Raw genomic sequence first — 144,179 nt, forward strand, 5'->3', positions numbered from 1 at the left:
ATATATATATATATATATATATATATATATATATATAAATAATTATTTTAAATTATACAAAAATGTCTGAAGAATATATAAGAGAAAATGGAAAAAAATCTGTTAAGTATATCGAAACAATTAAGTATATTGAAAACATATTAGTACTACTTTTTCATGATTTTGCCCATTTTTACAAGTACAAATCAACATATCAAAAAGACACACTGTCATATATATATATATATATATATATATATATATATATAGCAGCATAAGCAGCATAAATGATTTTGTGTGATAAATAATTGTATGCCATAACAAACCTGTTGCGCTCTATGTACAACACTCCTAACTGATCACGTAATAATGATCATTTCAGTTAGTATGCTGCTACAGGAGGCAGTTGTCTATGTAGCTCACCAGGCTTTGAAACACAGCCAGAGATCTGCTTCCTTACAACAACAGCAAAATGCTAAAAAGGATAAATGGTCTTTGCAGGTGCTAAATCCGCTAATTGCTTTTCGCTAAATGTACTTGTTACTACTGCCGGTCACGCTACACCACTTTAATTATTCACACCAAAGCCTAATTTGTCTTATTGGTGCAACCAGAGGCGAACACTACCTCCATTAGAGGCAAATCAAAGCTCAAACGCTTGGCTAGACACAGGGTTTTAGCGTCGCACTGCTAGCACAGGGGTAAGCAATGTCGGTCCTGGAGTGCTGCTGTCCTGCAGAGTTTAGCTCCAACCCTAACCAAACACACTTGAACAAGCTAATCAATGTCTTCAGAATTACTAGGGCTACAGGCAGGTGAGTTTTTTTTCAGGGTTGGAGCTAAACTCTGCGGGACATCGGCATTCCAGGACCGACGTTTCCTACCCCTGCGCTAGCATCACACCGCGCTTGAGCTACAACTTTGTCGGCCTGTAATCAGCATGAGCGAAAAGTTTCAGCTCAAAGCTCCGATGAAATATAAGATCCAATTAAGCTGCGAGCAGAAGTGCTGATGTAGGACAAGTTATAACCTTTCATATCCTGATGAATATGGATTTCAGGGCACGGAGGAGGCCAGCGTCTGATCAGCATACTTACGGAGAGAGCTTTATAAATATCAGCAGTGACCGGCGCACGTGACCTCAGAACATGAACCTGCGGTCCGCGGCTCAGCCGAAACAATGAAGCGCGGGAGACAGTAGAGTTTAATAAATCTGCACATTCAACACGTGTGAGCCATACTGTTGCCTATGGAAACCACCTGAGAGCGCACACACACACACACACACACATATACATATATATATATGTGTGTGTGTGTGTGTGTGTGTGTGTGTAATGAAGTAACTATAACATAATTATTAAATAATTAATATAGAATTGTAATATATTTCATGATACTAGTAATACATTACATACATAAAATATATAAAAATTATAATTGCTATAATATAATTTAATTTATAATTAATAATATATTCTATATTTCTAATCATGTAATAATAATAAAATTATATATGTTATTGTGTTATTTGACAAAATAAAATAATTGTTTAAAACAATTATAACAATTTTATTATTTTATTTTATATAAATATAGAATATATATAATTAATAAATTATATTATTATTATTATTTAGAAATGATAAAATCTGACAGATTTAATATAACATAACTAACATATAATTAACTGTTAATATATCATTATAAATATACAATTATTTAATTCTACTATGAATACACATTAATATTACAAATTAAATATTAACTACTGCTACTAGCAAAATATTATATATTGTTTAAACACACACACACTATTCTATAATTGTCACAATTTTTAATTTACAGTTATATATTCAAAATGGATTATACATGTTATTGTGTTGTTTCATATTATTATATGATAGGACCTTCCTTTATTAATTCATATTATTATACGTAAATTGGGAAGAACTTTAATATAATGTAATTTATTATTATATTATTTATTTTTTATTTAACATTGTTTCAGCACAAAAACTGAATACAGAATGACACCTGTTTTTGATAAAGAGAGATGTTTAAAAAAAAAAAAAAAACATGGTGCTAATAATAATAATAATAATAATAATAATAATAATAATTAGTAGTAGTAATTTCATATTAAATATAGTAGTATATTATTTCATAGTAGTAGCAGTATATAATTTCATATTAAATATTACTTTAGAATAATAATAATGTAAATAAATCATGTATTGTTATACAGTAGTTACAGTGTTTACCAGCAGAGACAAACCAGACTATGATAAGCAGAAAAACCTTGACCCCGACCCTTAAGTATAATATATATTGCTATGAATCATGGGTATTGTTCAGTCCAGATGATGTGATGCAGACAGGATTAAGAGCTCTTCAGAAAACTCAATGGTTATCAGGTTTTCAGTTTGACAAATTGAGGATTCTGCAGTATTACAGTGAGAAAAAGCCCAACAGGACGGTTTGCTCTGCATCAGACACAAACACAATCACATCAAGACAGTACAGTAAACTCGACCGTATCTGAGCCCAGCACAACGTCCTGACCAAACAAACTCAAACTGCCACATCCTGCTGCAAAGTTTACAATTATGGGGATGAAAAATGGCTAGCGCTGATTGTGCCGTGATCGATCGAAGCCTATACATCTTCTGACCTACATACAGCAATGTAATGGGGTTAAAAGATTCAGTTTCCCCTCAAGCAGTCCGGCTCCAAGTGCTGGATTCAACACTGAAGCATTTCTTTAACAGTGATCTAATAGCATATAATAAAAATACAAAAATTAAACCGCATTCTTTGATGCCTTTAGCATGCAATATAAGGATTTCAAGATATTAGGCCTTGTTTTTGCTTGTTAAACTTCAATCTAACACAATTTATTGAGGTTTATGCTTAAAACAAGAAACAAATGCTGCCTGAAGGGTAAGAAAAGTACATTAATTTAGGATATATTTGCTAAAACGTTTTACACCAAACAAAGAAAGCATTTGGCAGTAAACACTCAGAGCCCTCAGGGAATCAAAATCTGAAGGAGACAGAACTGAGATTTAAAGAAAGAACATGTGATGACAGAAATTGAGCTATTTTGAAATACGCAAGGAAACACTACATTAACATAAAAAACCTAAATGTTGAGTTTATTTAAAAAATTAACTGCTGAAATGAAAAAAATATTTATTTTGCTGAAATTAAAAGACGTCTGAAAAATATGTTTAGTAAATGTTGCATTATTAGAGTAAATGTTGCATAAATATGAATTTTGAGCACGTTGCATAACATGTTTTCAAAGAAAACAAAACCACAAAATTAGTATTTTGCAGTAACTGTTGTCTTTTCCCTTTATTTCATTTAACTGCTAAAATTAAAATAATTATGATTTTTTTTGGCTGAAATTAAAACAATGAAATATAATTTTTTTTAGTAAATGTTGCATTTTTAGAGTAATTGTTGTATAAAATTTCAATATGCACTTTTTTTTGACCAAATGTTGCATAAAATGTTTTTAATTCAACATTTACAAATAAACATCATAATTTTACCAAAAATGTAATTTTTTTTGCTTGTGTTGAGTCATTTTAGAGTAATTTTTGCATAAATCATATATGTACATATTCTTTAAGCAAATTGTGCGTAAAATGTATATTTTTCTGAGCAAATGCTGTGTAACATACTATAAAATATTTTTTAATTGTTGCACAAATTTGGGGAAGTCGTGGCCTAATGGTTAGAGAGTTGGACTCGTGATCCAAAGGTTGCGGGTTCGAGTCTCGGGCCGGCAGGGATTGTAGGTGGGGGGAGTGAATGTCCAGCGCTCTCTCCACCCTCAATACCACGACTGAGGTGCCCTTGAGCAAGGCACCGAACCCCCAACTGCTCCCCGGGCGCTGCAGCATAAATGGCTGCCCACTGCTCCGGGTGTGTGTTCACGGTGTGTGTGTGTGTGTGTGTGTGTGCACGTTGGATGGGTTAAATGCAGAGCACAAATTCCGAGTATGGGTCACCATACTTGGCTGAATGTCACTTCACTTCACTTCACAAATCATTTACACAAAATTTGCTTAAAAATGCATATTTTATGCAATACAAATAATAATTATTTCTCTGGTTAACCATAAATCAAACAAAATTTTGCCTTAAGTTAATTCAATTATAAGTTTGGTCATCATTTACTAACAATAATGTCTTTCCAAACCCGTGTAAGTTTCTTTCTTATGTTGAACACAAAAGAAGATATTTTGAAGAATTCTGGTAACCAAACAGTTGCTGGTCCCCATTGACTTCCATAGTATTTCTTTCCCTACTATGGAAGTCAATGGGGACCAACAACTGTTTGGTTCTTCAAAATATCTTATTTTGTGTTTAACAGAGGGTGAGTAAATGATGACAACATTTTCATTTTTGGGTGAACCATACCTTTAATTCAAAATATATTTTCTAAAAAACTAATTTTACACTAAACAAACAAAAATGCATTCAGCACCAAATGTTCTAATGTGAAAGAGCCCTGAGGGCATTAAAAACCTGAAGTCAAAAGGTTTAAGATGTAAAGGAAGGGCAAATACACATTCAATTGACTACAAGTCGACAGCCTCCAGAGCCAGGAAACACTGCAGAAACCAAAAGCACCAAGGCAAACAATTTTACAGTTATTATTTATGTATTGTTAATTCAACCTCGCAAAAGCACCACTGCAAACCAGATAAGCAGCGTCCTCTGTGATCCGGCACTCCAAGACCTTATCTCATTAACATTAAACCCTCCCCAGAATAAAACTTCTGAAAACACCTGTTTTCCAACACGTGACAAACACATTCAAAGTGTTTGGAGTTTTTAGGGCACCCGAGACCCCCGTGTTCAATCTCTCTCTCCTGCAACGGATCCCGCAACAAATACAGCGTAAACCTCTCCTGCTGCGCTTCCTGAAAGATAAAATGCCTTTTTATACCATCTCTGAATGTTATTATAAGGCCTGCGATACAATGCCAAACGCCAAGGGATTCTGCTAAAAGTTGTGGAAGTTCTCAAAGATTTTGCTCCGTGCTCAGAGAAAGCGTGGCATCAGAGACGCGCGTCCTCTCCTGAGAAAGCGATGTAGTCGCGCTGCCATTCAAAATTCATGCATGCAGAAGTGCGTGGCACACAGGGCCTGATTTATAGATGTTTAACTGCGATTTTAGCATATGGAAATCAGAAAGATCCGCATAAAGATGCAGGGTTCCCCCAGGAACACGCTGGTTTTTCCTGTTTACTTTTCTCTAAAGATTCCTGGCTCCGACCCAGAGGTCGACGGGATTGACTGTTATAGTGGAAGAGGAGAAGATGTCACACAGGAAATCAGACTGCTTTTTGAAAGCTATAGTAAGCGCTATGTTTTGAATTTATGCCGTTTACTTTTTCATGCTACTTTATTTATTTATTGACCAACACTAGTGTAAATGTCTCCTGTTTGCTATGTGAGCAGAGTAAAATGACAGGAATGCTGAAATTAAAAGTTCTTTTTTTTGCCAATATTGCATAAAATGTTTATAAGTTTTTTATTTTATTCTATCAAATGTCAAAAAAAAAATGTTTCTTTGTGCAACAAAATGAAAACGCAACATTTACTTTTTTGTAAAATGTCGGTTGCATTTTCATTTTTTACAGCCACCAAAATAAACGTTTTTGTTTACATAATTTGTGTATAATGTGTATATTTATATGTAAATACAACACATGCATGTATATATTTAAGAAAAATATGTTATATGTTCAATATATTTATATATAATATAAAATAAGAATATAAATATATACATGTATTTATATACAATAAATATAAACAGTACACATACATATATTATGTAAACAGAAACTTTTATTTTGGATGCAATTAATCACGATTAATCGTTTGACAGCACTAATAAATACAGATGCATCTCAGAAAACTAGAATATGGTGAAAAAGTAAATTTTTAGTTCTTTAAAGTATGTTCATTTATGCACTCAATACTTGGTCGGGGCTCCTTTAGCACAAACGCCAGCATCAGTGAGGAATGGCATGGAAGCAATCAGCCTGTGGCTCTGCTGAGGCACTATTGAGCCTTCAGCTCGACTGTATTGTTGGATCGACTGTTTCTCATCTTTCTCTTGAAAATATCCCATAGATTCCATATGGGGTTCAGGTCAGACATGTTGGCTGGCCAATCAAGCACAGTAATATCATGGTCATCAAACCACTTGGAAGTGGTTTTGGCAGTGTGGGCAGGTGCTAAAGTCCTACTGGAAAAGCAAATCAGCATCTCCATAAAGCTTGTCAGCAGATGGAAGCATAAAGTGCTCCAAAATCTCCCAGTAGACGGCTACATTGACTTTGGACTTGATAAAACACAATGGACCAACACCAGTAGACGTCACGGCACCCCAAATCATCACTGACTTCGGAAACTTCACACTGGATTTCAAGCAGCTTGGATTCTGTGCCTCTCCAGTCTTCCTCCAGACTCCAGACCTTGATTTCCACATGAAAAGCAAAATTTATTTTTATCTGAAAAGAGGACTTTGGATCACTGAGCAACAGTCCAGTTCTTTTTCTCCACAGCTCAGGTAAGATGCTTCTGATGTTGTCTCTGGTTCAGAAGTGGCTTGGTAGCCCTTTTCCTGAAGACGTCTGAGCGTGGTGACTCTTGATGCACTGACTCCAGCTTCAGTCCACTCCTTGTGAAGCTCTCCCAAGTGTTTGAATCAGCTTTGCTTGACAGTATTCTCAAGCTTGCGGTCATCCCTGTTGTTTGTGCACCTTTTCCTACCAAAATTCTTCCTTCCAGTCAACTTTGCATTTAATATGCTTTGATACAGCACTCTGTGAACAGCCACACCTTTCAGTAATGACCCTCTGTGACTTACCCTCTTTGTGGAGGCCGTCAATGTTCATCTTCTGGATCATTGCCAAGTCAGCAGTCTTCCCCATTATTGTGGTTTCAAAGAACAAGAGATACCCGGAATTTATGCTGTAGAGATGGTCATTAATTAAAACTCAAATGTAAATATTCTAATATTTTGAGATACTGATTTTTGACTTTCATGAGCTGTAAGCTCTAATCATCAAAATTAAAACAACAAAAAAACAACTTTTGAAATGTTTACTTTACATGTAATGAATCTAAAATATATGAAAGTTTCACTTTTTGAAAGAAGTTACAAGAAAAAATTTTACTTTTTCACCATATTCTAATTTTCTGAGATGCACTCTATATATATATATATATTTAACGCAACCTTAAAATACATACAGTATATACATTTTTACACAATAAAATGTGTTTATATTGGCCACTGAAATCCCCATATACTGTAGGTTGGCCACTAACACTAGTTAAAGCTAAACACAAAACATCCCATTTCAAATTATAACAACTCAAAATGTAAAACAGCATGAAACTCAGACATCTAATGTTAAAATAATGATGTAACGCAAGTTGCTTTTTGTAAACGAATACTACAATATGCAACTTTGAAAAGTCAAGTTAAACATAAAACACAGTCACTCAGACTAGCACACTCATCCATCTCAGTACTAACGTCTGTGCAACTGCAAGAAAAATAAACTAATCATCCAATCCAAACACTACAACACAAAGAAAGGGTTTTCCCCAGCCCTTGAAATGAAATAAACAGTGATTACTGTGAAAATAGAACTGCGTTCACAAGCACAACGCTTGTGCAGTCCACGTGAAAGGCGCTGAAGAAAAGCAAGCAGCGGCTTAGTGAAATTTTGTCTCAAAGATGCTTATGAAGCGTTCTGAAGGAGGCTGACAGCGGTAGATTTTAAATCCTCATCTCACAGTGAGTGAAAAGCCTACATCTGGATATTTCTCCACGTAAAACGATGGCGAATGAGGAGGGAAGGGGGGATTTGGGGGGCTGTAATCTCAAAAATACTGAGTAATATTCATTAAATGAGTCGGGAAGGAGTGTTTGTGGAGAAGCAGGAGGCTGAACGCTGTGTGTGTTGCGGGAAGCTCTTTAAAAAAAAAAAAATCAATGCAGGTATTGTGTCGTCCATCGTTGTGAAAGTTTGAAACGCATGCTGTGTTTTTGAGTTCAGTGGGAGTTTTTCCAGACGTTTGTAATGTTGCCGAATCAGTGGAGAGCTCTGGGGTTCAGAGACAAACAGAGGTGCATGAATGAGCTTTGATCATCTCACAGCTCTAAAGCACACCAGCACTAAACAAAGAGTCATATTCCACAGAGAGATCTGTGTATTAAAACAAATCTGTGTCCAAAATGAGAATATCTGGTTGTTTCGCTCATTTTCAGTATAAAACAGGCTTTGCATATGGAACTGGGTCAAATGCAAAAAAGACACTTGAATTAAAATTAAAAGAAAAAACTTTTCAAAAACATACTACGCAAACACACAATTCAATAAACAACCCAAAATAAAATGCAAGTCAACATGAAATGACATTAACAACCCATTTTATTTCCGTAATGTCTCATATTTTCAGGTAAAACTGGATATTACAAAAGTGACATCTAACCTAAATTACATTAAAATTAAAGTCATTTCAGAGGAGGACAAATTTTTATGAATTAAGATATAATGACAAACTCGTTTGTGCCCTGCTGAAATACTCCTTGTAAAGTAGTATACGCAGAAATTCAAATCTGCTGAAAATGTACTCGCCCTCAAACCATCCAAAATGTAGATGAGTTTGTTTCTTCATCAGAAAAGATTTGGAGTAATGTAACATTACATCACTTTCTCACCAAATTCTCTGCAGTGAATGGGTGCCGTCAGAATGAGAGTCCAAACAGCTGATAAAAGATAAAAACATCGCAATAATCCACAAGTAATCCAGACCAGTCCACTCCATCAGTAGAAAAGCTATATGTTTGTAAGAAACCAATCCATTAAGACATTTTTACTTCAAACCATTACTTCCATTACAATATGAATCCCCTATCAATAGATTGCTTTCTCCAGTGAAAAAGTCATCTCATCTGAATCAGTAGAGAAATATGCACAGATCAAGTTTACATGTGTTTACACTGTTTACATGTGAAAACAGTCCAAAACAGTTCTAAACAAATATGTGGGTGGATTTTGATGTGAGAAGACAACAGGGGATGGACCTTTTCACTGGAGGAAGCGTTATTATGGATTATGGACTCAAATTTAGGCCAGTTAAAGTTAAAATGTCTTGAAGATTAATGTGTTTCTTACAATAACACAGCTTTTCACATCACAAGACATTAACTGATGGACTGGATTCGTGTGGATTACTTGTGGATTATTGTGATGTTTTTATCAGCTGTTTGGACTCTCATTCTGACGGCACCCATTCACTGCAGAGCATCCATTGGTGAGCAAGTGATGTAATGCTACATTTCTCCAAATCTGCTCTGATGAAGAAACACACTCTTCTAAATCTTGGATGGCCTGATGCTGTGTAAATTTTCAGCAAATGATCATTTGAGTTAAGAGAGCAAACAGAGTCAATTTTCTTTCCATGTCTCATTTTAGTCAACATGAAGTTTTTGTACAGTTAAGTCATTTTCATTATCATCATTAATGTCTTCATTCCCACTAACATGTGATTCCCCCACATTAGCTTTGTCTTAATCCATTATTACACATGCTTTTGGTAATCATAGTCTTATCGAGGTTAAGCATTAAAATACAAACAGAAAGGCTCCTGTCCAATCACGCGCTGCGGAGGAGGGGAGCTCATGCACTTCCTGTCGTTCTTCCACCCACTAATCTGCTGTCATGTGTGTGGCTGCAAAACACGTTCTGCTGAATAAATCCACATTATTTCACCAGTGGATTTAGATTTGGAAATATGTTGTGCTGCGCTTTAATATATTAACCTCTCTGTAATATCTCAATTGTTTCTGTGAGACGGAAATTAGATTAGATAGAGAGCAAATGAGGACTGCTTTATCTTCTGATGAACCCCCCCCCCTCCCCAAAAAACAGCAATGTCATCTGAAGTTTCAAAAGAGATCTGAACAGTGTATTAAAACTGGCTCAGGATACCAAAATCAGCAACAAACATCTGAGATCTAAATATATCTCAAGTACTTCTCCAAAGCAACATCAAAAACCCTCTATGATAGTCTATCCATATTTTTTTTATCATGTGTTAACAAATCAGACTACACCAGTTGGCGCTTCATGTTTTTGATTCACTAAAATGAACCAGTTCATAAGAGTCACGTGTTTGTGAATCAAACTACTCTGGTCATGTTGCATATTTTTGTGTGCAGCTTGCATGGACAAATCAACCGAGAAACGTGTTGCACGGTCATTATTTCCCAGTACACAGCCCTTTTATTGATTCACATTCAATATGGACCGCAAACACAGGCAAAACATGAATTCTTTTGTCGTCAGGATTTATTAGCAGGGATGTAAACACTTTGATAGTTCAAATGAAGATTGTGATTAATCAGAAAGTCAATATTTTTATCCAGCCCTAGTTAATACTTTAACCAAGAATGACTGAGGACTTTTACAGCTTTTCCTCAGCGATAATAAACACACACTCGTATATACTCTAAAAACCCTGAACATTACTTTGGCAGACATCAGTACACTAGTGTTTTGGTCCCTCGCAGTCACGCACACTCGTACAGACTCGGTTACCTCAGATAATCAGCATGTGAGTGCAGCTCTTCAAGTCTGAAGAGCTTCTGTCATTCAGACCAGCATCTCTCCTGCGGTTATCTCCTAGCATTAGCATCATTCTCTTCCATTAGGTGACTCATTTACTTTCCATTCATTTGAAACACAGCTACAGACTCAATGCAATCCTCTTATATAGGTCTAGCAGGAGTTAGAGGTTACTACTTGAATTAAAAAACAACTTATATTTGTTTATTCTTTTAATACAGAGTACAAGTCACACAGACTACTTTTATACTGTTATGATTCTGTCATTTTGAAGCTCAAACGTCCATCACTTTCTATTATACGAAAATAACATTTCAGTACATCTCTCCTTTTATGTTTCACAGAAGAAAGTCAGTCAGACAGAAGAAGGGGAGTAAATGAATTGAGTTTCTTGGTGAAGTATTAAAGCATGATAGTATTTTCTACCAAAGTGTATTGTAACTATAATAAGGACAGCCTTGACTGGATTATTGCCTTTTAAAATGAATGCAAGCATGCTATGATAACAGACTCCATGTTTAATGAGTAATTACATTAATTATTAACTAGATTTTAATCTATGTTTTCTGAAGAAAATGTCAGGTGTTTGAACAAGGGTTATTATGGTTTACTAAAACCATTAAAAAAAATGTATGATTTGTATTTTATTACAGTCAAAACGTGAACTAAAATGAAAAATAAACATTTATTTTACTTTATTTTATTTTATATTTTACCTTATGATACACATACACACACATATTTCTATTTATAATTTTTTATTTTATTTTATTTTATATATATATATATATATATATATATATATATATATATATATATATATATATATATTACTTTCCATATATATTTACAAAATAAAAAAAATTATATATATATAATTAGTGCTGTCAAACGATTAATAACGATTAAATCGCATCCAAAAATTGTTTACATAATGTGTGTGTGTACTGTGTATATTTATTGTGTATATATAAATACAAACACTTTTATGTATATATTTAAGAAAGAAATTTTATGTTTATATTAAATATATTTATACATAATATAAATGTGTGCGCGCGCGAGCACTCCAGCGCGGTCATTTCAACTCTTTCCTTATACCAGTAGAATCAACTTTAAACATTTATTGTCTTGTTAATCACCACTTTATAAAGGTCTTCTTTTATTTGTGTACACTCACAATGAAAACAAAACATTTTATATATATAACATGTAATAATATTTAGTATTTTCACATCTAGGTGGAACAAATTGAAATTTGCACTACTGTCTGTTCAAAATAAATGAAAAGAAACTGACCATAGTAGATTTCTTTTTTTTTTTTTCTGTTGTACAGAAATCGTATCGAACCGTGACCTCCGAACCGAGGTACGTACCGAACCGTTACATCTGTGTACCGTGCTACCCCTAGCACACACGCACACACGCACACACACATACACATATATATATATATATACACACACACATATATATACACATATACATACATATATATATATATATATATATATATATATATATATATATATATATGAAAGTGTGTTCAAGCGCCAGCAGAAAACAGTGTAAAGAAAAACTCTTTGAAAGAGGCAGTCTTTATCAGCGGAAGTTAAAAGCAGCTCGTAAATGTATTGACTTGTCTTATTAGTGTTTAACGCAGTTGTCATTGCAAGGAAACGCTTGTTTTGTTTACTATGTGGAGACGTGCTGATATCGTGTTTGTCTGTGCTTGCTGGGCCATTTGTTGTGAAAAAATAAGGAAAGTGTGTCCAGCTAAGTTCAATTAGTATTTTGTTAGATGGTATAAAAAAAAGCTTTGTTTACCGCGGCAGCGGTCGTGTGAAGTCCTCCTCGTGTAATGAGCGAAGAGTGTAAAGACCATCGACTCTACCGTGCGACTCCACCGTTATTTTTTGGTTTTCATTTCAATGTTAAGTTTTGAAATTTTATGCATTTGTCATTTTTATTTAATTTCTTTATTTTTAAAATGTGTATAGGTAGCATTTATAAAGTTTTAGCTTTTAGTTTTGGATCTGTTTTTAGTTGTTTTAATACTACAATTGATTGCTTCTGTTGTCCTCATTTGTAAGTCGCTTTGGTTAAAAACATCTGCTAAATGACTTAATAATAATAATAATAATAATAATAATAATAATAATAATATACACACACACATATATATATACACATATACATATATATATATATATATATATATATATACACACATAATTATTATTAATTAAAAGATGATTGTTTTTATTTGTATTGAATGTACATTTATTTGTAAAAAAAAAAATAAAAAATACATAAGTATATATTTTCTAACCCAACCTACAATATGATATTTAAAAAAAAATTTCACCTTCACCAATTTAATTGTCTTATCGTTCAAACAATTCAATTGCATAAAATAATAGCACACCTATCCACAATAAGACGCAAATTCTGAGGTATCATTTATGTCTGCATTTCAAACATTAGGGCAAGTTACATGCCAAATATTGAAACTTCAGATTAGAAATCTGAAGAAACCCCTGGTTTGGTTTAGAGTTTCCTAAGGTATGTATTTTGGGAGATGTGAGGTCTAAAATCAAGCCTGTACAGCAGCAAATCATTTGAAAGTGACCGAAATATTTAGAAGATCAGATCTGTGAAGATCTCTGACCCCTAACCAGCAAAACTCTCCTTCCAGACTCCAAAGTCTCCATAAAACGACTGAGTGCTTCAGCTATCTGTTACTCTACCCCCGATAAAAGCAGCATTTTTCCACCTGAGCGATCCGATCGCAGACCTGCCTGGCTCCAGGGATGGCAAGCCACCAACCTCTTTGCCTGAGCAGCTCCAGCACCCGCTGTGAGAAACACACGTTAGCAGGCTCCCTATTCAAATTCAGCTCGGTGCTCAATCACAGTCTAACATCTGAACTCCCTGTTTTCTGCAGAGCCGCGGCGGGAGCGTGTTTCTGACAGCGCAGGCGACAGCTCTACTTCAACAGGGAGCTGAACTCATCCTTTCCAGGGAAGAGCGTAGAGTCTCTGGAGGAGCGGCGCATCAATTTCCTGTCAAAGACGCATGTGGGCCTCCGTCGTGGAGGCGTCACGAGAGATAACGCAAGACAAGCAACTTATAGCCGCCCCTCCATGCCTGAGGCGCACAAACAAGAGATGAGAAGCTGTAGTGAGGGCTCTATCGAGACCACCATCACTTCCTGTGAGCATGCACTGCGGGTGCTGGGTCTGCCGCAAAACGTGTCCGGCCTGATGCATGCTGGGAGTACTGTTTTCCCCACTTATAATGTCAGACAAGGGTTCCTCCACTGAAAACAGTTATATTAAATTTTACATGAGAAATGCACCCCTTTAGAATCGAGAGGCTGTTAACTTTAAGGAAATAATATTAATAAATTATTAATATTAATATATAAATAAATATAGTGTATATACATTCATATATATATATATATATATATATATATATACTTACTATATTTATTTATATATTAATAATATATATATATATATATATATATATATATATATATATATATATATATATATATATATATATTAGTATCTATCCATCCATCCATCCATCCATCCAACCAATGTATGTATGGTGTATTAAAAATAGTATTTTTTTTTATTATTTGATGATAAAATAAAAACATAAATATCCCTCAGACACACACAGAATATTTTTGTTTCAATATGAATGAATGAATATACACACACACACACATTTTTTTAATGTACAGAATTTTTTAATAATAATAATTTAATAATTAATGCATAAATGTGTGTTTATGTGCTAATGCAATATATATATATATATATATATATATATATATATATATATATATATATATATATATATATATAATACATGAGAAAATACATTCATTTTTAATGTATAAATTAATCGTGTATTTATCTTCTTATTCAGTAGCTTTTAAATAATTTTGTTTACTATATCTGTTTTTAATGTACAAATTAAAAATAATTTTATATAAAAATTTTTTTTGCTAGTGTACTTTTAAAACTTCTATAGTAAATATGGTTATGAGCTCATATTCACAAATTTACCTGAACATTTTCATTTGCCATTTTTATTAATTAGTATGTGGCTCATTCACCTTCTGTTGAATACAGAAATACCATGGTATAGGAAGGTTAACATTCAGTAGCATGGCAAAACCCTTATAAAAGCGCACTGTGGTCTTATTATCAGATACCATCAATGCACCGTGGTACTTTTTTTAAGTGAATATGAAAGCAACATAGTATTACCATCTGATACTATTATTGCACCACGGTACCAGCATGTAGTTTTTGTAAAAGAATGCTAACATCCCATCTGATCCAATCTTTCCACAAACAATGTTTGTCTGTCACTTCTGTGGATACGCTGTCACCCATAATGATTCGTTTTCAAGCCCTCATTCAGACTTCTGTGCCTTTTTCTGCCCATGTTTAGAAAAGCTGTCAAAGTTGGAGAACGACAGGACCATCTCTCCAGCTGTCAATCAAACAGAAACCCATTTCCCCACCACCGCGGCCTCCTCTGCTACTTCACAACGCTGGAATCATTGCACCAAATTGTTCTGCCGAAACAACTGTTGTTCCTACCACACTCTATACGAATGTCATATCGCTCACACTGATCTCCGGTCGGGCCTCCTGTCAGGCTCTCTGGCATTAGCAACGATTGCCTCGCTTTTCCTTGTGTGTTTCTGGATTTCTGGTTCCTGCATGTACATGTCTGCAGATGCTGAAATATTTCTGTGCCGTCGTGCCTCTGGTTGACTTCATTCAGCAAATATGACCATAGAGCCTTTGAAGTTAACATGAAACTACATTTATAACCCATTTTACTCCTGTAATGTGTCATTCAGAGTGAATGTAAGGAGAATCAGAAGACTGATAACAGACTGATGAATCGTGCTCACAAATGTGCATTTAGAAGGTAAGTAAGTCCATTTTGATTTCATGTTTGACTTTAAAGCTTTCTCAGCCATGAAGCACCAGCAGCAGAGAGCGATATTAATCTCAGAGCAGCGCTGTCTCTATTAAACTTAATGTACGCTTAACACTTTTACATTTCGGTCACAGAAACAGAGCCTCTAATGAGCCGCAACGCACTACACAACCAGCTAACAGCGCACAGACCAAAAGAGAGAGCGAACCAGAGATGCTGAAGTGAAATAGAGTTTTTTTCTGAGAAGTCAAGAGTGAGAGTTTATCTAAAAGAGAGCGTTCACCCTGAAAACGTCAACTCCGTCATCACTGACTCACCTTTAGACTTGCTTTCTGTCATTAAATACAACACAAGCTTCAAAGATTCTCCTAAAAGTAGTTCATGAGACTCATATTCCAAGTCCTTCAATAAGAAACTTGAATTTAAATCATGACGCCTGCCCTGGACTGAATTAATGGTCAGAATTATTCATTCGTGAACTCAATGATTAAATTTTTATTTTTGTTTATGTATATTAAAAAAGTTGTTTTTTGATTATACAAATATTTGAACAAAATATTTACAAATATATTAATATTAATAAACAAATAACGAAAATTAAATAAATAAATAAAAACTAAATCATTAAATAATACAAACATGTATATATATCTAAACTGTATGCACGTGAAAATGTATGCATGTTATTTTTAATTATTCGATGATAAAATTACTGTAATAAAATAACAAAAACCTAAAAAATAAATACTACACATACACACACACAATTTTATTTTCAATGAGAACAAAACAAAAGCTTCAAAATGGATCATAAAAGTAGTTTATACACACACACACACACACACACACACACAGAATAATGATACTAAAAAAAAAAAAAAAAAAAAAAAAAAAATATATATAATTTTATTTCAACCAAAGTTCTTGACATTTGCCCTAGCTTTGTGTCCTATTTATGAATCAGATCTATTCAATAAATTGTTTTCAGTTCACACTTTGTTGATTGATTCATTGATTTGTTCATTCATTCATTCAAGTCAATGATGCAATGATTCTTTCTCGAATTTGACTCACTTTACTCGATGGTCTTTACGTCACAAAGCCATTGTTTTACTTTACAGTCTTTCTTGTTTTGTGTTTCACAGAACAGTCATACAGGTTTGGAACAACATGAGGGTGAGTAAATGACGACAAAATTTCCATTATTTGTTCAAATAGACTCTCAGTTTAAGATAGCACACACACACACACACACACACACACACACAACACATACGCAAACAATCACTGCAATAATTCAGCATATCTACCCCGTCATGATCTGGCATCAGCAGCATAAAGATTTTCTCTTTATCTCGCCATCCATTTGAATCATCCTGTCATTCTCTTTCTCCACCCACTGCTGATGGTTTAATCATGACAGAGAGAGAGAGAGAGAGAGAGAGAGAGAGAGAGAGAGAGAGAGAGAGAGAGAGAGAGAGAGAGAGGGCGAGAGAGAGAGAGGGCGAGAGAGAGAGAGAGAGAGAGAGAGAGAGAGGGCGAGAGAGAGAGAGAGAGAGGAGAGAGAGAGAGAGAGAGAGAGAGAGAGAGAGAGAGAGAGAGGGCGAGAGAGAGAGAGAGAGAGAGAGAGAGAGAGAGAGAGAGAGAGAGAGAGAGCGCTCTTTCATCAGGAGCCTGTGTGGATTATGTGAGATCTTTTCCTTCAAGTCTATGGACTTTACATAACGCCTGACATTGTTTGAACAGAAGGGATGACATCAACGTGATTATCACTAATTCAAGACGCCGAAAATCACCAATAACCCCTGAATAGTGTTGAGGATTGAGAACCGGTTCTGAATCTAAAGCAGCATGGAAAAATAAATGATGCTGATGAGCTGTGAGTGTACTGTCTGAATATAATGTGATGAGGGAGAAATAATGAGCCGCACAATGCAATAAAATATCATTAAAAAAAATAAACAGACAAGACATATTTCTATTGCACTGTTCATAACAACAAACATAGATCACGACCAGTGTAGTCTGATTCAGGAATGAACGATTTGATCTTTTTAACAAATCAGCTCACAAATTCAGTCTACAATTATTCACTCAATCACTGAGTCACTGAATTATGCACCTGACTCACTCACTGAATCATTATTTACATTAATATTATAATCAAAATATATATAAAATATATTTTTGTGTTATATGTACTAAAGCTTCATGAGACGTAATTCAACATATCTAAACTGGTTTATAAACAAGATGATATTAACATTTATATAGGGGGGGGGGGGGGTGCTTTTGAAAAACAAAATCTCCAAATTCTCCACAGAAAAACGTTTATATATTAAATATATTTATTTATCATATAAATTATATGAATATATAGATGCACCCTTGCACTTCTCTCAGAAACTTGTTCCAATTGCACATTTTGGTATTCACGTGCTTTGTTTTTATTTGCACTGCAACAACACGAAAAAACAAATAAGAGAAGTCAAACTTGATCAAATTTCACACAGAACTCAAAAATGAACTGGACAAAATTATTGGCACCTTTTCAAAATTGTAAGAAATAATTGCTTTTCAAGTGATGAAGTGATGCTGGCAAGTAACACGTGTGGCCAATATAGTAATCACACTTGGGACACCATGGCACTGTTCACAGAAAAAGAAATGAGGCCTTCAAAGAAAAGAAAAGTTCCCTACAGTCAAACATGGTGGAGGTTCAAAGATGCTTTGGGGTTGCTTTGCTGCTTCTAGCACTGGATGCATTGACTGTGTGAACGGTATCATGAAATCTGATGATTACCAAAGAATTTTGGGGCGCAACGTAGTGGCCAGTGTCAGAAAGCTGCGTCTCCACCAGAAGTCATGGGTCTTCCAGCAGGACAATCACCCGAAACACTTCAAAAAGCACTCAGAAATGATTACAAACAAAGCACTGAGTCCAGATCTGAATCCCATAGAACACCTGTGGAGAGATCTCAAAACAGCAGTTGGGAGAAGGCATCCTTCAAATCTGAATGACCTGGAGCAGTTTGCAAAAGAAGAGCGGTCCAAAATTCCAGTAGAGAGGTGTAAGAAACCCATTCATGGTTACAGGAAGCGGTTGATTTCAGTTAGTTTTTCCAAAGGGGGTGCTACCAAATATTAAGTTAAGGGTGCCAGGTATCAGATTTGACTTTTCTTCTCAGTTTTTTTTGTGTTGTTCCAATGAAAAAAAAACAACAAAAAAATCCCCAAAAACAACAACAACATATGAGTATCAAAACATTTGCAACTGCAACAGTTTTCTGAGAGAAGGGTTGCATTTTCTGACAGAATTGCAAGGGTGCCGATATTTTTGGCCATGACTGTATATATATATTGCATTAGCACATACACGCATTTATGCATTCATTACTAAGTAATTAATATTATTAATTAATAACATTCTGTACATTAAATATGTGTGTGTGTGTGTGCATAGGTATCAAATACATTATTATATGATATAAATTATATGAATATAAATATATAAATGTAAATACATATGCTGTATATATGTGTATTTATATATACATAATAAATATACACAATAAACACTTATATTATGTAAGCAAAAACTTATTTTGAATGTGATTAATCTTTAGACAGTACTAATATATATATATATATATATATAAATTTATTAGGGGTGACCCCAAATACCTGATTCGACTCCAAATCATGCCATTTTGGCTAAATGGGGGTGCTCAAATGTCTGATTTTACATAGAACTACCGGTTTTCTCCCAATAAGTTAATATACAGCCCATTAAGATAATGCTGTAAATAAGAATCTGAAATGAAGGAAGCTTTAAATAAATATTTTAACGTGCGTGAATAAATCCAAGCACCCCTATAGATTTAAGTTTCACTTTCCATAATGCGTGACCGACAGGAGCATCTTGGCGGCAGCGATTTAAATCTTTAACAAGACTCAAACTGACACAGGCAGAGTGAAAGCCTGGATTTATAAGTGATTTCAAAACATTTCAGCCGGTTTGTATATCGTGTATATATTATTTATCTCATATAAGATGCATTTGGTTGAGTTGCGCTGCAGTAAAGCGCTTCATTGTAAGGCGAGCAGGACAAACAACAATGCAGAATATTAATAACTATGACTGGGACTGTCATATACATAACATTATAATGAGAGCACTATTATAATAAAATGCTGTTGATTTGAATGAGTTTATTTGCTGTGTTCACGTTGTTGCGTGAAGAACGTGTCCACAAAAGGAGTTCATTCAGAGCCGCGCAGACACGTTCATGCATTCGGGTATTTTGTGCAGACAGCCTGCAAGTCATAATATAACGTTATGTTGTATAAATAACAAAGAATATTCTACATGAGATAAACGATGAGTTAAATCCCATTATCTATCTTCAGTCTACTGGTCATCTTCAGCACGCGCAGCTCAAAACAGAAATGCAGAACATAATGCCATATACACATAAAACATTTCTTTTGTATCTGCGAGGCATCCGTTACACATATTCCCGGTGTTAACGTCAGTAATTATGACTGTCAACTGTCTGACTTGACTCTTGGTAATGTATTTTTCCCCGCCCCCAAACATATGAGTCGACTCGGCAAGATTTGAAATTTCCGATTCAACTATGAAAATCCTTAGATGGGGACACCCCAATATATATATATATATATATATATATATATATTAATTTATTTATACACACATGTATACATATTTTATATTTTATAATATGGATATATAATTCATATTTTATTCATGATTTAGCCATGATTAGTCCATGCAGGCTATTCTAATCATGTGATTAATTATGTCTACATGTACATATATAAATAACCCAACGTACACACAGTCTGTTAGTGAGACTGGTTCTTCTTGAGGGTCCTCCAGTGAGGGACGTCCGCTCTTCTCGGCATCTGTGTTCAATCCCACGGCTGTGAGCAGCAGATGTGATATCGGCGGGGAGGAGACGCTCGGATGTGGTTTAAACACAGAAATGAGAGATGCTCTGTCTTGCAGAATCACTGAGCAGACGTCACCCACATCTGCCCATCAGGACACGAGCACACGACGCGAGATGAGCAGCAGCTCCACGATAGTAAACTAAATCACAGCACCTCTTCACTTCACCAAGCATGTTCAGCCAACAAGACTCCAGATAGCAGGCAAAACCCCAGTTAAAACGACAGCTTGGAGGGCTTCGAAGCCTTCTGGGTGAATAATTCCCAACCCTTCAGGGTCACAGAGGAATTACACTGATGGTCGTACAAAAACTCTCTTCTGAGGCCACATGCTCACTTGCATACAGCTATAAAGCACTGAAATCATCTGGATACAGTTGCATTTACAGATAGAAAGCATTCCTTTATTCTGAAAATATCCCTAAGGAGTTTCTTTCATAATAATAACAACATGTCACTGACATTTATACATAAATGATACAGATTTGTTTCAGACCGATTCAAACCAGTAACTCGCCTTTATTATTATTTATTGAAAGAAGCAGTTAATAAGAGTCATTTACTAGTATTCTGGGCAAGAATGCTCACACACTGGTTTGTGTGTGTCCTTTTAGAAACCTTCCGTAAGTCACAAGAGGTTGCTGTAGGGCTTATTATTAAAAACTATTTGTCTTGTTTAATCCAATTCACCAGCTCTCAAATGGATTCAATTTGATTTGATTCTAATTTCAATTAAATTTTATTATGATTTATTTGGGCGTATTTCAGTTATAATGTCCATTTTGTTTACATATAAATGTTTTCTCCACCAGTGTTATTTTAGCATTATGTCTACTATTTTAGTTTTTATTAAGATTTTGAAAAAGCTTTTAAATTTATATTTTTGTTTTAAATTAGTATTTATTTATTTATTAATTTTGTGTGCTTTTGTCATTTTGTATTTTTTTATATATGTGACCCTGGAGCACAAAAGCAGTCATAAGCAGCACTGGTATATTTGTAGCAATAGCCAACAATACACTGTATGGGTCAAAATGACAGATTTTTCTTTTATGCCAAAAATCATCAGAATATTAAGTAAAGATCATGTTCCATGAAGATATTTGGTAAATTTCCTACTGTAAATATATAACACTTAATTTTTAATTAATAATATGCATTGCTAAGAACTTCATCTGGACAACTGTAAAGGTGACTTTCTCAATATATATATATATTTTTTTTGCACCCTCAGATTCCAGATTTTCAAATAGTTGTATCTCAGCCAAATATTTCCCTATCCTAACAAACTATACATCAATGGAAAGCTTATTTATTATTATTTATAAATCTCAATTTACCCTTATGACCGGTTTTGTGGTTCAGGGTCACATCTAAATAGCTTTAACTTATTATTTATTTCAATTTTAGTTTTTAGTTATCAGCTTTATCTCAATTAATTAGTTTTTTGTGTCGAATTCAGATTATTGTTTCAGACCGATTCAAACTGGTAACTCGTCTTTTTGAACTGTTAATTAAAAGAATCTACTCATAAGTCATATGGGCCAAACTGATCACATCATGTATCGATGATTCACAAAAATAAATATATAAATGAACAAAAATAAAATGATTTGAATAAAACAAGATAATAAAAGAGTAATTTAAGAATCAGATATCACTGATTGTGCTGCAAGTTTTTGATTCACTAAAAGAATAATCTCATAGAAGTCATTTGTTCATAAATCAGACTACATGATCGTGCACCACTGTATTTCAAATCTGATTAAGATTACAAGACAATACAATTTTAATCTTTCAGCTTTCAAAATGTAATTAGTATTCAATGCGTTACTTGCTGTTATTGGTGAAACTAGCAGTCCCTAGCAGTCATACCCAATTTTTTTCCCAGTGTTTTCAGTTTTTTTACCCAGTAAAAACATAAATATACTGTACGTCATTTACACATTCTATGAGATCTCAGTCACGAAACGTAATGCAAACGCCGTACTCATGACAGATGCGCTGGTTTTCATGTCTGCTCATACACACAGATGTGTGGTGTGAATCTGAAGTGTGTTGTCAGGCAGAAGCTGCTTCCAGATGGCCGACAGACTCCTGCGCCCGCGACACTTCATACGACGGACCGGGAAAACAGCGGCGATTCTGTGAACCGCTTTGCAACTGGGTAAATCCTTGACATTTTTAAAATGCTTTAGCTGAAGAAGAGAGAAATAAAGTGAGAGAGAGAGACTGTCACAGTCTAATTCTACACAATACTTGCTGCCAACAGACACACGCCCCTTTTCAGCCCAGATTTGGGGATAAAACCAGCGTCCTCCACTGAAGCAGCTAAATTATTTTTAGTATTAAGAAGGGGAAGAGGAAAAGGAGAGGGAGGGAGAGAGACAGAATTGCGTAGTGGGCCGCAGATTTTGCAGTGGTTACGGATTACCACTTGCTTGTAAATCCCATCAGAATGGATTGAGAGAAAATGAGAGAGAGAGAGAGAGAGAGAGAGAGAGAGAGAGAAATAGAAGAGCTCCTACCTATCCGCTCACAAATCTGTGTGCGTCTAGATTTTATGTCAGTCTCGCTCTTCTGCAGACGATTAAACTTTGACCTTCAGAGGAGAATTTTAGAGGTTGCTCTTCTCATTTTCGAAACGTTAGATGACTATGAGAAGCGTTTGAGTTTATCTTGAGGTTTCTGAATTTGGCATCTTGCCAAAATCTGACTGCAGCTTGAGACATTGTGGAGATCTCTTCTCTGGAGCATGTGGGTCTTCAGCATGGGGTCTTTAGTCATAATAAAGTGTCACATCAATCTTTATTTTTTGTTCGTTTACTTCATTATTTGCACTAGGGATCACTCAATATTACATGTCTGACTAATGTATGTCTGACCATATGTATGTATGTATGCATGTATATATGCATATGTATGCTGACTAGATGGCGCCGCGCATGGCAGCCATTGTGCTTGGCTCTCCAGTTGTTTTAGTGTTTTTGTTAGTTTTTCCTGTTTTTTGTGTGTCAAACACGATCAGTTTCACCATGGAAGAATTGCTAAACATTCGGCAGAACACACCATAAAATCTCCAACCGGTTTTCGATTATTCGGATGTTTTGCTGAACATCATAGTCGGCGGAGCTGCAGCGCTGTTTAGACGCTTCAGGACGCGCAGACGGGGGCGAGCCGGCTCGCTCGTGAAGCTCAGACAGCGTGGATTTCGAATGCCGTTGCCAAGTATCCATCTGGCCAAACGGACGAACTCCTCCTGCTTTCCCGGTTAAACAAGGACTTTTCAAACTCTGCTGCTCTGTGTTTCACGGAAATCTGTCTGAAAGGCGCCATCCCGCACTTAATCTGCCTAATTTAATCTGGTCACTGAACCAGCTTTTGGTACCTTTGGCAGTGTGGGCAGGTGCCAAGTCCTGCTGGAACATGAAATCAGCATCTCCATAAAACTTGTCAGCAGAAGGAAGCATGAAGTGCTCTAAAATTTCCTGGTAGATGGCTGCGTTGACTGTGGACTTTCACACTGGACTTCAAGCAACATGGATTCTGTGCCTCTCCAGTCTTCCTACAGACTCCAGACCTTGATTTCCAAATGAAATGCAAAATTTACTTTCATCTGAAAAGAGAACTTTGGACCACTGAGCAACAGTCCAGTTCTTTTTCTCCACAGCCCAGGTAAGACGCTTCTGACGTTGTCTCTTGTTCAGAAGTGGCTTGGTAGCCCTTTTCCTGAAGACGTCTGAGCGTGGTGACTCTTGATGCACTGACTCCAGCTTCAGTCCACTCCTCGTGAAGCTCTCACAAGTGTTTGAATCAACTTTGCTTGACAGTATTCTCAAGCTTGCGGTCATCCCTGTTGCTTGTGCACCTTTTCCTACCCAAATTCTTCCTTCCAGTCGACTTTGCATTTAATATGCTTTGATACAGCACTCTGTAAACAGCCACACCTATAATGACCCTCTGTGACTTACCCTCTTTGTGGAGGCCGTCAATGTTCATCTTCTGGATCATTGCCAAGTCAGCAGTCTTCCCCATTATTGTGGTTTCAAAGAACAAGAGATACCCAGAATTTATACTGTAGAGATGGTTAATTAATTAATTAATTCATTAATTGAAACAAATGTAAATGTTCTCATATTTTGAGATACTGATTTTTGACTTTCATGAGCTGTAAGCTCTAATCATCAAAATTAAAACAAAAAAACTTTTGAAATGTTTTACTTTACATGTAATAAATATAAAATATATGAAAGTTTCACTTTTTTGAAATAAGTTACAAGAAAAAATGAACTTTTTCACGATATTCAAATTGTTTTTAGATATACCTGTATATATTTATAGATATATGAAACATAAAAAAATCACTATATATTCATTGATTGGTCATATACACATTATTGATAAACTTATAACAATCAATTCAATTTTATCACAAAAATACAATAATCTAATAGTAATATAAAATATAATAAAACAAAATATATTTAAATAAATTTAATATCTAAATATATTGAAAACAAATTAATAAAACATGTGCAAGTACAACAATATAATATAGTAAAATAAAATATAATAAAACTAAATGTTTAAATATATAAAATTCATCTAGATATACTGAAAAAAAAAACAAATTATATATATATAATTTATTTTTTTCCCCCATGTATATTAAAATGTTTATTGAAATTAACATTTAAACTAAAACACTAAAATTTGTTATTTTAAATTATATAATCAAATTTAAGTATCACTATAATATTAACATTTTAGAAAAAAAAAAATCTTACTAACTTTTGAACAGTAGTGTATCTGCAGTCCAATAACCGATTTGGTAACAATATAACGTACATCCCTAATTTACCAATGGGCATACTAAACACATTTTTCCTTATAAAATTATCTTTATAAAATGACATTTGCATGCAAAACTAAAAAAAAATTCAATAAATACTGAATCGCTCTCAGACAGTACTGTAGAATCCTGTATAGATTTAATACAGAGTCTAATTCTGTTCCCTTACATACTAGACGATTCCATATTTTCCTCATCTCTATCCTGCTAAGCACAGATCTGGAGGTCCGGCCAGCATGAACAGATCTAAATGCCGCGGTCACATTTAACAGCACTGGTGCCTGTTCTCCAAAGCGCACTCCTGCTTCCTCTGATCAGAGTGAGAAAGAGTTGGTTCTCATCATCTACTGTAGCGCTGGTCATCTGTGATTTCTGCACCTCCTCAGAACAATCCACAGACCTGAGGCTCTCAGCAAAGTCTAAATCAAAAGCCCTCATGCTGTCTGCTGAAAGAGCAAAGAGGCTTTCCTCCAGCCGTAACCAGATCTGAACGAGCCTGGGCTTCAGACGCCCACACGCCGGCTGATGCAAAAATACGCAAAGAGTTCAATAGAATCACAAGCTTCGATCTGATTGGCTGCGTCACAGGATTTAAGAGAGTCAGGACGCACACGTTTGTAGCCTATTAGTACGCTGGGAAACAAAGTCACATTTAAGGGACTATACTACTACAATGAATCTATAAAGCAATAAATAAATAAATACATTACAAAATAAAAATACAATAAAAATATATAATATTTAATTGTGGGATTATGGTCTGAATTTAATATGAATCTGATAAAGGGTTAGTTCACCCCAAAATTTAAATTTTGTCAGTTACTCACCCTCATGTTGTTCCAAACCCCTAAGACCATTGTTCACCTTCAGAACAAAATATTTGATATTTTTAATGAAATCCAAGGGGTTTCTGACCCTGCATAGATAACAATGCAACTGAAATTTTCCCAGGCCCAGAAACGGTGTAAGGACATTGGAAAAATAGTCCATGTGACATCAGTGGTTCAACCATAATTTTTATGAAGCAGCGAGAATACTTTTTGTGCGCAAAAATAAAATAACTTTATTCAACAATTCTTCTCCTTAGCGTCACCCCAGGGCACCATTATAGAGAGTATCACGACGCATGCACGTACATTCCTTTGCACGTAAACAAGACTTAGCGTATGCGTGTTCTATGCCAGCAGATGTTTATGTTCAGAGGTACACTCTAAAAAAATGGTGCTATACAGCACTAAAAATGGTTCTTTGGCTCGTAATCATAGGGGAACCACTTTTGGCTGCAGTCCGTAACTTTTTTTGGTTAAAAATGATCCAAAATCAATATTTGAGCAAGTACATAACCAGCCAGTGTTCAAAACTATCATCTTATTTTAGCCCGATTCACAACGGTTAGCTTATAATAATGTTTCTAATTTGAGTGGTACGGGTAGGTTTTTGCGGGAAATTCGAGCATGGCACTGCGTCATTACATCACGTCTGTAAACAAAGAAGTTGTCCCAGCTACTTGGCTATCGCACGTGAGAATTCTGCAGGTGGTGGATCGTTTATAGCCTTTTCTCACAGCAGCTAGAAAAAATAAATGTATCATTTTGATGGCGGATTGTGTGTTTATGAAACATGTGAGTTTATGAAACAGTTTTAAATGTGCTTCTAATTACAGATAGCCTGGGTTTACACAAGATTTGTATTTTAAAAACAACCAGTTCGAAGGGAGAATAGTTTGCTTTTTGGGTTAAAATAATTTCTTAATATGAAATTCGAATGGTATAACAATTAGATATTAGACTGTACAGAAATTGAAATCTACACGCTAATACACACTACACTGTAAAAAAAAAAAAAGAAAGTTGAGTAACTTAATTTTAAGGCCACCAGCTTCAGCAGATTTCTGAGTTCTCTCAACTTATTTTTGTAGGAAATTCTCAACTTTTTGTTGCATAAACTTAAAACATCAATTTGAGAAAACTCAAAAGTCTGCTGAAGCTGGTTGCCTTAATTTTAAGATGGCTCAACTTTTTTTTTTTTTTTTACAGTGTACTTATAGTCACTCAATGCTGATGTTGTTAACATTAATAATTTGAGAATAAAGAATAACAATGATAATACTTTGCACGGTTTGATGTGATATGAGCGAACCGATCTTTAGATTAAATCACTATTGGTAGTGCGATTTATGGTAATGCTTGGACAGAACAAATGTGGCAGACTTGTTACTTACTTGTACAGATGACAATATATGGCGAAAATTCTGATTTGGGTCATATATTCCAAGACATAGGCTAGAACCTGTGATTGCGAAGTACAGTAAACATCCACACCGGCGCGGTGACTGACAGCTACACATCACCTCAAAACATTAGATTCATCCGCACTGGAGCCCACGCACGGAAGATAATTCCGCAAGAAACTGTAATTCCAGGTTTTCAAACAGAGATGGCGACAAACTTACTTGCAGCTTTAACGGTATAGAATTTTAATTATAATTTTTTTTTTTTTATGGGTATAGAATTACTTTGGCTACTGTACATAATTATTAATTATATAAGCTATTTTAAAGACCTCTTGTAGCAAAAACTAGATATTCAAAAGCAAAACTATGCATTGGACCCGTATTCATGTCGATCTATTGTGGCACCACCGATTTCAGATGTACAACACGTTAGAAAGCAAACGGCTGTCGATCAGACACTCTCTTCCAGTGTAAGTGGCCTGAATAAGACGTAAGTGGACCTCAGCGAGCTACCTGCTTTCACAGTCACAAACAGCGTGTCCCTCACTCATTCAGCGGTAATCAAACGTTCTCCTGAGGATTTTACCCAGCAGAAACATTTCCAATAAAGCTCCGCCATCTCTGACAAGCAGCCATCTCCTCTCGATGTGGTTGGAGTCTGAAAGCGACATAACAGTTGTATGAGGTGTGAAGATGGGGCTATATTTGATCACACACTGTGGCCCAAAAGGACTCTCACTGTCTGTCTCACTCCGTCTCTCTCTCCGTGGGGTGCAGCAGCAGCATGACGGAACCTACTGAAGCTTTACTTGCTTCATTTTACTCGCACATTAAAGGTTTGTCAGTCTCTTGAACCTGAACCAATCACTCTAAAACAAACTGAAGCGAGCCACGCTGATAAACGATGATTGCATGTTTCTTCGCCATTCATTCCACAACTCATGATGACTTCATTCATCACATATGTTGGACTGTGATTCATATTCAGAGTTCACTTATCAATACTGATGAAGATCATATCAATTCATCTCCAAGCTGGTTAGAGTTACAGCTCAGCTTAACATCTACACTTTCATAAAGTTCAGTCTAGGACTGAGAATGTGTCTTTTTAAGCAACGTGATTTGATTCGAACAAACCTTGTTTATTGCTAATCAATGAGGCATCCAGACATTCCCGTCATCTGTTTATTAACCTGCGCACAGAAGACCAGAGAAAGGGAGGGAAAAAAATGTTCAGACGCTCACAGCTGTCTGTTCCAGCCAAAAGAATCTGTTTATGTTCCAGTTAGTGAAGATTTATGATTAGTGATGATTTTTTTTAGCCTGATGCTCAAGAAGAACCTTTTGCAGTTTCTATACTACCAAAGGAGAAAGTTCTAAAGTTCCTATCACTTAAAACTAAAGCTTCAAGAAGTGGGTTTTTGCAGTGATGCCACATAAGATCTGTTTTGGGTTTTCTGCTTTGAGTGAACAGTTCTTAAAAGAACCATTTTTTCCGTAAACTTTTCTTAAAAATAAAGGCTCTTTATTGGCATCAATGGCTCCATGAAGAATTTTTAATATCCTTGAAACATTTCCATTGCCCAAATTGTCTTTAGTGGAAAATGCTTCTTCATAAGAGGTTGTAGAATCTTTTTTTATATTTAATATTGTTTCATTGAAGTTAGAAATAATATACCTTAGCCATCACTCAGAACACCTTCTCTACTGCCTAGCAATGCCTTAGAAACCATTTAGAACTAACCCACAAATACCCTAGAAACTGCACAGCAACTCCTAGCAACCACCACAGCAACTCCATAACTGCCCAAAAAAACACAACAATGTCCATCTAACCATCTATCCATCCACTGAACCATCTAACCACCCATTCCTCCGTTCATCTAACCTTGTAATTAGGGCTGCACGATTATGACAAAAATCATAATTGTCGATTATTCCCTTGAGATTGTAATTAATAATGATTATTTTGAACAGATTTATGCCATTGTTTGAAGCTGCATGCCATATCTTTATATAAATATATATTTAAAAAAAGGCTGAAAACACTCTTCCTGAACTTTTCTATAGAATTGAGCCTCAAATGTCAACTATACATTGGTTTGGTTTCTTCTTTATACAAAAAAAGGTAAAATTATGCATGGTATAATAATGTACTAAAACTAAAAGAAAAAAAAAGAAAAATATATATTCGATATGCCGATATTTTTCAACTCATTTTGGCCGATATCGATGCCGATATATTTCCTTTTGTTTGGAAACAACACCAAGTCTCTCCTGTGCAGAAATTATAAGCAAAATATTATTAATTTTGGTTAGTTTTTAACAAGAACTTATTTATTAGAATTAAATAAAAATAATAAAGGTTTTTTAACAGTACATTGAAGATTTGAAAATAAACATAAATCAACTATATCAATCGCTGCATTTTTCCCCCCAGAAAGATGCAGTGTTAACCCTAATATTTTATTTTAAGATTTAACATTTGTAGATGGTCTAAAACAAAAGAGTTGTAAAAATTCTGAAAATCTTTTAGAGCTCATGATTTGTTTAAAAAATAAAACATTGCACATTAATGAATAAATCAGTATATATAAAATTATTTAATTTACAAGTGTCATGTTTGTGATTTTTTTTTCATGTAAGCTATAGCTTCTGACCATTAAATCAAAACATACTTATTTTATTACATCAATTACTGCTTTATTTAATCAGAAACACAGTCTAAATGTTATTTGTGTAGGCTATTTTACTTTTAATTTAATTAGAAGTAGGCCAACTGCGCCCCTACTATTAAAACTACTTACCGTACGTGCATTAGGACCTGGGGGAGGCTGTCACTGCTGCCCCTGCTTGTGCTATAACTGTTTACTCTATCCCACACCGAACGCATCATTCTGTACATGCCTTCACACATTAAATGCAGCGATCCAAAACAGTCAATCTATTCATCATTCAGACAAAACTTTGCTTCAAGAATGAGCCACATTGCTGACGTGATCTAATCGCTAGCACACCCTGAGCACATGCGAGTTAACCCCTTCCCCTTATCGGCAAGACATATCGGCATAATTTTGCATGTCAGGCCGATGCCGATATTTACATTTAAAGTCATTATCGGCCGATTTCGATATCAGTCCGATAATATCGTGCATCCCTAATATATAGCTTTGGTTTAAAAAAAGAGGAACGACACAAGAGAGCCAAAGGCAGAGCTGGAAAATCAAAAGATCTGTGTTAAACTAAAAGAGTTCTGAAGTTGATGAGAAAACAAGAATCTTTAAACAAAAGAATATGAGCGAGATGATTAATTTGAGTGGGTTTTCTACTGAATTGCAAATGTTAAGAAATGATTTAGAGGTAATGTAACTTCAAACTCTTGTTACAGAAATATAAATGTCAAGATGTTATGTTTCTAGTATGTGCTGTATATGGAGAGCAAGAATATGAATTGCTGTGAAGCTATTAATAATATGTTTATGAAGCCTGCTTTGCAAAGAAATGGGTGATGTCAAGGAGATGCATTTTGAAACCTGGGTGAAGGGTCACGGTCTCTGCCAGCTCGAGGAACTGAAACCAACCCAGACAGCGGGGGGGACAGACGACACATGCAGGAATAACGCAGGTGGATGGAAGACTATAAAGGGCTGAAGACAGAGATGGACGAGGCCGGCAAATTGCGTGGTGAAGACTTCTCGTTTGTTATTTGCTTATGAGTTACTGTATTTTTTAAATAGAACGAAACCATTGTATTGGTGATTCGTTAAACTTTTAAATCAGTCTCGGAGTAATTAATTCTTAAATAACTAGTTATCAGAACCTAAATAAATCCTTACTTCGAGTTTCAAGTGGTCAGAACTTGACTGAATTAGCACGGACACCGGGAACAGAGGGTTGAAGCTACATCTAACATCCATTCAACAGAGAGGTGAGTACAGAACGGTCTATTATGAGCCTATTATGAGAAATATGGATATGATTAGTGGGTTTTAATTCCCTGTACCAGTATAGAAACATTACAACAGACAAAATTTCAAATTATAGTAACATTTTACAGTACAATTTATATTATCAGGGCTCCAGACTAACATTTGAGAGCAGTGGCACCAGCACCTGATTTGGTAGCACTGAACATGTCACATTACAAGTTTTATCTCTTAGAAATGCACATTAGAACAGGAGCTTGAGTCGGGATGCAGATGTACATTTGACAGTACCATTGTGAAAACTGTAACAGCCTCATCTTTATACATAACCAAAAGTACAGCACCTCATTATCATGGTAAAAAGTAGCCTAACTATAGGTTTCTATGGAGTTTGCATTGAAAAACAGTAGCCTAAAGACATTGTCAATTACAAATCCACATCAACTGAAAGAGTAATTAAAATAATGTAATAATATTCCATTACTCTTATAACATAATTAGTATATTAATAATATAATACTACTCAATATGAATATCCTACTTTTCTGCCACCGTACCATTGTTACCGTTAGCGTTACTACAGTAAAACTATGGTAAATGTGGGTGATTTGTGGATTGAAACGTCTTCTAACTGGATCGTTGTTGCACTGTTTCTGCATCAGTGTTGATGAGAATAGCAGCTCCGATTTATTGGCTTTAAACTAGTTTAAATTAAAAGAGACGTGATTTGTTCTGGAGAACTCTGAGCTGAACTCGAGTGCTTCTTACTGGATTTCACAGCGTTGTTTAGCGCGTGATCGCGACTGGTCACTGTAATAAACGCATTCGCTCTAAGCTCGCGCTGCGCTGTTTTCTTTTGAGGCGAGCGGATAAAAGCTCAGTGTGGCACGCAGTTCAAACGAGTACCACTATTTTGTTCCGCTTTTGACACGTTTGGCGTTTAACATATCTATCATGCACAACAGTGCGACAACAACTATCAGTTAGACAAGATGTCTGTTATCCAGTGTGTTTGAGTTTGTTAAAGCCTGCGCTGCAAACACATCTTAAGCACACAGAATAATGCAAGTGGGCAGCTTTGTTTATTTATTTTGGTAATCGCGGCTTTGAACGATTATGCAATTGTGGCATCCATAATCGTAATCGCGATTAGAAATTTGATTAATTGTGCAGCCCTACTTGTAATCATCCAATTAACCATCTGACCTTTCACCCATTCATCCATCCATCTAGCATCATCCATCAAACCATCAAACATCCAGCTATCCATTTAACTATTTAACCATCATCCATCCATCATCCATCCAACCAACCATCTATCATCCATCTGACCATCCATCCAACAATCTAACCATCCACACATCCATCGAACCATCTTACAAACCTTACCATCTAACATCCAATCCAACCGACCTTCTAAACCATGTAACAATCTAATCACCGAACCATCCATCCAACTATTCATCCATTTAATCATACATCCATCCAACAATGTAACAATCCACCCATCCATCAAACATCCACCCATCCATTTAAGTATTTAACCATCCACCCATCCATCCATGCAACTATCCATCATCTAACCATTCATCCATACATCCAACCTTCTTAACCATCTAACAATGTAACCACCAAACCATCCATCCAACGTTTCAATCTAAACATCCATCCATTTGTTACTTTTTAAACATTTCTCCAAAAGTTCAAACAAGCCAGCAAGATTCATAGTTTGTTTCGACTAACTTTGCTTTTCTATTTACAAATGACAGTTACATAAATTTCTCTTCCTTACATTCAACTTGCAATTCTGCCTCCTGTTTCCAATTCAGGAATTCAGCTGAAATTTAAAATGCATTCTCAGTTTAGTTCCCAGAGCAACGTGATTTGAGGAAACATCTGTGTCCGTAGCACAACATTTGTATAGTGTTAGGGATTTAAACAATAAGAATGAGAAACGGTGAAACTGATGCTTGGTTTAGTGAGAACTGCTAAAAAACAGGCCTAAATCCCAGACAAGTATAGGAGGATTGAGAACGACCTCTGGATATTTAAAACTTCACATGAAGATGTTAAAAGCATGTTAATGCTAAATCTCAACGGGCCTGAACTCAGATCAGGGTGAGATGAGAGAAAAACAAGAAGAGAGGAGAAGATCTGAGAGGGAAGGAGAAACAAGGGCACGATGAATGAGAGTAGAGATGGAGCAGGTCTGGATGCTGCTGGTTTTTCACTCAGAATTGCATTGAACCGGAGAAGAAAAATCAATCACTGATACCGGCACTGACCAAACATATTGATGGCTGACAAGATTAGCAGGGATCAAGCTAACCCGTGTGTGTGTGCTACTGGCTCTACACATTCAATCCTCGCCTCGTCCTGAAGGCCAGCAGAAGAACTGCAGACCTGAATGCCTCCAGTGCACAGATAATCATTTACCATTTTTAAAACAAACGCTGCTAATTAAGCATCTGTCCTCTCTTTAGTCAAACACGAAGCTAAGTGAATACACTGTTAAGGACAGTCGTTTTGGAGTGAGTCAGACCACCTCTCGTTTAAATTACAGCACACCGTTAATCAACAACAAAAACGCTTCTGTTCATTCTCATCTGCACTTTCCACTCCTGACGCCGGTGGAGAGAGCGTTCGGGAAGACACTTTAAAACTGTAGTTTGTCAAGCTACTCATTATCTGAAGTGAACATCAATTGACATTTGCAACCCATTTAACTTCCATCATCAGACTTTATCCATCTGGAATCGACTGGATAGTGAAAACAATGTTTCTGAATCTTTTTTTTAATCTTACCTTAGATAATGAGGTCATTTACAGCTGCTTATCATTTATGTAAAAATGTTAAATAAAGTCAATATTTTGTCATATATATTAATTTTAGTCCATTTCACACTGACACAAATGTCATTAAGGTTTAATTTGTAAAAGTTTAAGACACATTAATCAAGCTTTCAAACATTTGAACCAAACCTTTTTTATATATAAAACATTAGGGTCTGGTTTCACAGACAGAGCTTAGACTAAGTCAGGACTAGGCAATAGTTCAATTAGGACATCTAAGTAATTTTAATAAAGTGCCTTAGAAAAAACATTACTGGGGTGCATCTTGAGACAAAACAGAGGCACTGATATATTTTAAGATCAGTCAGTGCAAGGTTCTTTCCATTAAAATAGCTCAGAAGTACACTTTAGTCTGGAACTAGGCTTAAGCCTTGTCTGTGAAACCAGGGGTAAATATAACAAATACAACATTTATTAATATTCATATTAAAGAAAGTATATACTTGTTTAATATATATGTGACCCTAGAGAACAAAACCAATCTTTTGTAGCATGGGTATATTTGCAGCAATAGCCAAAAATAAATAGTATGGGTCAAAATTTTAGATTTTCCTTTTATGCCAAAAATCATTAGATATTAAGTAAAGATCATGTTCCATTAAGATATTTTGTAAATTTCCTACCATAAATATATCAAAACTTAATTTTTGATTAGTAATATGCATTGCTAAAAACTTAATTTGGACAACTTTAAAGGCGATTTTCTCAATATTTAGATTTTTTTGCAAAAAAAAAAGTTGCATCTCAGCCAAATATTGTCCTATTTTTAAACCATACATCAATGGAAAGCTTATTTATTCAGCTTTCTGATTATGTATAAATCTCAATTACAAAAAATTGACCCTTATGTTGGTTTTGTGGTCACATATATACACTTGTCAAATGTTTAAAAAATATTTAAAACTAATAAACATTTTTCTTCTGGTAAATTTTTTTTTTAATTAACTAATTGCTGTTTTTAAATAACGGCAAAAAAAAAAGCAACACATTTCATCATATCGTTGCCAAAGGACTATTTGAATTGAAACTGTTTAATTACAGTTATCATTAAATGAATTCATCTTTTTCTTTGCTTTTCATGTTCTCTAACCCAAAAAAGTAACAATTACAAAAATAACATTGGTATCTAACAGCTTCGTCAATATTTTAGTTTTTTAAGTTTTGTTTTTTTATAGTTTTCAAACTATGTTTTTTTTTTTAAATGAGACTATATTTTGTCATATACATTCATTTTTGTCCATTTCACATTAATGTGTCTTAAGCTTTAACAAACTGAAGTTTAATCAAACCTTAACCAAGTTTTGAATATTTTAAACCTTAACAACAAAAATACGTATTATTAATATTAACAGCGTAGACAAAAATAAAATACATACATAAAAATATTAACAATTGAATAAAAATATAACCTTTGGCATCTAACAGTTTTGGCAATATTTTTGCAAACAATAAGGCCAAAACCATAAATGTTTTTACCAGCTACAAACTCCGTTCACATGTGGAAAACTCAGTTTCCACCATCAAACTAATTCCTAATAAACCAGAAATGCATCACACTACAGGATTATAATTTGTTGCATATGTGGTTTCATGTTGACTTTAACCACTACTGAACCCAGAGCTCAAATCTAGAATCCCACCTCCAAACTAACAAGCCTTCGCCTGAAGACGATGTGTTTCCTGACAGAAACCCTCACTGTGAGAATCACTCCAGACGGCCAACAAGTGCATCACCTTGAGACCTGAATACAGAGCGAACAGGAGCAAATGGACAGATTTCACTCTCACAATGCATCTGAAGCGTTTTGTCAAAGATTCCTCTCGCTCAAGGCTGCTGGACTGTACCTGAGAAACAGCTGCGGAGCCCAACCTGAGTCAGCCCTGATCCGCACAAATAAAGCACAAAGCCAGCACATGCAAGCTTATCAGATATTAAAAAAAACAACAAAAAAAAAATTATATGAGCAAGAACGATTTCTCATTTCCTCTCTGAGACCCCAGGGGTTCATCCTGTGGCTCCCATGAGGCGGTCGAGCGGCACACGCAATCAATAAACAAAATCCCCATGGACATCTGTTTGGACAGGTGCGCTGATTAAGAGGGGCACATCAATGGGCATCTCCGATACAACACCGGAGGAGACGGCATCACGGGGACACGGGCCAGATGGTGACGGGCGGGTCAGAATAAACCAATAAGCCACCTGAGGCGGAGCGTTACGGTGATTTTACCATGCAAGGCTTAAAGGAATAATTCCTGCAAAAATGAACATTTGCTGAAAATGTACTCACCCTCAGGCCACCCAAGATGTAGATGAATTTATTTCTTCATCAGAACAGATTACTCACTTGCTCACCATGGGATCCTCTGCAGTGAATGGGTGCCGTCAGAATGAGAGTCCAAACAGCTGATAAAAACATCGCAATAATCCACACCACTCCAGTCCATCAATTAACATCTTGTGAAAGGAAAAAGCTGTGTTTTTAATAAACAAATGCATTTTTATTATATTTTTAACATCAAATCCACTAACCTCTATCGATAATTTTGCTTTCTCTATAGTCTAAAAAAGTCATCTTATCTGAATCAGTTGAGAAATATGCACAGATCAAGGACCGTTTACAAGCAAAAACAGTCCAAAACTGATCTAAACAAATCTAAACAGTGGACTTTTTCACTGGAAGAACTGTTATTATAGATTGTTGTCTCATATTTTGGTCAGAATTGACAGTTTAAAGTTAAATATCTTAATGATATATTTGTTTCTTATAAACACGCAGCTTTTCACTTCACAAGACATTATCTGATGGACTGGATTACTTGTGGATTATTGTGATGTTTTTATCAGCTGTTTGGACTCGCATTCTGACGGCACCCATTCACTGCAGAGGATCCATTGTTGAGCAAGTGATGTAATGCTACATTTCTCCAAACCTGCTCTGATGAAGAAACAAACTAATTTACATCTTGGATGGCCTGATGGTGAGTACATTAAGCATTTATAAAAGATAGAAATATAAAAATCTTCACTAAAAATTAAATTAGGAGCAATAAATCACAATGAGCAATGATAATTCTTGGCAAAAACTGAAAGCATAGTTCATCATTTACCTGCAGGCTGTTTGCGGCGTTGTAAAGGGTTGAAGCAAATTGGCGCATTAATGTAGAGCTCAGGTGGAGACGTGGCGTGGTGAATTTGAGTCCAGTTTGTGTTGTCTTCTGGTCCCGTTCTCTTGTGTTGTCCTCCTATCGTTTGGTCTCAAAATATCTGTTGTTCAAAAAGACGAAAAAAAAAAGTAGTTAAATATATTAGAGCTAGAAGCTACACATCGATACAGGTTATTTGGTTAAAGTGTAGCTCAAAAAAAAACATTTGTGAATCAAAAACATACATTGCATCCAGTATAAACCAACCGATTCCTGAACAAATGACTCTTATGAACCAGTTCTTTATAAGGAACTGAAACAAAACAAGCAGAGCAAACGATTCCTTTGATTCCTAATTTTATCTGAAGTGAATCTAAACACATACAGCACAAAAAAAAAGTTTTTCAAATAATTCCTGAACAAACAACTCTTATTAACCAGTTCATTTCAGCAAATCATACAAACATTGTACAGCATAACCAATGAAGACCAAATGATTCCCAAACAAATGACTCTTATGAGTCAGTTCTTTACAGTGACTGAATGCATACAGTGTAACCAGTGCAGACCAACTGATTGCAAAACAACATACTTCTTTTGAAAGCCAATGAAAAAGACACTTATCAGTGTATCTTTCTGTCTTTGTTTTGTACTTAAGACTTTGAGACTTAAATCGTTGTGTACTTCATGATGATGTAGTTGATGGGAAAGGATTCCATCATTTTGCAATGCAATCACACTTCATTTTCTAAATATTTCTTCTTCAAAATACAGGTACTAAAATGGCTCAATAACAGAAGCAGAATTGTTACATTACTTAAGAACTGTCATTCTTAATCATGAACATGCAACATGATTGACAGGCAGAGACTGTTTCTGATTGGCTAAGAATTCTGGCCACTCCCCAAATCTTTTTTATCGTCTTTTCTCAGCATCTGAATCTGTCACAGAGATGGATCTGATGTCTCGACACTCCTATTTCAGTGATATCAATCAGGTAGTGGAGACGTTTTATCTGTGATATTAAAGCCATTCCGTATAGCACCTTTAATAGGACAAAAGCATTATGAAAGATTGTTTGAAGGACTGTTTGCAGATGTCATACCTCTCTCAAAGTGTCAATTATATGACTCTTCCTGTTTTTTCTGCACCTGCTCATAAGAAATACCACAATATACTGTAGTGCATATTAGTGTTATTTTATGCAGTGGCGCATTACCACATTCCACGCAATTATCTCACAATAATGAAATATGTCATTTTAACAATACATTTCCTCTTAATAATGAGATATTATATAGTTAGAACAATTTATTTTCTCATAATGAGATTTTATGTTGTTTTAGACTATATTTTCATGTAATATGCTATTTCATTTAAACTAAATATTTTCTTGTAATAAGATGAATTAAATTAAAATGATATATTTAACAATAATGAGACGCTATGTTGTTAAAACGACATTTTTATTGTTAAAACATTTTCATTATTATGAGAAAATATATTGCTTTACATTTTCTCATAATAACAAGATATTATATTTCATTTCAACGACATGACATCTCATTACAAGAAAGTATTTCGGTTAAAAAGTAAAAAAAAATCCCAGTTAAAAAAAAAAAAAGTTATGAGAATGTTGTATATATGCAAAATAATATGCATGTGGCAGCAATGCGTCACCGTAAATTTGTGTTTTTGTCAATTTCATGATTTTTTTAAACAAGTCTATATAGTCTTTTTAATTTCAGTTTTAGTTATTTAACTACAAGTTAAACTAAATGAAAATGAGCAACTTAGCAACTAGCTGAAATTAATTTTTCTTATTTGATTTTTCAGTTAACATATCATTTATTTCAAGTAACATTTTAAAAGTTTTATTTAATTACAATAACCGTTCTGTAGATAAACTACAAGCAGACCAGAATCAGAGCGAAAAGCTCCATCTGAGCTCTTTCACAGCCCTCACAGAAGGAACAGGAAGTTGGTGCGCATTCGATCTGGTGATGGGCCAAGCTCTAGATACCAACGGTGCGAGGAAAGCGCTCCCATGGCAACAAGATGAGATTGGTTTGCTTAGCCGCGGTCCAGTCCGCTCACGCCCTAATGTAGAGAGACAGCATGCTGGAATTAATCAGCATGTCAGAGAGGAGGGAAAAGTCAGGAGAATTTAATTTGAAGACAAAAGAAATGAAAGCCATTTCTTTTTTCTCCCCCCCCCCCTCCCTCAACACACATATCCCCGAATCTCCTGGGCTACGAGGACACAGAGTTACACCAGACGGCAATACGCAGACATTTCTCACCAAAGAGACAGAGATTTTATAGCAGACACGAGTGAATGTGGGTGACAGAGAACGACAGAAGACAGCAAAAGAGAGAAAAAGTCAATGCGTCTACTCGCTAGATGTTTCCTTCTCTGCCGGAAAGACAAACGTCAGACTCCGTCAAAATCCTTCAGTTTAAAACAATCAAGTTTTCATTTGACAAAACGGCAGCTGCCACATGAATATGCTTTCTGAAGGCCATGAGTAAATATTACTGTTATATATGACAAAACCAGAATCGTATTCCAGGTTAAACCTCAAAAACAGACAATTCACACATACTTTTGAGTATTTATTACATATATACCGCATACAGCTGAATATATTTCATGCCTGACCTATAATATGATATGTATAGTAGCATATTTGGATACTTTATTATGATGCTAACATGGCAAAGTCATTCAAATAATCAGAATTGATGTATAAACTTGTACATTTTAATTTCAATTCATACATTTTAATGTGATCGAAACAATGCAAGACTACATTTAATTCAGTTAATTTAATATTGTATTTGTTTAATCATTGACGGACCCCTGCGGTACAGCTGCGGACCCCCTGTTGAAAACTCCTGCGGTACGCCAATATTAGTACATACTGCCGTAGCATAATGCATTTGATATTTCAGACCCCCACGTTTTGTACTTAAAAATAAAATAAAAATTTGAACATTGAACAAATGACTCTTAATCAATTCTTATTAGTGAATCAAACACACAGCACAAACTAAATGTTTCCCAAAACAATTGACTCTTTTGAACCAACATCTGCTAGCGAATCAAACACATTAAAGGGTTAGTTCACCCAAAAATTAAAATCCTGTCATTAATGACCCTCATGTCGTTACCGACGTCCTTACTACGTTTCTGTGCGTTGATCGTGCAATATCTCAGATTTCATCAAAAATATCTTCATTTGTGTTCCGAAGATGAACGAAGGTCTTACGGGTTTGGAACGACATGAGGGTGAGTAATTAATGACATTTCATTTTCATTTTTGGGTTTATTAACCCTTTAATCAAAAAACTAATGACTCTCAAACTGGTTCTTGTTAGTGAATCAAAAACATGCTCCACAAACAGTATAGTTATAGACATTTCTTTTCAATTAATTTAACACATATCGTGCAACTTACTGCATTTTGTTCTTAAGGCTCACGAGATGTAGATCAGTTTACTGATTGTTCTTGTAGTTGATTGGAAATTAGCCCATTATTTCGCAAAGGAATCACACTTCTTGTTTACAAATATTTCTACCTCAAAAGCTCTACAAAAATCATTAACAGACCCATTTAGGAAATGGAATCTGAATCCCAAAGGAAAACACTGGAAACATTTACTATGCTAACCTCACATACTATTTGAGTGCTAGTTTATGTATTGGGATTCATCTGTAGCGTGTAACTGAGCTGGAGAAGCGTGTTAGTGTCCATGCGAGTAAAGTCAGAGGTCTGATGCTGTCAGCGAGACAGACGTTTCCCTCAAACCAGGTTTGTGAGGTGAACGTCTGAGCTGAGACACATGGTGCTAAACCTTCACTGGAAGAAAGTCTGCTATCACCGAGATAAACCCCTCTATCCAGAGCAAATTCAGGAAATCTATAGCACAATAGAAAATAACACTCTGGTAACACTTCAGATGAAGCAGAGTCTTCACATAATCTAAAATTAAATTTGCAACACCCACTACTGGCAGGTGAACTTTCAATATTTCAGAAATTCAGTAATATAAAAATATTGTAAAATATATTTCACATATTATTTTTTTTTACTATGGACAGTAAGTTTTCCTCAGTTCACCTTACCTTCATGGGTGTTACTGGCAAGTATACTGAAAATAGTGCAATCAATCAAATCAATAAAACATTTAATTTATTTAATAAATATTAGGAATAAATACAATTAATTCATATTCATATATTTTATGAATAAAAAAGTCAACAAAAATTAAAATAAATATGAAACAAAATAATTATTAATTTGTATATTACTATATTTATATATTCATTTATTTTATAAATAAAATAAATGCTTATTCAATAACAGTTATAAATGAATAAATAAATAAATGTGTTTAATTCTATTGAAATAAAAATAATAAATATTAGGGAGAAACAAAATAGAATGATTTATTTAAAAAATGGTTTATATATTCATATAATTTATACAAGTATTTATTCAAACAAACAACAGAATAATAAATTTTTATATTTATGTATTTATTTTATATATTAATATATTTCATAAATAAAAATGAATGCATATTAATGAATGCTTATTCACACTGTTTTCAACTAAAAACAGAAAACTTATGCGTTTTGGCCATTCTATTACATCATGATCGCGTAAAAAACATGGGGCCTAAACTGCAAACTTTTGAAAAAGGGTTTCAAAGTGCAATTTTTTTAAAGCAATACCGTTATCATCTCCGTGCTACTATGAAAACGCAAAAGTGTGAAAATGGTGACGTCATGCACATGCGTATTACATGTTCAGTTGGGGTGGGAATCTTCAGGCACTTCACGATCCGATCCGATTCAGATTTTGGGAGTCACGATCCAATTCCAAATCAATTCTTGATAAAAAAAAAAAAGTTTCCCCAATTAATTGTTCTGCTGTGCAAATACATCTTTACAACTTTACATCTTAACCAAAATTGGAGTTTCTATGCCTTTTGTTTATAGAGTTGGAATCTCTGTGTGTCAGTAGCCTACTGCCATCTTAAAAGTAGGGCTGTGAATCTTGGTTTCACGATTCAATTCAATTACGATTATCATTATCAACTCAATATCACAATGAGTCACATTCTCAGTTTTCAATATTACTGCACATGGCTACATTTTCATATAAATTTTAAATCAAATTTATTTCGTGCAAAATTTACTTATTATTATTATTATATAAGCAGGATACTTTTTAAAATAATTACTTATTTAAAATAAGTGTTCTTTAAGTATCCGAAAGTTTACAGACAATAGTTATGGGTATTTCTTTTTTCCTCAGCATTATTGCCGTTTCATTATTACTGATGAGATCATAGACAGTGGCAGCTTTAACAGGCTGCATTTACACTAATGCACAGATCTATTTTGATATATCAGATGTTTTGTCCTGCTCTGAAAACAAAACTGACAGTGTGTACATCAATTTCGTATAAATGTATTCGAAAATGCAAGTGCATTTAACCACAGCCGCAATCGAGCTTCAGGACAAACAAACACAAAGTGCACGTGAAAGTCTGTCAGTGCGCGAGTTTCGTGCATCTAATAGTACTGCATTCCAAACGCTATAAATGAAAGCATATCTAAAGTAAAACACGGCGTGTGGAAGCACATACCGTCAAGCAATGCGCACGTGTCTCAAAGTGCATATTCTGTGCAATGAAGCCCACAGCGTCTCTAGCGCACGTGCCATATGCGAGAAAAAACCCAAGCCCAGAATCAATTCAGAATTGTTGAAGAGAGAATCGCGATGTATCGGAGAATCGATTTTTTCTCCCACCTCTAATGTTCAGTAGTGTTTCTTTACAAAGTGTCATCGCCATCTACTGGCCTGGCATGATAATACAGCATTTTTAGTCATTTCTGCGGATCCATGTGAACGGGGATCTTTTTAACAACATTGTATTCAAAACCTTTCAAAAATGCAAAGAAAAACGTTTTCCATTGTCATGCAAACGAACCCTAAAATTGAAAGTCTGTATCAGGAATGGGGGTAAACTAAATGAAATAAAACAGCAAAAATAAACAGTTAAATACTCCTAAATAAAGTTCATAGACTTTTCATAGACTGAAAAGTTTATCAAATAACGTTAGTGCAAAGTTCTTCAAAAACCTTTAACCACCCTGCTTAACTGAACCTCAAATCTAAACACGCCACATACTATGCATATATTTACAGAATAAATGTTCAGCTGTATGTCAGGACAGAAATCCAGCAGATGGTTCATGTTCTCTCACAGTTATACAAGCAGCAGAAAAACTCACTCGCTGCTTGGAAAGTTTGTGTGTGAATGAGTGTGCGCAAAGAAACAAATCCCCAGCGCAATGTTCACCGAGAGTTTCTGTTTCATTCCAGCCCATCGGTCAGGATATCTCAAGCACGAAAAACCATCTGACCCCCTGCGGCCTCCAATGGGACGGAATCGCTCATCATTTCCACTCGGGACTCGTCACGTTCCCCAGATGAGGCCCCGGAGGTGACGCTCTGCTGGCCTATCTTACTCCGCTACTGAGCATATAAAGAGTCAAATCTTTTCTGTTACAAAGCAGGCTGAAGTCCAAAGGCAGTCAAAACACTACAGCAGCTAATTCCTGCCAACAAACGTCTGGCTATAACTGGAAACACACTCACGCAGAGGCTCCGTCAGCTGATGCAGGTCTCGCCGAGGACAAGAGTTCACTGAGAGTGCAGGAGAGAGACACGAATAATTAGCGATGTTTGCTTCGGCTCATGCTATGGGCTAGTGATCTCAACACACTCCGAACACCAAGTATGCTGGCAAGTCATTCTCCATAGTACACAACTTCAGAGCCATTCATTAATATATAAACTGCTACATAAATACAGGCCATTAAAATACAACAATAGTTTATTTTGTATATTTTATGAATATTTATTATTATTTATTTTATTAATTTATTTTGTATATTTTATGGATATTTGTATATTTTTCTTTTATAAATATAGATTAATTCATTCATTCATTCATTATTAATTTTGGGATATTTGTGTATTTATTACTACATAACTACTATTATTTAATAGACAAACATCTTATTGTTAAAATAATAATAATAGTAGATATTAATATTATTACAAATTATAATAATATCAGTTTAAATAAATAATAACAATGAAACAAAATAGTAATTTAAATAAAATTATTATTATTATTATTCATTTATTTAGTTTGTTACTATTACTACATGTATCGGATATTCATAAATTGTTATTGTGTACACACAATATTTACAATGTTATTGTGCCTATGTTTGGATTTTATTATTATTATTATTTATCGTTTATTTATTTAGTTTGTTACTATTACTATATAATCAGATAAATATACACGTTGGTATATAGTAATAGTTAATATAATAGTAATAGTTATTTATTTTTGTTACTGTTACTATCATTTAAAGGGGTCATATAATACTGCATGAAATGTGTGTTGGCAGTGTGTGAACACAACCACCCTATAGTGATAAAAATCCACCCAGTGTTTTTTTTTTTTTTTTTTTTTTAAATCTACTAAAATCTTTACCCCTTTCTCAAATCGAGCCGTCTGTCCGTGTGACGTCACACAGACCCAGGCCCCTCCCACGATAGTTTGATTGACAGTAGCGTTTCAGCACAGACTGCACTGGTGTCTTATCTCAGACCTGCCCTGAGTGAGCTGTCATCAGTTGTTTCACCGCCGGAGCAGATGTAGACAAGTATGACTCCTAAGCGATTGAGGTGTTTTGTTGTTGGATGTAATAATGAACATAGCAGTCATCATTTACTCTCGACATCGGAGCGGCTGAAGAGGATTACATTTGTTTTTAAAAGGAATGCGCCCTCGATCTACCTAAATGCATCTATGTTCACGCGAATCATTCGTGATCCAGCTTCACCTCCAGAAAAAGTGACTACAAGGTTAATCTTAGCAAATCGCCTTTACTAACGTGCTAATTAGCAAGTTTCACGATGAATGCGCTGAAGTAAAGTGGCTAGGAAGAGAGGGGCGGAGTCAGCAGAGCTCATTAACATTTAAAGGAGAATGACACAATACGGCTTGCTCTGACAAGAGCTGTTTTTGACACGGTAAAAAATGTGTTTTTATAATACCAATTAAAAATTGTAACCAAACTATGTTACAGACTTTTCATTAAGACCCTAAAGAATAATATCAACTTGTGGAAAATGGGCATTATATGACCCCTTTAAATATATATGCATTAATAATAAACAAATATGAATAGCTTAAAGAATAAAGAGTCATTTAATAAAATATTAATTAAAATGATGAATAAACATATGAAATAATTATTTATTCCTTATATTTTTAGAACTAATGATTCAATTAAATGTATACATAATTAATAAAGAATGAATATTAAAATAATTACATTTTAATATTTATGTCTTATTTTTATAAACACAAAATATAAGCAAAAAAAATAAAAATAAACAATTTATTCCATTTGAAGCCACTCAAAATACCAGGAAGAAATATGAATGTGAATTTAGGAGAAAGATACATTCTACAATTTTCACATTTTAGTAGTTTAAAGTATTAAACAAAATTTTTTATAAATAAATAAATAAATTTCCATAGATGATTTCAGAGCCAACCATTAACATACAAAGTGCTACAAAAATAGACAAAATTTTGTGAAAGTAAAATGCACGAAAAACATGCCAGATTTAGTTAAATCTTAATTAAAATGCATAATTATATGCATCTAATTCATCCACACGAGTTAGAAGTGTGTGTGTGTTGAATCTGATCCATATTTAACGCTCCGGACGCGGCGGGCACAGACTGCACGCCTGAGCTCTTTCCGTTCTGCCGCACCTGACCTTGCCACCGTTCCCGGGAGATGAGCGACGGACATCAGTGCTCTGCCAAACGGGCGTGGCCTTCGTTACCCAGCATCCCTTTCCCACCTAAAACAAACCGTAGAAGGCAGAGCGAGAGAGATGCAACAGATGCCCACTTCAATATCCTGCGCTCCTGAACGCAAATGGATAAATAAACAAACCCAATGCCGGGCCTGTACGAGCGGGCAGAGAGAAATCAGCGCTTGGCGGCACTCCACAGATCCGACAGCTGGCACCGATACCCTCCACAACCCTGGCAAACACCGCCCCCCTTCTCAAGAGACCGCGGCCGAAAGACAGAGACAGGAAGTAGATAACATTTCTGCGTCTCTCAGCTCCAAGTCTAATTAACCCTCGAGCGCATACAAATCGGCTAAAAGTGTGTGTGTGTGTGTGTATGTAGGAGGTGACTGTCGGAGAGATCAGCAATGAGCGCAGCCTCGTCTGGAGGTGAGACAGTCTGGCGGGTGATAAAGATGGATGAGAGGACGGCCGGAGCCAAGAGAACACAGCCAATCAGGTCGTGGGCGCACATGGCCATTTCTATTTCTCACATGCGCTCATTTACTGTTGCACTTTCGGTTGACATGTCAAATATTTGTCTTCCCGTTTCATTTATTCGCCCTGCTAATTATTAATGAACTGCAGATTGCGCTAATTGCTTCATCACTTAAAGAAAATTATCTCTCAACGCCGGATTAATGAGGATCGTCGTTTCGGCAAATGCATCGTGAAATATGAGCTAGCTGCAGCTTGAATGCAGTGCCAAATAATTTAGAAAGCATCAACATGCCCTTCTAGCTAGTAAAAATGACTCCCCTCAAACAGGTAAATACAGGAGTTTTTGGAGGAAATTATATAAAATGAGCAAAACAATAAGCTGCTTCAAAAAATATCCAAAGTGACTCAACTACAGTGTGAAAATATATAAATATGTAAATCTAAAACACTTTTGGTAAAATGATATAAAAACAAAACTGAGCTTAAATGAGCAGGTTTTGAGCACATTTCTAAAATATAAACAAACTATTAAAAGTGACTCAACTATGTAAATTCAACAGATTCAAAAAATCATCTTTAAATATGTTAATACATTTATAAAGTGATTAATAAATCACTTTATAAATAATTTTTTAAAAAGTTAGTTACAAATAGAAAGTAGATATAGCTTGAAAACTGAAAAAAGTGTAAATTTATTTTTGATAGTAGGAAAAAAAAAACAAATGTGAATATAGGCTACACGAAAATATGCAAAACTAACCCGTTTCGGACAAAATTATAATAAAATAGGAGCTAGCTACAGTGAATATGAAATTATGAAAACCTGGTAGATTTTCTGAAAATGTATCATATAGACCCGTGTTATTTTTGTTTCACTGAGATACTATTCATTTTTAATAAATTTTTCAGTTTTTATTTTTATATTTACGGTCTCATTTTAATTTGCTTAATTTCTTTTATTTTATTGTGTTTTTGTCATTTATAATTATTATTTTTAATACATCTATAGTTTTCAGTATTTTTCAATAGTTTATTATTTTTTATTTTAGTTTTGGTTATTTTAGAGCAACAAAATAAATGAATATACAAACATACATTTGTATACATATGTATTAATTCCTTATATTTGTAAAAAAAAAAAATATATATATATATATATATATATATATATATATATATACACATACATATATACACACATTTACATAAATACATAAACAGAATTACTTATTTTTAAACTAATAATGATAATAAATAAAAATCATAAATGTGTCTAAACAACTTACTTCAGTCACTTAAGCAGAAGGCTTCACATCAAAAGGTTTTTTTTAAGATCATGAAATGAAATGGAGTGGGTCCACACATGCCATGTGTGCTAAAGGACATTTTGGTCTGGGCATAACGGGACGCACAAATCATGCAGATCCCAAGATGCCATGCGATGAGATCACACAGCTTCTGTCATTTCTTTCAAAGCTCTTTTTTTTTCTGGAGGTTTAACAATGTTGGTGTCCACAGTGGGTTCTGCCGCCTCTATCATTTAGACCCAGGCTGCCTGGAGATCTACGACATCACCATTAGACTGTGAGCCAATTAATTTCATCTCTTCTCCAGCATTCAGATATGAAAGCACTGCCATCAGGAGAAGGGAGCCACGATTTTTACATCTCGCCACATTCCAGCGTCTGCCCCCAAAAAATGCAATTACACGGCTGCGAGCGAGCGTGCGAGGAAGAGCAGATAGAGAGAGAGGGGCATCACGAGCGGATGGCGGCCTGGTTTCTGCCTCCGTTAATGGGTAAGTTGTTTTCTGGCTCTCTCCATCATCTGAGAGGGAAGAGCCCGGCTCTACGGCAACTTCAAAGCAACGGACAACAGTCTCTCCATTTCTGCGGCTGATTGCTGAACAACATCCAGACACACACAGACACATGTCCTGCACTGCAACCTAGATTTCTGGAGCACATGGACACATAAAAGGCCACATCCTTACTTTTAATTTTATCTTCTTCTCTTGAAGTCAGCTTATAAATGTTATTCAAGGTTTATTGGACCAAAAACATGTTTCTCAGTCTGTTCTGTTTGAGCTACAAGAATAATATATTAAATCATATTCTTTGGCAACAAGTTTTACTTTTCTAAGCAAAATGATGAATAAAAAGTTATCTAGGTTATATCATATGAGTTAGCTGAAAAGTAATCTAAAAGTAATAAGATTACATATTATATATGTGTGTGTATTAGTGCTGTCAAATGATTAATCACATCCAAAATAAAAGTTTTTGTTTGCATAATATGTGTGTTCTGTGTATATTTATTAATTATATATAAATACACATACATACAGTATATATTTTGAAAATATTTAAATTTTCATGTCTATATTTATATTCATATAATTTATATTATAAATTAATATATTTAATATATAAAAATAACATTTTTCTGAAATATATACATGCATGTGTGTGTATTTATATATACATAAGAAATATACACAGTAAACATACATACATTATGTAAACAAACTTATTTTGGATGCAATTAATTTTGATTAATCGTTTGACAGCACTAATATATATATATATAGAGAGAGAGAGAGAGAGAGATTAATATACATACACAAATTAATATAATATAAATGTATATAAAAATAGCTAAACAGAACACTACTAAATAGATACACAGAGTAAATAGGAGGTGGTTTGCTAAAGTGCTTTGAGTTTCTAGAAAAGCGCTATATAAAATGTAACCTATTATTATTATTAAAAAAAATATTTGTGGCCTTTACAAGCTGAAGTATGCCTACACAGTACATCAAACTCTTATGTAATGCCCGAAGAAACCTGATTTCCATGACGCGTCCTTCTAAAGCAACACACAGACTCATTTCTTCATCTAATCAGGACGCTTGACTGATTCTAACGGGTTTTAAGAGTAAATCTGACGGCAGAGCTCACAAAGAAGACTGACCACTGCTGCCTCCCTCCATCCTAAGGAGCTTACTGAAGAAAAGCATGTTAAACAGGCAAGTTCTAACACGTCTGACATGGGGGTCAGCGCGGTTGAGAGTCACGAGCTGTTATCAGACATGTGTGTCAGCGTGCCAGATTATGGAGATTTTTTGAGCTGCTGGCTGATAGAAATATAAACATCACGCCAGTCATCTTCTGGGACTAATCCGCTCTGGGGACGGCACAAAAATTTATCAACTGACCAACAATCAAAGGTTATTAAACATCTGCTATTACACAGCAGGGCTGTGTATCAATACAGATAGGACTATACTGGGATGCCTTCAATGTTTTTAATTCACCAAAAAGAACTGGTTCTTCAGAGTCTTTTATTCAGGAATTATGAATACTATTCTAGTTGATCTGGTATATAAAAAAAAATAATAAAAAAAAAGTTCGCTCTTGGGATTTTAAGAAGACCTTACCTAGCCCTACCAAGTTTATTTGCTGTCAGTGTGAATGCACCTTCAGACAGAAGATTCATGTAAATCTGATACATACTGCACACACAAATTACAAAAGTTCTTACTTTGAGAATAAACTGCTTAGTGACTATACTAGATCTAGTCAAGACTATGTCAGTCATATCTGGCCTTCCTTCAGAAGCTGAAGTTCATAAAAACCTGCAGGCCTTGCGTCGTCATGGACAGGTCAGGGTGCAGTGCTTCAGGGACGCCCGCGAAGCGTCTGCTCGGCAGGAGCGCCGGTCTCTGGGGTGATTAAACGGGCTGCGAGATAACAAATCCTTTCTTTTGGAGTATGCAGCCGGAATCCTCAAAGCGAGATTTACACACGGTTCCTTGCTCACAAAAGAAAGGACAGGCACGCTGCAGCTGCACACTAATAAAAGACTGAATTTAACAAACAGATGCAGGAGTTCACCTTCACAGCACTGACACCAGAGGAGACAAAATACTTCAATCAACAGCTCTCTTCCAGTGACCTCCGTGAGCCGCGGTATTATTTCACACCGCCATATCCATTTCAGACACGCAGGATGCCATGAGAGAGAATGTATTTCCCTTTGAGAGCTGACGGATAGTGTTTTAACAGGGTTCTCACACACAGAAAGCATTTTATGGATGAGGTCTGGAGCGAAAAGACCTTCGGCAGTTGTTTCCGCTGTGCGGCCCTCCGTTGGCCCATAAGATAGGTTTCCACCCCGTTACTGCACTTCAAGTTCAGTTCTGCCACCAGACCTCTATAAAAACAGACAGTTTTCTTTATTAAGTCACATAATAGAAGTGAAGAAGTACTTGAAGAAAACTAACCTGCTCTGGAAGACAGAAAGACACAGAAAGTGTTCACTACATAAGGGGTTGATACAATTTTTTATGTTTTTGAAAGAAGTCTCTTATGCTTACAACCCGAATTCCGGAAATGTTGGGATGTTTTTTAAATTTGAATAAATAAAATGAAAACTAAAAGACTTTCAAATCACATGAGCAAATATTTTATTCACAATAGAACAGAGAATGTTAAAATGGAGAAATTTTACACTTTTATCCACTAAATGAGCTCATTTAAAATTTGATGCCTGCTACAGGTCTCAAAATAGTTGTGGATTAGGTTTGGTGGATTAGGTGTTTTTAAAGATTGTGGAATACTTTAAAAACAACGTTCCTCGACATCAAACAGCAAAGGCTTTGCAAATCTCATCATCTACAGTGCATAACATCATCAAAAGATTCAGAGAAACTGGAGAAATCTCTGTGTGTAAGGTACATGCCCGCGGTTTTCAGGCCCTCAGACGACCCTGCATCACTCATCGGCATGATTCTGTCATTGACATTAATAAATGGGCCCAGGAATACCTCCAGAAACCATTGTCGGTAAACACAATCCGCCATGCCATCTGAAGATGCCAACTAAAGCTCTATTGTGTCCTGTGGGCCAAGGCTCATTTAAAATGGACTGTTTCAAAGTGGAAAAGTGTTCTATAGTCAGACGAGTCCAAATTTGGAATTCTTTGTTGGAAATCACAGACACCATATCCTCAGGGCTAAAGAGGAAGGGGACCTTCCAGCGTGTTATCAGCGTTCAGTTCAAAAGTCAGCATCTCTGATGGTATGGGGTGCATAAGTGCATAGGGTATGGGCAGCTTGCGTGTTTTGGAAGGCACTATGAATGCTGAAAGGTAATTAAAGGTTTTAGAGCAACATATTCTCCCCTCCAGACGATGTCTATTTAAGGGAAGGCCTTGTGTATTTCAGTCCGGGTGCTGAATTAGCCTGCCTGCAGTCCCGATCTTTCACCTATACAGAACATTTGTCGCATCATTAAATGAAAAATACGTCAAAGATGACCACGAACTCTTCAGCAGCTGGAAACCTATATCAGGCAAGAATAGGAAGAAAGAAGAGGAGATGCTACACCGGGGTAAATATGCCCCCGTCCCAACTATTTTGAGACCTGTAGCAGGCATTAAATTCGAAATGAGCTCATTTTGAGCATAAAATTGTAACATTTCTCAGTTTAAACATTTGTTATGTTATCTATGTTCTATTTTGAATAAAATATTGGCTCATGTGATTTGAAATTCTTTTAGTTTTCATTTTATTCAAATTTAAAAAATTTCCCAACATTTCCAGAATTCGGTTTGTACTTATTTGTAGTAAAAACAGAAATATTATAAAATACTATTAATATTTAAAATAACTGGTTTATATTTTAATATATTTTAAAATGTAGTTTATTCCTGTGATGCAATGCTGAATTTTCAGCATCATTTCTCCAGTCTTCAGTGTCACATGATCCTTCAGAAATCATTCTGTATGCTGATTTGTTGCTCAAGAAACAGCCTAAAATGTATTTATTATTATCAATGTGGAAACAGTTATGCTGGAAACTATAGCCTTCTTTTTTAGGATTCTTTGTTGATTAGAAAGTTCAAAAGAAAAGCAAATATTTAAAATAGAAATCTTCTGTACTACTTTATAAATGTCTTTACGGTCACTTTTGATCAACTTAATACATCTTTGCTGAATAAAATTATTTCAATAAATTATACATATCTTACTGACCCTAAACTGTAACTGATTCATATTAGTTTGTGAAATTTTTCAATAAAAGTGAAAACAAATGCCAGACATAATGCAAATACATTTTACAATTTCAAATTTTTAAGCATCTAAATACTTTTTTGGGAACACTTGATATAGGCTAAATCATATGAAATAGCTTATTATATCACTTAATCCACCAGCAGGGTGGAGTATTGTAATGGTCTCCTCACCAGCCTTCCAAAGAAGACCATTAGATAGCTGCAGCTCATCCAGAACGCTGCTGCCAGGATTCTGACTAGAACCAGAAAATCTGAGCATATCACACCAGTCCTCAGGTCCTTACACTGGCTTCTGGTTACATTTAGGATTGATTTGAAAGTACTTTTACTCGTTTCCAAGTCACTCAATGGCCTAGGACCTAAATATATTGCTGATTTGCTCACAGAATATAAACCGAACAGACCACTCAGATCATTAGGATCGAGTCAGTTAGAAATACCAAGGGTTCACACAAAACAAGGGGAGTCCGCTTTTAGCAATTATGTGGCCCGCAGTTGGAACCAGCTTCCAGAAGAGATCAGATGTGCTAAAACATTAGCCACATTTAAATCAAGACTCAAAACTCATCTGTTTAACTGTGCATTTGTTCAATTTCTATCTCATTTTAAAATTCCTTGTTTTTATTATTTTTAATTCCTTGTTTTTATTGCTGTGATTAATATTTTTAATGACTATTTCACTTTCTTTTATGTAAAGCACTTTGAATTACCACTGTGTATGAAATGTGCTATATAAATAAACTTGCCTTGCCTTAATAAAAGTTCACATATCACAACCATCTGCACTACTAAATTAATCCTAAAAACCTGGGAGAAAAACATGGAGGCCGTTTTACTTCTAGTTGTCATTCATAAATCAAATTAATTGAATAGCAGCTCATAGACACCCCATTTAAAAAGTCAATTTCAGCTGTTTTCCACTGTGCAGCGCTCTGCTGTCCCCTTTTCAACTCTGTCACTGCATCCGTTTACAGCATTTCAAGTGCATCTTTGACACAAGACCTCATTATTAAGTCACAAATAAAAGTTTAAACATCATAACTATCACTGCCACTCATAAAAGACAACTAATTAAATAGCATCTCAAAGCCACATCGCTAAAATAATCATTTTCAGAAGATTTGCAATGTATCTGTTTGATAGTGCATAGGATGCTTTTTTTTTTTAGTGTTACTACATCTGTTCACCAGGTTATTCGTGCATGAAACTGCCACATATCAAGACAGTTTTCAGTGAAAAAAAAAGTAATATTAAAACAGAAAACTAATCATAAAAAGCCGTTGTGTGCTCAAAAAGAAAAATACAGAGGCCGTCTTGGCTTGTAGTTGTTATTCCACATGCAGAAATCTTTCCTAAAAATCACATGAATTTAAACAACACGTCAAAGATACTCATTTAGAAAGTCATTTTCAGTGGTGCTTTCTATGCAACAACATTTTCAACCCTGTTACTGCATCCGTTTACCATCATTCAAACATAAACTACCACAAAACCTTAAAAACAGACATTGTTTTATTCATTAATTTACTTTTACGTCTGATGAGAGTGACAATAAAAGAAAAAAATTATATTAAGAACCTTTTTGTCTGCTCGGGGAGAGTGAAATAGGTAGACTTGGCTTCTAATTGTCATTCCAAATGCTGAAATCTTTAGTAAAATCCCATGAATTTAAACAACACGTCAAAGATACTCATTTAAGAAAGTAACTTTCAGTGGTGCTTTCCCCCATGGAATTCTGCGGTGATTGGCAAGATCATTTTCAACCCCGTTACTGTATCTGTTTACATTCACTCAAGAATAAACCACCAGAAAACCTCTTTAAAAATGAACATTGTTCCTTTTTTGAGTCGGCCTTTACATATCCCAGCATCTATCAATGGCACTTACTGAAAACTATTCGTACAAAGCCATCACATGCTAAAGAAAGACACAGAAGGCTTCAAGTTGTCATTCCACACACTAAAATCTTTCCAAAAAAAAAATAAATCACTTGAATTAAACAGCAGATCATAGACAACTAGGCTATTTACAAAGTTAATTTCAGTGGCACTTTCCATTGTGTGTCTTCATAAGACATTTTTCAACCCTGTTACTATCGTAGATGATCCGTGATCCGTATACGGACCAGTCCCCACAGTTCGGCACGCATGTGATCCGTGGATTAACTGATAAATTTAACCACCATAGAGTGAAAGTTTAGAGAGAGAGAGAGAGAGAGGCGATTCAGATACCACGTTTCAGACAACGCCTCAACGGATGGATACATACACACAAAGTTATGTTAAAATACCTGTTTTGGCAAGTATTCTGGTAAACACAGTCGGTTATGTCTTAAGTTAACATATATAGCTGAGAAAGACACGGAATGTGTGTCAGTATTAGGTCCGTGCATTTAGTCTTAAAGAGACAGCAGACAGAGACAACAACCTATAATACCCGCTTCTGTCTGCTAATCATCTGTATTTAACTTATGCAATAAGCATTAGTGTGTTGTTTAACACTTCATTTTTACATTTCTGCACCTGAATACTACTGTTACTGTCTTTACTTATAATTTTATGTTGAAGGCTGTTCATCTATGCTTGTAATTTGTGTAATTGTTCTTGTTTTATTACTGACTTTAGTAGTTAAGCTAGTAGTTTCTGCTCGGGGCTAAAAGTACTTTAAGCTTTTAGTAATTAATGAAAAGTGAATTTTTTTGGGATAATTATATTAGTGTATTCTAAGTATACAATGCAGTTGTGTCATCTGTCACTTTAATGCTCAAGCAGAAATAATTCTGATTGGCTTGTCAATGTTTTTATTATTCATCATTTTTTGTGCTGTTATGGTTATAGTTGTGGTGTGCTATCTTCTATTCACTTAGATTTAGGATGTACTCACACCAGGGGATCTGATCCGTGCTTGAGCGTGATTGACCCCGAAAGTCCAGTTCATTTCACAAGTGTGACTGCTCTGTACCGTGTCCAGTGCGGTTCGATTAATTATGCCATGGCCCGCTTGAAGAGGTGGCTCGTGTGCGGTACACATGTAGTACACAATTAATTTAATTTCGAGTACATTTAGATTTAGAATGGGTCTGGTTCTCATCTTATTGATGAACAGGTATTGTAGTTGGGGAGTAAAGCTGCAAATTCCATCATTATCCTCGGCTGCCTCTGTAATAATCCTCTGATATCTGTCTGTTAGCGAAAGGACAACCGTGCTTGGGTTTAAGTACAAGGCAACTAATGCCTAATGTGAGTATGCCAATTTTTGTTCTTTATTATTATTATTCAAAATTAAATATCTTAAATGTCTACAATTTTCCCAGGAAACCTGGCGTCCTCCATGATTCCTGTTCTTTCCAACAGCACTTGAATGCGACAAGCTTGTAATCAGACTTCTGAAATTCTGAAAACTTGCTTATCCAATTCTAGATGGAGTCATACAGCTGCAGCTCACATGCATGAAAGTGACATGTCTGAACTAGTCGATACAGGAAATCAGCAGTCTAATAAAGAGGTTGTTTGGCAAAAAGTATTTTATGTATTTTGAAAATACAAAAATACTACGATTAAATGCATTTAAAATGCATTAGATTTTTGTCAACGGTATTTAAATACAAAATAGTATTTTGTATTTCAAATACGTATTTTAAATACATGCATTTCAAATACTGCCCATCCCTGGCTATCAGCAACATTGGTGTTGATTTGATACGCAAGATCATTTTCAACCCTGTTACTGCATCGGTTTACCATCATTTAAGCATAAACCAAAACAGAACCTATATAAAAACAGACATTATTCCTTTATTAAGTCACCTTTATGCATCACGACATCTATTAATGGCACTAATGTTAAAAAGTCATCATGTGCTCAAGAAGAAAGACACAGAGGCCATCTTGGCTTCTTGTTGTTATTCCACATGTTGAAATCTTTCATAAAATCACATGAACTTAAACAGCATGTCATAGATAATAACTAGGCTATTTAGAAAGTCAATTTCAGTGGCCATTTACATTGTGAGACTCTCCAGTTGTATGTAAGATCTTTTTCAACCCTGTTACTGCGTCCATTTATCATCATTTGAGCATAAACCACTGGAAAACCTCTATAAAAACAGATAAATTCCTCTAATTAAATCACGCTTTACATATGATCAGCGGCAGTTACAAAAAATAATTTTAAAAAGCTGTCATGTGTATGAGGAGAAAGTCGTGGAGGCCACCCTAGCTTCTAGGTGTTATTCCACACGTTGAAATCTTTCGTAAAAATAACTTGAATTTAAGCAGCATGTCATACATTCTCATTTAGAAAGTCATTTTCAGTGGTGCTTTCTAATGTCAGACTCTCCGTTTGTATGTATTTCAACCCTGTTACTGCATCTGTTTACCATTATTCAAGCATTAACCACCACAAAACCTCTATAAAACAGACATTTTTCCTTTTAATAAGTCACTCTTTACATATCATGACAGCTATCAGCAGCACTTACAGAAAAAATATGGTAAAAAGCAGTCATGTGCTCGAGGAGAAAGACACGGAGGCCGTCCTGGCTTCTAGTTGCCATTCACCTCCACATGCTGGCAGTTTTATTATAATCAAATGAATACAATAGCATCTCATAAATACCCCACTTAAAAAGTCATTTTCTCCAGCTGCAATGTGTTTCGATGTCCGTCGCGGTGAGGCGTGAACGAGCAACATGTTTAATTCAGATGCAAAGCAATTTGCAGGCACACTCACACACACTTTGCGAGGACACAAGCATCTTAAAGTCTTCTGCCAATGAGATACTAACCCACAAACTTTAAGCATTCACACACACAGAAAAAAAAAAACCTAGCAGAGGACACATGCCTCTACTTATGACCTGGAGTTTCATTTACTGTACGCGAGAGTTGTTTCTACATATTTATCGTGTCGCATTTATTACTGCTACGCTTGCCGGCACTCTATTACAGCAAGGTCCAGATTCAGCTCTGGCAGGAGATCGGCTCAGCGATAGAGAAAGTTATTACAAGGATTTCAGGCGTGGAGCGGCCAACCCCCAGTGTGGACAGTTATGCCGGGCCAGAGCGTCGGGAAAGAGCCCGGGGGATTAGAGAGAGCTGCGCGCACACAAGGTCGACAATCCGGGCAGCTGACAAATAAGAGGAACTCACAGTGAGAGGACAGCAACGCAAAAGCCATCATTCTTCACGATTAGCATTCGAGGCACACAGCGGTACGCTAATGGTTCGAAAATATACTACCACTGTCTTCGCTTTAAAAAGGTCAGCAGTTGACCCCTATATGCTGAATATTGAGAGGAGGGGGGTTAGCATGCTACTGTTACCGATGACATTAACTGGACTGAATCCCACATACTTCACATAATAAGGGTGGTGCGCCATTCAGAACTGAATTAAGAGTGACTTTTACATTGCAGGTCAGTTCCTCAATTTGACCTGAGGATGCAGAATTGCAATTTGAATTTCAATGTCAGGAAGTAGAATTCAGTGAAAAGAAATATAGTCATGGCCAAAAATATCGGCACCCTTGGTAAATATGATCAAAGGCGGCTGCGAAAATTTATCTGCATTGTTAATCCTTTTGATCTTTTATTAAATAAAATAAAATAAAATAAAAAATTACAAAAATCTAACCTTTCATTGGATAATAAGAATTTAAAATAGGGAAAAATAGCATTATGAAATACTGTAAATGTTTTTCTCTAATACACATTGGCCACAATTAATGGCACCCTTTTATTCAATACTTTTTGAAACCTCCATTTGTCAGTTTAACAGCTCTAAATTTTCTCCTATAATGCCTGATGAGGTTAGAGAACACCTGACAAGAGATCAGAGACCATTCCTTCATCCAGAATCTCTCCAGATCCTTCAGATTCACAGCTCCATGACGGTGCTTCTTCTCTTCAGTTCACCTCACTCATTTTCTACAGGGTTCAGGTCAGAGGACTGGAATGGCCAGCAGAAGCTGGGTTTTGTGCTCAGAGACCCATTTTTGTGTTGTTTTTGAGGTTTGTGTTTGGATTATTGTATGGTTGGAAGATCCAAACATGGCCCATTATAAGATTTCTAATAGAATCAGTCACTTATTGATTTTTTATCTGTTGGTATTTGATAAAATCCATGATGCCATGCGTCTAAACAAGATGTCCAGGACCTCCAGCAGAAATATAATTGTACACATGGGGTACTTTGTATCTCTGTGTTCACCAAACCCATCTTGTGTTTGCTGCTAAAAAGTTAATTTTTGTAGTTACATCTGACCATAGAAGCCAGTCCCATTTGAAGTTCCAGTCGTGTCTAATAACTGAATATGCTGGAGTTTGTTTTTGGATGAGCTAGGAGAATTTTTCTTGAAACCCTCCCAAACAACATGTGCCGATGTAGGTGCTGTTTGATAATTTTTTTTTATATTTTCTGACCCCGAGACTCAACTATTTTCTGCAGTTCTCCAGCGGTGGTCTTTGGAGAGTCTTTAGCCACTCAAACTCTCCTTCTCACCGTGCATTAGGACGATATAGACACACGTCTTCTTCCAGGCAGTTTCGTAACATTTTCTGTTGATTGGAAATTCTTAATTATTGCCCTGATGGTGGAAATGGGAATCTTCACTGCTCTAGCTCTTTTCTTAAAGCCACTTCACTAATTTGTGAAGCTCAATTATCTTTTGCTGCACATCAGAAATATATTCTTTGGGTTTTCTCATTGTGATGGATGATTAGGGGAATTTGGGCTTTGTTTTCCCTCCTGTTTATATTTCTGTGAAACAGGAAGCCATGGCTGGATAATTTCATGTTCATAATCACCCTGGAGTGCTCAGAATTGTGAATATGAATGGAAATATACTTTAGAGATATTTTACTCGTAAGAATTTCTAGGGGTGCCAATAATTGTGTCCAACGTGTATTTGAGAAAAACATTTTTCATAATGATATTTCCCCCCAATTTTAAATTCTTATTCTCCAATGAAAGGTTAGATTGTCAATTTTTTTAAAGATCAAAAGGATTAACAATGCAGATTAATTTTCACAGCCTTCTTTGATCTTATTTACCAAGGGTGCCGATATTTTTGGCCATGACTGTAGATAGGCTAGATAGATAGACAGATGACAGAAGGGCAGACAGGAGGATGTACAGAAAGGATAGATACAGTACAAAAAAGGATAATGACAGACAGAAGGACAGACTGAGGAAAAGACAGATAGAAGGACAAACTAATAAATAGGAAATAAGAATAGATAGAACAATAGAGAAAGGAGGATAGACAGAGACAGACAGATAGAGAAGGACAGACAGACAGACAGGAGCGTTGACAGATTCAAGGATAAACTGATAGACAAAAGAATATAAGGAAAGACAGACAGATGAATAGATAAAAGGACAAAAAGAAGGATAGACAGTAGGACAGACAGATAGAAGAATAGAGAAAATGATAGACAGATACACAAAAGGAGAGATATAATGATAGACTGAAGTATAGACAGAAGGACAGATAAAAAGGATGAAGACAGACAGACAGACACTTGGACAGAAGAACAGATACAAGGATAAACTGATAGACAAAAGAATTTAAGGAAAGACAGACAGATGCATAGATAAAAGGACAAACAGAAAGATAGAGAATAGGACAGACAGACAGAAGAATAGAGAAAAGGATAGACAGATACACAAAAGGAGATAATGATAGACAGAAGGACAGATAGAAGGATAAACTGATAGATAGACAAAAGGACAAATAATGTGGCTAGAAGGATAGAAACACAGAAGGACTTTTGGACATCAGCAGAAAAGGACAGTAATTTTACAGGAAGAGCAAGTTAGTACAGTTTGAATGAATTTTGATTTGGAAAGAGCATCTGCACTAAATGACTATAACTCTGCTAAATTAACACAGCGGGGCGGCAGTGGTGTCAGCATCCACCTCTGTATCTCCACAGGTCTAAAGCTCATCCTGTGGGCCTGGCCAGTTAAAAGGGTTCACGGCCTTCACGTAATCCTCAGCACAAGCAGGTTCAGTTCAACACGGGTCTCTGTTTCACTCTGATAGCAGTGGAGATGAGTAGGTGATCACTGTGGGTGTGTGTGTGTGCGTGCATGCGTGTGTGTGTGTGTGCGCGAGCGAGCGAGCCGAAGGAATGCAATCTCCCTCGCAGGCACGAGCGGACAGGCGGGCAGATAGAACAGCAGCATCCCAAAATAACCCTGGAGGTATCCATGAATGAAATGACAGGATTACACAAGCATTCGAAATCCCACTGAGATCCCAGATAATGCTGTTTACCGCCGCGTGTCGCACCCGTGGTGGGGGGAGGAGTCAAACTGTTTGGCTAATGAAAATATGGAAGAGCTTTTCAGAGTCGCCAAGCAGAAAATTCAAACCTGCGGGTCAAACGAGAGAGAGTCCGATGCTCCGGTTATTAATGCGGTGATTTCCTCTGGAAACGTGCTAAATGAGGGCGGCTTTACAAATACCAATAATCTGGTGTCAACAGGCCCGATCGCTCACAGTAATTTGTGCTCAGGCGGTGGGACTCTTGAGCTGAGAATGAGACATCGTCAGACCATAATTACTGAAAAATGCCAGTTACAGAAACCATTCATTTAATGCTATATTCGAACACACGCAAAACAAAAACATATGTGACACAGCGGAGCCAAGAAACATCTAAGGAGAAGACCAAATGTGTGTGGGTGTGTTTATATCAGTTTGCCAAAAAACTGAAACCATTGTGGCTCTATATTTCTACTTTTATCATGTTATTGCTTTTATGTTGTTGTTATTGTTTTTGACAAGATATCATGGAAAAACACTTGCACTTACAAAACAGTAACAAACAATACCATGGTATTCCCATTTTGGACCGCTGTATTCTTGGAAGTACCATAGTAATACCATGGGTTGTGAAGCTCAGTATAGCCTTACAAAAGAGTATTGTGCAGTACCACGGTACAAAAATGGTATTGGATGGCAATACTATGGTACTTGGAAATGTACTTTGGTTCTGAACTTCATGTACCATGGTATTTTTGGAAGTGCATGGTACTTCCATGATACTTGTCCAAAATACCACAGTAGTTACTGATAATATGCTTTAAGTAACAATAAATACCATGGTAAATGCTATGGTAATCAAACAGTACTATTTCTTTGTACTTGTGGACAACACAGTGTAAATAGTACCAGTATTTTTGGAAGTGTGTGGTATTTAGTGTTACATGTCCAAAATACCGTGGTAGTTAAAATTATATGTTTGGAGTAATAATACATATGATGGTAAATAGTATGGTAATCATACAATACCAAAGTGTTTTCAGCCAATACCATCACTTTAGCATGGTAAATCGGACAGTATTTCTTTAAACTTGTGGAGAACTAAGTGTATATCTTCACTGACACCAACCAAACAATTCCTTCAAATACCTGTTTTTGCTGAAAACCAAAAGTCAAACTGAACAGGAAGTTGAGGAAATATCAGTATTAGTAGAGATTTACCTGATCAAATACTTTAAATGTAAAATCTCACATAGATTTTGGTGTATTGACAGATAGATGTTAACACACGTCAACAAACGTGTTAAAAAAGGCTTCAGATGTTGATAACCACATTTGTGCATAGCTAAAAGAAAATGTGGAAAATTAGCTAAACTATCATATCCTAAAGGGAACAAATTGGAAGTCAAACAGGAAGTTGAGGGAAATTCTTGGTGTCACTGATGGCTTCCGTTTTGCCTCCTTTCAGGAAATAACAGTTTTGATTTTTCTATATTTTACCATTATATGTGAACTTCTACATCCATTTGCCAAAAGCTGGAGTCATGTGCGGAATTATTTCAAGGATATAGTGTAGGGCAAATCTCCAATGACTTCAGGAATGGCATTCAACTTCCTGTTGAGGCTGATGACTTCCAATTGGTCCCCTGTCAGGAAGTGACAGTTTATAATTTTTCCTGACTGAAATGATCGGCGTTTACATGTGCCGGTTACTCAACAACTGTATTTACATTCTCCCTGGCAACGCAATATATATATTTGTCCTAAACGCTCTTTTGCCGGAGAGATGATTTCTGTACAATAAACCTCAATGGCTCTGAATCGCTCAGGCATAGAGGTAATAACAGCCTCTCATATCAGCCCGTGGAATGCAGCGACTGGAGAAATGTAGTCATGTAAGCCCTCGGACAGCGTCTGCAGTGAACACACTCATCATTCAGAGAGAACCAGAAGCCGCAGTGAAAACAGAACCTGGTCCTGATCCAGAGGGACTTTACTCTACTCACTCCAGCTGCAGATGTTTCCCATCACAAACTCTGGCTGAGAGAGAGAAACGGCAGAATGTGACTGAAGCGTCCCAATTCGCCTACTAATACTATGCCCTAAAAGTATGTACTCTTTTTGTGAAGAAAAAGTACATACTTTTGAGTATGTAGCAGAATAGCAGGCAAGCTTTGGGACATACTACTTCGTCATAGCTGCATCTTTAACGGACGCTCTGTTGCTTAGTTACGTGCATCCTGAAACGGTTTAAACTACCCTGTCAATCATCTTGTCACAGTTAACACCATCCACATTTAGTTTAGTTTGATTTCCTACCGTATTGGAGAGAAATAAGGAAGCGGGTCTTTCATGCGGAGAACTCTACTCATGTGTTTGCATAATGAATTTCTAAGTTAAACACCAAACGCATCATTATAAAAGTTCAGTGTTGCTGCAGATGAAATATAACGTGGATAACATTAAATAAATATTTCTTCATCGGTTAGACTGATTATTTATCACTCAAATCCCTTTCTCTACCTGTCCTTTGGTCGCACATATCCGCCATGTTTGTAGTTTTCTTTACACTATGTGTGTTTGTAGTTCTAATCGAATCCTCGTCCACAGCGCAATGTGTTGTGGGCAATATTAGCCATTAGCTTGTGCATCGATCTGCACTTCGAATTCTAACCGGAAGTAGTAGACCATCTGGGAATCTTTGGCATACTTATTTAAACATACTATGATTTGGGACATACTAATTCTATTTTTAAATACTATTTATACGAATTGGGACGCAGCATGGTACACACTACAAGACCCGTTCAGAAATCAAAATGATCCACATGTCCAAATTTACAATCCAATTAAAACTCAATAAATCAAATCTCCTATTAAAATATTTGAAATAAATTAGTGCTGTCAAACAATTCAATCGCATCCAAAATAAAAGTTTTTGCTTACACAATATATGCGTGCATGCTGTGTATATTTATTATGTGTATATAAATACATACACATGCATTTAAGAAAAAGTTTGTTTATATATATATACTTATATAATACTTTCAAAATATACACTGTGTGTATTTATATATACATAAATATACACAGTACACACACATATATTATGTAAACAAAAACTTTTATTTTGGATGCAATTAATCGTTTGACAGCACTTATATAAATATATTATTCAAAATAAATAAATGAAAAAGTAAATCAAATTTACAATACATAAATACATATTTACTTAAAATATTTAAAATAAAATATATTACTCAAAATCAATCAATAAATCAAATTTACAATCCAATGGATTGGATCAAATTTACTGTCAGTTAATGTAAATAAATACATTTCTTATTTAATAAAATAATAAAAAAGGTACTTAAAATATTTAAAATAAACATTCAAATAAACAAATAAACTATAATCCAATTAAATTGCAAGGAATAAAATCGACACTACATTATTCTTTGATATGCATCATGTTCATTAGATTATGTATATCAAATATATGGTGGAATTTTAGGATTGTAGTTAAAAACTACTAATAAAGTAATAGATCTTTTTTAAATGAGTGTTATTGAATTATTAGTGTTTGTTTTTAGATTAATTGAGTATAAAGTAACCTGAAAATTCATTTTTATATACAAACAGGGGAAATAAGCAAGCACAATTAAATATCCAATACTGACAGTAACAAATACTTAAAAAAAAAAAAAAAATCTGGAATGTCATCTGATAACCGATAAGGTACCAATATATTGTGCATCCCACCTCTGATCATCAGCCATGTAAAGCGCACAAACACAAGAAACTTCAATTGTGCACTTCTTGTATTATGCACTTGGCCTTAAACATGTAACAAATATACAAAGGAAATTGAAAATTCCAGCTAGAAAGTGTGTGTGTGTCTCACTTGACTTTGACATGAAAGTTCTGTGCCGCTGCTCCAGGCCGTCTACAGATGATTTTGGAACAGCTCAGCAATGGCCTTTTGTTTCAGCGCATAAAAACACAAACCTTTCCATTTTCATGTCCCTGAATATTGCTGATCTGAGAGGAAGTCGTTTACAGCTACAGGATCTGGATTATGTAAAGGATATAGAGCGGTGAAAAAAAATACTCTCAGCTTCCACTGGTAGACTCTCACGCTTCACAAGCACAAAAAACACACGGAGCCGGAGATGAACCATCAGCAGACGAGCCGTTTTCAGGCTCTGGCCTCAAAACTCAACATCCAGAGCCGTGCTTTAGTAGGAAAGCTTGTCCTTGTGTTAAACGCTTTCATATTGATTCTGACAAATGCCAAGGACCAGCAGCAACACAATGCTTTTCACTGTAAACGGCACAAGACGTACAGTTCATACTGTATATTTAGCGAAGATGCCATATTGAATTTGATGAGGCTGTCTGTTCAGCAGGTCTAATTTTCACAAGAAGTGTCTCCTGGAGCTTCGCAATAGAAAAACATAGTGAACTTTTTTCAAAAGCCATAACCAAAGTATTCAACTTTAGCATTCAATAATTGGCATTTAGCATTTTACCATAAACTTGGTTGAAATGTAGCCAAACAAACAAAATATTGACATACGCCTCTGAGCAGGAGCCATGGCTGAAATAAAATAGCAGACCAATTAAATGGCATTACTGAGTTTATGTATTATACGGAAGTTCTAAGCGGCCATGCATTATTATAATTTTTCTGTCTTGTTTTCTCGTGATCACGACTTAATTTTCTCGTGATCACGACATAACGAGTTGTTTTGTCGTTATCACGACTTAATTTTCTCGTGATCTCGACATAACGAAAGTTGTTTTGTCGTTATCACGACTTAATTTTCTCGTGATCTCGACATAACGAAAGTTGTTTTGTCGTTATCACGACTTAATTTTCTCGTGATCTCAACATAACAAAATTTGTTTTGTCGTTATCACGACTTAATTTTCTCGTGATCTCAACATAACAAAATTTGTTTTGTGGTTATCTGGACATAACGAAAGTTGTTGATCTCAACCTAAAAACCATTTTCTCACGACGTAATTGTAGCTATCATGAGAAAATCAGGGTTGCTATAATTGTCTTCGACGATAAAGTTGCAGACCCGACAGCCTCCTTCTCAAGTGTCGAACACTTATGTATAAGTCGTCAATCACTGACAGACACAGAGCTAAAATGGCCGACTATGAATATGCATGACAAGTACTATTCTATCATGGATCAATGTAGTCGGTCACACACACAACACCTTCAATATTTGGGATGGTACTTATACCATATTTTTATTTTTATTATTTCAGTTTGAGTGAGTCCCTGATCAAAGTAAAAGCGAATACGATCATCCATGATGCTGCGATGATGCTGCTTCTATAGCATTTTCTCATGCCGAATACACAGAGAAAATTAAGTCGTGATAACGACAAAACAACTTTCGTTATGTCGAGATCACGAGAAAATTAAGTCGTGATAACGACAAAACAACTTTCGTTATGTCGAGATCACGAGAAAATTAAGTCGTGATAACGACAAAACAACTTTCGTTATGTCGAGATCACGAGAAAATTAAGTCGTGATCACGAGAAAACAAGACAGAAAAATTATAATAATGCATGGCCGCTTAGAACTTCCGTAGTATTACCTAGTTTTAACAAAAAAATACTAAATTTAAAAAGTGGAATGAAATTAATTAAAATAAAATTAATAAAAATATTTAAACTTTAAACATATAATTTTCAAATCAATATAACTAATTTCAATATAACTTTAATAATTTGATTATGCATCAATTTTCAGTCAAATTACATTTATTACTATTTACACTTAAAAATATTAAATATTTTCAGTTTATTGTATTAGTAGCTATTAATTACTTACATATTTAATATTTACCATTTACTTTTTTTCTCTCTCTTTTTATTAGCTTTTCAAAATAACACACAAAAAAATGACCAGAGCCGAGCAAATACTGTCAGGACTACCTACATAAAAGATAAATACTTACATGACAGTTTATTTACCATTTACATTTAACAAAGATAAATAAATAAATAAAATGAAAAAGATTATAAAAAAGGTAAGTTCTTCCAGTTTATTCTATTAGTATTTATTACTTGCTCTGGATACGGTTCCTTAAAAATATATTTAAAATATTTAAATTATTTGCACACATAATTCATATACAGATATAACTTCTTACATCATCTTTTCAAAAGGAAACTGAATTTATTACCATTTACAGTTTAACAAAAATACATTTAAATGAATAAACATTATTTTTTTCAGTTAACTGTATTAGTAATTGTTTTTTCAGTTAACTGTATTAGTAATTATTGATTTTATTTTATTTTTTATTTTACCATTTACAGTTACATGAAGCTATCCGTAATACAATAAAATGCCATGTTTTCACACTAGTTTACAATATTTGAGGCTTTTTAAGGGGGGGGGGGGGGGTGCTGTTACATGCATTCAGAGTTGTTTACACTGTTAAAAGTTGGATTCTCAAGCTAAGCATGGACTGAGTTTCAAAAAACAATTTGGACATATAACAGTATTTCTGTGACAAAAATCTTCCTTCTGGGTTCGTACGAGTTTCTGAGAGTTTTTTCAATCATGGCTCTTGCTGACATAAACGAGGGTGGAACTACTTATATGGGCATTTCTCCCGGAAGAACGCGCCCGCATCAACCAGAGCGAGAGCAAGAGCTGGGAAGAATGTCTCTAAAAGGAGTGTGTTTTTGGTTGTAAGGGAAAGAACCTTGTTCAGCTTCCCGAAGAACCCAGCGTTAATTGAACAGTGGATGCAGTTTGTTTTTTCGGGGCAGCAATGGAGTTTCTCAAGTGTGTTTGTTGACGAGCGTTTTATATACAAGACCCAGTTCAACACTGGATTTGCGCGTCGTTTGATACTGAAAGATGGAGCGGTCCAGCTATAAAAGGTCATGATTCAGAACTGCAGATGGTAAGTGAAACGGCATCAAATGTCTGTTTTGTTGACGATCTGCGCAAGTGCTCGTCACTCTTTAGCTCCACCCACGGCGTGCCTCAAGGAGCTCGGCTTTTTTCCGGAGAGAATTCTAAAGCTGTATCTTTCTTTTATAAATATGATAAAACTAAAGACTTTTTGGAGATATGAAGGAAACAATACTACTCTATAAGTACTCAAGATTAACATGAGATTGGGTGAAACTGTGTGTTATGTCTCCTTTAATGAATCAATGAAGGTAAATATGCCACTTACCAGCTTCATTCTGCCTTGGTGCAACCAAATTAGATACAAGTAGCTGCTAAAACCCTAGAGTGAACTTTACGACCTAAATTAAATAAAATCTTAAATATCTCAGAGCACAGAGGCTCAAATATGGGCTTTTTTGACACCTGGAAATGGCCTCACAACTTTTTTTCTTCAGAGAGAGTAAAAATTGTGCTGTTGTTCTTGAGTGTTCTTACAAAACTGAGGACATAAAACTGTCAGTCTCAATCAAATTCGACCATATCGAATCTCTACCCCAATTAAATTTTCCTTGAGCTGCAGCAGAATGATTTTGTGAAGTGCTAAAAGCTCAGGTCAGGTCTGGATGTGAGCCGTACCATCTGCTGGCAATGTGCTTCTGCAGAATCGCACAGCACACCGCCAAAACTTTGACACTCTGTTGTTAATTCTGACGTGACAGCTTGACTGTTCCTCATGCTTACTAGGTATTACACAGTTTAAGCGCTTTGCTCTCAAAATGACAAACCTGTCCTCACTAAAGCATCCTTCCGGCTAACGGCAAGGAGCTTCGCATACACGGCAGCTTGGAGGAGGAGGAGGAGCCGCTCGCCCACCGGCCGGATCCGGTCCTGCCGCACCCTGGCACAGACGCCCGCGGCCCAGCCTGCTTTAACAGCTTGGATAATCGCAGGGGGTGATGGGATACTGGAGGGCCTGGATTTCGTGTCAGGGCTGGGGGGGATGGAGAGAGGTGTTTTCATAGTGGTCACCCTGCAGAGCGCACCGTTGTAGACGGAAAACTGCGACGGGGCATGTGACGACCCTCGGACCACAGAGTTAGAAGGCGTTCAATTGCAAAATTTAACTTATTTTTGGTTAGAATGCCTTACTTTTACTGAGGGATCGTAATTATGATTGTCGCCTGGCAGACATTAAAATGGACAAGAAATCCCACAGGCTTAAGGGTGGGCTCTTTTGACTCGGACCAGTAAGAAACCACCTAGCAACTGCCCAGAAGACCTTGGCAACTGTGCAGTAACGTGCTAAAAGCCACACAAAATTAAAAAGTAAGCTAAAAAAACACTGACTACATTAAAACAGTAAGCTAAAATACTACTTAAAATATTAAGCCTTAAAATATTAAAACTAAAACCAAAATAAACTAAAGAAAACTAGAAAACAGAACAAATATAACAAAAAAAGTAACAACTGAAAACTACTATTTAAAATATTAAGCCTTAAAATACTAAAGCTAAAACCAAAACAAGAACTATATAAACAAACTTATTTGTTTTTTTTAATAAATTAAAATTATAGACAAATTATACAAATTTGACAATTAAAATATTATGGTAAAATACTAGTTAAAATACTAAGTCCAAAAATACTAAAATTAAACTAGAATTTGTATTAGAAATACTAATTAAACTAGAAAACAGAAAAAAAAAATCTAAAAATAAATAAATACGATACTGGAAATTCTAACTAGAATTTTTACTAAAGCAAAAAATTCTAGTTAGAATATTAAGCCTTTTAAAATACTAAAACCAAAACTAAAATACTAAAATAATAAAAATACAAAACTACAATAAAAAGTAATTAAACAAACTAGAAGACAAAAAATAAAATAACTAACAATGACAGACTGAAAACTGACAAAATTAGAGGAAAATAATTAAAAACTAAATTAAAACTTTGAAACTATAATACCCCCGTATGAATGACTACATTTTCTTCAAAAAAATATAAATCTACATTTTTTTAAAATCACAATAAAATAGGGATAACTTGTTAGCAAATGTTGTCAGCAACAGAAAGTGCATCAATTTTGATCTACCAGAAATAAAAATACTTAGTAACTATTATATTTGCGGTGAAAATATGGTTACCATAGTAAATGGTTTGTTAAAAATTAAATAACTACTACAATCATGAGTGCAATTAATATTCATACACAGCTAGTACACAATCTGTTAAATGAGGTGAGGCCAGCCGACAGAGTCACTGATCAGGGGTTGTAGCACGATAGATAGTTCATAATGCAGGAAAAATTGGATTGATTGCATTCAAAAGGTTTCGTGTCACAATTACCCAACTCACATCTTCACGGATACGTTCAAAAGCACATTACCCATAAACGAGGTGCTTTTCACTCAGGTATCCTGAACAAACTTCAAAGCTGGTCTGCAACTGCAAACCATGTTTTTCATGAGGAATATCAGGCGCTGGGAAATTATTCATTTTTATACCCACTGACAATGATTTGGTTCCCTTTCTCATACTCAAATGAAGTGATAAAAAGCGCTCTATTAGGACCTGAATAAATGAGGTATGGTAATATACGTTCTGGTTTTGCCGGGGGGCGAATCGTCATTCGCCAATTAGCCGAACAGCAGGACTAGGAGCCCGCTGGGGGGGTTCACCTGTCATGAAAGAGGAGAAAACCTGCGAACGGTTTTCAGTCCTGCAGGTTCCAGAGCCACGACTAACAGCAGGGGGAAACCGGGACACCATCAATCTCCGAGCAAAACTGATGGAGGTTTACAGAGAACAAAGAAAATGGATAAACTGTATGAGCTTTTAAATCTATGATGCAGATTTCACATGCATCCGAAGCGAAGCTTACGCTGTCATCCTCTTAACATTACGTCTTTAAACCAAGAGCTTCTTTAAGCCTGCCATTTTTATAGTGCATGTAAACAGACTTATATGTCCTAGCTATTTCGATTGACAAGCAGGTCGTCTGTCCACCTTAAAAGACAAAAAAGCACAATGCAACAAAATACAGTGATTTTATGTTGAGTGGAACTCTGGACCAATGAGATTCCGCTGTGGGCGGGGCAACACAAAGTGGTGACCTATAGAAATAGAACCCACCCAGTCAGTGTAATCTGTTGAGGATTCTTGTGAGAAAAATTCTGATTAAAATTCTGATCTTGTTGGTCACGGTAACCCCGCCCCCACCCCCTGACGCAAGCGGTTCTTCGGTCATCTCAGATCATTTAAGGGTTGGATCCAGACTGAAGCTTCTGTAATTCCTAGTTACCACAGGATGTTAATCAGATAAACAAATAGAGACATAATTAGCATAGCTGCTGTTCCATCTAAGCAAAAATTATTTGTTCAATCCACGCTAAAGAATAATAATGTATATTTGATCAGATATAACTGCAGTACAAGATTATAAGATGCATTATGTGAATGCTTGGCTAAAGAGATGTGTCTTTAATCTAGATTTAAACCGAGAGAGTGTGTCTGAACCCCGAACGTCATCAGGAAGGCTATTCCAGAGTTTGGGAGCCAAATGTGAAAAAGCTCTACCTCCTTTAGTGGACTTTGCTATCCTAGGTACTACCAAAAGTCCAGAGTTTTGCGACCTTAGGGCTCGGGTTGGATTGTAGCGTGGTAGAAGACAAGTTAGGTACGCAGGAGCTAAACCATTTAGGGCCTTATAGGCAAGTAATAATATTTTGTAAATGATACGGAACTGAATAGGTAGCCAGTGCAGAGACTGTAAAATTGGGGTAATATGATCATATTTTCTTGACCTGGTAAGAACTCTAGCTGCTGCATTTTGGACTATCTGTAGCTTGTTTATTGAAGATGCAGGACAACCAGCTAGCAGTGCATTACAATAGTCCAGTCTAGAGGTCATGAATGCATGAACTAGCTTTTCTGCATCAGAAACAGGTAGCATGTTTCGAAGCTTGGCAATGTTTCTAAGATGGAAGAATGCTGTTTTTGTAACATGGGAAATATGATTTTCAAAGGTCAAGTTGCTGTCTAATATAACACCCAGATTTTTTATTTTAGAGGACGTAACAGTACATCCATCTAGTTGCAAATTGTAATCCAAGAGATTATGTGTACTGTTTTTCGGTCCAATAAGTAATATTTCTGTCTTATCTGAATTTAATAGGAGGAAATTATTGGTCATCCAATCTTTTACATTTTTTACACAATCTATTATCTTAGATAGTTTAGAAGTTTCATCTGGTCTTGTTGAGATATATAGTTGAGTATCATCAGCATAACAATGAAAACTAATCCCGTATTTTCTAATAATATTACCAAGGGGCAACATGTATATTGAAAATAGCAGAGGACCTAGGACAGATCCTTGTGGTACTCCATACTTTACTGGTGATAACTGAGATGACTCCCCATTTAAATGAACAAAGTGGTAGCGATCGGACAGGTAGGATCTAAACCTAGACATCTTAGAGCCTGCCCTTGAATACCAGTATAGTTTTGTAATCGATCTAGGAGTATGTGATGGTCTATAATGTCAAACGCAGCACTAAGATCAAGCAATACTAGCAATGAGATGCAGCCTTGGTCTGAAGCAAGAAGCAAGTCATTTGTAATGCAGTTTCTGTACTATGGTGAGGCCTGAAACCTGACATATTCGTCATAGAGATAATTTTTTTGCAAGAAGGAGCACAATTGAGCAGACAACTTTTTCAAAAATTTTAGACATAAATGGAAGATTTGAAATGGGTCTGTAATTTGCCAGTTCATTAGATTCTAGTTGTGGTTTCTTAATAAGAGGTTTAATAACCGCCAGCTTGAATGGTTTTGGGACGTGACCTAAAGATAACGATGAGTAAATAATATTGAGAAGCGGTTCTTCTGCTACAGGTAACAACTCTTTCAGTAGTTTACTGGGTACAGGATCTATTAAGCATGTTGTTGGTTTACATGCAATGATAAGTTTATTTAGCTCTTCCTGTCCTATAGTTGTAAAGCACTGCAGTTTTTCTTTGGGTGCGATGAATGAAGCTGAAATACTAGACGCAGTAGAATCTACATTTGATATTGTATTTCTGATGTTATCTATTTTATCAGTAAAGAAATTCATAAAGTCATTACTATTAAACTGTGAGGGAATATTTAGATCGGGTGGTGTGTGTTTATTTGTTAATCTAGCCACTGTGCTAAATAAGAACCTTGGATTGTTTTGGTTATTATCTATGATTTTGCGGATATGCTCTGCGCTGGCAGCTTTTAGAGCCTGTCTATAGCTGGACATACTGTTTTTCCACGCAATTCTAAAAACTTCCAAATTAGTTTTTCTCCATTTGCGATAAATCAGGCAGGTTATTTGTGAATCTGTCTTTGGTGGCTGGAACAATAGTTCTGCCCGGACGATAACGCGGAGCCATATAATTAATATCAGTAATACGCAGCATGCACGATACAAGGAAATGATCAGTAACATCACTTTGAGGTACGATATCTATATCGGTAAGATCAATTCCATGCGATATAATTAAATCTAGCGTATGATTAAAACGATGAGTGGGCCCGGTGACGTTTTGCTTGACTCCAAAAGAGTTTATTAGGTCAGTAAACGCAAGTCCTAACGCATCATTTGTATTATCAACGTGAATGTTAAAATCTCTGACAATTAACACTTTATCAACATTGACCAATAGATCTGAGAGGAAATCTGTAAATTCTTTTAGGAAATCTGTATATGGCCCTGGCGGTCTATACACAGTAGCCAGAGCAAGAGATAGGAGAGATTTCTTTTGCATATCTAACAGTGTAACATTAAGCAGAAGTATTTCGAATGCGTTAAACCTCCTGTATCCTGTTTTCTGAGTAACATTGAGAATATCACTATATATTGTTAAAAGTAGCTTGGTGGAGTAGACTCATTTAGACCAAAATATTCATTTGGTTTAAGCCAGGTTTCAGTCAGGCAGAGTGCATCAAAATTATTATCTGTGATCATTTCATTTACAATAACTGCTTTGGGGGCGAGTGATCTAATGTTTAGGAGCCCCAGCTTTAAAAATTGCTTTGTTCATTTATTTTGCATTTTTCTGGTTTAATCACGATCAGATTATTTCTAGATCCTGCATTCAATTTATATTTTGACCTCGCTATTCGGGGAACAGACACAGTCTGTATAGATTGGACAACACAAGTACTTCTATCTTTTAAGTGGGTAGAACAAAAGTCATCATAGCAGTTATTTGAGAATTGGCTTATGGGATGCCAGAAAACTTTTGCAACAGTTCAAATCGGCAAACAAAAGCGAAAAGAGATTGGTTGGCATCACATTTCCAGTTGTAGCGTGGCAAATTTTCACACCAAATGAGTTTTCTATCTGCGTTGAAAGTGAAAATACTGAGAGAAGCAACAAAATCACAGATAATCAGAAAATTTGATGTTCATATAAAGTTAATAAAATTAATTAAATATGAAGAGAAAAACAAATTAAAAGAAAACAACAACATTACAAACTGTTAAATGTCTTATACTTTGCTACAGTGTTGTTACTGTTAACTAAAATATAAAAATTAAGCTAAAATATAATTACTACATAAAGTGTACACTTATTTCAGGTTAGTTGCCAAGGCAACATTATTTTCTTTACATTTTTTATCCTAGCTTAAATTTATTCTGAAGTACTAAAATTACAAATGTCAGTTTTCACTCATTTTGTTATGCATTTTTGGTATTATTTATATACCGTAATATATATATATATATATATACCGTAATATATATATATATATATATATATATATATATATATATATATATATATATATATATATATATATATATATATATATATATTTTTTTTTTTTTTTTTTTTTTTTTTTTTTTCTTTTTTTTTTTTTTTCAAATATCTTAAATTGCCTCATTTTCAGTTTTTATTTTCATTTTAGGTTAAATTTGAGCAATTTGATGTGCTTTTATCATTTTTATTATAATTTTTTTGTATTTATACACCATAATATATATATATTTTTTATTTTAATTGCCTCATTTTCAGTTTTTAATTTTAGGAACTATGTGCTTTTGTCATTTTATTACTACTTTTTAATTCCTATATAGCTTGAATTTATTTTTATTTCATGTTTAATTTTTATAATTTCAGTACTTAACCTTAAACCTATTTATTTCAGTTGAATGATTTTTGAAGAATTCAAATGAGAAAAATGAAATAAAAATTATTTCAAGCTATATAGAAAACATTTATTAAAAGTGCATAAAGTTGCTAAAACTTATACCAAAATTAAAGTGAAAACTGAAAGTATTAAAGTTAAATTATTGCAAAATTCTATAATGGTATATAAAGAATACTGAAGTAATACTTCACTAATTAGGACAAAAACATTTTATCCCTTGTCAGTTTATCACTTTGTTCCTAGATAGGACTTAAATCAATGGAAGTCACTAATAGTATCTGACGTTAATGTGGCCTAAGATTGCATATTCTCATTGATGGTTCCAAATCCTTTTACAATCAAAGATCACTAAGCTCAACATAACTGTCATATGTAACACATTTTACAGAATATATACTATAAAAAGCATAGGGCAGAACTTAGAAGTTGGAAAATGCATTAAGACAGTAAACGGGGTCAATTCTGATTTGATTTGTTGACATTTTAGACCTCAAGAATAAAAGCCAGCTGAGATGGTAAAAAGAGAAAAAACTGGGCAGCTTTTCTATTTCACATCCACTGTGTCATTGGTTACAAGGTGGGCCGCACAGCCAGAGGTTTCTGAGATTCATACCCAATGTTTTTTGGGGCCGGCATCCAAGCCGAATAGTGATTTTTCTAGGCCGTAGGGAAAAATAAAAGAATATAAAACTAAGAGATTGAGTGAAAGATGTGCTCTGAATGAAACAGGTCACCGTTTCTCCACACCCCCCATCCGTGTTGTTTCCCTCAGGATGTGACAGCCAAACAATAGCAGCTAGAAACGCCTTAACAAGGAGAGAGAGAGAGAAATGGTGAGAAAGAGAGAGACGGAGAGAGTGGTTCGGCTAATTACGGTGCACCTCATTTCTCTGACCCCTCTCAATTTGTGTCTCTCTCACGGTCCCAGTGTTGGAGAAATGCCGCCAGGAGACTTTACACTGGCAGCACTCCAACAAGCCTGTGGAAATCACTCAAGCACAGTGACGGGAGGAAACCAACTATAATTAGCAACAAAACTGCATTCTTCAGTCGCTTAGATTGTCCCCCTTTTCAAACAGGTCACTTTTTCCAATGATCAGCACCAAAAAACAGCACACCACTATTTTTTGATGTTATATATATAATTCACACAACTTTACAGCACAGAAAACTGATGCAATAATCAAATGCACTCTTCAAATGTCCTGGGCACTGGGAAAACTGATTCGTTTTCGTGAATCTGTTCATTTTGATGGTTCACTAGAACCTATTCATAAAACGATTCACTGATTTGTTCGATTACAATAACGGAAGCTGTACATTTGAGATTCATTTTAGAGAATCAGTTTGGATGGTTCACTAGAGCCGGTTCATAAAAGCATTAATGATTCATTCACTTACAATGGAAACTGGACATTTATTCAATTTAGTGAATCTGTTCATTTGGGTGGTTCACTAGAACCTATTCATAAAATTATTCACCGATTAGTTCAATTACAATAATGGAAAATGGACAATTATGATTGATTTTAGAGAATCAGTTTGATTAGATGGTTCACTAGATTCCATCCATAAAATGATTCACTGATTTGTTCAATTATAATAATGGAAACTGGACATTTACGCTTCATTTTAGAGAAATCGCTTTGTTTGAATGGCTTACTAGAACCTGTTCAAAAAAGGATTCACCTATTCATTCCAATCATGGTAAATGGACATTTACGATTCATTTCAGTTTGTTTGGATGGTTCACTAGAGTCTCAAAGGATTCACAGATTCATTCAATTACAACAAAGCAGACCGGAACTTTCATGCTTTAAAACGGACACAAATGCCTCATAAAATAACTAACTTTCAAGACTTCAAAAGCAAAACTGAAATTTTAATTGCTATACACTAAAAATCCTATCGTCTGCCTTAGTGTTTTCTGATTCAACTGATTCATTGAAAAGATTTGACAAAAAAAAAAAAAAAAAAATCCATACACAAATATTTTGCCTGATTTCTAAACAAATGATCGTTTTGAGTTGAATCTTTTCAATGAATCAGCTGAATCGTTCACTCAAAAATCAGAATAATTCACTTCAAGTTCTTGACATTAAGATTCAGTTGCAGCAGCTGCGCACTGGAACAGCTCACTACAGTTTAAGGTGAATGAAAAATAGTTTGTAAATTAAGCTATCATATTTATATAGAAGACTTAAAATATAGCAGATGAGTCAAACGAACCATTTATGGTGGTTTTACTTGCTTTTCAAAGTTTGAAAGCTTCAATCCCCATTCATTAACAATGCTTGAAAAGTAACAAGAATAATCTTCAAAGTTTTCTTTTAGTCATATGGGTTTTTAACAACACAAATACATTTTTGGGTGAACTATTCCTTTAACTAGCTTGTAGCTTGGCAAGCTCCAGTTTCAAACTAGCTTCCCAACATTGCCAAATCCCACACACCCCTGAATGTGTGCGTCTGGAAGACAAATGGGAAAGTGAGGTGGAAAACAAGATTCATCTCAGAGAGAAACGGCGCTAAACATCAAAACAGTAAAACACACAAATGAATCCAAAGAGGGAGAGATTCTCCAAGTTGGGCCCAAATTTTCCCTCACGATTCGGCGAGTTTGCCAACTGCGAGCGTAAAATTAGCATTTCAATACCTCTAAGGGATATTCATTACAAAAGGCTGAAACCTACTATCACTTCTCATTTTTATAACCCTCTCTTTCATTCTTCCGTGCTCGGTCTCTTTGATAAGCGCGTGGAAAAGAGGGGAAGTGCAGAGCTGGAAGGGAAATGTTTAGGAGAACAAGGGGCACTTTGTTGAAGGGCTGCTGCAGTTCTGCTGACTCACGTAACAATATCAGCTGACGATCAAACACAAATCGGCTGGAAAATATCATCCCAAGGAAACCACTGTGGAAATGAAAATCTAAAGCGGACCATTTCAATTAATTTATGGCATTGAGAGCTTTGAGATGAGAGGGATCTCTTGACAAAAGTTCAACAACTGAATGTCAACAGACCATTCGGATTTAACGGGATAGGCCTAGTTCACCCAAAAATTCAAATTGTTACTCACCCTCATGTTGTTCCAAACTTTCTTCTGTGGAACACAGAAGGAGATGTTTTGAAGAACACTGAGGTCCAACCCACACTGGACACCACCGACTTTCAATGTATGTATGAAAAAAGGATTGGAACAGAATTCATGACAGAATTCACATTTTTGGATGAACTATCCACTTAAGACAGATGTGTGATTTACAGCAACAAAAAGTTCAATAAGGGTTGGCTGTTTAAGGCAGTATGAGTACACTGTAAAAAGTGATGCTGACTTAACTTAAAAAAAATTGGAAACCCGTTGCCTTAAAAAAAAAGTTAAGTGACAACTGACAATCCACTTAACTTATACTTTTTTATTATTAATTACTTCATTTTAAGGCAACGGGTTTCCTCAATTATTTTTTTTTTTTAAGTCGTCAACTTTTCACTTTTTTTTTTTTTGTTTCATCTAAAAATAATTTGTTACCCCGCTGACTTAAAATTTTTAGTTTAGTCAACTAAAATATTCCAGTTATCTCTTAAATTAACATTAAGTATCTTCGAATTTCAAGTTGACTACGCTAAAAATGTTAAGTCAGTGGGGTAACAAATTATTTGAAGTTGAAACAACTTTGAAACATTTTTTTTTTTACAGTGTAACAGCAACCGCTGGCGGTTCAACAAAGTTGAGTAACGCAAACGTGTGCCGATTGTGCCTACGGTCAATTTTTAGGGATGCACTGAATTGAAAATTCTCGTCTGAAACCAAAAATTCTGGATGCACTTGGCCAAAAAAAAACAAAAAACAAATATGCACCGTAATAAATATTTATTATTTTATTAAATAATAATAAGTAATTTTGTAAGACTTTAATTCAACTTAAAATTTAATTTAATTAAAAAAATAAAAAACAAGCCACAAAAATAACCACACTTTTATTAAAAGTAACAAAATTGGACAGAAAATATATTCATATTAAATATCAATGTATTATTTTTATTCAGTTCTATGCAAAAGAATGAAATATAACTGTGGTTTTTATTCATTTTTGGACAGAGAAACCTGCGTGCTGAACAATGCCGGGGGGGAGGGGGGGAGGGGGTGCGCCCCACCATATTTTTGGCCAATAAGTTTTAGCGGCCGAAAATTCGGTGCATCCCTACCAATTTTCAATAAAAAAAAGGTAATTTAATCTTTGTAAACAGACTTACTGAAGCATAAAGTGAAGAAACCCACAATTAGCGTTCAGAGTTAAAGCTGTCACGATAACAGCTTTTTGTTGTGCGATATTTTACCCCAGAAATAATTGTGATAAGCGATATTATTGTCATTTTAAGAACATTTTATGCCACTGAATATATAATCATAATTTAACAGCATAATAATGCAAGAAAGCCTATACACTTTCAAATGACAACAAACTTTTAATTCTTAAGAATATTTAGATCATGGAAATTAAGTATAAAAATATTAGATACCTTAAAAAATGTGACTAAAATTAAATGGTAACACTTTACAATAAGGTGTCATTTATTAACATCAGTTAATGTATTAACTAACATGAACAATGAACAATGCATTTATTATTTATTGTTATTTATTACACTATTGATGTAAATTAATGAAAATACAGTTGTTCATTGTTTATTCATGTTAGTTCCCAGTGCATTAACTAATAATAACAAACACAACTTGTGATTTTAGTAATGCATTAGTAAATGCTGAAATTAACATTAAGATTAATAAATGCTGTAGAAGTATTGTTCATTCTTAGTTCATGTTTTCTAATGTTAACTAATGAACCTTACTGTAAAGTGTTACCAAGTAAATAAACATTTTCTTACAATACGGCAGTACCATAACAATAAACATGTAATCTGTAGCTTATGTCAAAGCAGTCAAGCTTTTAACAAAAAGATGCATATTAAATAAAAACGCACTTTGCGATTAAAATTTGTATTTAGAACTAAAAAGTCAATCAGATTTACCAGTGTTCTGCAAATTTCCACAGACGATTTCAGGAGAAATATACACGATTCAGAAATGTATGCAGATTTCACAATGGATTCAGATCACGCGAATACCAAATTGCTTGGTTTTACACACATCCGACAACAGATAACAGAACGTTTTGCCTGCAAAACGACACAATTTCCGAAATGTGACTACACCTAAAGGCTGGAATACACTACACAACTTTTGAAACACTAGGCATCATAAACTTGCCACCTCAATAATTAGTTGAGGAAACGACCGAGGATCACACACTACCAGACTGTCATCGTTCCGATCACAACAAACTCATACATTGAGAGAGAAAGAATGCCACTTTTGGCGGATGTGCTGCAAGAGATGCGAAAAGAGCATGGATGCATATTTTATTAATAAAAGATGACATTCAAGATTGATTGCATTCATATCAACCTTTTCAAGCACAACAAGACGCACCGAACTTTGACAAATTAACTCAGGTACACGTCAAACTCTCTAGTACAAAAGCACTGTAAATAAAGTACATAAACCATGTCAGATCAAAACATCAGGAATTTGAGTCCGGTTGGTTTCTCCTGAATTCGCCGGTTTCTAGTGAATATTATGAAAGGGTTCAATTCTGAGCAGTTTGAGGGGTGCAGAAGTGTGTTTGCTGTTTAATAGCTTGTGTCTGTGTGTGTTTCTCCTCTGAGGTGAAACACAGGAGAGACTGGCGCTTCAGTCACGCAGCACTGGCAGATCAATCTATTAGCTGCTCTCTACTCACACACGGTCACACACACACACACACACACACACACAGTCCTGACCCTGGCTTCATTAGAGCAGAGGGTCGTTATGTGTGACAGCCGGGGGCAGATGAGACCCCTCACACACAAACACAATCTTCACAGGCAGGTCTGATGTTCTGGCAGAGGCGAGAAAGCTCTCACACACACACACACACACACACACACACTACACTGACAGCAACAGGTGCAGTGTACCACAGCCATACAACCAATACACAGAAGGAGAGAGAAGAATGAGAAAAGATGGGATGAGAAAACAAGAGGCCAGAGACAAAGACAAGAGAGTGGGTGACGAAGAAACAAGAATGCAAGAAAATGAGCGGTGAGAAGATAACAAGAAACCCGTAACGAGATTGGAAAGTGAGACGAGAAGAGATAAGATGAGATTATGACTTAATTGATTATGGTTTGTTTAGCTGATTCTCTGTTTTTCCTTTTTTTGTTGTTGTTTTTCCCCCCTCCTTAAACTTGTTTGGAAGCCACTCCCCTAATTGGCAGAGTGTCACACCTGTTGCTGATTACAAGAACGTATAAAGTGGTCTCAAACTCAGTTCTTGGAGGGCCACAGCTCTGCAGAGTTCAGCTCCAATTCACTAATTAACTGGATCAGGTGTGTTTAATTAGGGTTGGAGGTAGGGCTGTGCGATTTGGGAAAAAAATAAATAAATAGAATCTCAATATTTTTCTGAACATTTGACCGATTCTTGATTTTTTTTTTAACGATTTTTAACTAGGCAACTTAAAAATGTAACTACAACATGATTCAAGTAACTTTTTCTTTATTTCCCTATAGTTAAAGAAAATTCTATTCCAAGTGCACCACACATGAAGTTGTCAACATGATGTAAATGTTAAATAAATCACTTGTTAAAAATCTCTGCTTAAAAGATGCATGAACTACAACTACATCCTGTACAAACTTGTCTTATTCATGTTATATGTTCAGAAATAATAGGCTACAAGGAAAATGTTTAAAAAATGCTCAACAGTTAATGTAGCCTAATTCAAATTTGTTTGACGAGAGAAATAGATAAGATGAAATAATGTCGAGAAGAGATGAGAAAACGGGAGAAATAGCTAGATGAGAACCAAATGTGAAGAAATAAGAAAATGGGAGTTGAAAAGAGAGAAGAAACGAAAGGTGAGAAAAAAAGAGAAAGATGAGATAGCATGAGAAGAGATTAGAAAATAAGAGGTGAAAAGATGAGATGAGAAAATGACTGATAAGAGATGAGAAAACGAGAGATTAGAAGATGAGAAAATGACTACCAAGAGATGAGTAAATAGGAGTTGAGAAAATGAGAAAAGCTTGATGAGAAAATGACTGAGAAGAGATGAGGTGAGAAAATGAGAGAAAAGAAGAGACAAGCAAGGCAAGAACATGAAAAGAAAAAAAACAAAACAAAGGATGAGAACAGATGCAAGAGAATAAAAGACAAGCGAGAAAGAGAAGTCCGGACTAGACCAGAAATGAGATGAGAAATCAAGAGATGAGACGAGGTGACATGAAAGAAGATAAGATGAGAAAATGAGAGGTAAGGCAAAGTGAATGAGAGACCAGAATAACAGAATGAGAAGAGAAGAGGCAAGATCAGACGAGATGACAACATGAAAAATGAGGCAGGGTGAGAACAGAAGAGACAGGATGAGAAGAGAATGAGAGATGAAATGCAACCGGTCCTCTGGCAGGAGCGTCAGCACTGGACTGAGTGTGTGAGAAACAGAGAGAGAGAGAGAGAGAATGGAGGGGGTTTATTATGGAAGGCTTAATTAGTCTGAGCATTAGAGTATTCGCATGCCAGAAATAGACAAAAACATCTGATTAGCATTCACAATTTTCTTTTGAAGATTTCTGCGAGTGTGTGACGCTGTCTGGAGATTTGTGATCACACGTGCTGCTGCTCTGTCTGTGTGTGTGTGTGTGTGTGTGTGTGCGTGTGTGTGTCATACGGCTGGTGTTTGTAACCAAATCTCTGTTCTGTTCCAGTGAGGGTTGAGATGAGAGCTCATCTCCCATTACACTTTCATTCCGCGATCAATCCCTACAGCTGGAAACACTCACACACGCTAGCAGTGCATCTGAGCCATTCTGTGTGCATTTGAGTGTTAGTAATTGAACAATGATGTGTGAGTGTGTGTGTGACTGACCAGTGATCGCCTGCGCCCCTCAAACAAGACCTAAATGACCACGGGTGAGAATCATGTGAAGAGAGACGATTAGAGAGGGGAAGAAAGGCCAGAAAAGATTAGACTGGAAAAGACATGAAGAGATGAGACCAGAAAACAAGTGCAGTGACAAAACACGCAGAGACTAGATGAGAAAAACAGGAGAAAATAATGAGATAAGACAAGTGAGAAATGAAAAAACAGGGATAAGATGTGAAAAAAAGAGAAAATGAGAGTTAAGACAAAAAGAGAGACTAGATATGAAAGTAAAGAAATTAAATGAGAAAAATCATGAGGCCAGAAGACCACAAAATGATGAGAAAGAGACGCGGCAAAACAAAGAGACAAGAGAAGATATTGAGAAAAGCTACAAGATGAGAAACTGAAATGAGACAATGAGATGTAAAACACCAAAAAGAAGAGCTGTGACAAAACAAGAAGAGATAAGAAATATGTGAGAAAAGCAACAAGACAACAAGAGATGAGACGTGAAAACAAGAAAACAAATTCAGACAAGATGTGAGAAAAAGCAGAGACGAGATGAGATGTGAAAATGAGAAGATAGTGAGTTCAGACAAGTGAAAACTGAGATGAGAAATGTGAGAGAAGAAAAGAAGATTTGAAAACAGTGGGAGTTGAGGTGAGTGAGGAAAAAAAGTTGAGAAAGAAGAGAAGAGATGAGAAAGCAGATGAAATGAGACAAGACCAGAAAAGACAAATTGATGAGAAACTGGAAAAGAAAAGAGACCAGAGAGAGGTGGTGCAACAACATGAGCAAAGACAACAACAAAAAAGCAAGAAGAGATGAAATGTGAAAACAAGAGAAAATGAGTCAAGATAAGTGAGAAAATGCAGACGTGACGTGAAAATGAGCTGAGAAAGGAAGAGACAGATGAAAAAAGAAATGAGAAAGACTAGATAAAAAGAAGAGATGAAATGAGAAATACGAGACTGAAAAAAAAGACCTGAAAAGAAAATTTGTGACAAAACAAGGAGACAAAATCTACAAGATGAGAAAATGAGACAAGAAAACCAGAGAAAAAAAACAAGATAAGATGAAATGTGGAAACAGGAGAAAATGAGTTGAGAAATGAGATTAGACATGAAATGAGCAAAAGATGAAATTATGACACTGGAAAAGAAAAGATGAAGAGGTGAGACCTGAAAGAAGATAAAATGAGACCAGAAAGACAAGCTGTGACAAAATGAGCAAAGACGAGAGTGGAAGACATTAGAAAAGCATCAAGGTGAGAAAACAAGAGATTAGATGAAATGTGAAAATGAAAAAATGAGGGATGAGAAACAAGATGAGAAAAGAAAACGAAGAAAAAGATGAGATGAGAAAAGTAGAGACGAGACCAGATGAGAGGAACAATAGACATGAGACAAGAAACTGTCAAGAGAGAAAGATGAAGCAATAAAAAGACGACAACAAAAGACATTATGAGAAAAAAAGGGAATAAGAGGTGAGAGCCGAGGAGAGCTGAGAAGAAAATTATGAGAGCCAAGGTGACAAAATGAGAGAAAACATAAAAAAAATTATAATATTGAGACACGACATAAGACAAGAGGGCATGACAAGAGACAAGAAGAGCAGAAGTGAGACGATAAATGTTGTGATCATAATGAGACGAGACTGGGCAACAAGTTAAGGAGACCAAAAAAACATAAAGAGAGACAAGTGAGATATGATATGAGAAAAGTATAGCAGATCATGAGAGACCAGATGGGAAGAGAATGAGAGATGAGATGAGACAAGAGCGAATGAAGGAGTCAAAAGCGGAGCAGATGGAGAGAAGTAAAGTAGAAACGGAGAGCAGCAGCTCGGTCTCACTCATCTGCTGCTAGTGGTTTATTGATCGCAGACAGCGAGTCTCAAAGTCATTTATCACCAGCTCCTCAAGCCCCTGTATGTGTGTGTGAGGGAGATAACTCCTGCGATAGCGGCCACAGCATCCATTATTCCTCACAATGGGCTGTGCATGGGCCTGCCCGACAACTTGACACACACACACACACGCGCGCGCGTGCGCGACAAACGGCCTCTTTCTGAAAATAATAAATAAATAACAGCACGTATTGTTTCCCAGGCTTGGCCGAACAGCGAGAGCGAAGCTGCTCCACTGCTGATAGCGAAGCAGAAGCCTGAAATACGGCCAGAACGCTGGAAAGTGCTGAGGCTGTGTGTGTGTGTGTGTTTACACGCTCAGGTTATAGTACATCATATTGAGCCAAGCTTGCCGAGACAAAGAAGGATTAAAGTTACAAAGGAAACATGTCAAAATGCTCTCGGTTTGCTTTCTTAATACACGTTCCTGGTCTTAATGTGAACGATTCATTGGTGCACATTATTCCAAAGAAGCTAGTTGTCTTCATATTCTTTTATCACAATCGAACAACTTGCTCCGCCTCTGAAATGACTTTCACTGGCATAATGTTAACTAATAATCGAGGATACACTACCATTCAAAAGGTTGGGGTCAATAAGATTTTTTTAATTAACACCTTTAATCAACAAGACATTATTCAACAAATGACATTAAAGTCATGTATAATTTTACAATTTCCATTTGAAAAATTTTCATTTAAACTTTCAATTCATCACAAAAATCTTGAAAACCAATGGTTTCCTCAAAAATATAATGTTTTCACGTGTTTTCAAGACTGATAATATTCAGACATAATCACGTGACACTGAAGACCGTAATGGCTGCTGAAAATTTAGCTTTGCATCACAGGAATAAATTACATTTTTAAATATATCCAAATTGGAAACAGTTATTTTAAATTGTAATAACATTTCACATTATTACAATATTTTTCTGTATTTTTTTTATCAAATAAATGCAGCCTTAGTGAGCATAAGGGACTTTGTTCCAAAACATTTTTTAAAAATCTTACCAATCCTTATTTTTGTTATTTTCCTTTATTTTTTATTTTTTCCTCAAAAATAATTGTTCACAAAAAAATAAAATAAAAATCTTACCAATCCCAAACTTTTGAATTGTAAAGGTACAGTGCAAGCAAAAATGCTTTATATCTGGCTTAATTCTAGAATGCATCAGCCACATTTTGCGAGCCAAAACAATTCCCAATATGTAAAATAAAGTCCCAAGACTCCCACCCTACATTTTTTTTCCCCATTTCTCTTGGAAATTCAAGAAATAAAATGTGTTTAAATGCATGAAACGCCATTTGGAAGACATTTAATGTTGCATGCAGTAATAAATCTTGAACTAAACCAAGCAAGGTTTGATTGGTTCTTAGAACTCAAGATTTTGACATTATTGGTTAAGATAATTTTCTTGGTTTACATTAACAGGAAAAAAAAAAAAAAAAAAAAAAAAAACGTAATTTCAGAGGCTGATCTGGGCTGTTTCCCCCAAAAGCATCTTAAACCTAAGTTGACCGTAGCTCTATTGGTTTCAATGGGTCTACAATGTACTTAAGCTTATGCTGCTTTTGGGAAACGCAGCCCTGGTCATTTCTATTTAGTTTTTGTTTAGAGTGACCTGATAAATCATGCACAGTAAGACCCAAGACGTGAAGTATCTTAAGGAAGAAGCCTGATTTCAGTCACTTTACAAAGGAAGTTTAGCATGCTGTCATCCTCCACTAGGCTGACTAATCAAAGCCACAGCTCAGCAAAGAGAGAGCCAGTAAGGATGATTAAACGAGAGAGAGGGGGGGGGGGGGGGGGGGCAAACATTTGAAGCGATCAGACACACTCTGGTTTTCATTCCAGCAGCTCTTCCCGCTGCAATCCAGAAGCCTGATGCGTGTCAGGATGAATAAAAGGTCATGCGGGAACCTAACCAAGTGCTGCATAACCATTTCAACTAGAAACACCGGACGAGCCGCCAAGCCATGGCTCATCTGCCAACAAGATGAAGAGCACATCTGAACTGAAAACAACCATTTTCCTACCTTACAGTCTGCTGCGCCAGAAGATGATGAGTGGGAAAACCTAGAAAAAAAAATCTTAATCAGTATTTGTCTTGCTTTCCAGTACAAATGTCTAAACATCAAGGTAGATTTACCTGAATTAGATCTTAATATCCTATGCAATTGTGCTTCTCAACATACGCTCTCTTAAAATTAGTTTAGTCTGTCTTACCCCAATGGCAAACTCATTTTAAGCATTAACTTGCTTGCTAAAATGAAAATGGATTTCTGACATTATTTACTCATCCTAATCATTTTTCAGTGAACTACCCCTGCAATATCTTCCACAATTTTGCTTCTCAAGTAAATATATCTAGCCAAACACTGAGAGAAACCGAAGGCAAGAGAGAGATATGTGAAAACAGATAAATACAGCGTAAAACAAATCAAGAAAAAAGTTCTCTCACACCATATGCGCCATTGATTTCCTATTCTCTCGGAAACATTTAATGAGCTTAAGCGGAGAAGGAGAGATGAGGGAGAGAGAAAGAGACGAGGAAGAAAACAGATAAAGCCTCACAGAAATTTCCCTGAGGGAGCAAATCATTCAAGAAGACAAGAAGGTGCTTAGCAGAGGAACAGGTGTTGGATGTGACTATTCCCACACTGGTATCAGAGCCAAAACCAGCGGGAGTCCGTCAACAAGGAGCAAAGCTGGACCACATCTGTTTGCAAGTCATTCCCAGAGCGTCACCCCATCTCATAACAATGGAGAATGAATAGAGCAAGAGGAATTTGACTCTGTAAATATTTAGGTGAGGGATTCGCTAAGAATGGATGGTACCTGCTAGTAACATAAACACACTATCTGCATTGTTTTTGCACCCGATTCAATAAAGGGAATTGCGCAAATCAGTTAACGGTACAAACACACAGTAAACAGCGCAAAATGTAGGGCCCTATGATTTCCGCGATGCAGAAATGTCATGGAATTTGCCAAATTTTGTATGGATAAATCAAAAAGTAGGTCAGTACACAAATCAAAATGCGATATGGACTAGCGTCTGTGAATATTTAGCTGCAAAAATACTATTTAAATATGAACCCTGCATGTTCTGCGCATTTCTGTGAGAATGAATGACGCAGACACATGGTTTCATTTACTGCAAACATATTGAAGTGTACGTGATGCTTGCACCTCTGCCGCCTCAATATACGAGTACATGAACACAAACACAATCTCTACTGCTCTGAAAGTTACTTCATGAGCATTTTAACGTTTCTTTTGAGAAAAACTATCGTCATATCGTACACAGAAACTTAAACGTCTTCACATCAACCCATCAAAATAAAAGTCTGGTTTAACTTGAAGAAACAGTGACAGGAATATATTACTTAATGTAATGATATTATTACTACTAATAATAAAATTAGGAATAAAAGTAAATTAGGAATATTTACCAGAAAAAAAAATGTAAATACACCACACAGTAAAAATTTAAAAAAATAAAAATAAAATTAGTTAATTAGAGATGGTGTTGATTATTACAATGTAGTGAAACCATTCAAATGGAATCTAGTAAATTCATGGAAAACGGAACCCGGTGAAAAACACTGAATTTGATCAAAAGTAAAACATTAAACATAAATTGTGTAAGTTTCATGATTTCGTAAATTGTGCATAAATTGTGTAAATTTCATGATTTCAATTAATTAGACATGCTTTTTGATTAATAAAATTTAATTCAACAATTAAAACAGAGTCTAGAAAAAGTCATTGAAAAAAGAAAAGAAAAAAACAATACTAAAAAATAAAATGGGAAAAACAGAATTTGGAAAAAACATAAAATGAATTTGTGAAAAAAATAACACAGATTTCATAGGGTCCTATAATGCAACTTGAAAAATGCAATTCCACCATTTCCAGGCCAGTTCTGAACACACCATTTAAATATGCATGACAAAGTGGTTTAACCGGCATCTGGTTACACTAGATTAAACTGGTTAAACTTCTTAAACTAAATTTCTTAGTGAACTGACCCTTTGTCTCACTCAGTGTAAAGCATGTTTCAGACAACGCAGACAATCATTACACATTCGCTGATGTCCTAATAGAGGAGCCGCCGAGAGCTTGTTTTAGCAGTGAAAACGATTTAAAACGTTGAAGAGCCATTAGAGAGGCAGATTGTGAGTAATGTGAGATTCAAACATTCACCCAAACGCCGGCCCATTAGCTCCAGCAGTGCAACAGAAAGAAATCTGCGGTACATGCAGCCATTACGGTGTCCCTCAGGGCTCGGTATTGGGCCCTGTGCTGGATTTCAGTGATGTGCAGTATTGCTTCATCCTTTCATTTGCAGCCCCAGTGGAACTGCAGCCATGTCGTGCTAAACGTTATCAATAAGCTAACAGCAGCCTGTTTAAAATCACTCAAGGCTCACATGGTATTAAAAGCTGCCAATGCAAATGCTAAACAAATATGCTTTCTAGTTGTCCCTTATCTACAAGCGTCAAGCTGTCTAAAGTAGATCTTAAATAGGGGAGGGCAATATGAACATAATTTTAGCATACAAGTAATTATATACTATGTTAACAATATGCATCACAATACTCACTAGTTCAAAAGTTTGGGGCCAGCATTTTCTTTTTTTTTTTTTATATATATATATTTTTATTCAGAAAAGATGCATTAAATTTATCAAAAGGGACAGTTAATACATAACGTTACAAGAGACTGATATTTTAAATTAATGCTGTTTCAAAGAATCCTGAAAAAATAGATATATTTAAGTCTTCACAAAAATATTAAGTAGCATAACTGTTTTCAACATTGATAATAATATGAAATGTGTATTCAGCAGCAAATCAGCATATTAGAATGATTTCTGAAGGATCATGTGACACTGAAGACTAATGATACTGAAAATTCAGCTTTACATCACAGGGAAAAATACATTATAAATATTTAAATAGAAATCAGTCATTTAAAATCATAATATTTTGCCTAATATTTGTGATATAATAATATTGTGAATATTTTTGATCAAATAAATGCAGCTTTGGTGAACAACTGGAATGTGAACAAAAAACAAAAATACAAAATCATAATCAGTGTTTCTTGTACTTCAGAGAATGCATATTGAATTATTTAATGATTTTCTTATCCTAATGTAATTTTTCTGCTTGTATTTATCATACACCTCACTACATATGTATTAGATTTGTTTATTCAAATTAGAAAAATACTATTTAATTCAGTCTAAATTCTCCAAAAACAAGTTTTAACAAGTCAATTTATCTTCCAAGGATGATTAAATATTTTTCCCGAAAAATGACAAAAACACTGATTAAGAAAATGAGGTTGAGATTACACTGCAAAAATTGTATCTCTCACACAAATGTGAGAAATGATGCGAGGAAGATAAAGAGGAGTCTTTAATGATTTGATGAGAATTATACAAAAAAAAACATGATGCAGTCTTCAGGCAAACATCCGGATAGAGTGGAAATCCACAGGAGACTCCACACTAAAGAAGTGAGAGAGAAATTAGAAGGTGAGAGTTGAGCAATAAAGGCGAGCGAAAGAGGGATCAAACCTTACTACTCACTGGAGTGTTGAGTGAATTCGCGGATTCACAGTTTGGGGTCTGTGAATGCAAGCCTGTGAATATTTATAAAGGAAAGGCTGAAACGAGACGTGAACATGAGCCGGAGAGACATCGCTTGCTTAAGCGAAAACACGGTTTCTCCTCTCGCTCCTGAATTAAGTTTCTTGAGCGTCTATGTAGCTGTGAGCCGCTGCCCTCTGAGCGAATCTGAGAGGATTTCTGACGGCAAACTTGCGAGGGGGTAGCAAAGGGCATCCGAGAGAGAGCCAGCGTTTGAAGGGATATGAAAGCCTTGTGCCAAGTGACTTTTCCGCCCAGACACTATAATACACTGAAGCTTCATGTAAATGCATGATCCCTCAGCGGGGAAAACTCTCGCCCTGCAGCAAGAGTTTCCTGTAGTTTACCAGCCTACGCTCAACCCACCTGAATATTAACCTGCCGTTTTGATTCGCTACACTCCAAGATCCTTTCAAGCTGTAGATGTCAGGAGCTTTTGTTCGATGAAACTTCTATCAGCCTGTCAGTGAACGCCACTTTCACCAGAAATTATTGTAGGCTTAGTGTGAAAACGTGGAATAGTGCTTATTCGATAGACACTTCAATGGTCCATGAAGGATAATTCAGGAGGGCTGCTGGGACACCTGCTAACACTATGGTGACACGAACAAACCAAAATCAAAGTGTTCTTCACAGCTGGAGAGGGTATGAGGAGGAAACAGACCATTCAATGAAAAATGAATGAGGGAAACGCTCAACATTGTGGCTGTAGGAAAGGAGAAGAGCCCATCGGCTTATTAGCCACAAGCCTACACCAAGGCATTGTTTTGAATGGAATGGAATACTAGCGTACTACTTCCTGAATACTGTGTTTTGCACAAAGTAAATTTTTGTAAGCATTAAGTGAAATAGTAGACATGTGGCAACAGTAGTGTGCTATGTTGTAGTCACGTGACTTCATATTTAGTGCAGTGGTATACTGCACATTTTGGCACATTTCTGCATACAGAAATTAATTCAATTTACAAATCAATTTATTCATTAAACGGGGGGTGGGGGGTACAATGTTGGTTCATGCATTCAAAGTTATTTACACTGTTGGCATGGCCAAAGTTTCAAAAAAATGATTTAGTATTTCTGTGCCAAAAATCTTCCCATCAACACACTTCATCCGGCAGCGCTGCACGGGACTCGCTCGGGAAGAATGATATATTAGTATATTAGTGTCTATATTAGTGTGCATAATATATAATGCATAATGTATGTATTAGTATTTCTTTATTAATATTTGACAGTGGGCTTTGTGGTATTATAAACATTTTTGCACTTTTATTGCATACAGAAAACATGCATACTTTGCACATAATATGTCACTGTAAATATAGTATGATGTATGCCATTCTAAATAGTTTAATAGAAATATTATACTATTTTTCTATAATATTTTATAGTAAAAAGTATAGTAAAATATACTAACTATAAGTATATTAACGAAAAAAATATCAAAGCCATTCATAAACATTTATTCATCAACTTAAACACATATGGCCTCATACACATAGGCCTACATTATAATAATAATAATAATAATAATAATAATAATAATAATAATAATAATAAGTTATAGCTATTATGCTAATTTACTAATATTTTGGATGCGATTAATCACAATTAATCATTTGACAGCACTAATACATATACATATAATATTACATACATTTTTATTTATATAGGCAAATATAAAATAAATTAATAATAACCGCAGCAGTAGTGTATATTAATGTATGAATTTATTGTACTATTAATTGTATTATTTCATAAATACATTATCGGTCTACATAACGTACATTATTATTATTACTATTATTTATATATGCATAATAAGCATATTATAAATAATACATAATAATGTATTTTATTTATTTTTAATAAACTTCTTTTGGGTTTGTCTTTATTTGTAAAAGCAGTATACATAAAGCAAATAAAGTTGAAATCTCCCTGGGGAATTACTAAGACAGTCACCAACTTGCTTAGAGAATGACATGACAGCCTCTCAGTCAGTGTAACCACACAAACACGATCACTTGAGGCAAACAATCCTCCCAGCAGAGTCAACATATCGGCAGCCAGAGAGCTCAATACTGGTTTTGAGGGTTTCTACCACTCATTAGCACTGCGCTAGTGGTGGAACGTGAAGATAAGCGTCGGATCGGTGGCCTGTGACATGCCGCTCCTTATCTGATGGACCCATCGAACGTCTATCAATACAGGACCCAGAAAAATCCGCAAGACTAACACCTGTTCGATCAGCCAACAGTCAAACAGCATGCGACAACCTGATGACAGCTAGTTAGACAGCCAATAAATACACAAAGCAAAGGATGAGACGTGGACGAGCACACACAGAGACCTCTGAAGGCCATTCAATGCCCTGTGACCGAGGCATTACGCTATGGAGGAGAAGCACCCAAACGTTCTGCTAAGAAACGCAGGCCAGATGCATACCGGCATTCATGCTACATCAAAGAATGCTATGAATCTCAATGGATTCCTTTTTATCAAACACTCCATAAGAGCTGCTTCTAGCATGCTAAAGTTTAGTTCCAGCCCTGTAGAAACACACTTGTCTGTCAATTTGAACCACAAGACTTTGATTAGGGCAGGTGTTTGATTAGAGGTGGAACTAAACTCTGCAGGAAACTAGCACTGTGGCCCAATTTACATAATATTTATTTATTTATTTAGTCATTTAGCAGATGCTTTTATCCAAAGCGACTTACAAATGAGGACATAAGAAGCAATCAAAACAAACAAAAGAGCAACAACGTGCAAGTGCTATTACAAGTCTTGGTTAGCCTAATGCAGTACAGATCATTATTATTATTTATTTTTTTTATAAAAAGACATATAGATAAAATACAATTAGAATAGAGAGTGCTAGAGTTAGAGGGTCAAGTAAAGATGGAACAGATGAGTTTTTAGCCGTTTCTTGAAGATGGGTAAGGATTCGGCTGCTCGGATTGAGTTGGACAGGTCATTCCACCAGATGGGAACAGTTAATGAAAAAGTCCGTGAAAGTGTTTTTGTGTGTTTTTGGGATGGTACAATAATGTGTCGTTCCCTTGAAGAACGCAAGCTTCTAGAGGGCATATAAGTCTGAAATATATGTTCACTTAATGAATGCTAACATTCACATTCATACGTAAACATTCATAAAAATACTAACATTCAGACGTTTAGTTACTGTTTAGCTAATGTTTAAAAGTAAACAATTTATAATAAAGTTGTTTCGGTAATGCTAATTTTCACATGCAAATGGAAATGATACGTGACATGTTCATTTAGTGAATGCTAACATATACATGCGAATCGAAACAATGCCATAAGGTCATCTAGCTAATGCTAATGTTCACATGCAACCTGAAACAATATGTGATAAAGCAATTTAGCTAACGCCAATGCTTCAATGTTTTTTTTTTTCCCCCCCCGGTTATTTAAGTGCATCATCCGGGTATTTAAAATCCACTTTTTCTTTTTGTAATTTTTTCACTACTCGCAATATTTATACTACAAAACATCATAGAATAGTGCACAAGCACGCGATTTAAGACAAACCTTATTTGATCTGTTAGTTTGGTGAATGCTAGCGTTACAGTGCAAACAGAAACAATGCAATAAGGTCATCAAGCTAATGTTAACGTACACGTGCAAACAAACAACATGCAATAAAGTCATGCTAATGCTTAAATGTAAAGAAACAATTTGTAATAAGGTTGTTTCAGTAATGCTAACATTCCCATGCAAATGGAAAATGCAATAAGGTCATCTAATGCTAACATTCACACGCAAACAGAAAAATGTGATACAATCATTTAGCTAATGCTTAAATGTAAACAAAACATTTTAATAAAGCTGTTTCAGTAGTGATAATGTTCATATGCAACTGGAAACAACATGCAATTTGTTCATTTAGTGAATGCTAACGTTCACTTTCAAATGGAAACAATGCAATAAGGTCGTCTAGCTACATGCAAACGGAAACAATGTGATAAGGTCATTTGGCTAATGCTAACGCAAATAGAAACAATGAGATAAAATGTTCTGCGACACTGTCTCCCAATACTGGTGTTCAGTCCTACAACATACTCCAAAGTATGTACGTATTTTAGTGCAAGAGTGCAAATTGAGACGCAGCCGTTGATTAGCTAGTTCAGGTGTTTGATTAGCCAGATCTGAACTCTGCAGGAAGGTAGATCTCCAGGAGCACACCGCTCTACAGCATTGTTCAAAAATAGACCATGATTACCGCCAATGGTGAAGCAGATTTGCTGTAGGCTAGTGTTTGTTCGAAATAAACATCTGCTAGGAGGAATCTGCATAGGCCTATCGTGTGAAAGCTGCCGTTTCAAAACAACACGAGCAACAAATGCAAGTACACTTATGGCACAAATGACTCTGGGTTGTTTTGAATAAATCAGGCTATTGATTTATTGACTTATGATTGTTTTAAAAGGATTGCGGCATGGCTGATGTATTAAAACGTGTAAATATCCATTACTCGTAATGGATCGCAAGCCATTCGGGTGAAAAAAAAAAGAGGCTGGGCGTTTACAGACACACTTAAACCCAAACATCCTGTATTTTTCCACCTCCTGGCGAGGAACACCTTCCACCCCTCACGGCGACGGAGTCTGGCCCCGAAAACTCGCCCGGTTTCCTGCGAGAGCCCACAGCCGGCCGATAATGAGAGAGAGAAAGAGAGCATGTCAAGAAGTGGATTCTTTCTGCTGAGCGCCATCTGGAAAAGGCGAGCTAGATAAACAAGAACGCCGCTCGTATCCCCTCCTCACACACATGCACACGTACACACAAAGCCTTTTGGACTGTCAGGGATTCGGGCTTATCAATTTCCAGCCAGATACAAACCCAAAGATGAGAAAATACACAATAGCAGGAGCGAGCGACTAGCGAGTGAGGAATAAACGAGAAATGCAGGTTTTCAGGCAACAATGGCCTGACCTAAAGTGATGATGGCTGGGGATTTTTTTTTCTTCTATAAAGGATTTCTATATGGTCAAACTTCGCCATACAACACACGATAAATGGAAAACGATGAGATCCAACATACAGTCACAGACAAAAGAGGCTGTAAAAATGAGCCCCCGATGGCACGGTGGAAATCATGCAGGAGAAGGTATCACACTGAAGAAAAGGGTTTGTGTGAACCTGAAAATGCCTTCAGGTGTAAGTGTGAAGTGAACAGGAAGCCAAGGTGACATGTGACACCTTCAGAATGAACGAGAAACCACCTGAAACAGAAACATTTAAGGCCACTTAAACTTAAACTCTACAATAGATCTATTCAACTGGACCAACAGAAGTAGATGGCAATACATAAAAAGGAAATTAAAAATAAGTAAAAAAATAAATAAATAAACAATATTTATATTTATTGTATAATAGTTTATAAGATGTTATTGTAATATAAAAAAAAAAAAAACATTTATAGAATTTTGTTTAGCAAAATTTCTCTTTTTAACCAACTTGCCCAGAAATGATATGAAATAAATAGATAAATATATATATATATATAAAAAACACTAATTAAATCAAATCTACTCTATAATAAAATTTATCTATTTTTGATGTTGGGAATTTACATTTACTGCTACTGCTTTAAAGAATCAGAAAAAAAAAATCAGGGAAAAAAATCAATTAAATATTAATAATAAAAAAATATCCAATAATAATAATAATAATAAATACGAAATAAAGTAGTAATAAATTAATTAAAAACAATAAAATGTAAATTAATAAAATTAAATACATTTGACGGAACTATAACTACTACCACAAAATAAATAAAAAATAAAAATTAGAAGAATTTTTTTTAAAGAATTTTAAAAGATTTACAAATGTAATTATATAAAATTTTGTAGTAAAAATAAGACAAAAAAATACAAATAATAAAAAAAATTATAATAATGATAAAAATGAAATGATGAATAAAAACAGAAACAAAACATTTAAAGATAGATAGACAGACAGACCAGTGCACTGGCTATTGAAAAAAGGAGCTGATTGAGATTAACCACCAAATTGTTGTATTTCCACTTGATCTTACAAACTCACCTCTTTCTACACCTTTAAAACAGATCTAACAGTGTAAGAAAAGAGATGACACTCCCTCCAAACACACACACACACGACCATGTTCTCTAGCATCAGCTGACCTGCACTGTTCAAGCGTTGAGGGGCTCAGGTGGCAGGTGAGATCTAGAGGCGTTTGACAAATAAAGGCAGTCAGATAACGGCAAGCCAGCATCTCCCAGAAGAGGACTGGATGGGGAGGAACCGGGCACAGCTGAAGAGTTTGACCTGATTACTAACCTGCGTGTTCAGCCAGAGCTCTGGAGACACCACAGAAGCTCTGATCAAAACCACGAGACAGCGGAGACCAGCGACACCGAGCTGCAGCTTTGTTTGGATATCTTTAATTGAGAAGATCAGAAACGGATGATAACAGCGCTTGAGGACATGTTTGTTGTCTACGCGTGGCGATTCCATCAATCTCCAAGCAAATAAAAACAAATTACAGCTTAACACACACAATGGCTGAATTCAAATTTTCATACATCTACCAAGTGTGAAAAATATGTACTCAAATTCATATCCAATGTAAATAAAAACTTTTGATAAAAGCAACAATTAAATAAAAAAAAATTATAAAAAAAACAAATAAAAGATAGAAAAATATAATTAAATAAAAATAATAAAAATAAAACAAAAATTATTTTTAGCTTTACAATGTTGCATTAATTTTTTTAGATAAATATTGCTGTTTACTACTGTATGCAGGTATAAATAAAAATAATTAAATACACTTAAATAATGCAATTAAACTAATAAAAATAAAATACAAAAACAATAATAATTAAAGCTGCAAGCAGCGATGACGGGCCCAAGCCGTCAGTGCAAGCGCCACCCCCGTGTGCACATGCATTACAGTAACCCTCTGGCAGTTTGGATCTGAGGGATTCGGCAATGAAAGGGTTAATCCAAACCATCAAGACTGTGAAACATACACAAACACACAACAATACATAAAACTTCTGTAACACTTTCAATAAAGTTTCAGCTACTAACATTAACTCTATTAATTAACAAGAACAATACTTATAAATATATAATACTGTGAAAATATATTTTTCATTGGTAGTTCATGTTAGTTAATACATTTACTAATGTTAACAAATGAGACATTATTATAGTTACCAAAGCTTTTAATGATTTATAAGTATTTTTTAATGATTTATTTTTCCATGAACTAACATTAATAATTTTTACTAACACAAATAAAGTAAAAATATATTGTTAATACTTGTTATTTGTGAATTAACCAATGTTAAAAAACAACATTATTTAACTGTTGTTAGTTAACATGAATAATTATATACCATTTAATGTTGATCAATATTAATTCCAAAATGTGTTAATATTTTATTAAAATTTAGTTTTATCTTTTGAACATGACTATGTTACTATTATGTTACTTTTAAACCACTATTAAAGCATCAAAAGTTTAAACCGACCCTCTCTCTCTCACCCACCCCCCCACCCCCACCCTACACACAGAAGCAGAGTGACATCAGATGTCTGATAAGTTTTTTAATTTTCTGCTCTCCATAGTGTATTGTAAATTCATGGAGTTAATCACATTTCCTCCGAATGACTTGTTCGGTTTATGTATTTTTTTATGAAGTGTTTGCTCTTACAAGATTTAAAAAAAGATGAGTTTTTGAGCACGTTAAGGACCCCAAAAGTTCCCGGATAGTTGACATAAAAAAAATAAAATAATAATCCTTAGAAAAAAAGGCCCATGCAACTTAGTGGCTTGGGCCCTAAAAATACAAAAAAAATATTACTGTATGCAGGTATCAATAAAAAATATTAAATAATACAATTAAATGCAATTATTAATTACTAATAAAAATAAAGCAAAATAAATAAATCTTCACAGTGTTGTATTACATTTTTAGGTAAATATAACTGTTTTCACTATTACTATATGCAGGTATAAATAAAAATAATGAAATATTATAATATCAATGAATAACTTCTGTTTATTTGAGGAAGATGTGAAATTTTGTTTGGAAAAAAAAACATTTTACATTACAATTTTATGGTTTTACTTCTTGCATAATAGTAATAGTAGCATAATAATAATGACATTTATTGGAAAATGTGTGAAAAAACTGTTTGGGAAAATGTATTTTACATTACATTTGACTGTTTTATTTCTTCCATGTAACAATTTTGCAGAGAAACTACTAAATATTTATTGAATAGAATATCATTAAAAGAATGAAAAATATTAAGATTTATTTTAAGCCCTAGTAATTCTGGTCCAGAAAGCATGGGAATAGTATGCAACCTGGCCATGATTTGGGAAGCAACTAATCCTAATCTTGCACACTATAAAGTATGAATAGTTCACAAACTGGGATTGAGTCACTCACACACACACACACACACACAGTGACCTAAAAATGATAATCATGTGGCGTTGATCAAGCATCTAATTTTTTTGCTATGTATTTTTGTTGTTGAGAAAAGGTTGTGTGGCGTCCGGTTTACACAACATCCTCTCACGGCGAGATATTACCAGAGAGACAAAGAGCCAGCATTCATTTTTAATGTCAGAAATGTAATGCATTATGAAGAGTTCAAACACACACATAGAAACGCACACCTCATTAAGCTGTGCAGGAAACTACTCTGATATCCCTGAGCCTGTGTGAGATCCGCCGTGGCATGAGACTAATGCCACTAATCGTCTGTCCGGAAAGCTCACGGATATCCTCAGGTAATGGGGCAGCACCTCTAGAGACGGTGGTCCTGCTGGGGAAATCATTTGTGGAGGTCACGGTTACAATTCGGCTACAATGAGGGCGATGCTACAAAACCTGACTGACTGTTAAAATCAACGACAAACTGCAGGCTTGTGACGCACTTCATCACACCTTGATTGATCAATGTTTGAGAATCCTGCTGGAAACAATTAATCAAATTAACATTTGCTGAGTCCCGCCCCCTTGGTGGCTGCTGCTAATTACAGAGCAAACCATAGGAATGAACTTCATCTATTATGACATCAGTTTGATCCACAACACAATCTTTTTTAATATTTATTTAAAGGTTTGAAAAGAAAAAAACAAATCTAAATACAATTAAATAAATATATAAATAAACAATAATAAATGTATAAACAAATTAATAATGAAAATCTATATTTAATATAACAAAAGTGAAAACTAAATAACTATATAATAAACAGAATAGGAACCTTAATATTACTATAACAAAAGCAATATAAAGAAATACAAATAATGAAAATATATATTTTCAAATGTAAAATGAAAATGTATTATATTACATTTATTTTATATATATATATATATATATATATATATATATATATATATATATATATATATATATATATATATGTGTGTGTGTGTGTGTGTGTGTGTATATAGAAATAAAAAAAATATATAAAACAAAAGACAACATTTTGCCATATTTACGGATCATTTTAATAAAATTATTTAAAACAGTCCAAATACAAATATCCTCTATAGATTTGCATAAGAAAAGACTGAAAAGTTTGTCTCATTGTGGATGGCATGGATTGCTAAGGTAGGATTGGTCAGTAACATTTTTAAGGCGGGGCAAAAAGCAAAGACTTAAACCCAATAGGTGTAAGTTCACACTGCACGATTGATTTTCACTCAATTATCTAAGACGCGTTCTGAGAGAATCGCCGATGCATTGCAGACGCCCGTGAAATATTTGGCATGCTAAATATCTGGACCTGTCGGCGATTCACAATCCGGCTGTGTGAAATGAGTTCTGACTGAAACATACATCGGCGATGACCTACAGCCAATGAGAGAGAAAGATACAGGACAGAGGGAAGTTCGGGGAGGACTTTTTATTTTTTATAAAGCAATTAGCCATGTACAAACAACGTGGCAATATCAGTACATTTTTGCATTATAAATTAGAATATACAGAACAGGTGCATGAAGAGAGAAAAAAAAGATTTATATATGTATATTCATTAGTGATATAGTATATTCAAGTAAATCATATTCTTCTATAAAGGAAAAAAGATATAGCATTTTTCTTTTTCATCACTTTGAGGGCTTTTGTATAAGAAACAAGCTCATTATAAAATACACAAAACATTTCAAGTACTTAGATTTGTGTATATAAAATTTTCCCAGCAGAAGTATGTTGTTAACAACAAAGTCATCTTTGCTATTGTGTGTTCGGGGAGGACTTATAGAGCACAAAATCGGCGTGATCAGTCGTGCAGTGTGAAAACAGTGGTGATCTGATGACTTGAAAGTCATGCAGTGTGAACTCGTGCACAGTTCATCTTGAACAGCCCTAAAATGTTCAGTTCTGAGGGTCATTTGCAAGACATTCATGTAAAAAAACAAAATGACAGATTTTATGCATCACGTATACAAATACATCCAAACTACAAAAACAGTAGGTTTTTACTGAAAACAAAAACAACATTTCAAACAAAAATGATAACTGCCTTAGATTTGAATCTAAAACAATACATTCTATGCAATTTTGCAACTTAAAATCAACTTAAATCAACATTTTTACTTTGAAAACAAGACAAAGAATTAATTAAAAAGCATCTATTAAGGAGCACAACATCTGGACAGCATCAGCTTCTATTTTAAGCACCATATTATGCATAAAAAAACATCTGATAAGTCACAAATATTCAAAAACATCTGTTAAATGTCGCTCTAACATTCGATATGGAACCTTTCGAGGTGACAAGCCCGTTATAATAAACAAAGCCGTCTAAACCAGGGCTTCTTTAATTAAAACGAAAGCAGTCACGTCACAGACTCTGGTGTTACATGCAGCGCTTTAATCCTGTTGACGGTGTTATAAAAACATATAGAAATGTCAGGGCCTGTCGACATGGTTCAGCGCCCAGGCGTCTGGAAAAGTGATTCTTGTCCTGACTGAAATGATTTCTGCACAAGCTAAATACATTGTACTCGTGCTTTTCTTCAGAGGGATTTGGAAGTTTTAACTTGGTGGCAGCGGCCGTCGCTGGCAGCCTGTTGAAGTGTTGCCATGACTGATGTAATCCCAGTACAGCGAACACGTTCCTCTGCGTCTGCAGACAAACAGCTAAAGATCTGCTCGCCTCAGAGCTGCTTCAGGATTTGCAGAGACATCAGAATGTAGGGCCCTATGAAATCCGTTTTATTTTCTCCCAAATTCCATTTTATTTTTCTGTTTTAATTTAAGATTCCGTTTTAATTTTCTGGACTCATTTTTAATGGTCAAATAAAATGTTATTAATCAAAAAGCATGTCTAATTAATTCAAATCATGAAACTTATACAATTTAACTACTTTATTAAAAAAGTGTAACAAAAATGACGTTTAGGGCCGTATGCAATGTTTTATTTTTTTTCCTCACCTTATGTTTTATTGTTACCAAATTCTGTGTTTTAGCATGTCTAATTATTTAAATGCATAAAAACTATTTTTTATTTATTCTTACAGTAGTCTTATGAAATGTTTCCCCCCCCTCAGAAATTCTGTGTTGTGTATTTAAATTTTATTGGTTATCAGATTGATTTAATTTAGATTTTAATGAATGAAAATTAAACATTTACATTTTTGGCAAATAAAGGGGATTTACTATTAAAGTATTTTGTGATTATTTCTTTAAAAAATAAAGTTTTATTTTTCAACAGTAGTAGTAGTAGTATTATGTACATTCTACTAAATAATAGTAATATAGCCTATTTCTAACACAATGTCTTTAAGTTAAACTGAACTTTTATTTTGACGGGTTGCCGTGAATACCTTTAAAGTTCTGTGTGTAAATGATACGATGCTAGTTTTACTCAAATTAAATGGTAAAATGCTCATGAAGTGACTCTCAGATCAGTTCTGGATGCACACATTCACACAGAGACGCGCAGAACATGCAGGATTCATATTTAAATAGACTTTTGCGGCTTAATATTTACAGATACTAGTCCATATCGCGATTTGATTTACATGTAATGACCTACTTTTGATTCATTCATCCAAACTTTGACAAATCATAGGGCCCTAAGAATGAGTTAAAGGCAAAGCTTGCCTTTTTTGAATGGCAAAATACTAAAATACCATTTAAATGTATAGAAACAACTACAAGTAAGCAGTTATTGAGGTGTGTAAACACTGGGACGCCTTCAAAAACTACAACAGAAATACACAAATCTCCATTAATGAAGGCGCAAAATTAGGGTAAACATACCCAAGCTCACCAAAATCTACATTGTTTTAATTTAACTTACTTTTTGTACTGAAACCAATATCTTGTGCACTAAAAATGTCTCACGCTCACATAAATTATTATTTTTTTTAATTAAAAAAAAACAAAAAAGCATTTCAATTAAGAAAAACATCATTAAATTCAAAAAGTCTGGCTGTGCTTAATGGGTACATTTCTGTACCCTTTAAGCACACCCCTGTTCCCATTAAGCTCAAATCATGTTTTATTAAAAATTCTTGCTTATTTTAAGGAACATTTTTAAAGAATAATTGTAAAAATATATTTTTTGAAGGTACAAAGTCAATCACAAGAAAAACAACAACACTAAAAATCAAGCAACAAGGCATTCAAGTCGATCAGTTATAAATTCATAGTGAACTGCCATCTAAGAACATTGCAACATCTATATTAGTCCATGTTCAGCTAAAAAAACATAAAACAAACCAATAAAACATTAACACAGACACTAGCCTCATTATGACACCTCTTGTTAGATGGATGTCAACTTATCTATATTCTCTTAAGGCTGGAGTACACTACACGATTTTCCACAGATTTACAGTCTGGAGAAGTTGATGCTAGTTGCCAAAGATCAGAGCCAGTCTGCAGATTTGAGTCGACTGAGTCCATAGAAAATCGATTAACTTAACTTAAACAGATTTTAAATATTAACTGATGGTTGTCACTTTATGAAGTATTTACATAGACGTTCAATGTGGAAGAGCTTAAAGAGAGCACACTGAGCTTAATGGGAGCAGCAACAATTTTTAATAAATTTCATGTAATATTTATTAAAATAACATGATTTTTGCTAAATAAATAGTCTAGGTCATGTATTAAGTTCATACATATATTAATATGAACAACTATTATTAACAATATCTATGAAATTACACTTTCTTATTGATGTCACACTGAAGCGGTGTGATTTTCATAGTAGTGCACCCTTTAAGCTCACCTTAAAATATGAAATCTTTAAAAATGACAGCACTGTAAAACGACAGACCAGCAGTAAACTGTAAATGTATAATATTATGGATGTATAAGTACAAGCCAGTAATGCCTGTGAATATGTTAGCGTAGCACACTATCTTACAGCTAGTCAGCTAACTGTGTTCTGTAGCATCTGCGCTGTTACTAAAACTATTTTTTTGATCTAAGGATGTTCCAGGTTATAATATGCAAAAGTCTGAACATTAATCTCTTAAATTTTACAATAAGTAGTGAAACTTACCCAAAATAAAGGCTTAAACATCTATATAAAAAAAAAAAAAAAAAAATGCACATTTAAGTGGCTCCCTCTCCTGAAAGTTTAGACAGCTTTCAAAATAGCCGCCAGACAGTGTGAACATATGAAGACCCATATCTCAGAGTGCAATGATCTGATTGACTTCAAATTACAGGAGGTTTATAGTAACAAACACATCAATTGGTTAAGACATCAAGTAGGATAATAAATAATTTTCTCTTTTTAGAATCTGATCTCAAAAATGGAAGCGATAACAATACACTAGCATTACTCATGCTGACTTGTGACTGCGTGTTTTGAGTTTGAGCTCCATCAAGTTGATTCTTTATCGTCTATTTTCTATCTTAAAAACAATTTTATACACTATCATTTTCGTTTCTATAATGTGTGAATATATCCCCTATAGCATTCTAAAACAAAACCAATCAGAGCGCCTTATCACTAGTTTTATTTTGATTTCTCGATTCTGCTATTAGCTTGTAGCCCGTTAGCATCGGCAGCCGCTAATCTCGTTTACACTGCTAATACTCTATTCACACACATTACCATTGTTTCACTGTTACTTGCTTAAATGGCGGATTTGTGTCTACCTTTGAGTGCAGGTGAGGACCCATTCGAGCTGCATTCGGTGCAGCTGGAGCAGGAGGCCGTGGAGAAGCAGGCCCAGCTGAGAGCCGCGCTGGAAATATCCCAGGCTGATGCTCACAAGTCCGGGGTAAGTATACAGCACGCTGCTAACACTCCCACCACCTCTACGCCATGTGTTTCTCTGCACAGACCCTGTGCACCCAGGACGCGATCTTCCCAGATGTCCTTCACTCCGGCGCCGGAACGTTCAAGCGCTATACAAATAAACTTGAACTTGAAGTGTGCACATCCTTCAGCAATTGGGGCATTTGAAAGTAAATTACTGTTAAATTTTAAATAAATAAAACTTACATCCGATTTAAATGAGGACGGGGCTTTCCTGATAACTTTCCGTGAAGCCACCATCTTTATTTTATTTAAAGGTTATTGCACACAGAGTCTGAAAATTTTGTCGGAAATTTCCGCACGTTAAAAAATAAATACGATCTCACGTTTTGTCAATCACATTTACACACTGCTTCCGAAACGTTCGTCCGTCATAAAAAAATTGGGATCAGGCTTGATTTTCTGAGTTTTCGCATGCGTAGCATGCATTTTGATAGGAAAGGATGAGGAATACGAAAAAAAAAAAAAAAAAAAGAAAATTTCGGACTCAGTGTGCAATGACCTTAACTTACTGGTGACCCAGCTGACCTCACCAGAAAAAAAAACTAAAAAAAAAAAACTCAACACCACCATCTAGTGGATTGTAAAGAAATAGATTTTATTATTCTACCAAATAGTATAATAAAAGATCGATATTTGGCGTCCATGTATCGATACATTATTGCCACGGAAAATATTGCGATACTATGCTGTATCGATGTTTTCCCCCCACGCGTAGTAAATATTTGTGAAAACCATTATGCAATTAAAGTACATTTTTAATGCATTGCAGTGCACCACTAGTGGCACAAAACAGAGTTGCAATTAATTTTTTTGGATGGTACGACAGTAGGGCCTGATTTTTTTTTACAGGTCCACTTGATGTTGCTGCTAGCAAAATCGCATACTTCACCCTTAAACTGTGCTCTTTATATCACAACCTGTTTTAAATTACTTTATATTTAAATGCATTTTTCCCTCCTGAGATCTTCATTTTAACACAAAGGCCATTATACCATCCGTTTTGTAATTTCTGCAGCTGCGTCTAACAGTCAGCCATAATTAACTTGAGCGTCCAACTACTTAATTCTCCGAATGAATCAGCGTTTGATCATTATGCCCCTACAGAACACATTCAATCCACAGATGCCTAATAATGACTCAGCTTTCTACAGAAATAACATTTATAATGCAAACACAAGAGCTTCCTCTCCGTTTTCCCATGGTTTGTATGGTTTAAGGTTAGCCTAAAACCTGGCCAAAAATCCACCTAAAGGAGTCGAACCACAGAAATCAGGATAAATTATTTTTCCCTTTTGAAGGAAAAGAGATGAATGTTCCACACAGACATATTCTCACGTTCAACACTGCAATTGTGGAAGTTGCGAGACCACAAAGTTCCACAAATAAAGACTTGAAAAGGATGGAGAAGCATGAAAATATGAAAATCACTCTGAAATGCAAAAGGAACAAATTAGGAACAGTGCAATTTGAGACAAGATAGCAACATGACGGAAACGTGCCATCAAACAAAAGCCAATTGCATTTCTGACTGGCACTCTAATTCTCAAAATGATGCCTGTAGGAATGGAAGCCCCGCCTCCTATTTAAAAGAGCCAATCATGTGTTTGTTTACTTTAGAATACACATGCAAATTAGCTTGTTATTTTGCCTGATTTGTGCATAAGATGCACAATTTATGTTGTATGTTACAACCTTTAAATTTTTTGTTTGCAACAAATGTTTAGATTTACTAACCATGTTAAACACAATCGTTGACAAAACATCTATTGTTAAAATCTCATGCGTAAAAAACCAACAGCAGTCTAAACAGAAAAAAAACAAACAAATCAGATTGAAGAAAAAAAAAAAAAAAAAAAGTAAAAAATATAATAATAAAACAAAATAAAATCTTGTTCTTATACAGTGGGGCAAATAAGTATTTGATACACTGCCGATTTTAAGTTTTCCCACTTACAAAGAACGGAGAGATCTGTAATTTTCATCGTAGGTACACCTCAACTGTGAGACACAGAAAAAAAAAAAATCCACAAAATCACATTGTATGATTTTTGAATAATTTCCATTTTATTGCATGAAATAAGTATTTGATACAATAGAAAAATAGAATATTTGGTACAGAAACCTGTGTTTACAATTACAGAGGTCAGACGTTTCCTGTAGTTCTTGACCAGGTTTGCACACACTGCAGCAGGGATTTTGGTCCACTCCTCCATACAGGTCTTCTCCAGATCTTTCAGGTTTTGGGGCTGTCGCTGGGCAACAAGGAGTTTCAGCTCCTTCCATAGATTTTCTGTTGGTTTCAGGTCTGGAGACTGGCTAGGCCACTCCAGGACCTTGAAATGCTTCTTACGAAGCCACATTGACCAGGTCCTCCCGTGTAGTTCTAGGCTGATCCCTCACTTTTCTCAGGATCATTGTTACTCCACGAGGCGAGATCTTGCATGGAGCCCCAGTCCAAGGGAGATTGACAGTCATCATGAATTTCTTCCATTTTCTAATAATTGCGTCAACAGTTGTTGCCTTCTCACCAAGTTGTTTGCCTATTGTCCTGTAGCCCATCCCAGCCTTGTGCATGTCTACAATTTTGTCCCTAGTGTCCTTAAGCCCGGCTCACACTGTGCGATTTTGGCCACGATTTGTTCGTCTGAGACAAATTTTGAAAATCCTAACATCCTAAAAGATTCCTATAATCCTAGGCTAAAATCGGTTGTCTAGATCGCTGGTTTGACATGTTCACCGACAGCCGATTAATGGCCGTTGCGATCAATTTTTTCCTCCGATTAAATTCTGGCAGTGTCAGAAGATTTCAGACACTTTCCTGCAGTGTGACATCTCCTACGACGACCGTCAAACCAAGAACCAATAGGAGCACTGAACTTGATATACAGTGATTAGTGCAACAACTTCAAACCATTCATTATTTGTAAAAAACAATATATGTACAACGTAAAGTTTACTTAAAGTTTATTTATTAAGGGGCAGGATGTTTAAACTCGAATAACAAAATTACCTCAAGTTCGCTCTGTAGAACCGGAAGTCCATAAAGTCCTCTTTTGCCCAGCCATGACTTGCTCCACACACGTCGTCTTTTTTGTTTTTTGTTTTTTTTTTAACATCAAGGCATGTAATTAATAAAACTAACGCTACACGTTGCTGTTGTTTGCTAGCCACCATTATAGCGAGAGAATGCGGGTCACGTGTTGATGACGTAAAACTCCGGACAAGTCTTCTTGAGTACGTCCGTTTTTGTCGTGTCTTGACTGTCGTACAGTCTGACATTAAGACAACTGAGATCCTACAGTCTGACATGGGGATCATGTTCGTACAGTGTGACAAGCAGCAATCGCAAAAGATTATTAAAAATCGCACAGTGTGAGCCCGGCTTTAGACAGCTCTTTGGTCTTGCCCATAGTGGAGAGGTTGGAGTCTGATTGATTGAGTGTTTGAACAGGTGTCTTTTATACAGGTAATGAGTGGAGGATAGGAGGGCTTCTTAAAGACAAACTAACAGGTCTGTGAGAGACAGAATTCTTGCTGGTTGGTAGGTGATCAAATACTTATTTCATGCAATAAAATGGAAGTTAATTATTTAAAAATCATACAATGTGATTTTCTGGATTGTTTTTGTGTATTCTGTCTCTCACAGTTGAGGTGTACCTACGATGAAAATTACAGATCTCTCCATTCTTTGTAAGTGGGAAAACTTGAAAAATTGGCAGTGCATCAAATGCTTATTTGCCCCACTGTAACTGTATAAAAAACAAAAAAATGAATGAAATAAGAAAATAATTAATAAAATTATTCTTTTTACTCATCAACTTTCTTGTTAATTATTCTTCATTTCTTTCAAGAATTTTTATTTCGTAAAAATGCATACAAAGCCTTAAAAATATGCATATTCAGATTTTTTTTCCCCATTTGAAATGTTTATTTATTAAATTTTTTTAATGTAATTTTACAAACAGGTAACAAGGTGGCCACTGATTGAACTGTCTTGCCTTACATAATTCTTTTTTTTATTATTTGTCTGTCAATTAGTAGCTTTCTAAAAACAAAAATACAATCCTCTCAGTTCCAATTAGCATATAGTTAAAACATGTTCATAAAAGTTAGCTCATTTTGTAAAAAAAAATATCAGTGTAGATAATGTACAAAATGCAGAATCCATTATCGAAATGCAAGTCCAAAAAATTACAGCTTTTTTGCATTAACTGCACAAATTTGTGTAAGAAACCCTGTGCAGTCTCATTAAAACTTGGGAAATGGACTTAAACTTGAGCTGAGAGTACACTTTGACTTTGGCTAAAACCATTATCAAATTATCCAAAATATTTAATAACCAAACATAAGGAGAGCAGAAATCTTTGAAAGACAGCTGTCCCAATTCTCCCAGGTTCAGATTCCTGTGCACCTATATACAAGCGACGGATGTTTTCCTGAGTAGCATTGTCCGTGCATGTGTCATGGCGGTGCAGTGTGAAACAGATCTAACATGTACGGAAGATGACAGGAGAGACAGATGCCAGACCAGGTTGAGGTGTTTTCACTGAGATGTTTGCCTGTCATCCCAACGTTCCTCACGGCAGAATTTCATTCCAAATGCAACAAGAGCGAAAACAAGCCGGGATTCAGGCAGACTTTCACCCTCACCTCTCATTAGAGAAGCAATATTGTTGTAAACGAGAGAGGCGTGTTCGCAGCATTAATATCAGGAGAGATAATCTGATTTATTGGCCCATAGCTACAAATTATCACCAGCCAGGAACACAACACAAATCACTATTTCAGGAAGGAGTAGGACACACACGCTGACAAAAAACGCTCTAATTGATATTCCGAACTGACTTTGTTAATTAAAGCGCTGATTATCGTGCCAAACGGGTCATGACAACTGGAGGAGATGACTTGTCCTTTAAAAGCAATTGTTAAATTTGTAACAAATTGTCTCCGTTCCCAAGAGCTCTTATCGAAGGTGACGTGATGAGTAAAGGAAATACTGTGCTCTCAAACAACGGCCGAAAATCCACCTCAAAGAATTCACTCTAAAACCACTTTAATGTACCAAAAACCAACTTCAAATTTAAATATGCCTATGTTCCTAGCGCAAAGTATGCCAAAAAACAGCATCAAATGACTGCAGTAGTGTGATATCGGTAGAACAAACAGCGGCAGATGTCACATGACATTGTCATCATGGTGAATCTAGTATGTTTGGACCGTATTCATACTGCACATCTGCATATTTTTTCATCAAATGCAGCGCATCGTCAAAATATGCAAGTTCGGCCACTGCTCAGGTCTCATTTCTAAACATCTTTTAAAACATTTTATTTAGTAATGTCTAAAACATTATAATTTTGTAACTAAACTACAAGTTGAATCACAAAATCCAAATTATGCACATCCAAATCAAATCGGTTTAGTTTTCTGTAGCATGCACAGGAAAAAGACTTCAAATGTGGCTTTATTTCTTATTTTCACTCTATGACAGAAGCAAACATTCAAGCATATGCCACCCTTTCCCATTTCTACATTTACAACAAATGTGTTTGGAAGTGGATATTGACCACATAGTAAACATAATTGGTGACAAAACATGTACTGCTTATGAAAAAATTTGCATTAATACGATGACCAAAATGAATGTGCTAGAAAAGTGACAGAGGACAGAACAGAAGAAAAAAAATAAACAAATCAGGTAAGAAGAAAAAAAAATTAAAAAAGGGGGGGGGGGGGGAATCATAAATAAATAAAGATGTCCTTGTTACAGTGTAATTATACATTTAAGTACTGAGTAATATTAATTAACTAGCCTACATGTATTTACTATATGGTTAGGATTAGGGTTTAGTTTAGGGTTACTTGCATGTAATTATACATAATTTATTGTTATTATCATAGTAAGTACATGTAACAAGGACACCTTAAAATACCATAATCTGATGGACTGCAGCTAATTAAAGCTGCAGTCCGTAACTTTGTGTTCAAAGTTTACAAAATTATAGAATAAGCGAGTACACCATGAATCCATTTTCCAAACCGCGTTTTTGGCTTGTCCTGAATCACTACGGTACACCTATAATAAGTGGTTACATTTGGACTATTTTAGACTGGTTCGGGTAGGTACCGTTGCGTAGTAGCCCGGTACCTGCGTGATTCGTCTAAAAAAAGACATAAAAAGAGAGAAGTAGCTCCGGTTACAATTAGGGCTGGGTAAAAAAATATCGATTCTCCGATTTTAATCGATCTTCAGTTTAACGCAACGATATCGATTTGGGAAATCCCCGAATCAATTCTTAATGCGCGTGCTTCACGTAAGAGGATATGAATATTCACCTCTCGTCCTGAAGGTGTCACCATCTTTCGAATTGCTCCACTAAAAAAAAAAACAACTGTGTGCACCCTATTATTAATGTAGATGTGTATTTCAGTAATAAACTTAAGTAGGAGAGTTTCAGTTACCAGCATTTATATCAAAATATGGATCCCATGTCTGCAAAACTAACAATTTAAATGAAATATTGACAGCTAATCGATATCGAATCGAAATCGAATCGAAACCATAAAAATAAGAATCGAATCGCAGAATTGGTCACAATACCCAGCCATAGTTACAATGTTCTTCCGCAAGACGCAAGCAGTTCTGTTTATTACCCGCTAGAGCACCAAAAGTTACGGACTGCAGCTTTAAGAAAAGAAAATAATAAAAAAAAAATAATAATAATAATGTCACAAGTTGCATATAGAGCCTTAAAAAAGCAGCATGATCCAACTCTATATTCCTATCTATAGCACAAACAGCCTGAGATTTGTTCATAAAAAACCCTAACACAGTAATTCTTGTCATGACTAATAAAGCTTTCCAATATTCAAGAGCTTCACTTTTCTGATTGTTGGGTAAAATAAAGCAAAGATGAGCATCTTCAGTACGAGGTCTCTAATGGAACCATCAGGCAGATGATGTAGAAAGACTTGGCTCTCACTCTCAACGAGAGTATTGGCCTCAGAGCGAGAGAGAGAGAGAGAGAGACACAGAAAGAGGCTAACGCTAAGATAAAATGTTGTGTTCAGAGCTTGTTTTTGAGGTCGATTGACACAGAGGACATTCAGAGAGCTTAGTTTGAGCTCTTGACTTGAATAAAAAACATGCCTGGCTTTTGATAAAAACGTGTGTGGATTCAGATGATACGAGAGTGGTGGTTTGATATGAAGCGGGGGTATCCTTGCCCTTGTCCTGCGACCGTGACTCTGCGCGGTCATCACTGGAGGAAACAACTCCCCGCTCGGTACTGGAAAGAGATGAGACATTCGCCGTCAGCAGGGGTCCGGACCCCTCTCAACTGGCTCTACTAATCACAACAGTTAGATTGGCGCTGTACCTGGTAACAAGATCGCTTCCTTTGATACACCAGCCTGAGGGAAATGTGCGGCAGACACAAACACGCTCTAATGCGCTTCCGCACGTGCTCGGCTCAAGGACAGTCCGTCTCGTTGAGGCGAGGGCCGCGGAGACGCAGGTGAGATTGGATCGAGACTGAATTATTGATCAGCTAACAGATTTAGCGATGAGGAATTCATGGAACCATCTGCTACATACTCCCCCCTCAGGCTGGGGAACAAAAACCTTGGACGAGAAAGAATTCACAGGATTTATAAAAGCAAAAAGAAATTGGGATTGTGAACATATGAGCTAATACTCGCGTAAACAAAATCGATCGGCGTTGTTGTGAATGAAAACAGCAGCCTGATGTTTGGCTCTAGCTTTCAGTCAGAGTTCTTGTCAGTCGAAATCAAATCCTCAGGTCTTAAAACCTATCAGTGAGAGAAAGGTCTTGCCGCTGGGCTCGACAGGGGGGCTAGCCACACCATTAGCCTCTCCACTGCAATTACTTCTGGAGTCACAGCGTTATTTTTAGTTAGTCACTTAAAGCACGTTCTTATAGAAGCCATTTAACCCAGAAGGAGTTTTGACCCTTGTACTTGAAAGACGGGACATTGCGGTAGAAATCAAAAGTGCTTCACAAAGCATCCATTTGTCTGGGGCTTGTGAACGAGTCCTCAGGCTAAGCTCTGGTCACTCTCTCAGTCACTGACTGCATGTCACACAGCGACGGCGTTTTGTTTAATGAGCTTACAGGGAGATTTCTAACGAGATCTGGTGTCATTGAGGAAAGCGGCCAGCGCAGGCCCAATTTGGAGGTTGAATTTGTGCCACAAATCCAGCCGCTACCTTGTCCGGATGCTTTAAATTGGGGTGGAGTTTGTTAAAAAAAATGCCTATGGAAAAGTACAAATGCAAATGAGATCGCTGTAATATCTCAGAGTATCATTTCTCTGAGATTCTTTAGAGAGTAAATGCAGACTTTTATAATTAGAAAAAGGCCCTGTAATCTCACGTTTTCTTCAGATGAGATCTATCTCAAACTTTGCCAAGATGAAAACAGAGATCTCAACATGAACTCAAATCCAATACCAAATAATCTCAAAACTCCAAAAACCAACTGTCAGCCATGCGTCTCAAATTCTATACCAAATTATCTCAAAAGGCAACTGTTAGTGAGACGTCTCAAATTAAATATCAAATTATCTCAAACTTTTCCAAGTAGTAAAGGTCAGAGATCTCAAGATCAATCAATCAATAATAATTTTATTCCGGTCCTCACAAACAAATTCACAAAATAAATAAAAATATGAACTCAAGTCTCAAATCCAGTACAAATATTGAACTTTTTCAAGCAAACATCAGATACGAATTCTGTTAAAATACAAAATGATCTGAGTTGCAATTCGTTTTCATTATCTAACTCTTACTGTATGTCATTAATAGTCTCATTGTGATTTTTTTTTTAAAGGAGAAACATCTGACAGCTGATATTCAATGAGACTGAACCAAGAACTCCATTAGTACTTACATTAGTACATTGAATACTCACAACACACATTTCAAATCCACAGAAGCATCTAACACATATTTCAAGTCATAAAAAAAGTGTTTTTTGTGTGTTGTCAAATAATTCCAAGAACAGCAGCGAAGAACTTCTCAACTCTGAGAAAAACCCATAGTCACCTCAGATTCAAATTTCTCACTCTAAAACCCTGAGCATGTCTAAGAGGAGACACAATATATTGTGGATTATGGTGAAGTATCATCCACCCCCAGACCAATAAAATCATCTCCGCAGGAAAACCGAGGAACTTCAGGTGAAGCTTCTGACTTATGTTCACCAGCAGCGGTTGATAAGTTTTCAGACTTTAATTTTCAAAGTGGAAGGTCACAGAATCATTAACAAAAAGCTGACATGAGCCGTCAATGTTTTGCATACTTCCATAACAGTCACATTAAGGATTGAATTGTGATTTTTATTTTAGAGGTTATGCAAATTAAGGTAAAGTACATGATGAAAAGCAGGCTGTTTTCATTACTGCTGCATATAAACAACATCCGTCACTAAACGATGAGGAAGGATCAACTTTACGATGGTTGGAAAAGTGAGTGATCCACCCAAAAACCACCTGTAAAAAGGAGAAACAAAGGAGAGTTAGCTGTTCCCTAAATATACCAACAGATGCAATCATTAAACTCAATATGATCAGCATCAAAGTCTACAAATAAACTAGTTTTGAAATCCTGGTAGGCCCAAACATGACAAGTCAGATTTAGCCTATTAGCAGAAAAACAAGCTAATCTTGTGCAGACGAGCCCGCCCGCATTTCCTGAGAGAGCATTTGGAAAAGCAAAATGCTTATTTCCCATTTAGTCATGTGTTAGCTTAGCGCCAACAGCATATGATGGCTGCTTTCAGGAGCAAAGAGCTCAATCGTAATGCTTCTCAAACCCACCACAGCCCTTCTAAAGCTAATCACGATAATTAAAGGTCTGAACAGCAACAGATTAAAATGATGGTAACCTCAAACACATGCTAACACCTTAACTACGACGTAGGAACTGTCTGTGCATGGGTTTGAGAAGTGGGTTATTGTGTGCAAAACTGTATGGCATTGCATCAAATGTAGGGTAGTGTGTTTTTAGAATCTGTAAGTGGTTGTTAGCGTGTGTTTAGACATGTTTATGGGGTCTGCGGCTCAGACTGTGATGTCATTTGCTTAAAGCCAACCATTTGTTTGAGTTTACATTCAGGAAACTAGTCCACAGAGACTGAAGCTTTGCTTAATGCTAACTCTGTATTCTGGGATGCCGCCTAAAGGCAAAGGATTCTATAGCTTTAGCAAAGACCTGGGATGTGAAATACACAAAAGAATAAATCTTACACAAAGTGAAACAGAGCAACACTTGTGTATTCAGCATAGTTTTACAAAACAGTAGTGTGGTATTACCATAGTTTTTGGGTATGTAGAAAGCTAAAAGGCCTATATTTTGATATTAGTATGGATCGTTCAATACACTGTCCATTAAAAAAAAAAATAATAAAAATAAAAAAAGTACCCTACCAAAAGTAGTCTTTTTTTGGGACACATACCATGGTAAATCCATGCATGTGACATGTTCATATTGAAATATACCATGGTATTTACAGAAAAGTACCATGATATTATCACAGTTTCTTTAGCACAGATACAAAATTACTGCCATGGTATTTTGAAACACTTATGAACATTTCATTAAAAATACATTTATGCTTGCAAAAAAGTACCATAGCCTTGCCATGTTTTGGGGATGTTTACCATGGTAAAACCATGTTTGTGGACATATATAGAGTTAACGCTGCGCCATCCCCCACAAAAAGTACTATGGACGTATCAGATAGCAATACTATGGTTCTTTGAAATATACCACAGTACTGTAATTCATACACAATGGTATTTGCCAAACAGTACCGGGGTTTTTTTGGACATGTACTATGCTAATTAAAAGGATAACAATGTTACTTGCTCAAAATGCTATGGTAGTACTATAGGAAATATAAAAAAAAAAGAAAAACATTTGTGTGTGCAAACTATATTATAAATACTATGGTACACAAATTTGTACCATGGTAAATTTGAGTATTTACCTGTAGCACTTTGGGTGAACAGGTGTAAACAGCGGGACAGGCATGAGAAATGTGTGTTTCTATAAAGAGCCATGGGTCTCGACCCAGATGAGTCAGATGAAGTGGGGTGCGTGTCCGATCGGATCAGTCTACACGCACACAGATGGCTGGAGACACATAACTGTAACGACACCATCAGTGTAGCCACGGATCTGAGGACGGATCCTGGGCCTGAGGCACCGCAATAATGGAGGGGGAGAAAAATACAAACAGAGAGCATAACAAAAGACTGAAAAACAGAAGGCAAGTGAAACCGTGGGGATGTGAGGAACAAGAAAATTAGGCAAGGAATATGAATAAAGCACAAAATGGCCAGAAGGAAGTGTTTTTGACTCATTTACATGCTTCTCTTTCATTTAAAGCTGAAGTGTATAATTTTTTTTAGATGTTAAAATGTTCTCTTCTGTCCCAGTTTAATATGCCGAGACGACTATAAGCAAGACAAAAGTCTATCGATTTGAACATCTCGACCAGAATGGCTCAATCAAGGGTGATAGTTGGCTCTGTTTGGCTGACCAATGGCAGACAAGGGCGTCCTCAGGGGTTAATTTTTCAGCCCTATTTGGTGATGCTACACTGTTCACCTTTAAAAAAAAAATTTTTATTTATTAATTTTTTTTAAATGGTACTGCACTCAAAAAAATACCTCAGCCTAAATTACAGATTTATGTATTTGAATGCATTTGTGTAATTTGCATATACAATTTCCATCCATTTGGATTACAGAGTTTTAACATGAACTAATAAACTTAGTGTAGTCATGGAGATTTTTCATAGTGCAATTGTTATTATTTTACTGATTTTCTTTTATCAGCTACAAATGCAATATGCAGACACCTATGAACATCAGATGAGACAATGTCATCTATACCATGTTGTAACAAGGATTTTGCTAAGACGAAGAAGTGCTGCAAGACGGTTCCGACGGAGAGAGCATACTTTTATGTGCGCCTACCATGGCATACTGACAGTAGCACTGCGCAGAACACGGATCAGGTATAAAGAAAGCGAAAGTGAAACCTAAAAAAAAAAAAAAAAAAAAAAAACGCGCATAGGACAGCGATTGCAGGCTTTCGCACATGTAAGCTAACTGCACGATTGCCCGAAAGCACCACCCCCTGCTCAACGTGACAGAGTTCGTTTGGAACCAAACCGAGACCACCTCTTCAGCTGGGTCTCGGTTCAGTTGTTTGGTGCGCACCAGAGTGCGATTGCTGTATTCACACCTGCCCAAAAGATCCGCACCAAAGGGGGAAACGAACCAGAGTTCGTTTTAATCGAACCAAACAAGGCAGGTGTGAATACACCCTAAATTGCCTAAAATGTCCAGGATTTGGCTTTTACTTTCTACAGTCAGGAAATACTTTCTGCACGGACTGTTTTATTTATCTCCATCCTGCTGAATTTCTGACCATTACTGCCTGCTCACACAAACATAATATTGCATAAATATTTCGTGCATCAGGGAGCCGCTATCAATATGCAGAGTATTTATATCTCTTATGAAGGAGCGCTCGCTGTTCACTTTCACTTTGGCGATCATGTGCACTCTGTGTAAAGGGAGCACATCTTATAACATCAGATATCTGTCAATCTGCTGAGCAGCAAATCCTTCAGCATGGTCTGTCAGTCATCTCTCCTTACTCTCGACCCATGATAAGTTAAAGCTGACTCCTGCATTTCCCCCCCTGGGTTAAAGGCTTGAAGTACTGCATAAATAACATTTGACTGAAATGCTTGTAAGATTGAAACATTTTGCAATCTACCCATGACAAACTGTGGTAGATGTTAAGTTTTGTGAAGGATTGCCCCTGGTAAGAATCCTCTTAGCTTTGTCTATGATCAATCTGTATAACAGTGACTGTAAAATACGTATTTTAGGAAATGACATATTTTGAGTTTGGATATTATATAACCCCCTCAAACCACCCACAAACCCAACCACCAATCACACCCCCTACCCATACCATGAAAAGTATACACTCACCAGCCACTTTATTAGGTACACTTGTTCAATTGCTTGGTAACACAAATTGCTAATCAGCAAATCACATGGCAGCAACTCAATGCATTTAGGCATCTAGATGTGGTGAAGACGACTTGCTGAAGTTCAAACCGAGCATCAGAATGGGGAAGAAAGGGGATTTAAGTGACTTTGGACATGGAATGGTTGTTGGTGCTAGACGGGCCGGTCTGAGTATTTCAAAAACTGCTGATCTACTGGGATTTTCACGCACAACCATCTCTATGGTTTACAGAGAATGGTCTGAAAAAGAGAAAATATCCAGTGAGCGGCAGTTGTGTGGACGAAAATGCCTTGTTGATGTCAGAGGAGAATGGGCAGACTGGTTAGAGATGATAGAAAGGCAACAGTAACTCAAATAACCACTCGTTACAACCAAGGTATGCAGAATACCATCTCTGAACGCACAACACGTCAAACCCTGAAGCAGATGGGCTACAGCAGCAGAAGACCACACTGGGTGCCGCTCCTGTCAGCTAAGAACAGGAAACGGAGGCTACAATTCGCACAGGCTCACCAAAATTGGACAATAGAAGATTGAAAAAACGTTGCCTGGTCTGATGTGTCTTGATTTCTGCAGAAACATTCATATGGTAGGGTCAGAATTTGGCGTAAAGAACATGAAAGCATGGATCCATCCTGCCTTGTCTCAACGGTTCAGGCTGGTGTCGGTGGTGTGGGGGATATTTTCTTGGCACACTTTGGGCTCCTTAGTACCAATTGAGCATCGTTTAAACGCCACAGCCTACCTGAGTATTGTTGCTGACCATGTCCATCCCTTTATGACTACAGTGTACCCATCTTCTGATGGCTATTTCCAGCAGGATAATGCACCATGTCACAAAGCTCAAATCATCTCAGACTGGTTTATTGAACATGACAATGAGTTCACTTTACTCAAATGGCCTCCACAGTCACCAGATCTCAATCCAATAGAGCACCTTTGGAATGTAGTGGAATGGGAGATTCGCATCATGGATGTGCAGCCGACAAATCTGCAGCAACTGCGTGATGCTATCATGTTAATATACACCAAAATCTCTGAGGAATGTTTCCAACACCTTGTTGAATCTATGCCACGAAGAATTAAGGCAGTTCTGAAGACAAAAGTGGGTCCAACCCGGTACTAGCAAGGTGTACCTAATAAAGTGGCCGGTGAGTGTATATACCTTGTGTATTTATTTTTTTAGTACTATTAAAGTAATCTCACCCGTTTCATATACATTTCACTGAGAAATATGTATCTCAAGTGTATTAGTTAAATTAATTACTGTGTAATCAAAATGAATTTAATGTTTAAATGCAATTCTAATACATAAGTCTTAAATTTAGGCCTAAATAGTTTTGAGTGCATACACTACATTTTTTTTTTTTTTTTTAAATATGAAAAAGCAAAAGGAAGGAAAAGAAAAGAGTCACTCAGATGTGCCGTTGCAGAGGCCAGGAAGCAAAACACCAAACACGTCGAATATCAAATGCCTCGTCATCTCGGAGCGGCCACCTCTCTCTCTGTCTGGTTTCATGCACATAACTGGAATTCCTGGACAGGAATCAGCTCAGGAATGTTTCCGCAGAGAGTCCCAGAGCAGCACAAGTCTTCCCCTCCACCTCCGTGAGCCCGCGGCCTGCTGCTAAAGCCGTCAGGGTCACCTCCAAACACACGTCTGGGTCCCCGCACGCGCTACAGGCACCAGAACCACTGCTAGTCTGGAAGTATAGATTCATCTCCCCCACATTACAAATGACTGTCATCAGTATTATCCAGTGGGGATTTCTTTAAGACTGCAAGGGAAGCTCGGCTTCCCCTATAATGTAAAAAAATTAATGGTCAAATATGTACTATTGTGTTAACATTTTATTGACTAAAAATGCGTTTGAACACGTTCATCTCGAAGACGAGTTCGTTCAGAATCAGCTACATATAGCAGGTTGCCTGACTCAATTTCCTTCTCATATATTCCTGTAGCGTCACAGTGTATTTCCCTGTTGAAGCCTAGCGTTCATTGACTTCAATGGGGCTGCTTTGAACAGTTTTTTTCAGTGCTTCGAAACTAGACGGTCATTGGATAAATGCTGCGATTATGTCCCGCCCACGGACGCTCAGCGTCTCTGGGGGTGAATGGAGTAGTGGGCTGGCCTGGACTCTGGGCTTCTGCGTGATGATTGGAGGGTCTGTCGAAAGACTGCATCTCCTTTTGATTGACAGCGATTTTGTACTATAAAAGGTCGCTGACGCTGAAGCTATTTGAGCTCAGTCTGATAGCGGACTTTGCAAGTGTAGTCGAAAGACAAACTGCTGCAACCCATTTCTTGGTATTTTCTTGGCGAAATTGCTAGCCAATTTTCATCATACATGTCACACAATTATACACCACATTCCTTGTTTCAGTTTAACCTCATTCCCACATTTCGAGTTTAATATCTTTTTTTTTTTGATCGTTTGTTCATTCATTCATTCATACAGTAGGCTAGGCTAGCGTCGTAGGGGTGAACTAGCCAGCTAGCTAACTGCACACGATGGCAGACAGTGCTAATATTGTCGACCTGATTTTGCCGAAGCCATTTGAAAGTCTTCCTTACGAGGAGAAACTTAGAATTAAACAGCAGGGCAGATCAACACCTAAGATTGATTTAGTCCAAAAGATAGGGAAAAGTAACAGGTCTTTTCAGCTCTCCTGGTATGACAAAGTTAGCTGGCTGACTGGAAGTGCTGTGACAAATAAAATGCACTGCTGGGAACGTAGGGCAGAATTTACGTATAAATGGACAATTTTTATGATGTAGGCCGAAAATGAGCTTCCCCTCTTCCACTGGTAGTATCACATATAAAGGTCATGACCTCAAGAGCTCATAGAATAGGGAGATTAGAGGTCTCATTACAGAACAATGCTTTCAATTACAGATGGATCGCAGGTCTATTCTGTAGTTCTAAATGCAAAAAGCATAAGCTATTAACCTTATAATGTTTTGTAACTGATGGCAAAGCCACAACATAAATATTCCTTCTGAAAAGCTATTTTATTCATGTCACCGGTAATAAAGCTACAACATATCCAATATTTTCTGATAACACAATATTCCACCCAGAGCTTGGTTACTTGCACATCTGCGGTTGCTTATGCATTTTCAAAAATGCAATTTTCCTATTCAGCCCATGTCTTCTTAATAATTTAGGACCATGCGGTTCATAATCATATAAACACCATATATTAAAAAAGGGCATTTAAGGAAATTCATGCTGGCATGAGCTGGTCTTTTAAACAGGGAAGGAAAAACAACAGCGTTCCCATGATACCACAGCATGCTTTTAAGGCATGCTGAAAATACTGTGTGAACCAGTTCTGCTTTTCTTTGAGTGTCTTTCACACTTGAGTCCAAGGAAAGCCACCGTAAAGCCTCGGATTAATGTCTAAAATAAAATATTGCAACCACCTCCTCCTTTGGCAACTGACTCGCAGACTTCTTAGCAGGTTGCCCCTCCTTCTTTCAGTCTTTTTCGCTCAGGTTGCCGTGACCTTGGTTTCCAGCTGTTTGGCAAGTATCTGACCCTTCACTCATGCGTTTTTGGCTCTGCCGGGACTCGTCTATTCCTTAATTAACAGCCTGGAGAATTTCCCCCACCTCAACACACTAAGAAACCCCACAAACATCACCCGCACCGCCGCCACACGGAACCCCACATTATGGGGGAAAGGGAAAGGAAAGGGAAGTGGTGTGTAGCCAAGTATGGTGACCCATACTCGGAATTTGTGCTCTGCATTTAACCCATCCAAGTGTACACACAGTAGTGAACATACACCCGGAGCAGTGATACATTATGAGAAGTGTAGTGTCAGTAATTAAAAGCAATCTCCGTGAGAGGCGAGAGCTCTGTTTGAAGATTGAACAAGACATTACTCAGATCTGTAGAAATGAATTACACACATCAGTACCCAAGAGAACTCCTCGCTGGAATGGGGGGAAAAAGAAACCAAGGTGAAGGGAACGGGATGTCACGCGCATCACCCGGATCTATCATTTTGCACTTATCCATTTGACTGAGGCGGGTTCAAGCGGAAAATCTCTCTGCGTGCAAAGATATATAAAGCACGCTTCAGTTCACCTGAGCTTATGAAATAATACCCCAACCCACCGTTAGTTAAACTGTGCTGGAAACATTTTGGCAGCCTTAATATAACATCAAATTTTAGTGATTTGATTTTTCTTCTGATTATAGGCAGGCCCAGACATAATCTTGGGACACATTTTGGTGCAGTTTTCATTTTTGAAGGCAAATTATGGTGTACAAATATGGAAATGTCTTTCAGCAATAATTTTCTTGATATTATAGATGATAACTGATAAATGCCCAAATAAATAAATAAATAAATAAATAAATAAAGCTGAAACTAATCATTTGTAAGCTACATGTAAATTTAGACATCACAACATAAATGTGACCCTGGACCACAAAACCAGTCATAAGCAGGGCTTGACATTACCTTTTTTGCTCACTGGCCACTGTGGCTAGTGGTTTTCCAAATTTACTAGCCACTCAGCATTTTCACTGGCCATAATTTTGTTGTTGGGAAATTACGTTTTATGTGACTTAATACTGCATACAAAAATGTGTTTAAATTGATTTCCAGGTCATTTTTTACCTATTTAAAGGGCATATTTCTCTAACCGTATTAAATGCATGCATCATCTTTCATATCAAATTCTTACATTTTATTAAAAATTTAACTTCATATAATAAGATAAAATAGGGCTGTTACAATCATATGAAATCAGTATCTACAAGATCGATCTTTCCGCTCCAGAAGAAACAGAAGTGACTGGAGCGGCATTCAGATGCATTTACACAGACAGATCAATTTAGCTGAAATACAGCACAAATGCATTTACACTGCATGCAAAATTATAACAGCATAAGTAATGCAGTGAGCTCTGTGTTTTAGAATATATTTTATTATACAAATATGAAATGTTGGAAAAAATGCAAAGATAGGCTACTATGAAAGTAAACCGCCAGTAGGTGGCAACAAGTGACTCTTAATTAATGAGTCACTGAAGAATGCCTTCAAACGATTCCTTCAGACAGCTGATTCATTCAAGAATGAAGCAAGTGCCTGTCCTTATGAATGGACTACGGAATCATTGACTCAAATGATTCAAAATTCAAAAACGCAAATCATTCGTTAAAACACCACTGTGTGCTGCTCAGACATGAGCGACTGTTCAGCTGTGATCTTTCTTTGCTGGTGGTTGTGGTGGTATCACTTGTCTGTATTTGTGGTAAAACTGCTGCCTAAGACATATTTCCTGGATGTCAGATTTTCGAATTTGTTGCCTATGTGATTTTGTTTTATTCAGTAGTTGCTCTGCCATCTGTATAAGTACCTTTCAGTAGGGTCATTCACTCAGAAGGCATTTTTCATTCCACTGCGGTACTTCTCCATTGTATTTCAAACTAAATGCGCTACGGACATCTTTGAATTTTTGTTTGAATGCTGCGCTCTCATCTCAGATCTTTAGCAGCTTCTCGCGCATAATACATCATTCTAAAACACGGCGCTCAAGTTCAAAGAATTTCAGCTTCTAAAAACACATCTCTAGACCCCCCAAATCCCCCTGCAATCCGCCGCATCCCAGTACCGTGTTCGGAAAGAAAATGCCGTGTAGCCTACTACAGGACCCCAAAAGGGAATAAAATGCATGATGGGAGGAAAATATATATTTCAGTAGCCCAATTTCTCTCGCAGTTATATCATTGGATAATTATAGCCTACATTGTGGGCATCAGGGAGCCGCTATTATGCCTGGCACTGAAACTGCTTTTTGCACGATTGCTTTTTAGTTTCACTTTCACGATCGCACGTACTCCGTTTATACTATGGAGCAGCAGTACTTAGAACACATTTTACAAGATCAGATTTTTGTCAGTTGTGCTCAGGATCTGCAAATCATTTGCCATCGTCTCAAGCTGGTCACACACTGGATGAGAAGCTCACAGTCGCGTCCGCGCCACGTCTTTACATTGTTTTGGATCCTTTCTAGGCGCCGCGAACAGACACCGAATGGCGCTGCCGGTGTACGTACGCTCATAGAAAATGTGTTTGAATTTTAAAGATGTGGCGCGACGCGGCGCGATGCTGCTCTTCTTGCCCAGTGTGCAACCAGCTTCAGTCATCTCTCCTTATTCTGTCCGTTTATGTGGTAAGTGAAATTTTATGTACTGTAACAGGCAACCGTTGGCAATCGTTATTTGTTTTTCCTTACTGTTCTGAAAACAGATTTAGGCTTCGGGAACACCCCTTAACTCCAAATATCCAAATATAGTGTTATTAGTATAAATATTAAACTATTATTATTATTATTATTATTATTAATTTAACTATTAAACTATTATTATTATTAATAATAATAATAATAGTATCAGCATTATAAAAGCATTGATAATACATTTTGATACTAATAATAAAATATTATAATAATAAAAAAAAAACTAAGTTAAACATTAAATGGCTTTTTAATAATTAAAAAAGGTCAAATGTAAAAATTACTTGTCATTTAAATGATTAATTAATTGTAATTTAAAATAATGTAAAAACAATCATTCAAATATCAAATAGATAATTATTAGATAAATAATAATAGATAATAATTTTAAGTACTAAACAGACATTTAACTATAAAGTATCCATTATCATTCAAGAACCGATAACATCTCTACACTGAATTTAAACATGGTAAAATTGATTTAAAAATCTGCACTACACTAATTTTAAAAACACAAATTAAACAATTAATATGTATTTTAAATCATTTAAAATTTTAAAAAGGCATTATCAGACAATAACCGATATGGTTCTGCAGGCACCAATAATAGGCAAAAAAAAAAAGCTAATTTAAGTTTTGTTCTCTTGAATTACACCACTCAACCAGAGTTTCCTACACAGAAAGTAACAGCTCGTGCCTGAAAACTTTCTGTCTAATCTAACAAAAGGGCGTGTTTGGAATTGGTGCCATTCAAGTGGAAGCCGACTGGATTTTCCACTATAATAGTCAAGGACCTGGCAGTTTCCCAGAATGAGGCAAATCTTAGACTAATTAAGGCTGTCAACGTAGGCCCTCCTTTTATTCACAAACCGGGTTTAATCCCCGATTGCCCCATTTGCTCCAGAGGGAGCACCCGCCTGGGCTCAGGCCAAATCTCTCTCTGTACAGTAGAACATTTCTGTGGGTTTGACATGGATGCCATCACTGTGTCTTGAGGGGGAGAGCGCTGGCTTTCTCACACACGCTGTAATGTTACGCCACAGTCACGGCCTATGCTGATAGCGTGTTATGCTTGTAACAAAACTCTTTGAAGCAAAAGCCGGAGATCTTGTTCTCCAGCGGGTGAGGGTTTTGTGTGCATGTGCAAAAGTCCCTCCCACACATTCCAGTGTCTTATTTTCCCTAGAACACTGAATCCATCTGCGTGACCAGAACAAAGCTGAGGAAATGGTTTTGTGCCCATCAGCAGATGGTATGAAAAGAGAGGGAAAAAGATGGAAGTGAAAGAACAAGAGTGGTGAAGACGACGTGGCTTTATTGGTTTAGTCAACGTACGCTGACTAAACCAAGAAAGTCATATATGACACTGGAGCGATGATAAGGCCGTATGCTGCATAAAGACCCCCGGGCGGCACAGATCTGTGGCCAGCTGTTGATTAGCAAGCTTGAGAATGACTGCGATCTCACCTAATGCCCATCATTTCCCATGATGCTGTTGTAATCTGATGCAACTCGGGCCTTAGGGGAATCAGGGGACTTAAAACCACTCTCTCGACTTCACACGTCACCAAGCTGGCATAATAGCCAGTTAAACCCGAAGATGTAGCCTTGTAGGACTGACTCACAAACCTAAAGACAATGAGGCGATGAGAGAATTACAGCTGGTACTGATAAGCCAATAATTATTTTCATGTTATAAATCTACTCTACTTTGAAAAAAAAAGAAAAAAAAAAATTACACATAAATATACATAAATGCTCCTTTTACAAATACAATTTTGTTTTGAAATCTGCTGTAGAAATAATGGCTGATAATAAATGTTTTGAAATTTAACATAGAAATATCTGCAGAAGTACATTAAAAATCCACAGATAACTTTTGTAAAATTTATGTTATATTGTCAAAATCAAAACAATATAACTGGTATCCCAACATTATTAAGTACAATATAAAAAATTGTATTCATTTTGAGATATGAAAAATCACATTTAGCAGTGTTATTAAACTATTTGTGACTTTAAAAATGTATATTTGAAGGAAATAAGCATGCACAATTAAATATATAATATCTACCGATACTGCAATAAAAAAAACAATATCAGCCGATAACCGATATATTGTGCATTCCAAATCAATCCTAGTGCATGTATAATAGAAATAGAGATATATATAAAATTTAATATAATATTTATATAATATTTCTTCCCAAATTCCATGTTTTCCCCTGTAATTTTTCCACTTTAATAGTTTGATTAAATTAATAATAAAAAAGGGATGTATAATCAAGTGAATTCATAAAACTTCATTTATACAAACTTCAGAATCATTCATTTAAAATTAACAATAAAAATGCCCAATAATCTGATTTATTTATTTTTATTATTTGTCTATTTACATTTTTCTGGATTCCATGCTTTATGACTTAATATATCTTTATTATCAAAAAAAAAAAATGCTGGTAATCAAACATAAATTTTGGAGTGAATGAAATTTCACTGTGGGCAAAACAAGCATTCGAGTTTACAGTTAACAACAAGTCTGTCGCTTGCAGCAGTCGGACAGAAAACCTGGGAGAGTCGCATATTTATTCCATCACATCGACTTTACCCAGAGGTGGTTAGTAGCGAGTTACATTTACTGGAGTCATTTTTTGGGTAACTAATACTTTGAGTATATTTAAAAATGGGTACTTTTACTCTTACTCAAGTACATTTTTAGTGAAAAAAGGTACTTCTATTTCGTTACTGTGGGCGACGCTCCTCTCGTTACTTTATCTTAATGCAATGCAAGTTAAAAATGCTCAAATTTATTCCAAATGCGCAGTCTACTTTTCTCTGTGCCCAAATGCCTTTGCCTAGACACAATTAATATTGATAATTTCACAATATTTACAGTTGCAGAAATATATGCTACATTTGTTTACATTTTGCAGAACAGACGGCAGAGGATCCGTCAATGTGCAATTGTTCAGATGTTCGGTAGCGGTCATGTGAGGAGTTTTCACTCTTCTCCGTGTCAGAGGTTATATACATATAGGCTATAATACATAATTAATATACTTTGAAATATAATTTAATTCAGTGATGCAAATCAGAAATTTCATCAGCTGTTACTCCAGTTTTCGGAGTCATATGATCCTTCAGAAATCAGTCTAATATATTGATTTATTACCAGTGTTTGAAACAGTTTTGCTGTTTAATATTTTTTTGGAACCTGTGGCATTTTGTTCAGGATTCTTTGATGAATAGAAAGCTAAAAAGAGCAGCATTGGTAATAAATTAACATATTGGAACGATTTCTGAAGGACTATGTGACACTGAAGACTGGCGTAAAGGCTGATAAAAATTCTGAAAACACTGAAATAAGTGAAATAAAAAAAAATTACAAATCTTTTGAACGACTGTGTGTGTGCGCGTGTGTGTGTATATATATATATAGACAGACAGACACACACACACACACACACTACATACATTTATCTATACATCTAAATAAAAATAGACTATAGGTAATACAATATATGATCCAAAGTAACTAGCAACTAACTACTTGAGTAGTTTTTTTTATCTGATACTTTTTTACTCTTACTCAAGTAACTATTCAGACTATTACTTTTACTTTAGTACAGTTTTTGGGTACTCTACCCACATCTGACTTTACCTAATTATTAGAGCATGCACTGTTAAATTGAAAACTATGAGAGGAATCTAAAGTAGAGGCTTCAATGTCGCTCTCTGGACTGAAACATCAGGACTGGGTTAAGAATATCTGTGCGAAAAAGCCATTTCAGAGCAGCCAGACTCAACACATGAGAAAAAGCATCGGACTTTTCCAAGAATCTCCAGTATCAACATGCATTACTTTAAGTACAGAGCCGCCTGACATGTGGAAGGCAACAAAAATGACCAAAGACGCTCAGAATCTAGATGGCAACACGAGCACATGCTTAAAAGCCTGTAATCGGCCAAACCACAGGGGGGGGGGGTGGAGTATGGTGCCATTTCTTCTTTTTCTTCTTCTTTCAAACTATTCTGAATAATTCGATGTTGATGGAAAACCAGGCCCTTCCGAAAAGAGGAAGTCATGAGTGCCGCCACAGAGAAAAAGGTGAATGTACGACATTAAACATCACCATCCTGCTTTGCTCCAGGCTAACATCAGACAAATGCTACTTCTTTATTTAGCTTTTGATAAACACAAGTGCTCTGGCCAAGTGCTTTCACTGACAGCCCTGCAGGTGATTGTGGGTAATTGATGATTTCTGAGCGTAAAACACAGGGACATTCGGAAGGTGAATGAAATCATTCAGCTCCGTGCAGAGAGGACATTCATCACGCGTTTCGCAGCTCAGATAAGGGACAGTCGCTCTATTCTAAACGCTCGCAGGACGGCAGATAAGCCCGAGAGCTGTAGGCAGGAGCAGGACCTGATTTCACGCTGGCAATGTGGTGTGTGTGTGTGTGTGTGTGTGTGCGCAGATGGTGTGTATTTATGAAGACACTGCCTTTCACTGTTGGAGTTGTTCTTTTCACCACACCACTCCACACCCACCCTCGGCTCCGTTGCCCCCACATGGAGAACGATCCCGGCTAATCTGGCGCGTTTGTTTAAAGCATTTAATGAGGATAATCCCCCGGGATGTCTCCTCCCTTTCACTGCATAGAAATACAGGAGAGCCCAATAAAGACACAATTTAGAGGCACAACAAGGCGGTACAATGTGAGAGACGCACAACTTCAGAGCTCTAGCTGAAAGGAGCCAGTGTGCCGAGATGAACAGCAGGATTTACACAGTTAAAGGCACAGAAAGAGCTCGTCTAGACCTGTTGTACTCTGTACTCGAGCGTACATGCAATGCGAGTGAATAATGTGGAAAAAGCACTGAAAACGGACAGTTTAACCTCATTCATACAGAACAGACAACTAGTGGTTGTGAATCAAAACACTGTGGACACTGGAAGAGCAAAGCCAAGACAAGAAACACTATTAGCCAGATGCAACCCATAAAAAATCCATCATGTCCATTAAGACAAACCAAGGTCATAACTAGTAGTCGACACACAGAGGTTATAGCATAAATAATTCAATTAAATGGCAAATGAGATGCATAAAATACTTTGCCAAATATTATTCCAAATATCAATTTATTTCACTATGAATATTTGAGGAAGAAAATAGCTAATTAGGCTGTTTTGGAAGTTACTAACTTTTGGTCATGGTCAATAAGAACACGCAAAAATCTGACATATACTTGTTAACCATCAAGACAGACAGACTATATAGTTTATATTATGACTAAAATTGAAACTGTTACTAGTCACAAAGGGAAAAAAATAAAAATCAGTTACTCACCACTGCTGGGATAGTGATTAGAGTAGTAAAATACTATTATTGCTACAGTATCCAATGAATACAAACTAGCAGGGTTTGACCTATGGGGGTTGGGCTCCGAAAACCTCAAAATAAGTCAAAACAAATGGTTGAAGGTCTTAAAAATGTGTTTTCTTTTCCAATATAAGTACGTTTCAACAGCTAGCATCCAATACTTACCAACTGGGCACAAATTTTGGGGGGGGGGGGTTGGGTTGTCTGAGCCCCTCAAAATAAGTCAAAACAAAAGTTAGGTGTCTTAAGCACTTTCCGTTGTCATTATCGGTCAATATATCGGCAAAGTAATCGTTACTAATCACAAAACACAGATTTACAAACAAACACAAACCATCTTGAAGCGCTAGGGGCACGAGACATTGGCGTTATTGCGCGAGACGAACCTCAACCGATTGCATCCCGAAAACAGACCCACCTAAAAGTCACACACTAGTTCCTACACTGCATACTAGAGTCTGCTGAATACTTACTAGTGATATCGATAAACATATTACATAAAAGTAATAAGGACATAAATAAATGCACGCCAGTTTCAAGAAACGAATGTTAAACCGCTACCGATAACACATGAACCCAATCATCTCACATGCAACATGCAAATACGCGTCCCGTCTGAATCCGAACACAACCGCGAACTGCTTTATGGTCTTTTGGCAGGTATATTCCACGTCAAACACACACAGATTCTCACCTTGGCAGTAGTTGCAGCGTCCAGACCACGCATTCCCTTCAGACTGAGAGGAATAGATTCCCGGTGCACGGAAAGTTCACATGTCACTCACGCGCGGAGAGAGAGAGATCTGCGGGATTCCCGTTACCAAATAACACACTGATCGCTATCTGATCACATGATGCATCCAGGTGTGACTGGAACACACACATACATCTACACACACCTGGAGGTCTGATCGCGCTCGCCTCCTCCTGCCCGGTTACTCGCGAACGGAGGAACAGAGCTGATGTGTGTGTGTGTGTGTGTGTGTCTCCTCCCCTTGCCCGCGCTGAGAGCTTTAAACCACAGAACAAGCGAGGACCTGATGGAGGAGAGAGCTCGATCTTAAAGTGCTTTTAATCTAGTGTAGATTAGTGAAAAGAGCATCTCTTCCAAATCAGTGATTACTTTTAAAGCTCTAGTCTGGCATTTATAAAAGTACCATGGTATTACTGTTTTGTTGTTGTTGTTTTTCGCCATGGTATCTTGTTGTTTTAGACATGTACAATGACAATACCATGTTATTTTCATGTGTAGCCTACCTCTATAATATTACCTAAGTACCTTACTTGGAATACATATAATGAATGTATAAAGCATCATACTTTTGGTAAATGAACACTTACATTAGCCTATCTATCTATCTATCTATCTATCTATCTATCTATCTATCTATCTATCTATCTATCTATCTATCTATCTGTCTATCTGTCTATCTGTCTGTCTGTCTGTCTGTCTGTCTGTCTGTCATCTATGTCTGTCTGTCTGTCTATCATCTATCGTCTGTCTGTCTGTCTGTCTGTCTGTCTGTCTGTCTGTCTGTCTGTCTGTCTATCTATCTATCTATCTATCTATCTATATCTATCTATCTATCTATCTATCTATCTATCTATCTATCTATCTATCTATCTATCTATCTATCTATCTATCTATCTATCTATCTGTCTGTCTGTCTGTCTGTCTGTCTATCATCTATGTCTGTCTGTCTGTCTGTCTATCTATCTATCTATCTATCTATCTATCTATCTATCTATCTATCTATCTATCTATCTATCTATCTATCTATCTATCTATCTATCTATCTATCTATCTATCTATCTGTCTGTCTGACTGTCTGCCTGTCTATCGTCTATGTCTGTCTGTCTATCTATCTATCTATCTATCTATCTATCTATCTATCTATCTATCTATCTATCTATCTATCGATCTATCTATCTATCTATCTATCTATCTATCTATCTATCTATCTATCTATCTATCTATCTATCTATCTATCTATCATCTATCGTCTGTCTGTCTGTCTGTCTGTCTGTCTGTCTGTCTGTCTGTCTATCTATCTATCTATCTATCTATCTATCTATCTATCTATCTATCTATCTATCGTCTGTCTGTCTGTCTGTCTACCTACCTATCGTCTGTCTGTCTGTCTGTCTGTCTGTCTATCTATCTATCTATCTATCTATCTATCTATCTATCTATCTATCTATCTGTCTGTACCACGTTTTATATCAAAGTACCAAGATAGTACCCTCCAATACCATGGTACCCCTGCTGTTTGTACTATTTTAATTAGTTTTGTGTTTTCATATTTTGCTTTATGCAGCACGCTCAGCATTCAGCAGAACAACTTTCACTTTTCTGACAGATCAAACTCCGTCGAGTGTATCATCTGTCAACAGTTCAAGTCACCTGTGAAAGTGTAACACAGGTACATCCATCTCCCTGTAGTGGGACACGGTGTAGTTTATTCCTGTCAGGGGTCGTACAATAAATGATCCTATTTCTGTCGCTCTGTGTGGGGAAGCAAAATATGAAGTGTTCAATCAAACACGAGACGTCAAACCCAGATCTCTATACGGGATTCTATTGTATGGGGCTGTAAATTTGAGAGCTGTTTCTAAACGCTCTCTGCCAGCATTCTTGTGCAGGGCCCAAGAGACACCGAACACATCGTTACATGAACTGGACATCCACACGTCATCTCCAGATCCATTTCCACATGTACGCCCCTGTACAGCCATGCACAAAATCATCTTCTACATGAAGAGAAAATGAAACCTAATTTAGGACCATTGATTTGATTAGATGATTTGCATTATTTTCACCAACAATTAAATTCCAATTCTCACTACTATCATAAACGGTCTGGATGTTTTACTTTTAAGTTTTTATCTTTCATTTGTTTATTTTTTTTAAGATTTAAACATAAAATATGATATTTTACATTAATAATATAATGTCAATTATATTATATTATATATTTTAAATTAATATTAATATTTTATATATGTTTATATTTTTTTAATTAATCGATATAATATTCTAAAGAATAAAATAATAAAAATGAGAGGAGGAATATTCTTAAGAGTCAGTTTTTTTGGGCAAAATATTATTTATTTTATATCTTTATTTAGATTTTCATGTTCATCACCGCGTTCATATATGTTCTGCTCCATCCCCTGGAGATTACGGTTTATAAAGTTTTAAATATGGATATTTTTCTTACACAAGCGCATCGCTTCCTTTAAGAAGGCCTTTATTAACCCCTTGGAGCCCTGTGGAGCACTTATGATGGATTGTTACGTTGAGACGTATGTGGTGTCTATGCATCTCTCTCTCTCTCTGTAGTTCTCACAGATGGCCCTGCCCTAATTGAACGTGCACCGTCATTGGCCGAGGCTGGAACTGCGCATCTTTCAAAAACGCAGAGATGCTGATCTGGAAGTAGGATATTGTTGATGGTGTTGCTGGTTGAAATTGTGTTTGTTGTTAAGAACATTCGCCCATTGTTATAAATACTGTAAATATTACTTCATTTCTGCACAGAAGCAGTTGGGCTTGGGTGCCAATTCTTTTGTAACCTATTTGTTTTTCGGCTAGTCGGGGAGTTAGTTCAGTCCCTGTATTTTTGTTTGAATTTTTTTCTAGTGTATTAAGATTCTTTGGGAAAAAGGTAGTTTAAATTTTTTGTTCATTATTTTGGCCTTGGCCCAACCCTGAAGTTCACTCGCTTCCTATTTTGCGTGCAGATTGCCATTGAAATTAACAAAAAAAGTAAAAAAATATCAAATAAATGAAAAAGAAAGAACGAAAGATCACAAGAGTCTAGTGTAAAGACCCTTGTTTATGTTTCTCCTAGACCTGGGATGAAGCATATATTGGGGGCTCGTCCGGAATTCTTGTAAATTAAATTCAATGGCAATCCGCACACAAAATAGGAAGCGAGTGAATTTCATGGTTGGACCAAGGCACTTTATTTTGCTTCAAAATCTGGACTACTACCTACTGCCATTATACAGTTTGAAAGAGCCAGGACATTTTTAATATAACCCTGATTGTATTTGTATGAAAGAAAGAAAGACATATACCTAGAATGGTTTGAGGGTGAGTAAATCATGGGGTAATTTTCATTTTTGGGTGAATTAGCCTATGTTTTATAAGATTCATCTCTTTATTTTGACTGAAACCTGTAGCTGTAACAAAGACAGAGGCTTAGATCCAGAGCTTCATTGTTTCCTGAGTGTCACTTTTGGTGAGTGATTTATGGTTATGCAAATAGACATGTCTGGGAAGAGAGCGGGCACTACCCCAAAGACTCATGGGATGAATCAAGTGTGGCAGCCCTGAGTCAGACTTAGGCAGCTGTACATAAGATGGAAGAGCGAGAGAGAGAGACAGGGAAATAGAGATAGGGAAATGAAAAAGAGAGAGATTGGGTAATGAGATCCGTGCAGAGAAACGGCCTTCACTGGTAACCATGTGAGTGATGAGTTACAGGCCGGAGCAGACAGACACATGTGCGTCTGGATTATTTTAAGTGTGACTGGATTGTAAAACAACACAGTTTTGCACAACAGCAGATCGTGACGCTATAACAAAAATATTTGTGCCAGAGGTCAAATCCAAAAATATAATAGTATTGAAAACTACATCATCTTATAAAAATAAGACTGTTCACACAAAAAGCAGCATGTTTTTTGTATTCCGTGAAGTATCCCTTACGAAAACAGCAACCACAAATTAATCATGGTTATGCTACACTACCATAGTTTAATAATGGTATTTGTGGTAAAACTGTTGTTATACAAATAGTAATCAATTAAAAAAAAACAAAAACAAAAAAAAAAACATGGTTACTACACTTTTACTATAATAAAACCATGGTTAATTTTCGTAAGGGATGTAGGCTACCACGGTAAACATTATTCATTCAGAACCATGGTAGCTATACATAAAGTAGGCTGTTTTGTGTGTTTGCATTGGAAGTTCATTTGGGAAATAAAATATTGTATAATTATTTATATTAAGCCATAACCTTCAGCTCAGTTTCTATTTGTGTTTTATTTTGAATCATTTACTACGCCGCTAATGGATGCTGTGAGACTTAAATATGGCCCTATATGACACGATTGACTGCACTCTATGTAATGTTTAGTGCTGTTTGTTGAAAGCTGTGTATTTATGCACACTTTATTTGATGTTCCTGCCGTTTTGCACTGAATTTCCCTTCAGGGATCAATAAAGGATAGTTTCCATCTGTCTGTGATGCCGTTAGAGAGTCCTCTACTGGCCGAGACGAGCAACGAGCGCTGCCCGTGTGTCCCAAACCTGAAAAAGGCCTTGATTAAATTTAACTATCCATAAAAATGTGAATTCCTCATCCATTCTCTTTCAAGACCTTGAGATAGAAAGTCAATACGGCCTTACTGCCGATTCCATTTTCATAGCCTGATTCATAATGATTTACTTCCCTGACAGCTGAATTTTCCGGTGACTTTTTCTCTCTGTCAAGCTTCAGACTTGATGTGACGGATCTTGGCGCCTGTAAATCGTCTCAGTCAGGTGGCTTCCCGGGGCCGGTGGAAAGATTGTGCGGCAGATGGAGGCTCTTACACGTGGAAAGGTGGCATAGCGTGAGATCGCAGAGTTGAGAAAAACTCATCACACATTCTGAGGCGGCTTATTATAGACACGCATATCACTACAGCGCCGTATCTGATTCATCGCACACCTCTGCTGCTCAGAGACTCCAGTCCCGCTGGAAAAGCGGCCCCTGACTTATAGTTACCGTATTTTGATTGGTAGCCTACAAACTAAAATACTCAAGAATTTAGGGGTCGTTCACTCAGGAAACGCATCCGTCTGTGCAGTTGTTGATTTTAGTTGTATGTAAATAACTATTTCACGTCATTACTCATGAGCACCACCGTTTTAATGTGCTGTGTCAAGTTATCTTGTAAAAACACGCCAAAAAACTTCAAATCACTTTGAAGAATACCATAGGTAACTGTACAAATATGATATCCTTACTAAAAATGTTTTATCCAGCCTAACCTTGTTTGCTGGCCATATGGTTTAAGAGGGCCTGACAAGCTAGAAAGTACTCAAAATTCATCAGAAACCAGACCAGATTGACCAGGCTAAGACCAGAACCAGCTTGGCTGGTTTAAGCTGGTTTGTTTTTCAGCAGGTATTGCCATAAAACATGTCCAAATCTTTGTTTTAACATAGTTAGTGCACTGTACACTCTTAAAAATAAAGGTGCTTCAAAAGGTTCTTCAAGTTATGCCATAGAAGAACCATTTTTGGTTCCACAAAGAACCATTCAGTCAAAGGTTCTTTAAAGAACCATCTCTTCTTTCCCTTTCTATAATCTGAAGAACCTTCTTTCACCACAAAAAAACTTTTGTGAAACAGAAAGGTTCTTCAGATGTTAAAGGTTCTTTATGGAACCATGTAGTCAAAAAGGTTCTTCTATGGCATCGTGAAGCACCTTTATTTTTAAGTGTGTATACGCTATACAATTGCAGCAGCACACAAGCAATGCTAATTTAATGAAATTTAACAAATTCAATAAGAACGGAGTATGAATCAAATTAGCTGCTTAAGACTCAGCCATTAAAAATGAGTAAATGCAAACAGCACACAAAAATATTAGGTTCACTTAGCTAAGAAGAAACATCATGTTAATAAATAGGCTATATGAAACTATTTTGACACACAACAAAGTTTATTTGCATCAGATTGGATTTATTTAGTATTATCTCTATTTGTAATCTTTCATAACCTGCAAGTGTTAACTTAAAAAAAAAAACATTTCTACCTAATTTAACCCATAAAAACTAGTTTTGGTTATCATTTTATGTATTTAGGTTGATTCAGTGATATTAATTAACCCTCTGGTGCTCTTCGGTCACTTTTGACTGGAAAATGTTCTGTTTCGAAATGGTACGAAACTTTTATGGCATTTGGAATGTGAACACACAAAAAAATTGAGGGCTTGATTCAAGCAGGCTAAGTGGTGGTAAAAAAAATATTCACACTTGTGCACTTCGGTCAAAAATGACCGACCATAGAAAATGAATGGGAAATTGACAAAAACACAAATATTCTGCTAATTTTTGTGTGTACAATCTACAAATCTGCCACAATGCAGAAGAAAAAGTACACAGCAATGACAGGGGGAAAATCTAAAACATCAAGAGTGCAAAACCAACACTTTCACTCACACACACACGCGTACACACACACCTATGAATTGGTGTGACTGTAACACAGCAAATATATAAAAGCAATAATTCAACTACAATGCAGTAAAAAAGTGGGCAGCAAGGAAGGGGTTACACTCTGAAACATCAAGAGTGCAAAACAGGCACATCCACTCACACACACACACACACACACACACAAATATACACATTCAAATGAATTGGTATGGTTATAACCATATAGCCATAACAACTGAAATAAGAGACTGAAATCAGATCAGACCAAGAAGGATTCAGCTCTGATAAAACATACCTGTTCATTTTTTTTCTTTTTATAGAATTTTAATATTTTGTGTAACAAAATGCATTCTCTGTGTTCAGGTTTGACTGAAGTAATACAGTTTTTTACCATCACTTTGCTACTATTTTCAGAACCTTGATGTCATTTTTCACATCTCTAGACACAAAACTCAAAACGGTTATCACTTCAAGATTCAAGATTCAAGATTTTTATTTGTCACATACACAATTATACAGGGTATAACCAGCAGTGAAATGTAGGTCAGGTCCGCTCCAAGGACAGTGCAATTATATAGAATACAAATATTAAGAAAAAGAAAAGTAGAAAAAATAAGAGGAATAAAATAAAATAAAAGATAAAACAATATATAAATATAAATGTGCAGGTCAGTACAGGTCAGTATGTTGTTGACTTAAATAGTAATAAGAGGAATGTGCAAAAAGTTGTCCAATTTGATGTCCAATACCGATGTCAGCTGACGTTTATATTTGTTGTTTTTAGGTTGTGTAACCAAAATCCAACTTTAAGTCAACGTTAAATTGGCGTCAAATACTGACGTCAACCCGATTTTCATTCTCAACCAAAATGCAGCGTCTGTTCAACATCATGTCCAACGTCAGCCTGGCATTATATTGACGTCATGTGCCTGCTGAGTTCATATTAATACAGAACATTGTGCCCTATTTTTTACAGACTTTTTAAATGCATTTACAAACCAAGAATGGAAAAAATATATAATTTTCTTACAGTGTGTGAATAACTATGTTAAAATGATGGTAACTTTCATAATGGCTGGCAGCTTACACTAAACACAGTGTATCCCCAACAGACAGTCTGAAGACATATGTGTAGGTGTTTGAAGATGCAGATCCTGCTTTTAACCAGCTGCATGTGCTAATTGTGTTGCGCAGGTATGTCCACCTGTGTGCTTTGAGATCAGCTCCATTCATGCGTCCACACTTGCATCTGTTCATTTTGTTCATCGGGCGTTTGTGTTTGAGAGTTGTGTCGCTTTCTGACTCAGTGGAGTGAGAGATGATGAGACAGATATTCACTCCTCCACTCAACCTGATTCAATTCTGCTTTCTTATTCACCCAGAACTAATGCAAGACTTCACGCCGACTCATACATAAATAACCTGTGTTTGGGAGGCCGAGACGGAAATGCCAGAGTTATTTCTTAGTAATGATCTCAAGTTCACAGAATTGACAGACACTCGCACTCATAGATAACTAGGCTGTTGCCATCACTTTGATCAAAGACAACAAAAGCATCTTCATTTTCATCATTCATAGTCTTCATTTGTGTATAGAGTCTAATACCTTGCACTGGGGTTTTGCTTTGATCTCCTCTGTGATTACTGTTCTTTCTTTCAGTTCTCATGCATTCTTGTTACATTTCAGTAAACTAGTGTAATTATATCTCATACTTTAGAATATCATTAAGTCACTTATCGATAATAAAAATAATTATAATATTTTTGTATATTTATACATTTTATTTCCTATTCATTAGTACAAATAATAAAAATAATAAATTTTGATCTATAATGCAATATAATTGCTTTATAAAAATATTTTTTAGTTTTATGATACTATTAAGTAACTTAAGTAAAATTATTAATATTATGTAATTATATTTATTTTATAATATCACCTAATAATAATAAAATGTCATCATTATAAGTAATTTATTTTATACTTTTATATTCATTTTATGATATTACATATTAAGAATAATAATACTTTTGCTCTAATTTAATTTTTAAAAATTGTAAAATTATTTAATATTATTGAAATATTTTATAATAACAATACTATATCTATTTTATATTTTTTCCCATCATATTAAATAGTAAAAAAAATTGACAATTGTTGATAAACAATTAGAATGTTGATAATAATATGATGATAATTACCTTTTGCTCTATATTGCTCTAATGCAATATAATTGCTGATAAAATATTTAATAAGTAACTTAATAATAACTATAATAATAAAACTTTTCCTTTATATTGCTATATAATTGCTCCTTAAAAGATTCAATAAAAAATTTAAGCTGCATGCAGCGATGAAAGGGCCCTCGCAACCGGGCTCACCGCCAACGGTGGCTTCAGGAAGACAGGGAACGGTGAGCAATATGCATCTAAAAAGGCAAATATAGAAATAATATGTCAAAGTAATTTATGTGCCAAACTTCCTGCTGGTGGCGCTATGTCTATAACTGAACATTGGCATGTAGATGTCTTCAGACCAGTACTTTTATCAAACATATGAAGTTTGGTGCAGATTGAACATGGTATGTTTGAGTTAGTGTAAAGCAAGACATATCCTGTTATCAACAGGTGGCGCTATGATTACATCTGAATATTGGCCTTCAGATGTCTTCAGTCCAGGGCTCTTACCAAATATGTGAAGTTTGGCGCAGATTGGACATTGCATGTTTAAGTTAGTGTAAAACAAGACATTTCCTGTTGCCAGCAGGTGGCGCTATGATTATTATGGAATATTAGCCTTTAGATGTGTTCAGGCCAGCACTCAGAGAGCTGTTGGAAGAGTTAAAAAAAACTTCACCAGGTAAGGATGAGATATGTTATATAATGCTAAAAAATTTATCAGATTTTTCTATGAACTTTTTATTGTGTCTTTTGGATAAAGTGTGGAGATCAAGGAGACTTCCTTCTTCATGGAAACACTGGCTTATTATTCCTGTGTTAAAGCCAGCCAAGAACAAGCATAATGTTGCAAGTTATAGACCTATAGCATTAACATCAAATTCGTATGATTGTGTGTAGATTGAACTATATATTAGACAGGAAAGAGATTATTTCACCATATCAGAGTGGATTTCGAAAAGGACGAAGTACATTAGATGCTGTTATTAGTTTAGAAACAGATAGAAGAAATGCTCAAGTTAATAAAGAGATGGTAGTAGGTATCGTTTTTGACATTGAAAAAGCATACGACATGCTTTGGAAGGAGGGGCTGTTAATAAAGTTTGAACAAATAGGAATTGAAGGTAAAAAGTTTAACTGGATTAAAGATTTTTTACTAAATATAACTGTTCAGGTAAGGGTTGGGGCTGCATATTCTAGGATTTATCAAATATATAATGGTACACCACAAGGAATTGTGTGCAGTCCAGTATTGTTTAATATCATGATAAATGATGTTTTCCAAAATGTCAAAATAGATATAGGAAGATATCTCTATGCTGACGATGGAGCGATATGGAAAAGAGGTCCTAATGTATCTCATGTGACAAGAGTCATACAATCAGCGGTAAATGAAGTGGAAAAATGGGCAAACAAATGGAGTTTTCGACTATCAGTGACTAAAACTCAACTAGTCTGTTTTGCGAAGACAAATCATATCCCTGAAATAAAAGTGAAGTTGTATGGGCAAGTAATTGAACAAGTTAAAGAAATTAGATATCTAGGAATATGGATGGATTCCAGGTTGACCTTTAGGATACATATTCAGAAGTTGGTAGATAAATGCAAAAAAAGTAATAATATACTACGATGTTTAACAGGAATGGAATGGGGAGCTAGGAAATCTTTACAAAGAATATATAGTGCGTTGATCATGGATGCATCATTTATGGATCTGCATCGAAATCCTTGATTAAAAAAGTAGAAACAGTTCAGGCACAATCTTTAAGAATATGTTGTGGAGCTTTCAGATATTCTCCAATATCAGCCTTACAAGTGGAGGTGGGAGAAATGCCTATAAGTTTACGAAAGTTGAATTTAACTATGAATTATTAGATAAATGTAAAAGGTCATTCAGAATCACATCCTGTAAAGGACATACTGAAGGATTGCTGGGAATATGGGAATAGTAAAATCAAAAGTTTTGGATGGACAGCAACTAGAGATGCTACTATTTTGGGTATTACAGAAATCTCAGTTAGTCCCTCTGTTGTAATACCGAATATTCCTCCTTGGTTGCTTCCTTTGCCTCAAGCAGATTTTCATCTTCAATATATGGTTAAGAATGAGAAATCTATTCCTAAGGAGGTTATTGTCACGGTGCACACAGCAAGGAGGAACGAGGAGCACGCAGACGAGGATGTAAACTCAAAATACAATCTTTAATGACGGCCAGACACAGGAACAGACACAGGAACAGACACAGGAACAGACACAGGAACAGACACAGGAACAGACACAGGAACAGACACAGGAACACCGGGGAGTAACGAGTAGACCAGACGAAATCAAACTGAATAGACAGGACTATAAATACACAGGTAAATCATAGATAACGAGACAAACACAGCTGGACAAGGATTAACTAATAATCACACTAGACGAGGACAGGAAACAAACCAAATATGGACACAAGAGGCGGGAACACATGACACACACGACAGATGACTGACAGTTATTGTTCAACAATATCTAGACCTACATTACTCTTCAATGCTCCATATTTTCACAGATGGTTCTAAAGATCCTACATCAGGAATTTCAGCTGCAGCTGTATATATCCAAAGATTACAAGTCAACATTCAGAAAAGGATAACTAATTATGTATCAGTATTTACAACAGAGCTTAAAGCTATTCAATGGGTGGAGGAAGTTAAGCCTACAAGGTAGTCATTTGTTCAGATTCCTTGTCAGCTTTAAATAGTATAATAAGTGAACAATCAACATCAAGACATGATTTCATGTATGAAGTACTTATTAATCTGCTTAGGATTCAGGAAATTGGTATAGTCCTGAGGTTCCTGTGGGTACCTGCACATGTAGGAGTACAAGGAAATGAAATAGTCGATAAATTGGCTAAACAAGCAATGAAACATATCAACGGTGAGGTACAAATTCCACTGAGTAAAGTAGAAATAAAAGGAAGAATTAAAGAACACATGAATAAAAAGTGGCAGGAAATGTGGAAAAAGGATTTAAAGGGCAGGCACTTATACAATATTCAAAAACAGATAATTTCTTTTTTTTTTTTACTTCAATTGTTGTATGTCTGTATTTATGTAGCACCGTGGTCCTGCGAGGCATGACATTTCGTTCCACTGTATGTCCCCACATGTAGCGGACTGACAATAAAACTCAACTTGACTTGACTTGAATGTTTTAACAATAGAAAGGAAGACATAATTTTTACTCGACTTAGAATAGGACATTCTGGTTTAAATAATTCATTATTCACAATAGGGACACATCAGTCAGGATTATGTGATACATGTAGTGAAGCAGAAACTATTGAGCATGTACTTCTACATTGTGCAGTATATACCAAAGAAAGAGAGGAGTTATTTAAGAAACTGAGTAACATAGGAGTAATTCATTTTACTATATCAAATCTTCTTGTTGTGCCTCAGGACAGACAAATATTAAGAGAAAAATTATACGTTTTTTGAAGATAACCGAATTAGAAAGTAGAATTTAATAAAAAATGTTCTCCTTCCTGTTAATGCTTCACACTCCAGTCCAGTTACTGGCGGTAATACACCATAAGTTGGCTTGTCAACCGCCATTACATCTTACAAGAAGAAGAAGAAGAAGGCGGCCAGTACTCTTATCGAACTTGTGAAGTTTGGGGCAGATTGCACATTTTATGGCTGAGTTACAACAACTTCTATTCCCATGGCGAGACATCGAATTTTGCCAGGACGCCATGGACACACCCTTTAACGAAAACTCAAGATCTTCACAAAGGGCTTTAGATTACACTGACCAAATTTGGTGTTCATCTGAATTCATCAAATTCATCTGAGTTCGTCAAAGTACGACACCTGAAAATGACAAAAACGACACAAAATTTGCTCAGACAATTCTAAATAACTGACTTCCTGTTGGGTTTCGGATTTTGCTCCAAGAGACTTTTTTGTATGTATTGGTGTGTTACATGTGTGTGCCAATTTTCGTACATGTACGTGAAATGCAGCTCGAGGCGCACTCCGTTGAAAGTGAACCGGTGGCGCTATCGAGCCATTTTGCCACACCCACTTTTGAAACATAGTACTGTATATCAGACGTAAATTTTCGCCAGTTCTGATGCGTGTGCAAAGTTTCATGACTTTGAGTATGTTTAGGCCCTCAAAACCGCGATTCATTTTGGAGAATAATAATAATAATAATAATAATAAACGGAGCAGATCCAAGAGGGTCCTCACACCATCGGTGCTCGGGCCCTAATTAATAATAATGATAATAATATTAAGTTACCTCTATATACTAATAAAAATAATACGTATGTCAATAAGTAACAGATAATAACACAATTAATAATGATACATTTTATGTAATTTACACTTACTACTAATATTTAATAATAATATTAAAAATAAATAAATAAACCAGACCCCATAACATTTATATTTTCCTCCTATTTCTTTGCAACATTAATAACAGAAACATTATAGCTTGAAGTAATTCAGTACTTTGCTGTGGAGTTATGGAAATGGAGCGAAATCCTTCCATGACATGAGGAATGTTTCTGCTTCAATCCTGCAGCTCTCGTGTGGGCACGGTGCGAAACCCCCAGCGATTTCACGGTGCAGCGGGTACGGCGTGGGTGAGGCCTGGCCCGGCCGCTCAGCCTGATACTCTGCCATC

The sequence above is a fragment of the Barbus barbus genome, assembly GCF_936440315.1.
Source record: "Barbus barbus genome assembly, chromosome: 48".
Taxonomy (NCBI): domain Eukaryota; kingdom Metazoa; phylum Chordata; class Actinopteri; order Cypriniformes; family Cyprinidae; genus Barbus; species Barbus barbus.